This window comes from Tiliqua scincoides, chromosome 5, assembly GCF_035046505.1.
Source record: "Tiliqua scincoides isolate rTilSci1 chromosome 5, rTilSci1.hap2, whole genome shotgun sequence".
Lineage (NCBI taxonomy): Eukaryota > Metazoa > Chordata > Lepidosauria > Squamata > Scincidae > Tiliqua > Tiliqua scincoides.
The window spans coordinates 89,757,164-89,879,059 of record NC_089825.1 but is presented as its reverse complement, the minus strand read 5'-3'; the positions used below and the strand labels follow the sequence as shown (position 1 = coordinate 89,879,059).

The following is a 121,896-nucleotide window of genomic DNA, read 5'->3' as shown; positions in this document are numbered from 1 at the left end:
CCGTGTCAAACGCCTTCTGAAAGTCCAGATATATAATGTCCACGGGTTCTCCCGCATCCACATGCCTGTTGACCTTTTCAAAGAATTCTATAAGGTTTGTGAGGCAAGACTTACCCTTACAGAAGCCATGCTGACTCTCCCTCAGCAAGGCCTGTTCGTCTATGTGTTTTGAGATCCTATCTTTGATGAGGCATTCCACCATCTTACCCGGTATAGATGTTAGGCTGACCGGCCTATAGTTTCCCGGGTCCCCCCTCTTTCCCTTTTTAAAAATAGGCGTGACATTTGCTATCCTCCAATCTTCTGGCACCGTGGCCGTTTTGAGGGACAAGTTGCATACCTTAGTCAAGAGATCTGCAACTTATATATTATATAACAATATATTTAGCTTATAACTTATAACTTATATATTATATAACAATATATTTAGCAATGGCAACAGAAAATTCAGGATATTGTGCTGATGGGAAAACTAGCCCATCAAGTTTGCATGGCAAACACAGACAAAAAAAGATCTAGGAAAAAAATATGCATGCCTTTTCAAATCTATACTGAAAGCCTCCCACACAGCACAGACTGCAGTGATAAAACACATTATTCATCACTATTTTTTATTTTTTCTGTCTACCATATCTAATTGAAGCTCTGGAGCTAAAAATAAAAAATAATCCCTGGCATATATACATTCAATGAAATTAACCAGATGAGTAGGTGATTGGGGGCCCAATCCTATTCAATTTTCCAGTGCCAATGCAACTGCAATAAATATTCCCTTATCTTGAGGTCTCTGTCACTGCCTCCCCACTGCAGAAAGCAGTGCATGCCTAGATGCATGGCTGCATCAGTGCTGGAAAATTAGATAGGATTGGGCCCTGAATTAGCCAATGTGAAACCCAATCCTATGCATGTTTTCTCAGAAGAAAATCCTGCTGGGCTCAGTGGGTGTACTCCAAAGTGTACAGGAATGTAGCCTTAGGAAATTACATGCTTTCACAGATTTGTTATAAATAAAATAAGAAAAGATTATCATCAAAATCGTTTTGTTTATTGATATTTGGGAGGGGTAAGAAAAGTGGTGGCTTGTTTTTCTTTTTCATTGGTTAATATTTTTCTGGTAGAAACATATATTCTGAAGTTCTGCAAAAAAAAAAAAATTATTCTAACACTAACAGTGCACTCCTAATCTTTCTTGGCACCGACCTAGGGTGTCACAAATGTGCGGTGAAGTACATTTGCAACACCTGGAGAGTAGACAGCACTGGCAGGAAGGCCTGCACCGTCCTGCTGGCACTGAATCCAGGAGTAGTGCCTGACAGTGCTTCTTGGACTTGCCCCATTTTGCTGGCACAGATCTGAGTAGCCCCACTGCACAGGCTGCAGCTCCTTCAGCCTGCTCCTTCCCAGCACTGGATACAGTGTGGGCTGTGCGGCCCCACTGCACCAGCACTGTGAATGTTAACATATATGTAGCATATATGTGGCTAACATATATGTAACTCAGGGCACAATCCTAACCAGGTCTACTCAGAAGTAAGTCCTATTTTGCTCAATGGGGCTTACTCCCAGGGAAGTGTGGTTAGGATTGCAGCCTAAATGTGTGAATGTTAACATATATGCAGCATATATGTGCAACATCTAACATGTGCAACATATACATAAAAGCAATTTCCTTTATTGGTACAAAGATGATTGATGGAGGACTTTTGCAAAGGCCAACTAAAGAACTGCAAGGCATGTTCATTTTCTTTGCTCAAAGTGGCTCTGCTGCACTCCTGTCCCGCAGCCTCCCACTGCGCACGCGCAGCTCCCGCTCTCCTCTCAACGGCTCCACTCGACGGTTGGGGATTTTCCCGCCACTTTTCAGTGCGAGCCTCGCGGGGCGCATGCGCACTGCCTCCCCCACCATTGTAGAGAACGAAGCGTAGGGCTGCGTCACCGGCGAGTCCCGGATGTGTCAGGTCACGGCGCTATGAGGAGACCACAAGGGGACGGCCGCGGCTACTGCATACCGTTCTCCGGTGAGTTGTTGCGGTCGAGGGCTACCGCTCTCCAGACCGCGGGAGGAGGGAAGGAAGGTATAGCGCCGACGGGCGGCCATTTGCAAAATAACGAACCAAGTGGCCTGACGCAGGGAAAAGGGGCGGGGCAGAGGAAAGCAACCTCGGGTGGGAAATGCGCATGTGCGGAGGCTCTAACTCATTGGAGCAGTGGCGCATGCGTGCTCGTTTAGACGCGTGCGGAGACGGCGCGTGCGCCCTGTGACTGCTGTAGGGGAGAGCGCGCGCATGCGTCGTGTGGGCGCAGGTGAAACCTGGGGCACGCATGCGGTGCGAAAAAGTTTTGTGGGATGCCAATGTTTGCGCGCATGCGCAGAGGGGAGCGAAACAGGAACAGTCACATCCTGCAGCTTCCTGGCTTCTCTTCCCCCTCCTCCCACCCTTTTCTCCTGGTGCGCCTGCGCATAGTGATGCTGCAGGGGCTTGCAGAATAATGAGCCTGTGCTGCTGCGCAAGGGGAAGAGTTGAAGAGGGAGACATGCTGCTAAATAGTGAGCTGTGAGTGCTGCTGCTGCTGCTCTGCACAAGGGTTCAGGAGGAGGAGGGGATGGTGTTGAGTGGGCAGAGGCACTGCTCTGCTGCCTCTGCTGTGCTTTCCACCACTGCACCTGCCAGGCCACCAGCTCCCTCCTGCCTAGGCCCTTAGCACAGAGTGTCAGAAGTTACTTACTGAGGCCAACAGGTAAGTAGCCCTGTCCAGACCCCTTTCTGGAAGGCAGAGGAAGCGGCTGATTCCTGATTTCATCCTGCCAGCAAGGGAAGTGGGGATCAGATGGTTCTGAACCTTGAAAGCTAATTCAGACCTCGTGGGGAAAGAGTTGGGTTTTGGGTTTGTTAGGTGCCGTGTAAAATACCTGATGCGAAGTCCAGATAGCAGTCTGATGCTGTTGCCTGATGTGATATATCTCTATCTATACACCTATGTACCTGATGATCAGCCATTTTCAACCATCTAGATCAGCCATTTTCAACCACTGTGCCGTGGCACACTGGTGTGCCGTGAGTGGTCCACAGGTGTGCCACAGGAATTTGAGGAAAGGTCATTTATTAGTAGGGCCAATAGGGATGTGAAGCCCCACTGGCAGCATTGTCAATGTCAATTGTGCCTTGTCAAAAACCTGATCGTGTGCCTTGAAAACTTTATTGCCTTGTCAGTGTGCCGTGAGATGAAAAAGGTTGAAAATTGCTGGTCTAGGCAGCAGTCTGATGCTGTTGCCTGATGTGATATATCCATGCACACACACACACACGTTTATACCTGATGTGTAGTCTAGAAAAGAAATTGGGTAGCCTTTGAATGAGAAACAAAACATCTGTTTTTTTCTCATCTGTAAAAATGTCGGTAATAGCTTGCAGTTTTTTGTCCAGTTGAGGTAGTTTTAAGGCGAGGGACTGGTGTTTGTGTGGCATGATAAGGGTTTGGAGGCCCTTTGGGTCATGTCTGACTAATTCTAAAACTCCCTGCATTACACAATTTATGCCAAATTGTGGAATGTATGATCCCTTTGAATTAGTCGTACATGTTAGAATCTTTGAGATGGAAGCGGTATGAATTTAAATTAATACAGTAATGAGGCCCACTTTCTTTGTCTCCCTAGTTGGTGATTTGGTAAAGGCTTTGATAAAAGTTTTACAGAATTCCTTAATTGTAAGGACGGATGTAATTGGTGGGTGGAATGCTATATATCTGGTTCAGAGAGAGATGGAAGTATTCATAGTCATTCTGTCATTGACCTACACAGCAATAGCCAGAAAAGAAAAATAATGATGTGGTTCAATTTGGTATACAATGGGTCTCCTTTGTGTAATGGTTCCATAAGGAAGGTAATTTTTAGCAGATGCAGCTTCACCTATCATTTACTGCAATGACGGGAAAATATACTTCTGCCAAAGGCAATTCTCTTATGCAGCTACTGAAGCACTAAACCCTTTGCTCTTGTGTAAAGAAGATCTATATCGGAATGATACTGTATGGTCAAATCTTAAAGTGCTGGAGCTGATTGATCCCTCCAATCTTTGGCGCATCACATCTTTGTTGACATGTAGAAATTTTTTCTAGGTTATGCTTTGGTAACACTTGTGCAACTTACCTTAACAAATCATTACCAGGCTACTGGGGCCAGATCAGAAGGAATAAGCTTGATTAAGGATTTGTTGAAGAGAGTTGATGATTGAAGAGAGATCTGATGAGAAGTAGATTTTATTTAAATTTTATTCATTCTAATCTGGAAGATTCAGAGTGGATAACATTGATAAGGTATCATTTCAAAAATAATATTTGGAGGAGCAGAGAAAAAAATTGTATTTCAATCACATTCTTTTCTTGCAACTATGGCTACTACTTATCTAAATAAAGATCTTACATCCCTTCTGAAGTACACCAAGGCTTGAGCTCTGGCATACTTTTAGGAAGAATTCCACAGTTAGGAAGTGTGTGCCAAACCCCCTGTGTGTCATTACCATGTGTGTTTTAGCACATTAAGAGGAAAGAGCAGCATAATTTTTGGAAGAAAGATTAGGGTTTGAGAGAGCTCAGTTCTGTCAGGTATGTGTGCAGGGTGAGGGAGAGAAGGTTAAGAGCAAAGTATTGTGAGGATTGGGGCAAGAGTAACAAGCCTTCCCAGTAAGCTGTATAGCTGTGCAGCTGGAATTGAAGCCTTATGCAGCATGTGTCTCAGTGCTCTGGAACTTGGCAATGTCAATGATGTCATTGCTGAGCACTCCGGAGCCACCCCTATGCAGCCGCTGTAGGGCTCTGTGCCCTCCCTGAAAACATTACAGGAAACATTTGGTGTCACATCACTTGGTCAACAGTTTTCCCTGAATTGTTAGGAGACCAGGGGCATAGTTGAGGGGGATTGAAGGTGGAGCACAGTCCTGGGAGCACTTAGCTGCTATCTTTGAAACTTTTTTCAAAGGACCTAACCAGAAAAGACACATCTGGCACCTCAGGATGCAAACTGAATGAGAAATTTATCTGGGGCATCAGCACAGGTCTGTCCTGTCCAGGTGCAGTTGGATGATGGATAGGAAGGGGATGGAAGGATGGGATAAGCCTGGATTATGCCCTCCTCCCTGAGAAGGTCTCTTGAAGCACAGTTTGAGAAACACTGCCCTAGGACATCCCTCCCTCCCAAAAAAAGAACCACATTCAGCTATTTTTTTTAATCCATATATTTTTTTTAGTTTGCTATTCTGCCCCCAAAGGGGCTCTCAAGGCAACTTTCACAATATTAAAAATACAATAGTCAATAGCATAATCAAAAACATTAAATAAACAATAATTTGAAAATACTGAGACAAAGCCAGCTGAGAGTACAAGCAAAAACTGTAAACAGAATGGAGAGCATCAATTTGAGTGAAATGTCTGCCTGACTAGAGAGGTTTAACCATTTGGCACAAAGTTGACATTAAGGGAGGGGGGTCAAATGAACCTCAGGGGGGAGAGAGAGCGGGGCCTCTGAGAGGAATTTTATCAGGGGGTACAAAGTTTCTTTGGGGCCTCTTCCCAAAGGGGGAGGGGGGCAATGGGGTCAAGCAGAACGGAGGGCAAATCAGGGCAGGTATAAGGTGCTGACAGCCAGAATTGTCTTTGGAGCCGAGGTCTACCCCACCATGCAGCATTGGCAGCTCAATATAGTAATATGGTAAAAGCAAACACACTCTCTTTAAAATCTTTGAAATATAGAAAATCATTGCAGAAAATTTTCATCTCTGTGTTTGGGCTCACTAGAATGGACAGTGTGCTGTGTGCACCAAAATGAACTTGCGCAGCAGCTGTGGTGTCCCTGAGCAACTGTATACTCATTCATGGTTATTGGATCCACAAGACAAAGAGCAACTGTAGCAGGCCAGTTACTTCCAGCTATGACACTGTGTTAAGGAGGGTCATGGATGCTTTCCTGGGCATGGTGTGTATGGCTTGCAGCAGCAGTTGCCACTGCATGCCCAAAGTTGTGCCCCCAACATCATGAGCAGGCAGTGAATTCGGGTGAGATAGGAAAACGTAAGATCCCATGTACTTTCTGGGTCCCCTCCTTTGGCTCTTGGGCCCCCTTTCTGACCCTGGACCTGGGTACAAATTACCCCCTTTACCCCCCTCTCCTAGGCCCTGAGAGAGAGTTCCATAACTTGGAGTCTGTGACTGAAAATATCCTGTTGTGTGCTTACAGTGTTTAGAATTCCCCACCTTTGGCCTTTCAGGAATAAAGTTGTTGAGTTAAATGTCAGGGGTGGTTGAAGCTGGAATCTTTTCTACCAAAGCCAGTCTTCATACCCCAAGATTGCAGTTGTTGGAGTGTTCCTAAATGTAATGGAGCAAATGAATGACACCTGCTTTGTTGTGAATCTTTAATTCTTGTCCAAACTGTAAGCAACAGATGGAAACAGAGCAGTTTTGAGCTGTCTTGGCTAGAAATTTGGTGAAAGGAAAAAAAAAACAGTTGCAAAAACTGTTTCCTCCTTCACACCTGGTATTGAGAGCTAAAACAGAAGTTCTCTGTGATACATGTTAGGTTGTACCATTCCAGCCAGTAGATGGGAGATCAAGTGTTTGAATCCTCTCCCTCTTAATCTAGTGCTCATTCAGTGCTACCCTGCTGGAGAAAAGGCAAGTCTAGGGCCTCCTGTGTGGCATTCTGGTTTTGAATATGCAGGGGATATTTTAAGTGGAAGAGCAAACATTTAATTTCCACCTGCAGTGATAACAGCCAAATAAAAGATGCATCATGTGGGACTTCTGTCCCCCTCTGTGTAGCTTTGATTAACATCATGAGAGTTGAACATCATAGCCTTCTTTATGGAGAGTGGGTTGGGGTGTGTGTAAGTCTGCCTCCTAACCTGATTAAAATTATGTGGGAGGGATAAGGGAAGGGATTTTATCTCCTAAGGAAGGAGTGTCAGGTACTCTGAGAATTGCTCTTCTAGGTTTCCTGGTTTAGGGACTGGATAATCCCTATTTGTCTTTTTGACTGTAACCGCTAGAGCCTGGCATGCGAAGATAGACTCTGATTTTTTTGACATTTCCTCAACGTAGAATATTTTGAGCATCACAGTAGTTCAGCCAATGCCTAGAGGCAGCATGGATATAAGTAAGTCACCGGCAGGTGATCAGGCAGGGATGCTCTTGTGTATTGGCAGAGATTTTGTTCTTCTGTACTTTCAGACAATTAATGTGTCAGAAATGATTAACCTGGGTGCATATGGGTGGGCAGGCTATTAATCCTGTGCACTTATAGGCATATTGCTGAATTACAAATGTTCCTCCTTCTTTTAACTGTGGTGCTCCTATCTAAAATGTAAAGAAATCGGCTGTGGGATCTAACAGCCATGGGATTCAATATTTCAAACTGTTTATCATTTGTATAACACTTAATATATAAAATGGTTTATAGCCTCTGAGAGTCCTCAGAGCGGTCTGGGGAATACTGTAAGTTTTGTTTTCTAGTCAGGAAATTGAAGTTGAAAGATAGTGACTTGCCTAAAGCCACACAGTGATTCTCTGGCAGTGGAGGGGCTTGAAACTCTGTCTGAGTCTAGTGCTTGCTTCTAGGGATTATACAGTACTTTTTTCCAGCCCTGAATACACCAAATTGATCAATTCTGTTCATGGTGAACTTGCAAAGTCTTGTTCTGGGGATTTAGAGAGCAAAGCAGTATATGCTTGCTGTAAATTATTACTCTTCTGAGAAGTACAAGTAGCTCGTCACAGTAAATAGATATGATACCATTGAATTGGTTTGCATTGTAATTAGTAGTTTGTTTTGAAACATAGCATTGATGAGTTAATCTTATGTAATCAATTGTATAAGAGCACCAAAACTGCATCCTCTCTCCCAGGTTATTGATTTAGTGCCACTGATCTAGAGGAGCCTGTGATACAAAAAGTTCTGCTTCTTTTTGTCAGATCAAGGACAATAAAATATTAGATTTGTCATGGCCTGCAAATGAGGCTGCACCAGGGGCTCTTAAAGTTTAGTAATGTTTCAAAGACTTTCTTTTCCATTGCCAATCACAATTGTCATTGGCCATAGTGCTGACTGCTAGGTTAAGCATCTGACACTGTGTGTTATAATGTGTAGTGCTGTGGCGTAATTAAACATGCACAAGTAGCATGAATGGTGATTTCTGTTCAAAAAGAGTGGTGGCTATCAGTGCATGGTATAGCGATGCCTGTAAGCCACATACACATTCTGTGATGGCCCCTGTCAGAGAAGTGTATTGTAGATGTGGATGCAGTCCTGAAGTCATCTACTAATTGAGACACTCTTTTTGCTAGACCAGAGGTCTCCAAACTCTTTGACCAGAGGGCCACATGAAATATCTAGCATGGTGTCGAGGGCTGGTAAAAATTTTTTTAAAATGAATACATTAGAGATGGAGCTTAAATGAATGAATGGGGCTCAAATTTCCAGGATTCTTCAAGCACCAACACATACCACAGAAATAAGCACACTCTTAAATGGATTCCCATTTCCTCACCTCACAAGCAGCTTACTTAAGTGTACAGGAGTAAATACTTCAGAACCAGCGCATCACAGGAAACACCAGGAGCATGTTCTGAAGCCAGGGGAGACCTCTCTGACCTTCAGAAAGCTTTGTAAGGTCTTCAGAGGGCACAAAAAGTTACTTCTGGTTTTTTTGGAAAACCAGGAAGTGATGTTTTTAGGCTGTGTGTAGTCTCCCCGATCCTCAGAACATCCACCAGTTGTGACTGGAGCCCAGTTCTGGTCATGTTCGGTCAAGCAGCACAGAAGCTCTCGGGGTACCAGAAGCTGGCCATGGGCCGGATAGAGGCCTGCTGCAGGCCGCATATGGCTCCCGGGCTGGGGTTTGGAGACCCCTGTACTAGATCAAACACTCATGGTTCCCTCCGACTCACAATTACATATAGGAGGCTGTACTATAAAGAAGACAGTTAGTGTTTACCTGTCAGATTGGGCTTCAATTGAGCAGACACTATGCCAAGCTGGTGAATATGCTTAGTTCTTCCTGACATTTCCAGCATTCCCTGTGCTACTTCCTGACAGCTTTTGGCTTCATCACTGGCACACCTTTTCTGTTCTAACGCAACTTTTCACCCCGCTGCTTAGCTGATACTCCTGAAAATGTCAGGCTATTTGATTTGGCTTTTTTCTTTGGAGGCCACTTTCACTTATGAATAACCTAGATAAGAAGCAGTGTTACACATACTTTTACAGCTTGGGTGAAATGTAAATGGACTTGAAATGGATGGCTTTGAACTTCTCCTGTTGGGACATGTGTGTGGCTGTTCTGTAGCAAGAGAAACTTTTTGTTGGTTTAGCATTCTCACACTCTGAGAATTACCTTAAGATCCCTCTGTAATGTTTCAGATTTGGATTTTCATTTCCAGGTTTTTCTACATGAGAGGAAAGTCAAACACACAAAATATGTGGTAAAAATATTTTTTTCTTGTTGGCTGCTAGACTTTTTAAAAATAATTCATTGCTGTCCATTTGTGCTATGATTTGTGTGCTTAGGAATTTTAATGTGATAATGGGCAATGTGTAGTCCAGTGGTATTTTTGTGCACCTTTGTTTGATGAGTTTTAAGTTTTTAGGAGTTTTATGGAGACAGGTTCTGAAAGATAAGGAAGTAGGCAGAACTGAAAGAAATCTAAATTACCTTGTTTTCATGTGGTTTTTCTGTTCAGTATCTTTCTCATATACCTCAGGACTATCTTGTGCTCATGCTTGTGTGTACAGTAGCATTTTAGTGGAGGAATATTTCAAGTGCTTTGTAATTTTTGTTGTAAATGTTCTAGCTCTTCTGTGTGTTATCTTCTCAATCTGGAAGCTACACTGGGTATATCTTCCTTGGTTGCGCACCCTCTACTACTACTTTTCCTCCAACTCAGTACCTCTGTCCCTCTGTGGAGTTGTACTTTCTGCCCCACTTGCATACACCACTTCTCCTTCCTGGTTCTTCCCCTCCCCCTCTGGTGTCTTAACTCAATCTAGAAATTAAGGTGGTGAACTGAGCTTGCAGCAGTCAGGTTTGAACTTCTCTTGTGGCCAGCCTATTGGGGGTCACAGCCTGTGTTCTGAGAAGCCTTACACTTTGAATATGCATAGATCTTATTTTTGAAGAGACATGAAGAACTGTTGCCTTCTGTCAGGCCAGACTGTTGGTCCATGTAGCTCAATATTGCCTTCTACAGTGCCTGGCAGCATGTCTCCAAGGTTTCAAGCAACAGGTCTTTTCAGCCTTATCTGGAAATGTTGGAAATTGAACCTGGGATCCTTGTTGGCACTGTGAACTAGGAGAGCTGGAAAGTCTTCCCCACTAGAGATGTACTAATATTTGTGGGTTCCTAAATAACCCAGGTTTCACATTCTAAACTAGAGCCAAGTCACCCCAGTGCTGGGCAGAAGCAGTTCTTGAAATAACTCCCTCATGTATTTCAGTCCTCCTCAGTCCCATCCTTCTTCTGCTACATAAAAAAGTCCACTTAGTTATCCCTTAATTGTGATAAGGTTTCTCTTTCTCCATCCCCACCTCCTCAAGTGCTCCTATAGTGGGAAGCCAAAGTGGATAGTCCCTTCATAGGGACCAGTTAGTTCCATCAGCCAGAACAAATGTTATTTCATTCAGATTAATTTGCCCAATTGTGGAGGATCAGTGCAGGTATCAGCACTTAAAATAAAGCCACCTCATATAGCCTTCTTGATGTCTTCCCTTTTCTCCTCAGTCAATTTTGAATGTCTCTGCAAAACACATCTTTCTCCAATTGTTGTGATCATGTTATCTTTTCCCCCCCCCCCCCCACTGTCTCCCTCTACTTTGGCTTCTCCTCATGCTATGCTTCAATATTTTTAAAGGCCTCCACCTCACTATATCTATTCTACTCCACCCTGGATGAGCCCCCCCTTTCTCCCCTCTGTGCTTGTAAAGCTCCTCCCCCCGTCTCTCTTTCAGGTAACTTTCTGCCTCCCCACTCCTTGACTTTTTTAGAAAATATTTTTCTACATCATGCTCTCTTTTTAATTTGTCCATCCTTGACTTTTCTAATGTACTGAGATTGTAATCTCTCTTGTCAAGCTCTGTATGCTGTAGCACGAAAACTCTGAATAAATGTGCAATGGAAGTAGTAGATCATAGAGAAGTAGTGGCTTTTCTGCACCTACCATGGATAGAAGGGAGAAAAGTTCAAATTTGTGGCATGAAAAGACCGTAAACAGGGCTTTTTTTCTAATGGAACGTGGGGGGGGGAGACGGAGTTCCGGCACCTTTTTGCAGGGGCCCCTCCCCTTCGGAGGCATTCCAGGAGGGGGGGAGCAAAACAGAGGCAGAGTAGACAGGCACAGAATTGGACTCTAAGGCTGCCATCCTATCCACAGTAAGCCCCATTCACTAAAGTGGACTTCTGAGTAGACATGCATAGGATTGGGCTCTTTAGGCTGCAATTCTAGACACTTTCCTGGGAGTAAGCTCCATTTACTAGAATGAGACTTACTTCAGAGTAGACATACCTAGGATTGGGCTCTTAATCCTGGCAGAGGTATATATCTGCACCTGTTTTCATATGCTAAGGGCAGGTGAAACGGGATTCTACGTGTGTACAACATGCTGTCCAGCCTTGCCAGAGATCTTCCTCATCCTTCCCCCACAAGCATGCCCTCCGCCAGCCAGCGTTTGCAGCTCCTCTCCAGCAATGCAAAGCAGCTGCTCAGGGCAGCAGAGAACATACAATTGCATGCCAAGTGCCTTCCCAAAGACACAGAGTATTCTGATACCTGAATTAAACCATATTTAATTAATTGTTTGCAAAAGTAGCTGTTTCTATGTGCACCTAAGGACCCCTCTCATGTAAGAATTCCTTTTTTGTTCTTACTCCCACAGTTGCTTAGAGTAATTTTACTACATGAAACTCATGTAAGCCATTTTTCGGAATCCATTCACTGCTTCCTCTCCTGGAAGTAATGCCACACTACATACTACACGCTACAAGTGCACCTGTACAGTATTTTCCCCCATGTGTATAAAAAGTAGCTAGGGGGAAGGGGATGTGGAGATTGACAGTCCAATCCTATGCATGTCTACTCAGAAGTAAGTTCATCTTTAGGGGGGAAGCACATAAAAAATATTTTATTTCTCCAATTAAAAAATGGTTTAAAAATAAATAAATAAATAAAAGATTAACAAGTTGTGAGTTCCTGCACCTTTTTTTCACAAAAAAAGCACTGTCCGTAAGTCTGAATAAGTTAAGTTCAGCAAAATGTTTTAGTCCTTCAGTGGAAAGTATATGTGAGCTTAAGGCTCTTTGTGAAATATTGAACTCTGGGGAGATGTTGAATTGAGGGCAAGAGTGGTGGGTTCTCCTGGATCAAGAAAACAGTTGAAGTACAGGAGTTTTTCAGGAGTTAGAGCTGGTGTAGACTTATTGTAAGTCCCCAGTAGAGGATTTAAATACCTATCAGGCTGCATTCTTTCTCAGCCAGGCTTAATGGTGGACCCCAGACCTGGCAAAACCTGCAAATACTGTTGTCTTTCTTTTCTCTTGGCTGGAACTACACATTATGCGCTCAAGTTGTTTCCATTCCATTTCTACCATTGTGTTTCCAAGCCATTGTTACAATTTCTTCATTGCAAAGGAATGTTTAACTTTCCCATGCCCACTGTGTCTATACATATGCTCCAGTCATTTTTCTTTCAGCTTGGGTTCTAAACCCATATATGTGATGGAAAATAGTTCTGGAACCCCAACTGAGGAGAAAGTCACCTATGCTATGTTTGGGATGTTGTTAAATACCCTAATACCACTCCTTTCCTGAAAATTAACCCACCCTTCTAATACTATTTGGCAGTGGAAAAGTGTTGCCTATGGTTTGGAAACTGCCTTCTTAATTCAGCCCTTCTTTTGACATATCTGCATCCAAGGCTACTTGTGTGCATGCACATTTCATTGGTTATGAAAGATGCACACTTAAAATGGTTACTTTTCCTATGAAAGTATAGTACAATTGTTTCCCACTCAGGCACTCTCAAAAGGGAAAGTAGTGATTTATGCATATGTGTGTGTGTATCTTTATGTGATACAATAGAGAATGTATATTTGTGTTTTGTACTTCGATATTAGCAGTTAAGTGCAAAACATTATCTAAGAAGCCATCCTTGTTCTGTATTGAAACTATATCAACTCTCATAAAATGCCCATGATTTTTGTTACACTGGTTTCTACCTTTGCCCATGCTGAAAATGAAAATCTTTGACAGGATTCATTGTACTTACTCAGTTGAGCTGCAGTCCATTCTGCATGCCCAAGAGATGGGGAATTGCCTGGATTACACAGTTCATTTAAGCTTAAACAGAAGGTGAAACTTAGTTTCTGATTCTGGAAGTTCTCCTTTGATAATCTAACATGCAATGCTAAACCAACAGCTCACTCAAGCTAGTATTCTGTTTGCTGTATCCAAGAAAATGGCACCTAATCAGCAACTAGTTTTTCTGGACAGATAAGGGAGAAGAGGATGGAGGGCCAAAGCTCCCATTCTCACAAAATGATCCACTAACAAACATCATTGTAAGGTTGGTCGTTTAATTAGTGGGGTTAAAAAAAATGACCGACTGATCAGCAACAAAAAAGTTACTTTGGTAATTCACAAGTTTGATACATAAGCTAATTACACAAATTAGTTAACTGTTGCTAACTACTGAAATTATCTTAAAAATGGTAACTTTTAACTGAGGCTTGTTTGAAGATTTGGGAATGAGCCCCTTATGCATCTGCCCACCAGTGCAGTACTCTCTGGCTTCATCAGACCATAGTATGCTGTTGACTTCAAACCTGCAAACTGTTGTTTGACTGAAGCAGGATCAAATTGTGCAACATCATATGTATGGCATGATGAAACCAAGAAGTGATGGATTAAGTCAGTGGCTCTCAAACTTTTCCGGCCTGAGGCTACATCACCTCACCTCAGTTACCCCCAAAATGGGGATGAAGGTGTTATAATTATACACTAGAAACAAAAAAACAGCTGCCAGCACTCTGAGGCTGCAATCCTAACCACATTTACCTGAGAGTAAGCCCCATTGAACAAAATAGGACTTAGTTATGAGTAGACCTGGTTAGGCTTGTGCCCTGAGCTTGTTAGCAGCACACCTTGAGGGTTTTGGAAAGTGGGGGGGAGGGGGAAGAAGTGATGAACTTGCTGGGGGAGGGGAAGACTTTGTTTTCTGTGTATCTGCTAATTGCAAACTGATGTGACAGACCCAGAGACAGTTTGGCTGCAATCCTAACCTCACTTTCCTGGGAGTAAGTTCCATTGAACACAATAAGTCTGACTTCTGAGTAGACCTAGCTAGGATTGTGCCTTTTGTCTTATAATAGCAGCCAATGTGGAAAATACCCCCCCCCCAAAAGGAGGCAGGAGGAAAAGGGGATGGCCGAAAAGGAATGGGTATTTTTATTTTTTAATCAATTTTTGGAGACAGCTTGACTGATCAAGAGTGGCATTTTTTTTCTTTTTTGAAGGGGAAAAAGAAAAAGGTGAAGATACTTGGTCAAGCTGACACAGTCCCCAAACCTATGTGGGTCTACTTAGAAGTAAGTCCCATTTAAGTCAATGGGGCTTACTGCTAGGAAAGTGTGGATAGGATTGCAGCCACACAGAGCAAGATTACAACTCACCCCCAAAGTAGATGGGGGCATGCTCACACCCATACACCCCAACATGCAGATGCCCCCCGTTCCTCCCAGGCAAGATGGAGGAATGCAGGCCGTGGCATTTAGACACCCCCCCATTAAGAGCAGGCTGGGCTCCCTCCTTCCCAAGCTGAGGAAAGAGCTCTTACTAGGTCAGACTTCCCTCCCAGTTTGAAGCCTGCCAGGAGCGCGCCCTGTGTTGATGAGATGCCTCACCTCACCGCTGCCCAGCCAGCCTTCTCTCCCACCTCCCCCCCACCATGTTTCACAAGCCCTCCCCACCTCACACTGCACCACCCACCTCCTTCATAGCCTCAGAAAATTAAGCAATTGTATTAATTGCTTAACAGGATTAAGCAATTGTATGATTGATTTCCACTTATTCGACTTGCTACTGATACCAGGTCCACCTTTAAATGCCTTGTAACAAGGAAAAAAAGCACCAAAACCCAATTTCCTACCTTTGCGCTGTTAAACTGCACTGATTGCAAGCTTCTTGGGATTAAAGATAGCTTTAATGACCCATTTCCAGGTTCCTTGCTCTTCCTTTGTTGCACCAGAATGCATCAGTGTAGTTGTGTTATAGACAATGGAAAAGCAAGAAACCTGGAAGTGGGTCTTTAAAGCTATTTTTTTCCACTGATTTTGTATCCATTCATTTTTTAAAAACCCACTGAGGGTTCTGGAACGGAACCAGGTAAAGGTATTACCTGTAACTCCAATTGTTTAAAGAAAAAAGTTTACTTTTTAATGACAGCTATGTGAAGTTGACAGCATGTTGATTCTTCAGGCTTCATGGAGTAATTAACCAGTGTCCTCCAGCCCCATCTAATTGCCTGAAATGCTGCTCGCTCACTCACCTCTTGGCAACTAAAATGACCTCATAGCAGCTCCCAGTGAGGTTCAGTTGAGACTATATTTATTTAAAATTAAAAAAAATATTGTACTACTTGAAAACTTTCCTTTGTACATTAATAGGTTTTCCAGTTATCCCAATAAATATCAGGAAAGCCTGGTGAAGGCCAGTCATTACCAGAACCTTGCCAGTACTAGTGTTTACTGAGAAATTGCCAGCTGTGGATCTGATGTTGCTGAACCTTAACTGACACACGTTTGCAGCTACTTTATATATCTTAATCCCTTATGGCAGTGGTTCCCAGACTAACCTGGTTCAGAACACTCCGCAGCCGCCTCTTCCCAACTGAGCCGGGTGTCACCATCTTGAATTTTGTGAAATCTCATGAGAACCAAGATGGCAGCACCCAAATCTCGTGAGATCCAAGATGGTGGCAGCAGGGGGAATAGGTGGGAGGGGTGACCGGGGACATCCCGTGGCACCCCTGTGAATATGCTATGACACCCTAAGGCAGTGGTTCTCAAACTGTCTGGGAGAGTTTGAGCCACAGTAAGCCTTTGTGGGGACGGGGAAGAGACAGCAACGCAATTCCAGGATCATGTCACTAAAGGGGATGCAGGGACTAGAGTAGGGATTCAGGGAGCCCTGCGCGACTGTCTGCAGGGCTCCCCAGCCTCCAGAAAGTTAAAACAGAGCGATTGCACTCCGCTTCTGCAAAACTGGAAGTGGAGAGTGATTGCTCTGCTTTCACTTTTAGAAGGCTGGGGAGCTGTGCAGAGGGTCGCACAGGACTCCCCCGCACCCCTGGGAGGCTGCTGCAGGGACTGGTAGGTGCATGCCAGTCCCTGCACACACCTTAGCTACCTTCGTCCTGCCCCCACCCCTTAAGAGGGCAAAGTCCAGGACCCTCAGGCTGGGGCTTCGCGACGCCCTAGTTCGAGAAGCCCTGCCCTGTGGTATTGCGACTCTCACTTTATGGACTCCTGCCTTATGGAATGTAATCTGTGACTTTGGTAACTTAACTGTTTGTACTGTATATGGTGCAACTGAGAAGTTAGGGATAGATTAGTGGCCTTTTCCTGTTAGTGTGATCGTACACCGCACGGGTTGCTTTATCATCTTCATTGACATACACTGTTACTGCCTGATGTGGCAGAGATCATACTTTTGAAGTGGTACCTGCAAAAAGTTGTAAGAGGAATAAGAGAGAAGTTGAAAAGCCTTGCTTTATTGGAAGAATTCCTCTTCAGAAGTACTATAACTGATGATTTAAAGAAAGAGATTTTCTCATGTACTTTCTCTTACTTTAATTCAAGGCACCTTCTAGCTTACTTAGTGATCACCATGTTAACAGGTCATGAGTTGTGAAAATGATTTATTCAATGTGTTGATTACTGCAGTTGCCTTCCCTCTGTCAAAATGGCATCATGGTGTCCTCTATGCAGCTACATTTAGCTGGACTTTTGCTTCCCATGGTAGGCTGTGCAAGGCGCTGTCCAATCAAGAGCATGGCTGCTACCTCTGTAGAGATCTGACAGAATGTACCTAGGTGTCACTTTATTTTTCCTCCTCCCTTTTTGTGTACTCATCCCTCATTCTTCGGTAGCAACAGTTCTATACCAAATTACATAGCTCTGACAATATTAATGAAAAGCATTACCAGCAATTTTCTCTTCTGTTAAGTGATCTTGTTACAAGTGGCCCAGTAATCTTTTCAGTGTTCTCCCCCTCTCTTGGCTTCTTTTACACCTTGACAGTGAAACGCCTGTCCTTTTCAACTGCATGCATCCTTTGCTTCATTATATGGGAGATCTCTTGCTTTTGCTTTACTGTTTCTATTATCTCCTTCCCATTAGTGCCTTTACACCTTCTCATTTTCTGTGGAATATGCTGTGTCTCATTTTTTGGTGTGCTTTTTCAAGTCCCTAACACCTATTCCTTTTATTAAGGGTTTCACATTCTGGTTGATAGTTCTGTCTGTGGTGTCTGCTGCCCACAGATTCATTTCTTCTAATTTTCTGTGAGTCCAGTCAATCATGTCCTGTAGGTTTGGAGCTCACTTACTTGTTTCTGTTCAATTTTAAAAGCTTGGTCTTAAACTAGATGCAAAATAGAAGTGCTAGTCAATTAAAATAATGCCGTATTGTTCCGGTGGTATTATCTTTTGTTGTGGCACTATGAGATTTTCCATACTATGGAAAACATGAGTCTTTTTTTGTTTAATGTGTGATGTATCTTCATGTCATCATATGGGTGCACATTGAGAAAAATCTTCCTTATGTGAAAATGACTACCAGTATATTACCTTGGGTTAACTTTTTCATATCAAAAATGATTTTGAGAGTCTGGTCAAACAGAGTCAAATGAGAATTTTAGTATGCCTATAAAACCGAATTGTTCAGGTAGCTGAGAATTGTACATTTATGTGCCCTTGTTGAAATTTGCGATTCAGTTGGTTTTGTTGAGAGAGTACAGTCAGACTTTGAAATGGAATACAGGCAAGAAAGCACTGTGTGTGGTATGTAGACTCTTCTTCTTAACAAGTCAGGAGCTGTAGTGGAATGCTATCATTTTGGAGCAGGAGAAGCCCAAATTTGAACCATGCTTGCCTTTGAGGAGTTTACTTGCTCCTTGAAGGTTCTGTTTATGTGCAAAGGTCTGTTTAAAGCAGATTCAGTTGTTCATTCCTATTACCAATCTGAACTAGCCTAATTTGCCCTTGAATGTTTTAAGGTTCTTTGAACTGAAAGTTCATACTGTATTTTTAAAGCATTTGTAAAGTGGTTTGGGAGTGCGTAAAATGCTTCATGTAGTAGTCCTTACAACAATTTACAGAGAAAATCAAATGACTAAATGGCTCCCTGATGTAAAGACCACACAGTCTAAAAAGATGCAGAAGAAACACCAGCAAACAGCCCCTAGAATAGAAGGGACAGTTATTCTTCTCCTGCTCAGTACAACAGGGAGTGTCCTTTAGCCCAGTTTTATCACTGATGAGAATGGTGTAACCCTGGAATTTGTTTTTGGTGTCAAATTTGAGCCTTGGAATATGTCAAATAACAAGAGAGAATGTTCTTGAACATATTCAGAATGCATTTCCCTTGCCAATAAGCAATCACAACCAGATTCACAGATTGTCTGAGACTGTGAATAAAAGTTTCCAGGTCAGCATGGTGTTTCACTTGACTTGAACTCGGGGTATGTCTCATCTTAAAAATTCATTTTTGCCCGGCCCACAGATGTGCATATTTTGTCCCTGTTTCATATATGCAACATTGAGCAGAAATGGCTTAAAGGAAGGCACTAGTGCACAGTTTCTATCATTTCGTGGTCATTTAGTCCCCCTGTTTACAATGTTTTCTTTCTATCCATGTTTTTACAGAACCCTGCCAACTGAGGTTTTCATGCATCTGATGCAGTGGGTCCTAGTTCATGAAAATAAGTCCATTTGTTAGTCTTAAGTTTCTTTATTGTGTTTGCTGCAGCAGACTAACATGACTGTTCCTGATCTAGAAGCTGTATATTCAAGTTTCCACAAACAAACATCTTTCCAATATTTTTACTGATATCAGAGAACTGTGGATCAGACTGTTCAATACTGTAACTATGTAGGGAAAAGTCTGTCCCCTCCTCCTCCCCCAGCTTCTACATACCTAGTACTATACAGTGTATCTGTCTCAGGAAGGAAATATGTGTCTGAGTGCAGACTGGGTGCTCTGGATAAGGAGTTTTACAGTTTGTCACCTTTGAGCCCATGTTATAGAGTCTGTTTTCAGCCCTGGAATATATCAAGCTGGATATTGAATGCAATTGTATTGCCTTTTAAGCAGGGCAGTCTCCCATTTCTTGAAAATCTCTTTTGGACACTGCTGCTCTGTTTGTATGGTGACATAGTGGAATGTTACAGGAGCATAGTACAATAATTTATTTTTTAATTGTGCCATGTATTTTGATTGATAACTTTCTGGGGAGCCATTATGAAAGCCAAAAGGGGGGGGGGGCTACAAATTTCTTGATCCAAGTACCTGCCTATCCTGCAGGTCTCTCTGATCTCTCCATGGGGAGAGCATAGCACAAACCAAATACTTGAGTGTTTAAGCACAATTAGGAGCTTCTAATCCCTTCTGGAGGATTAGAGGTTTTTTGTAAATGAGAAAATGCACAAGCAAATCCAAAAGGATGTCTTCATGGTTAATTGAATCAATGAGGCTTTAGAAAGGGGAAGCCCTTGTTCAAGTTATGGAACTATAGTTTCAGAGTGCCAACTGTGGCAAAGCAGTGCAAATTGGCAAGGCTAGCAGAAACGCCATTTGAGAGACATTTGCTAGAGATGTAAAAACCAATACTGTACCAATAATTCTTTGCATAACATGAAAAACAGGAAGCAAGCAAGGTAGTTTATTTTGCTATTCTTTTTTACCCTCAAATTAGTTGAAAATTAAGGGTTTCACCCCCCCCCCCCCGCATGTTAGTCTTATTTTAGGAACATTGAGTGGAGGATCATGGCAGGAAGTAAATGTTATGTTAATTTGTTACTTTACAGTCTTAAGATTTGTTGTAAATAATGTTTCCAGCTAGAGCCGTGTTGTCTGCTACACGGACTAAGATGTAATCTGTCAGTTACTTTCGTTTTTATAGCAGAGGTATAAAAGGGTCACAGAAGAAATATTTGAAATATGCAGATAATAATAATAATATAGGTATTTCTATACCGCCTTTCTTGGTCCTCAGATTTCTTCTTAGACTTTATTCAAGGTGGTTTACATAGGCAGGCAAATCCCGTAGGGATTTTTACAATTTGAAAGAAGGTTTCTATCTTTCAAGAAACCACAACATTCAGATGTTTCTTTCTTGATCTGGTCGCACATTCTGGCCTCCATCCTCCCACGCTCAGAGCAGATGGAATAACTAGGCTCAGCTTGTCAGCTGCTTCAAGGTCGCATGGTGCCGGTGGCCTCGAACTGGCGACCTTGGGATGTTATCTTCAGGCAAATGGAGGCTCAACCCTCTAGACCAGACCTCCTGCCATAATTGCTAAAGGACCTCTCTAAGATTGGAAAACAGCCAATTAAATGGAGTAGGGCTCAGTAGATCCACGAAGGTGAGACATTTTAGCTTAACTTTTGAACCAGGTGAATTGGTGCCAGCCTCTGTTAAGATTACAACTGTTTAAACATATGAGTGTGAATCTAAAGAGCTACTTTAGATACATGAATGGCTTGAGTGTGCTTTGTTAAATTTCTCACCATGAACAGCAGAGTCACTCATGCCATATTCAACCAGAAATGGGTCACGATTGTTATTTTTACATTCTCCACAACTTGGGGAGCCCTGTGGAGTCCTTTATGAGGCTCCCTGCACCTCCAGGAGGCTTCTGCTACATCCTGTAAGTAAAAGAAAGCCCCCCCCCGGTAGTGGCGCAATCCTAGGGATCATGTTGCTGCATTCCCCTCTCCCCCATAAGGACTTACTAGGCTCCCAAACTCCCAGAGAGTTTGGGAATCACAGCTAATAAGTAAGTAGTACTATGTTTATGTTGCAGTGGGAGAGCTGAAGCTGAGCAGGAGTAACTTGCCTAAGGCCACCTAGTGAATTTGTGCCAGAGGTGAGATTTGAATTGGGGAAGCCCTGACCTGCAGCTTGGTCTCTTAACCACTGTATTGCACCAGCTCTTTCAATACCTTTTATTCAAATATCGGTGTCCATTTACAACATCCTTGTCCTATTCAAGAAATTCTTTTCTAACATATGGGGGTTTTGAAGGATGCCAGCAGATGTAATTGCACAAGGATTGCCAGTCTGATCTCTTTGACATGAAGCATAATATATTTATTGCTTGTATACATTTATCAGAGGACAATGTTAATGGGTACTTCAATACACTGAAGAATGGATGTGGTGTAATTGTGAATGTTGAGCTTTTTTTCCCTTAAAAAAATTCATGCCTATTGAGATAATCCAGCAAGGCTTTACTCAGAATCCCCACTCATCTATGGAGATTAGAGCAGCTGCAGAGAGGAGCAGAGCCTTTTCTACATCTGACCTGAGGCTCTGAAATGAGCTGCCAAAAGGATAGCAGCAATGCACCTTTTTAAGGAATTGATGTTTGGGAAATAACTTAAGGTTCTTTTATTCTGGCAAGTTTTTAAGATATGAACTGCAGTACTACATAGTCTGTTTCAGCTGTCTCAGCTGTTTATGGATCACACAGCTGATGTTTGTAAGGATTCTGAGATGGTCAGTGAAGAGGATACAAATGTTTCAAAAATAAGACCTGAAAGAACTGCTGTTTGAGAATAGTGGTGTGTGTTTTGCTCCATGCAATCTTACTTGATATCCAGGATTGGAGGGAGATCACAATGCGCTGTAGTTGTAGCTAAAATTGATTATCTTGGCCTTTTTGCATAAACATCTTACTAGAGAAGAGAGGGACAGCATACTGACTGAATCCAGCTGGAATCCCTTCATCCCACTGCTGCTCCCCCTTCAGAGAATGGTGAAGAAACTCCTTTGGGATTCAAATGTGTTGTCACAGCTTTTCTCAAGGAAAAAAAAGTACTGGAGACACATAAGAGCAGTTACTATTTGAAGAGCTGCAGGAGGAGAGAGAGCTCACCTTCCTCCTTTTCTGCTGCATGTTGGCAAAAGAGAAACTTCAACCCCTGCTTACAGTTGTTTAGTTTATAGTTACTTTCCTGGTTATGCTGACATCCACTCTTTGGAAGCAACTTGAGAATTCTGGAAAAGGCTTGAAATACACAGATGTTTTAGGCAGGCATTTGCTAAATAGTTTGGGCACCATGTGTGCGTTTCCCCAAAAGAGGGGAACAGACAGGAAGGTCATCATTCACCAGGCCATAGAGGAGTTAAGAGAGTAGAAAGCCAGGTTGCCTCACTGCTCTCCTGTGTTTGTTACTTTCTTCTGCATTCTATCAGTATTCAGTTCTCTTGAATATAAAACAGCATCTTGCCTCTGGAGGAATCTGGAGTTGGTTCAAGTTAAAATGGAGTAATCCTCACTTTGTGCACAACTGCTTTCAATTGTCTAACTTGTTTCCTCCAGCAATTAAAATAAAATACCCTCTGTGAAAACCTTATGAGAAAGCTCAGTGGATGCAGTTGTCCTTCTGATTGTGTCTTAGCCTGACAACACATTCTTGAAGTTTGAACCTCATGGGTGCCTATCTAGCTCTAAAGAGTTCACAATAAGAACTACTCTAAGAGCTGTTAGAAAGAGGAAAAATAAGCTAAATATTTTTGGTTTTATATCCAAGTAGGACTGCCAAATACTACTAAATATCCAAGTAGGACTACTTGGAATGTAACTCCTCCTAACTCTATGTGTCGTTTCTGTGCTATATGGTTTTGTTCTTTGGTCTAGATTTTTCTTGCCTTTCCATGAAGTGTCCACAGAGGATTAGGGAAGGTGTTCTGCACAGGTTCAGATGTGCTTTCACCAAGCTTGTAGATAACAAAATCCCACCTGACACATAACCATGGCCAGTCTACACATTCAGAATGTGATTGTATGAGCTTGAATGTTCTGCGACCTAATGCTCTATTCTTGGAAACTTAGCACATTAGGAAGGAGACTTCTGAGCCAGGCTCTTAGACTTTATGGCCAGATGCTAACTTCTGAAACCTGCAATGTTCAGCTGTACCTGCAGCAATGCAGAAAAGAGCATGACTGTCATGCAGGAATGATAGACAGGTTTGTGAAGTGATTTGTTCCTCCCTCCCTCCTTTTTTTAAAGAAGAAGGGTCATAACTCAGAATTAAAGCATAAACTTTGGCTGGACAATGTCCAGATATCATTGCTGGCATCTCCAGTTAAAGGATCATAAGTGTGGGAAAGACATCTGTCTGAGTTCTTGGAGAGCTGCTAAGAGTAGACCAATTGTTTGACTGGATAGGGTTTCTGTTATTCAAGGACAATTATACGGTTCTCCTATCATAATATAGCCACAGGAACTTAATTGAAATTTACCTGGGCTGTCATCCATAACTAATAATGAATTGCCTTACTGAATCAAACCAAAGGTCATGCATTCTGTTCCAGCTGTGGCAGCCAGATGCTCAGCAGGGTGTGATGGAGAGAGTCTTACCTTGTTTTTCTTCAGCATCTGGTAACCAGAGGTATATTGCTTGTAAGCACTGAGGATTTAGTTTCAGTTTAGCTGCTATGTTTATTGGCCATATTGCTTATGACATTTTTTAAGCCAACTTGGCATCCTTACTTTTTTTGACAAATAATTCCGTGGGTGAGTAAAGGCTTAGATGAAATAATACTTTTGTTTACCATGAACCTACCACTACCAGTCTGTTTCATTGGATGACCTGTTTTCATCTTCTGGGACCTTTCTGTTCCATTCATGATCTTATCAACTTCCCTGTTAGTCATTTATTTTCTAAACTAAAAAACCCCAGTAGTCTTTATAAGGAAGAAGGTTCCTCTCTGGGATCATTTTAGCTGCCCTTCCCTGTACCTTTTTCATCTTCATGGTTGTGTTTTGATAATCTGATTACACAAGCCAACACACATTTTGCTTCCTTAAATGTTACACTAATTCCTGGGTATATTTGGGGTGCTGATTCCAAAAATGGTATCTGTTTTGCTCTATCACGTCTAGTTTTGGAGACACGGCATAGCCTCTTTAGTGAATGGTTCAAGGAGCTTCCTCATGAGGAAGCCTACACCATGGCCTCCTCATGAGGAAGCTGCTTGAACCATTCACTAATGAGGCTATATTATATCTCCAAAACTAGACGTGATAGGGCAAAATGGATGCAATTTTTGGAATCGGCACCCCAAATTCATATCAAATCACTATAAAGTTTGGGAAAAACTTTTCTGACGTACACAATTTCTTGGTTCAGATGAATTTGTTGGGTCATGTATGAGCTTCCCCCCCCCTTTTTTTGCACCACTTCCTAAATCCAACACTTATTGTTTTTCAAACCACAGTTTTCTATGAAATCTAAACTAAGGAATTGTCAGAATGCCATATGCAGGGGAGGGCACCAGGATGAGGTCTCTTGTTATCTGGTGTGCTCCCTTGGGCATTTGGTGGGCCGCTGTGAGATACAGGAAGCTGGACTAGATGGGCCTATGGCCTGATCCAATGGGGCTGTTCTTATGTTCTTATGAATTATGGTGTAATTGTATGATATCTAGTTTGTTGGAATCTGTTCGGTTGTTTGGGGCATTTTAAACCACAGTTTCTTGGTTTGTGCCTTGTGGGGAAACTGATTTGTGGAAAAGGATTGATCAATTCAGCTCAGTGTGAGAAGAAAAGAAGAAAGGGGAGGGAGTGCATAATGTATTGTTGGCTCATTTAGAAACCAATTAGCTGTGGCCCTTTGGATCATCTGAACTGGACCAGTGTATTCTTGGTCTTCCATGTTCTAGTGTAACTTAAGTTTTATGAAAGTTTTTATAATTTTAGCTGTTTTTTAATTTAGTTGCCTTATTGTCAGTTTATATCTGATTTACCAAAATGTTTACTAATGTGTCAAAAAGAACCCAAACAAACCAGAACAAAATATGTGAGCATGGCTTCCATTTTCTTAAAACTTTACTTTTTCTCCTTCACTCTGTTGAACCATACTGTTAACCTTCTGGACTGGTTTGTGCCATTTCTTTTCTTTGTCATTTGAGCTTTGATTAGAGTGATTGTAAATAACCACCAGGCCTTTTACAGAGATTCAGTCCTCTTAATTATACTTTTCAGCTTTCCTTTACTTTATTGCCTAGCATCTCCTCTTGTCAGCTGCATTACTTCATTCAAAAGGCACAATTGTTCTTTGTCTCTGTTGGGTTCCAAAATATTTACCCAGAGAATATAAGGGTAGTTGAAATTGCATGTTAGTGTATCTGCTTCCCTCTGGTGTTATCACCTTTGGAGTTTTGTTCAGTGGGGTAGTACTGTTTTTTAAGTTCTGCTTTTTGGTCTGATCACCCCCCACCCCCAAGGCAGCTTACAATTTCACTGACTCATGAAAATCAGAGGGCCACCAATCCACCTGTTAATCCACTAAAACTTGTGGTGGCTGCTGACCCTGCTTGTATCAGGGTTCCTTGACTTGGGGGAGCAGCAGGTACCAGTCCTTCCAGATGCACTGAGCTTTGGAGACATTCAGTGATGTTCTTTCTGTGTCCAGCTACCTCCAAAAGCCTCTGCAAGATTAGAGATGAGCCTTTGTACATCTTCATTTTGTCCTTGTCATAAATATCCTTGACAGATTAAAAGATGTTTATGGACCTGTGATTAAAAGCCTAGAATTACTCTTGACCTTTTTTTTAAAGAAAAAAAAAATAAATATGTACTGTGTATATTTGTAGTACTGTGCCTATGGGAACTTGGGCTATAACTGGAGGTGTTTGTTTCCAGTGAGTAAGATAGGATTACTGCATCAGTCTTACTGTACACAGTGGACTTAATTTTGAGTAAAAATAACACCATTTTTATACACCTCTAGCTATAACAGACTTTTAGGAATTGACACTAAAATGCCAAGCAAGTACAAAGCTGTACCAGAATTCCAGAATGCCAATTTTATATTCTAGGATAAGCAAAAGGCAAAAAAGTATCTTGGATTTTTTTCTTTCCTGTTGTATAATCATCTTTAGCTTGAAGTAGATGATCATGTATTTAAAGAAGTGTACCAAGAGGGAAAAGTTCAGGTGAGGGCCATTGGGTTGTGGTTAGGATGCGAGTGAGTGAGGGCTATTATCTATGTTCAGCACTGGGGACCATGTTGGAAATATTAGCAGGAGACCAGCAGTCAAGTTGCAAAGGAAGCAAACCAAAATGCATACTCAACACATGAAGTTGGCATAAAAATAGGAAATATTTGATTGGACACCAGAACTGACAAGCTTCAGAGCAGGGCTACAGTTTGGGAGTGTAAAAATCCCAGGTGCCTGGATCCCTAGATACCAACCACTTGCTAGGATCTGAAAATTATTACATTTTTTTCTTGTCTTGCTTACTGGAGTCTGTTAACTAAAAAGGTGCAGTGCCCAACTGGCACATGCATACACATTTTCATGGAAACCTTTAATGTGGTTTCAGAATTTTTCCTCTTCCCTTTTATTTCAGAACTCCAAGATAATACAAAAAAACAATCTTGATCTCAGAGGCAGAAAACTAAGGACGCTAAGAAGAGACATTCTCAGTATTACCTGAACTTATATAAATTACTATTCTATTTCTCTTTTTGGATAGGCTCCCTCTTATAACTTGATCCCCTTTTTTGCACCAAAACCACAACTACTACCCAGCTTCATGGCTTGGTACTCTCTTTTTTGCAGCTTCCCACCAGACCCCTACAAGTGGGACTACAGGTTATTTTTCTCCCTGTCTGAACATGGATTTTCTTACACATTTTTTCAAGTTTGTGTGCATTCTATACCAGGGGTATCAAATTCATTTCATGTAGTGGGCCGAATAGCATTCATGATGCCTGTTGAGGGCCAGAGTAAGCAGATGATGACCAGAAACAAACATTTTATTCTTGCATAGAAATTCATTAGCTGGAAATGACAAAAGAGAAAATGTGCAAATCTTTTTCATAATTTCAAGATATAATAGAGCCCTACCATTGCGCTGGGAGAGCCTGATTATAATGGGGGGTGAATGCATACATGACCCTCCTGCACACTGTCAAATCTGGGAGGAAACTGGCATGCTGCCGTAGTTCTTTGGCTTGTGGATCTGCTTACTGTGAAAGAGTGTATCAAGAACACAGCTGTGGGACTACAGCTGCTGCGAAAGTATGTTTTGGTACACCCAGGGCACTTTCCATTCTACTATGAGCCTAAATATGATGATCTAATTTTCTGCAATGATCTTTGATATCTAAAATTTTTTTTAGAGAATTCAGTGTTTGATTTTCTGTATTACTGTATCTAACTGCCAACACTGTGTGGGCAGGTAGACCTGGGCTCCACATTGAGAAGCAAGATAGACCTGGGCTCCCCCTGCCCTGTTTTGCCCCCTCTCCACCCCTGTTCTGCCCAACCCTGTTGCCACCCCCACTCTGTTTCATCCCTCCCTTTCAGAAGGGGCCCAAAAGAAACTTTGGATGCCTTGAAGAAATTCCTCTTGGAGGTATTGGTTGCATGTGATCCACGCCATTTTCAATTTTTGTCTCAGTGGTTCTCTGGCTCCTAAAGGTTATGAACCACTGTGCTACAACAACCAGCACTACCAGTACAGGGCCCTCCCATTTGGCCTGACTACAGCTCCCTGCGTTTTCACCAAGGTTCTGATCACGCTAGTGGACCACCTGAGACTCCAGGGGGTATCTCTGTTACCATGTCTCAGTGACCTTCTCCTGAGGGCCCTGTCCAGGGAAAAGGCACCCAAAGATCTTCTCCTGACCCTGCAATGTCTTCAGAGCTACGGATTTGTAGTCAACGAGAAAAAGAGCTCCTTTATTCCCCATCAGCTGGAACACCTAGGTCTCCCAGTCGACACAAAGGCATGCAGGATCTCTGTCCCTAAGCAGACAAGAGACTCTGCAGGAGCTTCTTTCACTGTCCCCCCCCCCCAGACACTCAGGTGTCGATCTCAATTCCACATGGACCCGGTTCAGGCCCTTCTGACACTGCACCAGCATCTAATCAAGAAAAGAATATGCAGCACCATTCACATCAGCAAGGATGTGAAAGGTTGCCTGATTGAGTGGCTCAAGCTGGGAAGACTGCAAAGAGAAATCAGCTTGGAATTTCCAAGACGCCTGATAGTCACCACAGATGCGAACCTCTTAGGCTGGGGGTTACGTATCAACAACTCTATGATACAGGGAACTTGGTCTACAGAGGAGACAAGACACAGCATCAACTGACTTGAGCTGCGGGCGATCTGTCTCGCTCTCGGTCACTTCCAGAGCCTGCTCCAGGGTCAGCACATCTTGATTTGGACAGACATGATGGCCAAAGCCTATGTGGGTGGCACAAGACTCAAAAGCCTCATGCAAGAAACAGCCCTTCTCCTACAATGGGCAGAGAGGAACCTGGCCTCTATAAAGGCAGAGCATTTGGCAGGCACCACAAACTTGGGGGTGGATTGGCTGAGCAGACACAAAGTCAGCGAGGCTGAGTGGCGTCTATACCTGGAAGTGTTCTCTTAGATCACCTTCAGACTGGGCCTCCCGGTTCTGGACCTGTTTGCCAATAGGGTCAACACACAAGTACCAAGATTTGGTAGGCCACTGTGAGATACAGGAAGCTGGACTAGACAGGCCTGTGGACTGATCCAGTGGGGCTGTTCTTATGTTCTTAAGATTCTTTTCCAGAGTATAGGCAAGAGATGCGGAAGGAGTAGACAGCCTACAGACTCCATGGCCAGAAGCGCTTCTGTATGCCTTTCCCTGACTTCTCTGCTTCCCTTGACCTTACGCTGAATCAGATAATTTGGGACAGAGGTTCTACTAGTAGCACCCAGGTGGCCTCAGCACCCCTGGTTTTCAGAGATGATCAGGATGGCGTAGCAGTTGGGGTAGCCACTGCCAGTCAGGCCAGACCTCCTAAGTCAGGGACTGATTCTACACCCATGACCAGCAATGTTCAGCTTGACAGTGTGGGGACTGAACACCAGGCACTAAATGATTAGGGATATTCAGATGAACTCTTGGGCACTCTCCTGGCCTCCACGAGAGCGTCCACTAACAGAGTATATGGGTCTACATGGAGGAAGTTCTCCCACTGGTACTCAGATAAATTTTCTGCTATTAAGCCAAAGATTCGACATGTTCTTCAGTTCTTGCAGGATGAACTGTTTAAAGGCCTTAGTACCATTACTTTCAGGAAGCAAGTCGCTGCCCTCAACAGTACCTTCGGAGTGGGGCTCAGTTATAGAATTTCCTCTCATCCCCATGTCAAACGGTTCTTGAGAGGGGCAGCCTTCCTTAATCTCCGCAACTGTTCATCGCTTCCCCAGTTGCGACTCGAATAGGGTATTTTCAGCTGTGATGGCCCCCCTTTGATCCTATGGCCAAGGTATCCCTCAAGGAAGTGACCCTTGAGACCCTCTTTCTGGTGGCAATTATTTCTGCTAGATGTGTCAGCTGGGTGCTCAATCCCAATTTGTGTGTATTTCGTAAGAACAAGGTGGTCCTCCACCCAGACCCTGCCATTATCCAGAAAATTAACTCTGTTCCACCATTCCTCGGAATTGGTTCTGTCTCTCTTTTGTCCCAACCCTGTGCACCCAAAAGAATGGAGTTGGCACTTGTTGGATGTTAGGAGGGTACTTTGCTACTACACGGAGCAGATTAGGGATATCAGGAAGTCAGATTTCCTGTTTGTAATGTTTGCGGGGTCCCGAATAGGGAAGAAAACTTCCACTACCTCCATCTCACTGTGGCTTAGGTCAGCCATAGAGAAGGCTTATAAGGCAAGGAACACCATTCCCCCAGGATCACAGCCCACTCTACTTGGTGCGTGGCTGCATGCCTATGATAAAGTAGCCTCCCTAGCAGATATTTGCAAAGTGGCCACCATCACCTTTATCAAACATTATAGAGTTGACCTGGCAGCTTTGGCTGAGGTGGTTTTTGGTAGGTCGGTCCTCCAGAGGGTGGTCACATGCTGAGAGACAGCAATGCTCACACCACCCAGAGTATCCTAACTGTGGCGTATCCCACACAGTGGAGAATGTCTTCCTTCCTCTTCCAGGGAAAAATGGAATTCTTACCTGTGAATATCCTATTTCTGGAAAAAGGAGGGCATTCTGCCCACCTCCTTTTGGCGGGTGTTCCCTCACATTAGCCTAGTTTTAGAGGAGTGCCAAACAGGGCCTCCTGAGGCTAGTCCTTCTACCTTGTGTTTCGTTCTGTTCCATAACAGATTATTTCCTGGAATCCCTTTACTACCTGTGTTTGTTTGTTCTAATGTTTGTTGTTAACATTGTGGCATCTTGCCAGTTGTTGTCTCAGATGGTCCACCTTGGGTCCCACATTCAGACTTTCATATGGGGAGGTGCATGATTTCTGCTCTACAGATCCTGACTGTGCTGGAATGCCCCCCACAGGAGGAAGAGCAAGTCTGGCCTTGCCTCTCTGAGTGGGAGGGATAACCCACACAATGGAGAATGCCCTCCTTCACAGGCATTCACAGGTAAGAATTCCATTTTTCTATATCAATAAAACCTGTTTGTTCATTTGTTTTATGCATAGCTTGCTTTTTCCTAAGATCTGTGTTCTTAAGGAGTGTGTTAAGAAGCCAGCACTGGAAGGAATTGAAGGGATGGTAATTGGCTATAGAGTTCCATAGTCTCACAGTAGCTGTGACAATAGGGAGACAGCAGTAAGACATGTAGGAGATAACAGCTCCTGGAAGTTCTCAGCACACCGTCTTTGTCGTCTTCATTTCCTGAGACTTTTCCAGAGACGCCATCCAGACTTCTTTGCAGCCATAAAAGCTAGAAATAATACCTTAATAAATAAGAACAGAGTTGTCTTGCAGAATTTTGCAGCAAATATCAAATATAATATTACAACTCAGTTCACTGGCTATTTTTATTCCTCCTCTAGCTTTAAAAAAAACCATTTGAATATGTATTGATTCCTTCTTGTGCTTTAGAAGATGTGCTGGTAGTTCTCCTTCAGAATATAATTCCCCTTAAATATGATTTTACCATATGGTTTTACCAAAGTAATATTTTGGTTACCTTTGTGCAAAATGTTCTGTGCTCCAGCTGATGGGAAAGGGTCGAAAATATAAATACAAATATTTTGTCAGCAATAAAATTGTAAGTATAGTAACCATACAAAGTGTTGCTATTGTGAAAGGCAAATCTACTGTTTTACCTAGAGCGAGAGAGGGAGAGCACGCTTGCCCCTGTGCCTGTTTGGTATCTAGAACATCCTTCATGCAAAACTACCTTCTCTATACTAAATAATTATTTCCTAGTCTCCCTTTCTAAGAAAACTGTGCAACAAAATTTACCAAGAGTGTCAGGAGAACAGCTGATAGAATGTGGTTCCTTCCAGGGCCTCCTGCCATCCACTTCATCATTCAGCTCATACCATGGGTTGAATAGCATTCATGGTACCTGCTTAGGGCTGGAAATGATGTCATTAAACAGGAAGTAACTTCATTAAGCAGGTGATGACTTAGGTACTCATTTGAAAATGACTGAAAATATGCAAATTTTGATCATATTTTCAAGGTATGAGAGCATCCTATTATCACGTGGGCTGTCCTTTTAGCAGTGCACTTCTGCTGAGACATCACTTCACAGTTCAGCAGCTGAGAGGTGCTCTTCAAAGTAACACCTCAGCAGAAGTAGTGCTTCTAAGAGGGTGGCCACATGATTGTGCTCTCCTAGCACATCTTTAGCTTCTCCCATTCTGACCTTTCTTGGTCTGCCTCTTCCTGCCTCTTCCTCTGTGCCATTCATTATCTTCTGAGGCCTCCTTCCATCTCTCCCTCCCTGTGCCTCAGCAGAAGTGGTGTTGCTGAAAGGGTAGCATGCATGCTAATTGGACTCTCCCAGTGCTGCCCTTTCAGCAGTGCTGTTTCTACCAATCCTTCACTTTGCAGCTTAGCAGCTGACAGCAGCTGGGACAGTGGTTCTGGGAGACCCCAACCATCAGGTGTGCCAGATAAAGAGCTTCCACAGGCTGCATCCGGCTCATGGGTCTTATGTTTCATGCCCCAGGTGTAAGGGTTCGATCCTGAAGTCCCTCTGGGTGGTGGAGAGATATGTCGGGGGGGTGGGATTGGCGGATCTCTGCTCCACTGAATCCAGAACAATGCATTGGGCCTCCTGGCCTGACACAGGGCTTCTCAACCCTGCAGTAGCTAGAAAGCCAGCGCAGACTTTATTAGCCCCATAGTGGGGCCTGCTCCCTTACCCAGGGGAAGGGGACAAATGTACCCTTCCCCCAAGGAGCTGCTGGCGGTTGCCTGTGGTGCTTAGGTTGCAGTGGTTGCCATTTTGGTACCGCTGCTCCTCTGGGCCCTAGGCAGTTCAGGATTGGGCTGTAAATCATTTAAATGGATTAAAGGGAAGGGAAGGGTAGGGGAGGAGAGGAGAGGACTCAGTTCTACCTAGTATTTGCTGACTTGATATTCAGAATGTGAGAAGCTAGAATGGGGATGCTGTGGACTGGAACCAAAATCTCTTGTATTTGTGCATTGATTGAAGTTCAGGTTGAAGAAATCTCTGGTGCCTGTAAGTTTGATTCTGATACGAGAAATATTTTCTCGTCCCTTTTCGAATTTTCTGGCACTTGGAGGCCAGTCTGAACAGGAAGGTGCTTCTGAGCATGTAGAGTTGCCTTCCAAACATCCACAAGCTTACATGGATCTGGAGGTGTCAAAGGGGTGTGTAAAAAGGCTCAGAAGTTGCTGCTTGTGGAGAGTCCTACACAGCAGGAATCAAATTAATGGCTTGTTCCAATAGTAATTTGATGTCCTGGCATGGCAGTGTGTGAAATCTTCTTTTCAAAGAGAGAAGCAGCATGGCAGGTAATCTCTCTGTGCCAGGCTAATCTCGATATCTGCCGTGTTTCTGAAAGCTTAGTTGCCTTTTGAAAAATCTATTTAATTTTCTCTTGGCGATTCAGAACTGTGTTGATAATACTCTTATCAGCTTGCTTTAAGCCAGGCATGTATGCTATGTGCAGATTTGTCTGTTTGTGGTGTTTTTCTTAGCACTTTCTATTGGTTGCGTCCAATTTTTTTTCCTTGCACATTGCTGGGAGAAGATCTTCCCCATTCCATTTTTAGGAGGGTAACTTTTTGTGGGAGTGGACTAGTAATTGATAAGATTCCATTTTATCAAAAAGATGAGGATGGTCATAGGAAATACAGCGCTAGAGAGCCTGTGGACAGAGAATTGGGTTCTGAGCTAAGATGTGGTGGCATCATCCTATTTCTACCAAGGGACTCAATATATGTGGCCTTTGGATAAGGCATTTCCCTGGAAATCAACAAAAGCTGTCATGCGCTCAGCAAACGAGAAATGCTGTATGAATAAGTTATGGTGCAATTTGCGCCATTGAGCAACTTCTGTATTTGGCAATATAGCTTTGTACAGTGGCAAATCATGAGCAAAGGCTTTTTCTACTGGTGTCCTTCTGCTTATATCATTTTGACTCTGTCCTGTGACCAGCCAGGTGGATAGTAATATTAGAAATATGAGACTGTGTGTTGACTCTTCCCAGAGGGCCATTTGTACTAGTAGCATGCACTTTGGCTCCTGACTTTTGGATCCCCCCCAGCCTCATATTCTCAGAATGTTTTCTTTTTCATCTTGCCTCTGCATCTATGAGGGCTGGATGCAACTGAAATGGATATTCTTAGGAGACTGTGGTTTTCTCCAGATTCCTGTGTGTGTGTAGAGTATGCCTGGCCAAAGGTTTACCATTACTGACAACAGCTAAAGGAACTGGCATGAGTAAGTGTTCACATGACTGTTGGGTCTAGGTAACTGTGGGCAAACTCTTAAAAGCCTATAAGAGGTAACTCCTAGCTGATGATGAATTGCTAAAGATGCAATAGCTGCTGATCCATGCTCACATTTGACTCTCTCCTCCCATTGCTACATACCTGGGTGTTAGTGTAAATGGGTTTTAAGACTTGCCCGTGTAGGATATATATTGAACTATATAAACTGCAGAATGTTCTAATGTGCTTTGTAAACATATTATGATCATTCAGGAAAGGGATTGGCCAGTTTGGGCACCACCGGAGAGCCCATGTCCTTCAGAGAACCTGCCTGACTCAACTGACTCCTAGGCCCTCATTACCAGCAACACCAGATGCACACCTAATGCTCCAACCAGGGATGGATTGAGATATGCCATGGAAGGCCTTTGACAGGGCTTTGCCTCAGGGTTGCCAGCAATTTAAACTGATATTTTCATCATTATTGCGTTAGCAAAGCAGATTTATTCTGTAGATTGAAGATTTTAGAGGTAGCATTCATCTTATAACCAGCCAAGACTTTGATAGTGAAAAGTACTGTATAAAGGGAAACAAATGTTGTCTATAGGTTGATGGTTGCACATCTGTTACTTAAGGAGGTTGAGTCTGTTTTTCTGCTTAGAATGGATAAAGAATGTATTTATACTATGGGAGCCTTGCAAGGCATCTGAAAATCATCTTTTAAAAAAGGTAATGAGAGTTTGAAACTCCAGTGTAAATTTTGATGAGATAGGCTGGATATTTTTGAGTTGGCCTTCTGAAAACGCTTGTGTGGTTTACTTTTCCTCTCTCTGCTCCCCCACCCCCAAATTTATGGGAGCACCTGTCTGCTTAGCTTATCTCTCACACCTCTGCTGTTAGTGGCAATGTTTTCAGGTGTTTTTTTTTTTTAATTTTAGATTTGCTGGCCTAGTGGATGCATACACTTTTGCAACAGCTGCTGGTAATCAAGCATGTGAGGGAGTCACAGGGAATGGGAAGCAAGTGTGCTGTGCCCTGTTCCCACAGGACCCTGGCCATTGTGTTCTTTGCATCAGCAGACAGTGCATAGTTTCTGTACATCCATCATCAGTGTTCTACCATATCTGAACAACTATCATCAACAGCCCAGAAAGCAAGAGACCTGCAGTCTTTTTGCTTGAAGTCTCTTTACAAAGTGCGTGCGTGCGTGCATGTGTGTTACATGGTACCCTGGGGAATAAATCTAAGGTCCTGCCACCTTTCTTGCATCCAACTGTGCAACTTGTCACTCACTTGCCTGAAGGAAGCACTAGTTCTTCCCAGGCCAGCACCCCTGTGAATAAGTTCTTCTGTGCTGTGTACGGCTGGAGATTCACGTGCAATGATTTCTTCATGTTCTTTTTTCCTAAATGTCCAAGACAAATGCATAGTTGAGGGGGGTGAGTGAGCAAGTAGTAGTATGATAGCATGGACAACCAACACGTTACTTGTTTACCAAGCTGTGTTGATCTCCCTTTGAATTGTTTTGTATCATTGTACTTGAAAAAGCTTTTGCCCTTTATATTATTGCCCTTTGTCTCTATCTCATCTGCTTCTGAAATTTGGACTGTAAACTTTTGGGGGACAGATATTTTTCTTCTGAAATAGTACTGAAAGGCACAGTGTATATTGATAGTGCTGTATGATTATTCAAAGTGTACAGGAAACAAAGTTGATGCTCCTGGGTTAGCTCATTAAAATTCATTTCCTGTTGAAGAGGGTTGATTCTGTTTCAGTTTACAATGCTACAGAAGAGATGGAAACCTGAAAAATCTGGGATTGAGAGCTGATCTGCATGATGTCCAAAGCAGGCTGAAATGTGGCTGAATATTTTGGGAGGTGTAATATAATCATTTTAGGATTGCATCCCAGGGTGCCAAGACCATGATTTGTGTGTTAATGCCTTGGCTTTACTGTGCTATTATTGATAGCCTTGGAAGTCTTTGTGATTGTAGATTGGCCCTGAGTTCCTTTGTGGTGGTGCTCTTAAATGTCAGCCTATATTTGACATACCAGGACTTTAGTGTGTGATAAAGTTATCATAGCAGACCTGTGTGTAGATAGTCTCCTATTATCTCATTTCTTTCTTCCATCACTTCTGTGAAATCAGAAATGTATGCACGTTTTCCACCTGGTTTATAACTCTCTTCCCTCTTGTTTGCATAAGCTGAATGCTCCTTAGAAGCTGAAATTACACTTATGTTGTCTGATTTTGAAAGCCAGTTTATTCCAGAAGCTTCACTGGCTTGGATTCAAGTCTGCCATGGCCTTTGTAAATTGCCGTCTCTCATTTTTTATTTCCCACCTGTAAAAGGGGTGCTGTAGTGATCCACAGTGGTGGTTCTGGGTCTGTGTAGTAAAGGCTGGGAAAAATCTTTCCAACAGCAAGTAAACTCGCTGTTGAAGTAAGTAGTAAGAGAATGTAAGAAGGTGGCAGGATTGGAAGCATTTTGTACATCTAGCAGTTTGATGCAGGCTCCCAGGAACTGGAAGCTCTTTTCCAATCTTGCTGACAGAGAGTTGGGCCTGCCAAGCGCTTCACTGGGAGTAACTCTCATAATGTAGCAAAGCACATGCAGAGTAACATGTGCAGTAGGCACAGAGAAGCGCAGATGATGGAGCAATGAGGAACACCACTATAACTGCAGAATCTTGCTTGTGTATGCAATCTAACAATTCCTGGATTTCTAACTCTTTTGCTTTCTTCCTCCTCCCTCCCCCTTCTTTGGCCAGTCAAGGTGAAGATTTCTCATAAAGTTTTCTTTAACCTGTGAAATTCTGTCTGACCTTCAAACTGGCGATGTCAAGGGTACCGAGTCCTCCTCCTCCGGCAGAGATGTCAAGTGGACCTGTTGCAGAGAGCTGGTGTTACACTCAAGTAAGTCTGTAGGTTGGAGTCCTTGTGAAGGGGTGAAAGAATATCCGATGATGAATAGTGGCTCTAATACCAGCTAGAATTCACAGTCCCTTGTTTGAACTGCAGCAATCCCAGGCAAGTATTTTGGGTGTCTTCTGCTTTTTAAACTACTGAGGTTCATGGCTAAAACTTTCATAGTCATATCCTTCCAGCTTTAGCAGTGCAGTGACCTGTGTGATGTGTAAAAGCTCAGTCTTCCTAGGCTTCTGGGATATGTGGTTGGAGCACTATATCAGTGGACACTGGCCTTGCCATATTCTGGCTGTACTGTTTAGGCCTTCAAATGATCCAGACTCCTAATGCAACATCCATGTCATCATTGTAGCTGTGATGCACAGCTGTGTAGTCATAGAAGCATCACAGTGCATGAAATACAGCCTCATTTTTAATTTGTGTATTGATTTTTTCTCCCCAACCTATCCCATCCTTAGGGTAGGGTAACTTGTTAGCCCATCAAAACAATAGGAAATAGGTAGTAAAGTAATATAGTCACAATTATGCCAAAACTAGGCTCTTTGGAGTGCTTTTTGGTTTGAATGGGAAACAGTTAAGCATGTGCTTAACTCTTTTTGAAATAAGGGAAACTTAGAATTGCTGGACTGTGCCTTCTATCCCTAAAGACATTACTATTTCCTCATACCTGCTTAACTCAATTCATTAAAAACCATACTAAACAAAATTTTAGAACTGCTTTCAAAGAATGTTTAGCCTCAGGCTTTGACAAGCCTTCAGGGAAAGGTTGTCCCTGGAGTTGTGTATCTTTGTGAATGTGACACTGTGATGTGTTTTGAGGATTATGTAATCAAGACGGATGTTCTTTCTTAAAGGGAGAGTCAGTTGTGGAGTTATAGGAAGCTTTCTTCAAGAGATGAGACTTCCAGTATAGCTACCAGTAGTCAAATCCTGAAAATTCAGCCTTGTTCTTAGCAACAGAACAAATTCTGATGCTCATGGATGTAAATTTAAAATCTGTTGGCAGTTTTAAGCTCTCAGTGTTTGTTCAAAGGCCACAACATTTGGTCCTTTTCCCATAGTTGCCCCATTTTCTGTTTTCTTCTGCTCATTGAATTATCCCTGCTAGCTTTGGCAGAGTGCATATGAATGTGCTCAGAATTTCACTTCCAAAAGCCATGCGACGACCTTATTTCAAAGCAAGCGTTAGAGTAGATTCTTCAATTTCTCATGAGGTGAGTTGGTACAGATCATGTATACCAGGCTAATTGCTATGACAATCTTTCCATATCCTTCCACAGGTTCAGAACCTGTGAATTAGAGGCTAAATACCCTTCTTCTGGGTGAGAGAGAGAAGCATGGAAGTATTCTGGGATATTCTCGTTGAAAAGCCCCCAGTTGGCACAAATCAGGCCCTTGTAGAGCATTTCTCAGCTTCAAGGGGTGGAGAAATGTTCAGATGACATAGCTTTCATCCATATTGGGGAATCATTGAGATTATTTCTCCCAAAAACAGATTATAGTAGTTTGCAGTGATAGTATTCTGTGAGTTTTTGCCTTTCCTTTGTCTTATTCTTTGTAATTTTTTGCCCGAGCTGTTGGCTGCTATTGTAACTTCTTTGTTTTTATGTTTTAAGATTAAAGTAGTAAAATTTTCCTACATGTGGACCATCAACAACTTCAGCTTTTGCCGGGAGGAAATGGGCGAGGTCATCAAAAGTTCAACCTTTTCATCAGGAGCCAATGATAAATTGAAATGGTAAGGGCACAAGAAAAACTTGACCACAATGGCTCCAAGGCAGCTAAGCAATAGTTTAAAAACATATCCTAGACTACAATGTAAAACAAATTTATTTTTGTTTTAAAGAATAATAAAAGAAGAAAAACACTTTGTACTAATTGACGGCAGATGGTACTTGAACTGGGTTCAGAATTCCAGCTGTGCCATTAATTCACAGGGAGGCCTTAAGCAGGTTGCTACTGCTCTGTTCAGCTCTCTAAAATCCTATGACTTAATTCACAGAATTGTTATGGGATTGGCTCAGGAACTGTTGGCGTGTAGTGAACTCCAGTGCAAAAGGGAGCTGTCGGTGTGATATATCCCAACATTCTTTGTGTCAAAACCCCAGCACTCCATCTTGATATTGTTGCATTCATCCTAATTCGTATTCAGAACCTAGCTAAAACACTTTATAGAATGAGCTGAAAAGAACTATAACATGTAGTCTTCTCTGATGACCTGCAGCAAGACATGCAATTCAGTGCTGCAAGCAGAAGGCCATAGGCACACCTGACTCCAGATGACTCAAGCAAGTGAGCCAAGCAGCACATGACAGAAGAGTGATGCAAATCAGTGACTGGAGAAAAATTATTTCTTGACCTTTGCAACATGGTGATAATAAGTACAAGTAAAACCAACCCCATTGAGAAAACAAAAAAACAATTGATTGCAGCTTCATCCTTCTTAGCAGCCTGCCTCTGGCTGTGACTGCCTCTGATGCCCTAGGTGTGTGGATGTGACCTTTGAAAAGGTCCTTTGTGACCTTTGATGTGACCTTTGAAAAGGTCAACATGCATGTGGATGCGGGAGAACCCGTGGTCATTATATATCTGGACTTTCAGAAGGCGTTTGACATGGTCCCTCACCAAAGGCTACTGAAAAAACTCCACAGTCAGGGAATTAGAGGACAGGTCCTCTCGTGGATTGAGAACTGGTTGGAGGCCAGGAAGCAGAGAGTGGGTGTCAATGGGCAATTTTCACAATGGAGAGAGGTGAAAAGCGGTGTGCCCCAAGGATCTGTCCTGGGACCGGTGCTTTTCAACCTCTTCATAAATGACCTGGAGACAGGGTTGAGCAGTGAAGTGGCTAAGTTTGCAGACGACACCAAACTTTTCCGAGTGGTAAAGACCAGAAGTGATTGTGAGGAGCTCCAGAAGGATCTGTCCAGACTGGCAGAATGGGCAACAAAATGGCAGATGCGCTTCAATGTCAGTAAGTGTAAAGTCATGCACATTGGGGCAAAAAATCAAAACTTTAGATATAGGCTGATGGGTTCTGAGCTGTCTGTGACAGATCAGGAGAGAGATCTTGGGGTGGTGGTGGACAGGTCGATGAAAGTGTCGACCCAATGTGCGGCGGCAGTGAAGAAGGCCAATTCTATGCTTGGGATCATTAGGAAGGGTATTGAGAACAAAATGGCTAGTATTATAATGCCGTTGTACAAATCGATGGTAAGGCCACACCTGGAGTATTGTGTCCAGTTCTGGTCGCCGCATCTCAAAAAAGACATAGTAGAAATGGAAAAGGTGCAAAAGAGAGCGATTAAGATGATTACGGGGCTGGGGCACCTTCCTTATGAGGAAAGGCTACGGCGTTTGGGCCTCTTCAGCCTAGAAAAGAGACGCTTGAGGGGGGACATGATTGAGACATACAAAATTATGCAGGGGATGGACAGAGTGGATAGGGAGATGCTCTTTACACTCTCACATAATACCAGAACCAGGGGACATCCACTAAAATTGAGTGTTGGGAGAGTTAGGACAGACAAAAGAAAATATTTCTTTACTCAGTGCGTGGTCGGTCTGTGGAACTCCTTGCCACAGGATGTGGTGCTGGCGTCTAGCCTAGACGCCTTTAAAAGGGGATTGGACGAGTTTCTGGAGGAAAAATCCATTATGGGGTACAAGCCATGATGTGTATGCGCAACCTCCTGATTTTAGGAATGGGTTAAGTCAGAATGCCAGATGTAGGGGAGGGCACCAGGATGAGGTCTCTTGTTATCTGGTGTGCTCCCTGGGGCATTTGGTGGGCCGCTGTGAGATACAGGAAGCTGGACTAGATGGGCCTATGGCCTGATCCAGTGGGGCTGTTCTTATGTTCTTATGTTATGTTCTTATGTGGGGCTCAAGAATCTTATGGAGGCAAGAAAAATGTTCACAGTCCTCTTTTGTTTGGGAGTATGCAGAGTGACACTCATGGTGACCCCATTGCACTGTCCTTCTCCCCCTCCCATACTTTTGTGCACTCCAGTACAACAGCTCTGTAGATGGAGTCTTGTGTCTGCAAGTTTAGGTTAGATTCACTGGATCAGGGTAAAATGATCAGTCAATATGAAAAGGGTTTCTCTATTCTGCAGGTGTTTGCGTGTGAACCCAAAGGGCTTGGATGAGGAGAGTAAAGATTACCTTTCACTCTACCTGTTGTTGGTCAGCTGTCCAAAGAGTGAAGTTCGAGCCAAATTCAAGTTCTCCATCCTGAATGCAAAGGGAGAAGAAACAAAAGCAATGGGTAAGGGTAACTGGGTATTTATCAGGTCACAAGCAGAGAGCAAGCAATGGCTCTGGCTGTGTGCTTTTCTTTTTTCTCAAAGAATCCAACTTCATATGTTTTCAGAGAGCCAGCGAGCCTATCGATTTGTGCAAGGCAAAGACTGGGGATTCAAGAAGTTTATTAGAAGAGATTTTCTCTTGGATGAGGCCAACGGACTCCTTCCAGATGACAAACTCACTCTCTTCTGTGAGGTAAGGAGGGTGGTGGTGGCTTAGCACCACAAAGACTGTGGTTAATTTGAGATAGCCCCTTCAACACATTTATAAGCTAAGTGCTTCCACCATCTTGGCTCCAGTTGCAGGTTCATTATTTCATAAAATAGCTCAGTTCTCCTAATGTGGTGGTGGTGAGCAAGCAGACCCCTCCATTTACTCATCTTCAGGATCTGAATACATGTTCAGAATTTGAAAGAGCTGGTTGGTGATTGCAGAGAGGGGGGAACACTTTGTCTCCCCCTGTAGCTTGGCTCAGTTGCTTGAGTTGTCTGGAGTTATTGCACAATAAGTGTGTGTGTGTGTGTTTGGTGCACTTTGTGTCATGTTATTCGGGTTGCCCAGGCTGGTCAGCGGAAGAATGGATGGGGAAGCTGGTGGCTGAACCCACAAGGCTTGGGTATCTAGACTAGGTGATCTTTCCGTCCTCCACAGCTTTGTGGTACGTTCTTCAGGACTCCTTCTGGAAACGCGTGGGGTCTTTATAGGTCTTTGTCAGAGAAAAGCTTAAGCTTCTAGAACAGGAGGACAGTCCTGAAGCCAGAAGTGCATAGAAATGAGAATTTGCACTGGCTTTTGCTGATGCAGAGAGGTTTTCCTGCCGTTTAGGTAGGTGTGCCATATGCTCAGTTAACTTTTTTCCTCTTGGCCACAGGTGCTTACAGCTGTGTTTTGTTTAGCAGGAGTAGGGTGTGTGTGTGTGTGTGTGGGTGTTTTACTGCAGTCTCTCTCTAAGGATTTATCGTGTTTGAACTGAGAGGCAAGGGATTCGATTTCTGTTTAAAACCTGAATACTGCTGAGGCAAAATGTTTGTCTGCCTCTCTTGAAATTTTAACTTCTGTGTCTCTCTTCGATCACCTTGCAGCACATAGACTGAGCGGTGTTAATGTGAGGGCCTGACCACGTGAGACATTTGCCTGCATTAGCCCAGTCCTTGCTTTGCTAACCAGCAGCCGTGAGCTACAGGCTGCTGACTAGATTATACTGAGAACCTTGGTGTATCACTCTCCAGATAGAAATAGCTGCTGTGTCTTGTAGGCAGGATCAGGGCTCTTTGTTTTGGACACAGATGGCAGCATCCTGAAGATCTCAATTTTTCATTTAATAAAATGCTTTTTTTTTTTTTTTTTTGCTTTTGTAACTGCAGAAAAGCGACTCTATCCATCCAGAGACTTATGCTTCAAATCCCGCTGATCTTAATGCTTGAGATTTTTAAACACATGCTTAATAACTTATTGCAGTCAATGGGACTTGAAGTTGGTGAACTTTGGATGTGTAGAAGCAAAATAAAAGGATGTCTTTTACCTTGGCACTTAAGCATTTTGGTATGATTTTGATAAGTGTTCCTTCAGGTACTTGGGTACCAAGTTGTGCTCAGAAATGGACTGGGATTCTAGATGTGAACTAGCCTTTGCATTTGCTTGCATTTCATAATAGACAGAGTAGGCCTTTGAAACGTTGTCATAAGTGACAAAGATGAGGTTTTAGTTATAAATATGTGAGAGAAGGGTATTGGTTGCTTCTAGCTAATGTAGGTAGAATAGGCATGTTCAGAGACATCTATAGCCTTGTCCAATAAGATTCAGGGAGCTTGCAACAAGAAAAGATATTGCCATCAGGTCTTACTTGCAAACTTTCCAAGAGGACTTTAATGTTGGACTAGTGTTATGATCCAGAGTGGCAATGCATTTGTGACTCCTACTTTCCTCTCTTCAGCTAGCTTACTCCTTCAAGTTGAGAAGGAATTGGTATTCTTCTGTCTGTGCTATGTCCTGGATATCTTCAGATTTATAAGTGATCTTAACAGTCGCATCCATTTCAAAATCACTTCTGAATGAATGTTGGAAAGCATGTCACTTTGACCAGTCTCACTCCATTTTTCATTGATCTAACAGTGGTTCTCAAACCATTTAGCACCCACACCCACTTAATAAATGACAGTCTGTTGGGACCCACCTAGCTTTACAAGACTTCAAAAAAGTGAGCTAGTAAAAAAAGCGATCTAGAAAGCAATAATATTTTATTTATAAGTAATATGTATGTCTATTTGCAAAAAAACCCTCAATCCATTTCTTGTAATGAGGCAGCCCTAATGAATAACCTCAAGGCTGAAGGGCTTAGTTATGTGACCCAGCCTTCACCTGTCCCCACTACTTGTAATTGATGGGGGGGGGGAACACACTAGGAAAAAAGGCTGTAAACATTTATCTCTCTATATTTACACAAGCTTGCAGACTGCAGGAGCTCAGCTGTTGAAGGGCAATTAGCAGCTATCTGATTTTTGAATAGCTTCAGAGATTGAGACAATTAGTTATGACCTTTCCATCACCTGTGTTTTTCATTGGAGGTTCTGTGGGACCCACCAGAAATTGGGTCACAGCCCACCAAGTGGGTCCTGACCTACAGCTGATCTAAACGAAACATGAACTTTCATGTATCTAAGAATTCAGAAGTATTATTGAAACAGATCTTAAGATCACAATTCAAGAAAAGAAAGTCATTAACTATACTGGGACGGTTTGAATAGCTGTTCCCTTGGTGTAGGGAGGGAGGCTTGATCTTGCTTCAGGGAACTTCTTTGTAAACTTGAGAATTCCTAAATCTTGGCACCTGGTTTTTCTCAGGTTTATTTGTCTGATCAGTAACTGTATATGGGATCAGGTAGGAATATAGCTAGTATAGCAGGGTGAATACAGGTGAGCATTCACTGTGGTAGCTTACTGAACTGTTCATTTAATCCCTGGTCCTTAATGCCAAGTGGTGAGATCAACTTTGCTGTCTGGCAAAAATTTGAGAAAATAAGGCAGCAGTACCTAAACTTACCCCAGTCTCAGCACCCTGTTGTAGCAATGACATTTCCTGGCTCTCCCAGGCACCACCATTTTGAATTGTGTGAGATCTCACAAGATTCACGATGGTGCCTGGGAAAGCCAATAAGAAGCCCCTGTGAAACGTACAGTTTGAGAATCACTGAAGTAACATTTTGCAAGATTTGAAGAAGGTTCAGTTCCCTGGTGCTTACTCACACACTGCTAATTTCTGCTTAGTAAATGGCCACCTGTATTTTCTCCACTGACAGTTTTTGCCTTCCACTGCAGTGTGTGGCTTGATGACTTCGATAATGTCTTCTGAAGTTATATGAAGCTGGGCTGTCTTCTGTTGCTCTGCCCATTCAGACAGTGGTCACAATGGGCATTGTTTGCATAGTCATTGTTCTGGATATGAGTGGTCCTTTCATTTATGCAGGATGGAGCACCTACATTAATTTCTAATTGTCCAGGTCAGTGGAAATAACATGGTACTGTCCTCGGCTGAGTGAGCCTGTTGGTCCACCTAGGAAAGTATTCCTTATAATTTGTAGCAGCTCTTAAGTATGTTTGTTCTTTCCCAGCCCTACCTGGAGATGCCAGGAATTGAACTTTGGACAAAGCTAGTGCTCTGCCACTGAGCTATGGCCCCATCCCTAATCCCATGGGCCAGCTTTGCTGGAAGAAGCCATTCTTCAAGAAAGGAGATCTGTGTGACTATATTGGTGGGATTTTTGTTGTTGTTTACCATCCTTTGTCTGTCACTGCTACTTCTCTTGTAGAGACACTGACCTTTTGCTTCCTTTCAGGTGAGTGTAGTACAGGACTCTGTCAATATCTCCGGCCAGAACTCCATGAACATGGTGAAGGTACCTGAATGCCGCTTGGCTGATGAGTTGGGAGGCCTCTGGGAAAACTCTCGCTTCACGGACTGCTGCTTGTGTGTGGCAGGCCAGGAGTTCCAGGCTCACAAAGCCATATTAGCAGGTCGGTATTGACATGGGCCTGAGGCTTAGCAAGATGGCGAATGGACAGATCAGTGTCAAGCCAAGTGCCTTGATGAGTCTTTCACAGGTTGCCTCTTTTTTATTTGCTGAAAGTGGTTCTGAATACCTCTTTAAAAGGTGGATGAAACTGCTGACCCTTGGGGAAAGTTGAGGGGGTAGAGTAGTTGTGTTTCAGGAAACATGCACAAAATGCCTAATAACTGAGGTGTAAAGATCCTCTGAAAGCTTTGGCTAAGTCATGTGTATACCATGTTTCTATAAAAGCCTAAAATGTATGAAGGTGGTGCAGTGGGTTAGTGTGTTGAACTAAGTCTGGGGAGATCTGAGTTGAATCTCCATACAGCTGTGAAGCTCAGTGGGTTACTCTGGAGTTACTCTGGTTACTGTTTCTCATCTAACCTAGTGAAACCATATAGCTTTGAACTTCTTGGTCAAAGGGCAAGATTTAAAAGCTCCTTCTAATTACTGAATTCAGCTTTTGTTTTTTGAATTGTTTAAAAATGCAATTTATTTTATTTTATATCTTATGGTTGCAAAGATACAGTTGAAAATGTGGTCACTGCCTGCTGAAATCCCAGAAACTAGATGGGGGGGATAAATAAGATTTTCCAGAGACTAGTGCCGATTTTGGTGTCCTGCAAAGGTTTTCACCCTTCCCATGACTGGCAGAACCAGAAAAAAAAACACGAAAGATGATAATGTTTGTATAATATATGCAGACTGCCTAATCCATCTTTGGCTCGGTGCAGAATTTGGATTGCTTGGGAGCAGAATTTTCATTTTTAGTACAGAGTGAGCACAGCCCTGTTTATCCTACTGCAAACTGGTCTAACTGTCATAGATTGCTGGCAAGGAATCCTAAGAACTGGGAGGAAAGATTGCTGGGGTGCAAACTGACAAGGAAACTGACTGCTCCCTTGTTAAACTGTAGCTTTCTGTTTTTCATGTTTGTGGTATGAATGGGTTGGGAAGGCTGTGACACATTTAAATGAGGACTTTGTAAACAAAGTAAACAAATTAGTTTACTTTGTTTAATTGAACCTGTGTCCTGGGGGGGGGGGGAACTTGTTACATTCCTCTTGAAAACTTCTTATTATGTTTGGTTTGCTCCTTACATGGAAAGGTGTCCTGTATTTACATGTGCAGAATTTGCATGTTTCTGTTTGTCTCTGAAGAGGAGGGTTACCTTTTCATCTTTTAATTACATTTTTGTGGTGTTCTCCCCCCCCCCTTCCCGGTTACAGCTCGTTCTCCAGTTTTCAGCGCTATGTTTGAACATGAGATGGAAGAGAGTAAAAAGGTAAGTGAGCTGTGCCAGTCCACATGTGTTGGTCTACAGGTTGGGAGATACTGAATAGGTGAAATGGAGTGATTCTTGGTTGCCCAAATAATAGCTCACAAAACATCGCAAACATTTTACCTCTGCCCATAAAGGTCTTATCTGAGCAAAGAGTCTTAGGGGATAATGAAAATACATGCTGTTGTGTGTCCAGGCTGGCAAAGCATCTTGTTCTGGGAACCGAAAAGAAGCAAGTCAACTCTGCTAACTTGAATCTTGACCAGAGGAATGGCTGGGGAGAGAAGACAGACTAGGCCTACCAGATGTCACTCCACTTGAGCATTTGACTTTCAGGCTTTGTGTTTCATGCAGACAGAGCATTGTGTGCAAATCTGTTATACAAATCTCCAAGCTCTGGAGTCTACTGGTTGGTGTCTTTAGTCCAAGTTGCAGTTTTTCAGCCATTCGTACTTCAGAGGCTTGTTGTGAGGATAAGAATAAGATAAGAGGTGTATTGTAACCTGCACTGAGCCCTTTGGGATTGGGCAGAAAATAAATTGGAATAAGTTGTTGCGAGGCAGACAAAAGTCAGTTGGGACATTTTGGGAAAACATTATTGAAGACCTACCAAGACACTGCCAGCTAGCCAGCATTTCACAGTTGTACTTTGTATAATGAAGTTTGTATATCAATGAGTATCAGTTCTGTCACCATCCTTGATGCCAGAAAGCCAGGGCTAATGAGGATATTTCAGTGTATCTTCTTCTGTAGCTGAAGGAGCAACTGAGACTGTGTCTTTTGTGTTCTCTGAGCACTTTTTACTAAATGTCTGTCTTACATCTCCAGATAGTTCCACCTTGTCACAAAATAAATCTCTGGGCAGGAGAGGGATACTTGGGGTTTGTTGTGTAAGCATTAGAAGAATAATTATGACTTCTCCCTTGGTGCAGAATCGAGTTGAAATCAACGATGTGGAACCTGAAGTTTTTAAAGAAATGATGTGCTTCATTTATACGGGGAAGGCACCTAATCTTGATAAAATGGCTGATGATTTGCTTGCTGCTGCTGACAAGGTACTTGGGACGGTGTGGCAAACCAGCCATTGACTTATTTCTATTTTTTTCTTCAAAAAAAAAAGAGAATGAAGTACGTCAGAGAGAACCAGTATGAAGACTTTTATTTTGGCATATTTGCATTTTGTGTTGGATAGCTAGGCTTTTGTTTTGAACATATTCACAAATACACAAATGTTTTAAATTGAATGGTTCAACCTGCCTGTGTGTCGAGTTGAGGACTACTTTTTGTTCAGCTTGATGTTTTGTCACCAAGCAGTTTGAAATGAGTGTTCACATTCTATGTCTCAATTCTAGTATTTTCCCAACACCACTCAGTTGTTCAGTAAATGCTTAGAGGATCTTATCATTTGCACAATAAAAGTCTATCTCATCCTCTGGAAGCAGTTTAATAGTAGGTGAATTTTAAAGCTACGAATGCTTTAAATGCTTCTCTCCAGCTCTCCATGCCCAACAGTTGGAAGGGTCTTCAGTTGGTTGGTGTTTGTGGTTTATGTAACTATTTTGTCTAAACTTCCCTGGGTGTCTTTTTAAAACTGAAAGTGAAACCATTTATGGTAGCACATAAAATCTTAATATTTGCCCAGGAGACTTGGGAACAGCTTGTTCTGTCATCCGCCAGACTCTTGGGAAAAATATGTAATTATACTATAAACAAAACATGGCACATATCCTCAACCCTGGAGACCTGTCATTGGACTCTTGGGTGAAGATGTGATTAGAGGGCTGGTCTTTTTCTTTCCAGAGTGTTACTGAGGAGGATGGAAAAGGATGCTGTTGTACCTGGAAGATCGGAATATGTTGCTTTTTGGTTCACCTGTACATATGGGCTGTTGTATGGGATTTGTAGGTTCTCTATGCCCAGATCTCCCAAGTTATGCAGATTAGCCACTTAGATTTTGCATAATTCTGCTTCTGTGATTCAGGCTTGGCCCACACTTCAAATATTTTTTGGCAAAAAAGGGGCGATAGAGGAAGAGTGAAATGTTATTTCCAGTTTTTTTTTTTCTCCACAGCCAGGAGGCCTTGGAGGTTTTGTTTGTCAGAGAGAATATGCTCTGCTTGTGTGGAACACTAATATATTCTGGGCATATGTGCCCTTTCCTCTCCACACTTTTATGCAGTGGGTCTTCAGTGTTGTGCTTCACATACTTACTGTATGGGGGAGGGGGACCTTGCTTGTTAGCTTGGTTTAATTTTTATTATTGCACCAGTGTTGTGAAAAAACTTGGAATGTGTGTCCCAACAAACAGGGTAAGCACCCCAGCAGCATAGGATTTTTTTAAAAAGTGGGGCAGGGTGGGGAAACCAACATTTCAAGTCTTTGTTCTCTCCCAAATGCTGATAAAACCCACTTGGCTTTGAGGAAGTTGACCTCTTTGCAGTTTCCCCTTTCTGTAGACTCTCAGTCCAGTGTCATTGTGTCTTTCTTTTTTGCAGTATGCTCTGGAACGCTTAAAGGTGATGTGCGAGGATGCTCTGTGTAGCAACCTGTCTGTGGAAAATGCAGCAGAGATCCTAATCTTGGCCGACCTACACAGTGCTGACCAACTGAAAACTCAGGCAGTCGACTTCATAAACTAGTAAGTGGGGGGTTCTTTAAGCTCCAGAGTGGGGGAAATCTGTGCCCCAGAGTTGTTCTCCTTCCCAGAGTCCCATTGCATTTCACTGGGTCAGTGAAATGCAGTGCCATTGCATTTTTGGTGGGTCAGCATAAGCTGCTCTCCAAACAGCTCTCCTGCCTCCCCTGTTTTTGTTTCTCAGTGTATCTACACCTTTTTTGTCAAACAGAAGCTCTGGCCTCCCATGTTAGCTTGTGCTTCCACTTTGGTAGAGGTTAAGCTTCTACTACTCTTCTGTTTTGCCATCATGCTGAAGAGACAAGTAGCAACTGTCACCTATAGCTCTGCAGGGATTATGAATGACGTTTTCTCTGGAATGAAGAGACTATTCACCTGTGTTTGCTCAGGACAGTAACCGTCACTTACATGCATTCTTTTTGAGATATAGCAGAGATAAATAAGTAGAGAGCTTAAAAAATAAAGCCAGCAAGAGCAGGATCATGTTGAACAATACTATAATATAAGTTACAAGGAATGTGTCTTCTCTGGGATGGATTGAGTACTTATTAAGACATGGCCAAGGAAGTGGGGAAGTATCAGATGCCCCTGGTGCCTCATTATTAACCTATTTTTGCCCAGCCCACAGGTGTACACATTTGATCTCTGTTGCATATATGCAACGTTGAGCAGAAATGGCTTAAATGAAGAACATCGCAGGAATAGCTTGGGTGCAAGCAGGAACATCGTATCCATGACAGTCTTGATTCTTTTAAGCTAACATGGCATCAACTTGTTTGTATCAATTATTGTTTGCACAGCGCTTACATTTTAAATTATATATTAAAAATGGTCATGGACTGTACTACTGGCATTCCATAACCCTTTGGCCTCACTGGTCACAATTGTGTATTCTATCTACCTGCGCGTGTGTACATATACACCCATTCCTGCCAACTGAGGATAACATTTCATGCATCTGATGACTTGGGCTCTAGTTCACAAAAGGTGATGACACAATAACTGTGTTAGTCTTTAAGCTGCCACACTACCCCTTCTTGTGCTTGGTGCAACAGGCTAGCAGTTTTTCAAAGTTGTTACATAAAGCCTGTAAATTTACAAGAGGGTAGCAAGATTATTTTAAAAATAAAAACACAACCAGGATCCCAAAGGCAGAAATATAAAGTGGCCTTCAAATGTCTTTCCTTAGAGCAGCGCTTCCTAAAATTACCCAACCGGCGATGCCCTTCCCCAGCACTGGGACCAGAAGTAAGTGGCAGTGACACAAAACACATTGGGCAACAATGTTACTGGCCACTTCTGGGTTGCAAGGGCGGAGCCTAAAAATAGCGGTAAGGAGGCCAGGGGCAGGTGGGAGGGCTTTTGCAAATGCACAGTTTTAGTGACCAGCACCTCTACCTGCTGTGCCAAGCCTCTTGCCACTATCTTTAGGTTCATGCTATAGTCTCATTGCCAGGTGCTGGGCCTCCCGCAACACCCCCAGGAGGTACCTTGTGATGCCCCAGGACGTTGTGACACACATATTGGGAACTCTTGCCTTAGTGCGAATGTGTCACTGTTGTTTTTTCACATTTCATGTTGTTTTTTTTCCATATTATTCCAAGTGAGTAATTTGGGATTCTTGATTATTCTTTTTCAGCCATGCTTCTGATGTCATGGAAACTTCAGGCTGGAAGTCAATGGTAGTGTCTCATCCTCATTTGGTGGCAGAGGCATATCGTTCATTAGCCTCTGCACAGTGTCCCTTTCTGGGACCCCCACGCAAGCGACTGAAGCAATCCTAAGACTGGACCCCATTGCACAACCCTGTGTGTGTGTGTTTGTGTTTTTTTTAATGGAAGTAGCGACAGAAGCCGTTACTTCTCCGACCTTGACCACCAGGTAGACAATGCAACCTGTGGAGCTTTTTACTCTGTTGTGGGGGGTGGGGGGAAAGACTGCTTTGGGACGTGCAGACTTTAAAAAAAAACAAAAAACAGCGCCAAGTATACTTGGGGACAAATGGGGGAGGGGAGGACCTTGGGTAAAAGGGGCTGTTCAACCTAATATATCCCTGTTGCTGCATTGTCTGTGTGTTTCCCTTTGACTTGGCTGAGTCAAGAACTTAAGGGGGTTGGCCAGGTGCCAGCCTGAGACAACAGATCCCAACACTGATCTGGAGTGTAAGACAAAAAAGAGAACATATGGCCCCTCTGCACCTGACAGCACAGAACACGAAGTCAGACATGCTTGGAGCGAAGAGGACGCTCCTGTCTGTTTTGGAAATGATGTACTGGGGGTGGGGGATGGGGAATGAAATGGAGAGTCTGCTTGGATGAAGTGAAGTCCGCCAACAGGAGCGTCCATGGGATACGGACTGAGAAAGGAAGAGACCTTCTCACAGTGCTGAAGTTCCTGTGTCCAGCCACAATGTGATTGGTCTTTTAATAGCACTTGTACATGAACTGCAAAAAAGAGAACCTCGCACAAAATGGCAACTTTTAGAAGCAAAGAAGCAAGGACTCTATCTGGAAGATGCAGATCGGACAGAGACAGCCATTACTGGCTTTGAGGAACTGTTGTGATACTCTTGACTTGGAATTTGCTGTCCAAGAACAATGGTTACCTGTTTGGATATCGTGGAAATTTTGTTCTTCTGGTATCTCTTTTCCCTGCTTTAGTTTGGTTCCTCCTTACTCCTGTGATTCCTTTACCCTCTGACCTTTTGTTTTTTAAAAAAGAAATTTTATTGTTCTTGAACATGGTGTCAAAGGTTTCTTGTCTGAGTTGATGAAATGGTTCTTATTGAGTGTTTGTATCCAATTCACTGGTTTGCAGAAGATCTGGTCCTGTGCCATTCTGAGTCACTTTTTCTGTCACAGAGAAGAAGTTCCAAAGTAACTGGTAAAACTTTTCTCTTTTTCTTTTCTTTCGTTCTCTCTCTCTCTGGAAATATAATTACTCTTTTGTACTGTGTGTTCTGTCTTGTCTTCATGGCTTTATGTTTTGTTTTTTTTAAAAGGACCTCTTTCATTTGATCAGATTTGGTTTTGTGTGTCTTGCTTTGTTGAGGTTAATGTGACATGTTTGCAGCCCAGGAATTGCTTAACATTTCAGTGGAACTGCTTCTGAAAGTTGGTCTCTCTGGAGTGATCAAGGGAGGTGTGGACTCCTGCTTGATTCTTTTGCCTTCTCTTTGCATAATCCTCTTGTGAATGGAGCAAGAGGCAAAGGGTCAGAACCTATTTGCTTCAAGCACGGTGAGAAGAAGAAGGCTCATGGTGGTGTGTCTGCCTTAGATAATCTCTGCTTTAGCTCTAAATTTCATAAGAAGAAGAAAGATGCAATTTGGCATAGGAGACACCAGTAGCAGAACCAAACATATGCAAGTTTTGTCTCAATTTCCATGCAGGTGGGTGGAAGATTCACAGGTTTTGATGGTGAGAAGGTGGCTGATGAAATGGTTGTGTCACATCCCCGAAGAAATCCTTATGCCTTTTTACCCTTAGAAAGATATCTTTTTCTGACCTTGCTTAGTACTACACTTGAGAGTTCCAAGCTACCTTTATTAATTGGCAGGGGAGAGGTGATATGTTTTGGGGCTTTTAAGCCTTAATTGTTTTGAGGTCCAGATAAGCAGGAATTTTGTTTGCACAAGACTATGTTTATTTAAGCCCAGATAAGTTTGTAAGAATTCTTTATGTGTATGTACATCACTAATATATGTGAAAACCTATATAAGTGCAAAGTATGATGTGTTTGGGCTGTCTTAACAGGGAAGCTGATGCAAGAGAGATGTCTGATGCTAATGGCAATTTTAAGGTCCTTCTGGATTTTCAGAAAAAGGCTGTGACAGAATGTGACAAGGTGCTTAAGTAGTCCATAGCAAAAATGCTTGTTAAATCCAGGCTACAATTGCCAACTAAAAAAAAATCAATTGTGTTCTCTTGTCCTGCTCTTGGCTATCAAACAGTCAGTTCTTTGCTTAAGTTTTAAGAAAGGATTAGACCAGTTGTTCCCAAACTGTGAGCTGTATGTCCCTAAGGAGCAGCAGAAACCAGCCAGGGAAGCCACTGAATCCTCACTAAAAACCCACTGCCCTGTACTGGATTAGACTGATAATAGTAGCAGGTGTACCTGTTAGCAGCTATTGTGGGCTAAAAGGTACCTTGGTTTACTGGGTGCTGCAGGTACCCAGGAAGTGACTATTTCTTCTCAGATTGATTGTAAGTTTCCAGAGGCACTTGCTCAGCCATCTTCCAAAGAGTGGATCTTTACAGTGACCCAGTACAGAAGTTTTTAGGATGATCTTCTGCCAAAAAGTGACATTTCTTTTTCTGAACCTGTTAAATTTTTTTTTCTCTCTCCTCATTACGCTGCTAGCCTTGTGGAAAACTCAAATAAGCCCAATCTCTAAGTTTTTAAACTGCATCTTAAGGGTATCTTTAATAACAGGAAGGTTTGCTGGTGTCAGTTGCATAGCATCTGTGTCTCTGGGTATGAGCAAGAAAGGCTGGCTTAATTATTCCAAGGAAGAAGCCGTGTTGTTTACTGAAAGGTTTGCTGTTACTTGACAAAGATTTCATCCCCATTGGGTTTGCAGCAGCAGTTATAACTGCTCAGGGAGTCTCTTGCCTCAGCTTCTGCTTGGAGGATGCAGACAGACTTGCAAGAAGTTAAACGGACCTTGACATCACCAGCCCTGCCTCATCTTCAGGGAGGTGCTTGACTGGAAAGCAGGGCTGATTTTGGCAATCTCTTTCCTTGGGGAACCAAAGACACATGGGCAGAAAGGGTAATCTGTTCTGGGATTTGTGTGAACTTCTCTTTCCTTTAAGGGCAGAAGAGACCTAGAATGGGTGTTCTCAGCAGCTTTCAGAGATTCCTCAAGCAAATAGGTAGATTATATTTAGGATTGTAGCTTACTTTACTTATGGACTTGAAGCAGGGATACAGGATCAAAAATTATTAAACCTGGAATGTCGCAGTAACTGTAAAGATATGTACCGGATTACCAGTACAGTATATTTACAGAACCGTATGCATTTGATCCATTCTCTCTAAAATAGGTACTTTTCTGTTTTATTCTAAAAATTGGGGATGCCTTGACATGCATTGAACTCTGTAGTGTTTTTCAACACATCCTAGGTTACAGCTTTTAAGAACATCTGGATTTGGGGGGGGGGGGAGATGAGTTTAATTTTTGATGCCTCCTGTCACAAATGCACAGTTGGCAGACATGGTTTTCTTCCACCCCAAGTTTCAAAGGGTTCAAGGCTGTCCACTCAAGTTTGAACCTGGTTCCCTTGGATAAGTATTGAACTGACTGAAATTCTGAATTTGGGTGCTTTTGTTGTAAATGCAGTTTCTGTGCTGTTATCATGTACAGCTTTTCAGCATACAGAATTCTATACAGTTCTTACCCTTTATTTTCCCCCTCACAACGGCAGCCCTGTGAACCTGACAGAGAGTCACTTACCTGATGTTGGCCTCATGACTGTCTCCCACATTCAGACCTTTTAATATCCAAATCACTTTGTTCTCATTAAACGTTTGGACATGCTGCAAGCTTCTCAAAGACGACTTTTCGCCTTGGATGTCTGGAGCTGACAAATGTTGTGTCTGGAAGGGAATAATCCAACTTTGGACATCATGAATGGCCAAGACCCCCAAGAGCTTTGTGTGACATGCAGTTCATATTTGCACTTGACCCTTCTGACATGGGGTGGAGATGTGCTTTTCTAATGTCGGAAAGATCAAGTGGTGTTCAAAGTGTATTCAAAGCACCCAAGACTTTGCTGGTTCATGTGGTTGATACTTGTCCTCTAGCTCCTTTGAAAGTAAAAATGGGGGGGGGAGGAGATGTATAATTCAGTGGCAGAGCTCCAGCTCTCCATGCCGAAGGTTCCAAGTTTAACTGCTGGCACCACCAGTTAGAGCTAGGAAAGACCTCTGTGTGGAACCTTTTGAGAGCCATTGCCAATCCATGTAGACCTTACTGAGCCTTCTTAGGGGCAGGGAGCAGCGCTCCAGGACTTCTACAGCAGGAGCAGTTGGAAACATCAAGCTCAGCAGGAGGCAAACTGAAATATTTGCCTAGGGGCCTATGCCAAGAGGCAGGACGTGGCTCATGTAATATTAGAGCTACAGCCTTATATTAATTTATCTGGAATGAGATTCTACTGAAAGTAGTGGGACTTCTGAGCAAACCTGCATGGTTAACTATTGAAATCCCTTGTATATTTATCTTGGATTTTTTTTTAGTTCTGTTTTTCAATGTGGTGTTCATTTGTGTTTAACTACTGCAGTCCACACCAAGGGGTTAAGATGACATGAGCTAGATCTTTAAATGAAATCTAATAATTTTTGAAGCAGAAATAAATGGTAGGAGAAGAAAACACTCTTAATAAGGAAATTAAATGGGTTGTTGTTGTAAGCCTTAGTGGGCTTTGCTATGGGGCTGTGACTTTGGGAGGTGTCATGTTGGGGTCCTGCACTTCAGTATTTACCAGTGCTCCACTGGCATAGATGAATGAATATTCTGACTTGGTTTAAGGTCACTTCAGGTGTTCATGTACTTCCTGGATATGTGAGAGAATGACTTGCGCCGAAGTCCATCTCTAACAAATTCACTGATGAGAGAAGAATGGCCAAACCTTTTATTTTAAGGCACCATGTCCATGGAGAGTACAGTATAACATTTGTCCTTGTATTGATATGTGTGTTGTTGGTCCCAAAGGGGAGCTAATATTTAGTAAGGTATAGTGTAAACACATAGATCTGTTTCAAATTAGCCATGAAATGAACCCCATGTTTATCGTCTCCAGTCACAAAAGTCTTGCTCAAGCCAAAGTGTCTTGTATTGCTTCCAGAAGGGGCTTTGTTTGTTTTCAGGCCTCTGGAGGAAGGAAGAACAAGCACAGAAAATGCTTGCATTGCTGGGTGCATTCACAACTTGGGGGACATGACCTTGGAGGCACTCTTGGCAAATTGTAATGATAGAAATGCTACTCAAGGAAAGAAGAAGACTGTAAGGTAAGGCTTGGTGGTACTAGATCAAAACAGAGCAACTTAAATTCTGCCTGTTAAGCTGTGAGAAAGCTAATGCAGACATAAGCACAGCTAGCTAACTGCTTATCTCACCTGAGCCCCATTAAAAAGGCTAGATGTGCATGGAGTGTGCATCTCTACCCAGTTGCCAGTTGTTTTGGGGGAAAAAAATCACATTCAAGAACTGGAGCAAGGCCACTGCAGCCTCTTTCTTTCCTGAAATGGTTGTTCTGAAAAACCTTGAAGCGCAGCAACCTGTTGGTGTTGCCTCTCTGCAAGCTAATGCTTCATTTATCAATTTTTGTGTGTGTGGGTTTCTCTGTTTTTTTTATAAGCAGTAATTGATACAGCTGAAGCCATCTGGCGATGGTAGGATCAGAGCTGTGGCATACTGTTCATAAACCTCCCACCAACCTCCCTTCTTCAACATCCAAACTGCAGCTCTCTGTCTGCGGCTTGCACTCTGCTGGTGCAGCGAGGTCCAAGCCAGCTGAACAGTTGGGAAAGCTGAATTCCACAAGGAGGGGAGGGTCTGTTTATCTAAACAACATTTCAAAGGCAGGCAATGTATGTGTGTTGTTTTTTTAAAAGCCATCTGAACTGGCTGTCTCTGCACTCCAAACAGGAGGCCTTGGCTCTAGGCAACCTTCTCTTTTAGCAATCGTTTTATGGGGTCCTGAATCTGCCTCGCAGAGCCTTTCCACCCACCAGCCTCATCTATGTGTGGGGTGGCAGCTCATCCATCTCCTGTGAATGTTCCTGCACTGTGCATCCCTTGAGGGAATTTCAACATGTGAATATACATTCCAGGGTTCACCATTTTCAGAGGGATGTGTTAGAATCTACTGCTGTTTGTTGCAAATTATGATCTAATTTTTGGCTGTTTGAGCTGGGAGGGGGCCATTAATGCTTGACCATGGGCACTTCAGAAGACTAATGTAAGTGGCATTTGCATTTCAGTTCCAGGAGTGGTTTTGCAACAGCTTGTTTTTTATTCAAATTGAAATCTGAAGTCTTATTTCATTTCCAAATGTGACTTCTGCATTTTTTTCCAGAGGGACAGCTGTGTTCAAGCCTTGCTTTTTTTTGCAACCAACTAATGAATATATTGCAATGTATGCTTTCTGGGCCAGAGCCCACTTCATCAGGAACAAGTGTTTCCTTGTGAACTGTGACCAGAAAAAGCATACACCACAATCTGTTTGTTAGACTTTAATGTGTTCAGGGCAATTCTGGTAGGGGTGCCTGCGTGTGTGAATTTCTATATTATTGCTCTTGTAGTAGCTACCTATGCAAGAATTGAGCATGGCTACTGTTGTGTTCTGTTTATGGAACTTCCTGCTACAGTGTGCATCCCTTACTGGATTAGACAGTATTAAGGGGATTTGACATGTTGGCAGTGAATAAGTCCATAGCTGTCAGTTATGAGTGCAGTGTGGAACCACCAAGTTCAGAGGGGGTATATCCTTGTATACCAGATGCTGGGAAGCAACCATAGGAGAAGGCTACTGGCTCTGTGGCTTGCTTGTGGGATTCCTAAAGACGTCTGACCTGCATCTTCTTTCCAGCAATACTCAAGGGGGACATTTGGTCTTATTAAACAGGGCTGCTTAAGTTCTTGTGCTCCAGAAATCCAGCACTTTGGTTTCTAGACAACATTCTGAAGTTCTTCATTTCAGATCTTTAGAAGTGTGTTTCTAGTCCTGTTGGAGGAAGACTTGAGAATGTGGTGTGGGGAATGTTTGGTATAGAAGGTGTTCATACTGGGTAAAGGGATGCTATCAAGTGTACTGTGTAGCTGTATCCTTTTATGCCCATTCCCTGGCTCCTACTGTTTCCCTATACCCAAATCTTTCTTTCTGTTCCCTCTGTTTCATCAAATATTTCAGACTCTGGGGGAGGTGATCAAGAGAGTTGATCATCTGTGTTGCCTCCCAGCTTCTATTTCTTGGCAAGTTTGTCTCCCTGTGTACTATTTCTACTTTGCTGTGGCTTCTCTATCATCATCTCCCTTTATCTCTGTCTCCCACTCTCATCTACGCCTTCTGCCACTCTGCACCTTTGGTATGGCTTCCTCCTTCTCTATTTCTGCCCAATGTTGTATATGTGCCGCAGGGACCAAACCTGTGGGCCAGGCAAAAATGGGTTAATCAAGCCACTTCTTTCCTTAGGACATTCTGTTTTGGCAGTCAACATAGCTCCTTCCACTTGTACAGTATGCACTTCCTCCCTCACCCCACACAAACACTCCTTCATTGATCCTTTGTCTCTTCTTTAATCTCAGTAAAATAAATGGCAAGCCCATCTGGTAGGTCCCCTGTCTTTCTGTGCTGTGCTACACACTCTTGGCACTAACATTAATGCTCTTGACCAGATACGCCGATCAGGTCAATTTGTACAATTACTGGAGTTGGGTGGAGAGCTTGCGTTTTCCATGTGTATGTTTGTCATACCACGCACAAGAAGCGTGTTGCAGGATCGGATCCATGGACCATCTGGTCTGCTGTTACTGCTCAGTAACTGGAGTTCTTCCTCTGAATATGGAGGTTATGCATAGCCAGTGCAGCTAATGGTCATTGCTAGTCCTCTAGTCAAGACTTTGTTTAATCCCCCTTTTAAAACCATCTAAGCTGGTGACCGGTGGCAGTGAACTCTACAAAGTACACATCGTGTGAAGCACCCCTGTCCATCAATTCCATTAAGTGGCTCTGAGATCTGATGTTATGGGAGAGGAAGGAGTAAAACAAAGATTCACTCTCACACACTTTCTGCACACTGCCCACTGCATAATTTTATCACCCCCACCTAACATACATGCATTCTTGACTTGAAGGCTTTGGCGTCTTCTCGGTGCTGGTGAAATGAGAAAACCTGGTCATGAATCCATTGTCTCCTCTAGGCAAACAATAACTGCACACAGCAAACTTCAAACCCCAGAAGCTTTGCGGAGCGTTTTCCCAATGATCAGTCGAATGGCAAAGCAAACCGTTATTGGCTAAAGAGATCTTTCACTGCTGGCTCCCTTGGGCTTTAAATTATTATTGGCAGATTCTGCTGAGGTATTTTTCTCCTTTATTGTGAGAGTTTACTTTTTTCCCTCCCAGTTCTTTCTCCCTTTATGAAAGACAACAGCTTGTCCATTTACTGACAAAACAACCAGCCATGCAGGGGGAGCTGCTGTCCTTTGAAAACACTTGAGCTTTTGTTCTGTGGTTTAAAGACAAGCTCTCCTTATAATGTCTATACGAATCTGCATATGGGAAGATCTGTTGTCTGTTTTCTGTTTCTCTTTGTGTTTGGAAGAGTGTTTGGAGCCTTTGACAAAGACTCTTTTTCTAAACTAATTACCTTAGCTTAAAAAAAGATTAGATTGGGCCCTGCATGTCTTTCCTACAGGATTATTTTCCCAGACCTGCTGAACTGACTGCTAATGGTTCTTCTTTCAAAGTTGTTGTTTCTTTAGAGTTTAAGCACCAGAAGGTCTTAACCAGTAGCATAGCAAGTGTGGGGAGGTCCACCCCTGGTGACACACCCCAGGTGACATCACCCAAGCCCTTATCCACTGGAGGCCCATGCCGTGTTTAGTGGCGGATGGGCCCTTCTGCCCCCAGGCTCTGAACAGCCACAAATGGCCACCCCGGAAGCACTTCAGCGGTGGTATGATAGCATCATTGCTGAACCACTTCTGGGTGCCCCCTGTCGCTTTGGGTGAGTGTGTTGCACGGTGTAGGGGGTGACACCTGCCTTGGGTGGCGCCCAAACTGGTCTTAACATTAACACTGGTCTTAACATTAATGACATTAACATTAATGGTCTTAATGTTACTGTGGGTAGTGAACACCAGCTTCCAGGCCTTGAAGTGTGGTAAAAACATTGCCACACTTAAGGGCCTAGAAGCCTCAGACCTTGCTTTGCTGCCTTTCCATGCGGAAGGAGAGGCCCCAGGCAGGGCCTCAGAGAAATCTGTGGCCTTCATTCGGTGAGTGGAGCTCTCTCCCTAGTCAATGATGTAAAATGGTGTCCTGGGGAGCTTCATCTGTGGAATGAAAACCAATTTGGTCAAGCTCTTCCCCCATCAGAGGAGTCTGCCTTCCTCTGATAAGTGACCTGAAGTGGGGGAGGGGAGCTGTGGTTGCAGAGGGTTCCACTCACAGCATGAAGGTCACAAAAGTGCAGCAAGCATGCCATTACATCACTCCAGGGTCTTAAGCAGTGAGATTTTCAATGTTTTGCTTCTCACAGCACACTGACCTATATGGTCTTCACCTTTTGTGATGCCACTTCCAGTTTTCAGGAGACTTCAAGGTTCTGCGACTCTGTTTCCAGTAACAATGAATTGTTACTTCCAGTGGAGGAAGAGGGACAATTTGTTACTACAGATAGTTGCCCAAGAAAGAGAACCGCAGAACTCAGAAGAGTTTTTCAGCAGTTTTCAACCGCTGTGCTCCAAACTCCCAGGGCACACCTGCAGACCTTTTGTGGCACACAGATGTGCTGCAGCACACTAGTTGAAAATCGCTGGTCTAAATGCTTTCAGGCAGCACTGCCCGCCAGAGACCTAATCCGGCTCTAAACCAGAGTTTGAACTGGTTTTCTAGTCTATTAAATCTTTGAGAAGCTAACCAAGTTTTTAAAAAATTCAAAAAATCTGGAGACCTTTTCTTTGGTTCTCAATATTGCCATATTGTGACCCTTGGATTTTTATTTCCTATGAGTTTTGCTCATCCTTAATATTGGCTAAGTTGGTTGGCCTTCTGCGTGGATTTCACTGAAGCCTCATGTGGCTGGAAGGGTTGCCATTGTTTGGTTCTACCACTGTCCAAAAGTTAATTTAGCTCCTAGGAGATGAGGAGAGTGGGGAAACCAGTGGTTAACGTTCCTTGTGGTAGATTCAGCTTGTATGTACTACTGACTGAGAAGCAAAATGTGTTGCCTGCAACTTTTGTAATTCAAAGTCGGACTTGAGATCTCCAGTGCAACCCACTTGTCCAGACACTTGCAATTGCTCAGGTGGATGGGTGGAAAAAACCGCAAGACCCTATAATGACTGTGAGCAAAGATGAGAGGTAAAAGCTGCTTCAGTTCCTTCTGGGCTACCAAACACATGGAATCTGTGCAGCTTGTCTCTGTGTGTGTATGTATGAGTCCTCCAAAGAGTTATGCTGATTTTGTTCTCTTTGGTCTTCAGGCTATATGGTGTGCCTGCTGTCGAATCCAATAAGCTTCTCTAGTGCTCTTGCCTGATTTTGAAACCTACATTGCAATTTTGTGAGAGCAGACTTCAGAGGGACCACACTTTAACCAAGCTGCGTGCGTGTAACTCTCCTGCCTTTGTTTTCAAGCATCCTTAAGAAATAGGCATGCTGATGCCCACTTGATAGAGAGAATTTGAAAATACTGATATTAAATGTTAAAATGTATGTGTGAGAGAGATATAGAAAATGATCCCTTCTCATAGGGAATGGTGGTGGAGGAAAAATTATTACCAAGGTGTTGCGGATGGTATTTTTCTTCTTCTCCCAGAGCATTTAATTTCTAAAATTAGACATGCTGGGTTCAAAAATTCATCAAAGCTTTCCTTATTACAGGTGGGGGGGGGATGATGATGGTGACAGCTGTGACTAAGTGGTAAGGAAAATGTACTTTGCACATGCTCAGAGGATCAATGTTCTTACGTTTGCACATTCAATGGGAGAGTCCAGCAAGCCCTACCAAGTTGATGTTCCATGCCACTGTTGTAGTAAGGGAGAAGAGAGAAAAGGATTAACTTACCTGCTTTGTCTGCTTGTGTCTTTCTCCTGGATTTAGTGCATCCTGGATCTTGGCAACCTACAGCCTATGCATCAGATCCAGTCTGCCACCCAAAATTGTCTGGCACTTGGCAAATTGAGCAGGAGGCTTTTCGACTTGCGACGGAGTGCAATGTAAGTGCCATGCTGGGCAGCGAGTGTTGGCAGTGGCTGGGGAGAGGCAATGGCTTTGTGGGTTTTTTGGCACAGTGGTGTTGTGCTCAGGCAGAAAAGACGGGTACTTTGGCAAGCTGGGCTGCTATGTGGTGCTCAACCTCGATGCACTAACCATCACTGTTCCTCTAAAGTGAAGCTGAGCTCCACGCAAAGCTCGGCAAGAAGTTCAACAGTGATGTCAATGCCAAATATCTAGAAGTAGTGTCTTGATGCAGTGGCCCTCCATCAACTCACAGGCATGATCTCTGGCCCCAATGGCAAGCAAAGTTGCCAACCCTGATCTAGAGTGTTGGTTTAAGTAGCCCATTGCGACAATCCCAACTCTACTCTTCTACAAATGGGACTACCTTGAAACTTTGTGTCAGAATTTCAGGATAGCTCCTCAATAAGATAACTGCTTTTGTTCATTAAAAAAAAATTTTTTCTTGCCCTGATGCAAAATTTTAAGTGCTCTCAAACTGGAATGTGTACATTTCTTCCTTGAAACTGGGCTGAACTATGAGACATCCAATCCTCTCTCTGAGGGCAAAGGACCTAACCACATTGTTGGCATCCTTCAGTCTTGGAAGACCATGGTGTCACGCTCTGAATGGTGTTTCTGGAACAGTGTCCTCTCCAGTGCGTGAAGCCTGGGTAAAGTAGGTATGGAGGATAGGCTGTTACCCATGCAGCAAATCCTCCCTCTCCACGTCGCTGAAATGGTCCAATGGAAAGGCAGAGGCCAATACGGTTGGTTCCAGCGGCATCGCAGGAGTTGCCAGAATGTGACTGTGTTCAGCCATGAACTGCCTCAGGGACTCCGGCTCCGGATTTTGCCTCGAGGTTGACTCCTGAAGCCTTTTCCATAACTGGATGTAGCCACAAGGCAGTGGAGGTTTGGGATCAGAGTTTTCCTTCTCTCAGATGAGCTGCCTTCCCAGGCTGACGAGTCCCATCTACCCGGTGGCTGTTTAGTCGCCTCTTACAACAAGTACAACCATACTGAGGGCCTATTCTTATCCCCAGCCCCCAGGGGAGAACCTGGGGGCACACACCCTGCTCAAAACACCCAGCTGAAAAATATGTGAAGGAAAGGAAAACGCACGAGGCTTCCCCCGCCATTCTACTTAGGTGGGCTGAGCCAAACTGTTGGGGGGGGGGGTAGTTACCAAGAAGAAATCTGGAACTTGCTGGTTTTGCAGTCTGACCTGCATGGGAAGGCCTTAGTGCCTTGCTTCTGCAGAAGAATGTTCTGGGTCCTAAGCCAAACCATCTGGTCTAGAAGGCATGCCCTCCAGCTTCCTTAGGAAAGGCTTGATGCCTGCCATTTTCCCCCTGTATTTTGCTACAAAGGCTAATACTTAAAATTTCTCCTAGTGTATTGCATAGCCAGTCTTTTAAGAGAGAACCTCCTATCCATATGCAGAAGGATCAGATAACAGTCTTGTTTTTAGAATTCTATTATAATATGAAACATTTTTGCAGCACTTTATTGCTTATTTAAAATATTGATATTCCACCTTTCCCTTCCAACATTGGGCTGTCCAAGGTGCTTACAGCGTTTAAGTACAATAAATATAATACTGTTATATAAAGCAGCAGCCTTAAAAACATACGAGTAATAAACCCAATAAACCCAAACTAGTAGCATAAATAACGATAAACTTTATTACTGTAACCTCAAAAGCAAGTGACCATAACAGAATGGAGACTACTAAAAAAGTAAGGAGGAAAGTCCAAACTGAAAAGCCGATATGGAGGGCATAATTTTTAACTCAAAGAGGAGGGAATTCCATAATTGTGGTGCTACCACAGAGAAGGTTCTGTTCTTTATTGTACAGGAGAGAAGGTCCTATTCATTAGTGTTTCTTATTAGGAGAGTCTCAGATGACCAGGGAGGGGGCAAGTAATTTCATATGTAATAGAGTGCAGTCCCTCAAATATGGAAGGAGATTGTTCCTCAAATTATATCTTTTATCCCCCTCGTATTTTCTCCAAGAACCTCATTTTGTCACAACCTAAATGAGCTTCTGAGTGCCGCTTCTGTAGTAGCTTCAATTTTACAGTAGTACTATGATAGCCTAAGTAGTCCAAAATATACATGCTTGGGAAGGAATTATATCCACAGACTGATTTTTCTTCTTCCAGACCATATAGCATGAGGCTCACATTCCCGAATCACCCTGGAGCTGTGCCTTGTATTCTGAGTTTAGTGACACTTTGATGTTTTCTTCATTTTACAAACTGAGGAGATGTAGTGCAAGGCTGACCAGGATATATTTTCTTACCCCTTTATTATGTGGCTGGGCTCACTTGCTTGTGTTGCCTATTCTGCAAACGCCTTCCCCCGGTGGTGTGTGTGCGTGAGACTATCATCTCCCCAAACAGCAAGTCATGTACTGGATTGAACAAAATAACCTACCAGGGATAGTTCCTGCTCCTTTTTTTTGTGGCAGATGGGTTGAATTGGAGATCTTTTTTTGCCCTTTCTAGTTAGAATTCTGTGATCTCCGGAGGAAGAGTTGTGGCCAACTTAAACTGCTCCATTGCCTGTGCATCTGAAGTGAGAGGAAACTGCCAGAAAAGCCAAAGTTCCATTGTTGAATGACTTGGAAGGCGTTCTTTTTTTTTTTTTTTTTTTTTGGAACACCAGCCATTCATTTGTATGCAGCTCAGTATTTTGTATGGTCGCAGTCCCCTGGCAGCCACGCAAAGCCCTGGCCATCTGTTGGGCTGCTGAGTGACTTCTGGAGAACAACTTGGTGGTCTTTGCTGCTGACAGATATATCTGTTTCTCCCCAGAGAGTGCTGCAGCTGCCACCGAGTGTCTCCTTTTGTCAACGTTTTTGGGGGCACATTCGCACAAACATGGGTTGAAATTATCCTTAATAGGCTTTCCCCTGTTATGTGCTCTGTGGGTTTTTTGTTTGCTAGGAAGCTGTGCTTCCAGAACTGAGGAGACAAGCAGAGCTTAATTATAGAAAGTTCAGACGTAAACCCAACAGGCTCAGCCTCCCCTTCTCCTCCACTGCTAGTCTCTCCCTCCACTTCTTGTGGGAGATGCAAAGTGCTGGAAGAACAACCTCCATTGACAGATTCCTACGCAGAAGTGGAGCTCTGCAGTTCCCCAATTCTAATGGGTAGAGAAGAAAATGGCTGATTTCAAAGTCCCTCAGTAGGATTTTGTGCAAGGCCGTAAGCCTCCAGCATGTAGGACCGGTCCCTATATGAGGTCACCTGAGACAGTTGCCCTAGGGAAAGGCGGTGACCTAAGAGCATCCATCTCACTTGCTCCTCCCCACTGCTGTACTAGCACAGTATTTTAAAAGGAGAGAACATAACAGAAATAGAGGGAACTGGCAAGAGACACTCTTGCCTGCCACTCTTTTCCCCTCCATTGACACCCTAAAGACTAAGGTGGTACAGTGGACTGTATTGTTTCAGACTGGGAATGAAGTGTATCACTTATAAATACTTCCCTACTTAAGCACTCATTCAACACAGCAGATAAATGGCTTAGGATGGAATCTTGCTCCCTGATGTGCTGGCTTTCTATCTGCAGGGAGCTTTAAAGGCAGCAACGTAGCACCATCTCTCTAAAGTCAGTAGAACCACCTCTTGTCCTGCAAACAGGAGGAGGAGGAGAGGCAGATGTCGAGGTGAAATAGGGGGGGAAAAAAACAACTGCTTCCAACTCTTTTTATTGTGCTAATGCTATGCTATTTTTTTTATGGGAACCATTCTGGAAGCCTTGTCAGCCAAATGATGGGCAAAAAATATCTCAGAAATGTGGTTTTTCACCCACCCTGTATACCTGAAATGGTGTAATCCACTCTGTATCATCTCATTCTGTGGCCTCTATAGACCCAGCCTCAATTGAACTCTGCAACTAGTTGTCTGCCTTCTTCAGAGCTGTCCATGGTATCTGACAAAATCTGCTGTTTGTTTCTGTGGCTGGTTACAGGGCCTCTGAGGAATTTTATCAGGGGGTACAAGGTTTCTTTTGGGCCCCTTCCCTTCTCCATTGGATCTTAATTTCATGCTATCACAGAATCATAATTTCTACGAATTACAATATATATACACCTATGTCGGCTTACACAATATACTAATGCTAGTCTTCAGGCAATATGTGCAAACATTTTCTGAGATCCCAGGAAATTTCCAACTCCTTTCCTTTGACTTCTGGCTCCTTCCTTTGGCTTCCTTTTTGACCCTGGGCTCAGTTGTACGCCCCCTTCATAGACCTTGGTGAGATAGGAAAATGTAAGATCCCAGGAAATTTGACTTCCCTCCTTTTGTTTCCTGGGTCCTCTTTCTGACCCTGGGCCAGGGTAGCTGCAATTTATCCCCTGCACCGCTTTCTCATGGGCCTTGGCTGATTCTCACCTTCACCACCTGCCCATCTGTATACCATCTTGGAGGGCTTTGCCTGCCACTTGTGGGGGTTAGCTTGCCACAGCACAGCACCCCTCACCCTCCAGATTGTGAGACTCTGTGGCTGACTGGCTAATCTTGGAAATGACTGGAAGATGCTTTGTATGAACTCATTCTCTTGATCTAGAGATGGAGGTGAGCTGCTCCAGCCACCACAGAGGTGGACTAAATAGAGGCTGGATCAGGTCTGCAAGAGCTTCCAATCTGGTCCACCAACATCTCCCCATCCCCAGCTAACAATTTGGCATCCATACCTGTTTCCACGTGGACACGCACCAGTACTGGTGCTGCCTGGCCAAATGTCACAGCCATGCTTCTATATGTGGTGTTTGGGGGTGGGAGTATGCACAGAAGGAGGATGCAGGCACACACTTATCAACCAATTGAGCATGGGAAAGCACATGTCCTGCTTTGGATCAGTACAGGCTTTATATGAAGGAGAGGGAAGGAGCTTCCTATTTTCCTCCCCCAGAGCATCTTCATTTCAAAATGCTTGAAGAATTGGAGTGCTGCATAAAGAAAGCGAAAATGGACAGTGAATGTTGTGGCTTCCGCAAAAAGGAATGGAATGCACAAGTATATCTTGACAGAACTGACATCAGTTGTAATTATAAGTAGTGTGTGTTATGGCCCTCGGTGTAGTTTCCAGCCCCTTGTGCCACAAAGTTTGCTGACCCTTGAACTAATGCCTAGTGGGCGGAGGCTCCAGTCTCAAAACCCAGTGGAACTAAACTGGCAAGCTCTGTCTTGGAGCTGGTTTTCTGGCAGAATGGGAGCAAAGCCAGAAGTTCTCTTGACCAGTGTATGGTTTCCATTGAGAAATGATAATATGATCAGGAGTGGGTGCAACTGCCAAGAGGGAGGGGCACTGAACCCCACCTGCACCAACCCCGCCTGCATTTGTTGGTTCCGATTCCAACCTGATTTTCCACCAACTGGGCTTATTTCTACTTTCAGTTCCTGGCTGGGGGGAGGAAACGATCAAACAGCCCAGGAGGGATTTGTATGCAGGAGGAGTGTTAAACATTTCCCAGCCCATCAGCTTTCTCTTATGAGTGCCCTCCTCCTCACCTACATTAGTGTAATGAGGGGAACGTATGGCAGGGAGTGTCATATTTCTCTTGTGGCACCCTGTTCTGCCCTTTGACTGGCAGTGTAAGTCTAGCTGAAGGAAAACTGAAGTTGTTTTATGTGCTGTCTAGGGAATGGGCTGTGCACAGGTTGACCACCATTCCAAACCCATCTACAGTGTTTCACCGAGCTGGGAGTTGATCAGGTCAATCAGAATTGCTCTGGTGAGAATGTACGCTGGAGTGTTGAGAGAACCTTCTCCACCCTTTTTTCTCTTCTGGCTTTGAGGGAGGAGCTGTGTCTCAATGGGAAAAGCACCCGCAGATCTTTGCAGGCAGAAGATCTTGGGTTCAATCCCCAGATAAGACAAATTCCTGAACGCTGGGAGACCCACTGCTAGATACTGACACAAGGGAGACAACAGAGGGAATGGAGGCAGGAATAAACAGGGGGAACCTACGCTGTTGTTTCAGTGGCATACTCCTGGCACTTTTTTTTTCTTTTTGGTAGAAAAATCAGAATCTTGTATCACTGGCGCGTGTACCAATTCACAGTCTTGAATGTAGATTTCTGGGATCTATTGATTATGATAATGTATATACTAGGGATAGCCAGCTGTGGCTCTTTGACATATAATGTGCGGCTCTCGGAAATACACTGGTTGAGCTCTTTTTTTCATCAAAATTAATATAAATGGTAAATAAGACATTTTAAAGCATTAGAATTACTTACCAGATATACACTGAGAGTCCACTGTATTAAAACATAAGTTTAATACTTGTGGTAAGTAAATATGTTTAAGAATTTAAATGCTTCTGAAATATTGTGGCTCTCAAACAGCTGAAGTTTATCATATGTGGCTCTTACATTAAACAAATTTGGCCACCCCTGGTATATACAAAGCCAAATGCTGGTAAAATATCAATACAGTTGGTTCTTGCATTTGTCCCTTGTTACCTTTGCCTCACCTACTTGTCAGCTCTCCTTGTTGAAATTAAGATTGTAAGCTCCTTGGGGCAGAACACCTCTCTCTCTCTCTCTCTCTCTCTCTCTCTCTCTCTCATATATGCTTACGTAACTCCATAATGCACCCATGAGCACTGATGATGTTCTATTAGTAGTAAGAAGTAACAAGAGCGTGTTCTGCAAGTATCCTGCCACAGTAGGCCGCCTTTGACATTAACTGCTGTTTTGCAGCTTATAGCTGGCAAAGCTAACACTGATCACCGGTTCTAAGGAAGGTGAGAAAGAGAAGGGGGGAAAAAATACTGGACACAGGTGGAGGTCTTATTATCATAGGTAATTAAAGTATACTAATTAAATTAAGACTCCATCTGTCTGAGTTGAGCAAGCCAGCCGAGTCCTTTAATTAAGATACCGTGTTTACCATAATGGAAGCTGGGAGCAGAAGGGAGTAGCGAGCAAGCGTCATTCAGCCAATGAGAGAGTGCCAAGGAATGGATCTCTGAAGCTGCTGAAGTGGTTTTGCAAACAATAAAGGGGAGGAGGGGTGAAAATAAACCTTTGCTTACACTGAACGTTAGTCCATAGGGAGAATTTTGAGTTCTGCATGCTGATGTTTGCAGCACTGTGGGGGTGGAGGCAAGCTGGCTCAGTAGGATTTTTGAGGAGTCCCATCCTGCCTCCTAAGGCAAGACTCCCCAGCATAACTGAGACTGCCCTGAAATTTTCACAGCTATGGGGCAAGTTATGGGGGCAGCATTTGATCACAGTAATTGATTTCCTTTGAAGCAGTGCCTTCTTTGTTGGGAGTTGAGAACAGAGCTTGAATGATGGGAGAAAAAGAGAAGGCGATCCTTAATGAAATTCACAAGCCTCACCCCGACTCCACTCAAATTTCAGCCAAATCATGTTCTCCCAAAGCCTTCTAAAAACAGTAGCTAAGGGGGCGGTTAAGAGACAACAGCTGTCTGCTGGTGGCTGCAATCACCCTATAACATCATTCCCCCCCCCCAACAGTATGAAAGCTGCTTGAGGAAGAGGGCGATTTTGATCTTTGGGAAAACAGTGCACAGTGAAAGGGGAAAATGTGTCTTGGCTATTCTATTTCTGCTGCGGTTCACATGACTGCATAGTGAATGCTGTTCCTTACAAAAGCATTCCTGCATGCTGTTCCTTACAAAAGCATTCCTGCAGACAGAAAACTAGCATGAAGGGTCACCTCCCTCATGAGCTAGTTTTCCATGTGCAGGGAATGTTTTTGTATGGAGGAGCGCTTTAATACAGGAGTCCAAGTCTGCAGTCTAAAAATGGTACAGCCTAGACACAGGTCTATCGCTTTGTGAGAACTTATGGCCCAGTCCTTAGTTGGCTCCTGACAGTGGGATGGGCACGTGCACTGTCACAAACATGCTGTAAAGCACCTTGCAGTCACGTAGAGGCCAGTGCCACTGATGGAGAGGCCTGTGCCGGCAGCTTCTGCCGACCCAGGCTAAGTCTAACACATGGAGGCAGGGTAAAGGTGGAATGATTTGGAGTGGGGCTGTTTCAGGGTGGGGAAGAGGGCGGCGGTTCAAGCCTGGGAGAGGGTGGGGATAGTAGAGGGAGGCCTCCACTGCATCCTAAGCCCCATCCCAGGCCTGAAAGCGCTCCATAGGGCTACTCAGTTCTGCGCTAGCAGTTGAGCTGGTGCAACTCCAAGTAGCCCCATATAGAAGCTGCTGGGGCTTGACACGGGGTAAGAGAACAAATGTTTGTGGAGATTTCTGGCTGCTTCTCTGTGCAGCTGTGGCCTCACTCGGGTTTGCATCACCTTCTGCAGGAGGCCAGTGCATTACACCCCCATGATGGACTTTCTCCTATGGAGTGGGTGAGGCAACGCCCCAGGCGGTGGGGATAGTGATGCTGTTACGGTGCGGGTATAGTTTCCGCTGCGAGCAGCTGTCCGGCTGCACTCTCCACCTATCTCTCAAGGCCAAAGCGTAGGCACTCCCGGGAACAAAGACGACACACGGCAGAAGTCCTCCACCAAACGTCTCTTTACTATGTACAATATATACAGCAACAGTCCAGATAGCACACAATTCACGGATCACACTGACGTAGCCTTTGGCACCAAATCCACTCTGCATCTCCCACACCCCAGCTGGCCCTGGCTGGAGTATATACTTGCCACAGCCAATCGGAGTGAACTAGAAAGTGCTTAGTCACTCTGATGGCACATGGGGTGACATACCTGGTGACAGTCACCTGGTATGCATCACCAGATGTTGCATCATCTCTTCCCATGATGCTGTGCGCAGTCAGGCCAAGGCTTCAGGGCCTGATACTATCCAGCCTGCAAATTACCTGCAGGTCCGGGGATGATCCCTTGACAGATGCACCATTGCGACACCCCCACTGATTTTTTTGGCTAGAACTTTTGAGATTGAATGATATATAACATGATGGTGGTATTGAAAACACTAAGATTTTAACAATTTTGGCCAATATTGGTGTCATCCACCCTGTGCATGTCCACACTGGGCATTTTGGCGCCATCCTGTTGTGTTGTGGGCAGCCGGGTTAGGATTGGGCGGTGAGTCTCTTCAGGCTGCATGGTCTGGGGAATGCGTAGTTTTGGGGAAGCTACTGGCAATTACTTGCTCCACTCTAGTTCTCCCTGCTTGGCATGTAGTTCCCATGACCTTCAAAGGGTGATTCTCTCCCCCCCCCCCCAGGATGTTTCATGGGGCATGGACACTTGTTCCAAGCTATCCTAAGTGTTTCAGGTCCAAGAGAGGATACCAGGAGAACTAGGTGCTGGAGCGCTGGTGTGACAACAGGAAATAAATTTCCATCAAGGTGTGACTGCATGCCAGTGGTATTCCTGGCCATTGCCCTGCCTGGGGCACACCCCTAGGGTTGCCACCCTTCCGTGCCACCTGGAGGTGCCTGCCTCCCCCTCCAGGTGTTCTGATAGCTGGGGAGACTGTACACAGCCTCCCCAGCCCTCAGAAGGCCTTGTAAGCCTTTCTGGGGGCCGAAAATATCACGTCTGGTTTTCAGTCGAAAACCAGAAGTGATTATTTTTGGTCCCCAGAAGCTGCTCTGAGAGCTGGGGAAGCTGTGTGTAGCCTCCCTGGTTCTCAGAAAGCCTCCGGGGGGGTGGCCCTTAGGGGCTGCCCTCAGATTGGCACCCTGAAATTGGCATACCAACTAAGTGCTGTGGGGGGCTGCTTGGGGAAGTGGATGGTGGCACGGTGCTGCCCCCCCCCAAGCTTGGTGCTTGGGGTATTTGCATGCCTTGCCCCCCTAAGTGCACCACTTCTGCATGTCTATACCCATTTGAAACATTTTGCTATTAAACTTACGAAGTTGTCTTCATTGATCCATCTGATGCACTATTGTACAGCAGCTGCTTTCCAGGATCTTGGAGAGAGGTCTTTCCTAGCCCTACCTGGAGATATCAAGCATTGAGGCTGCAGTCTCCTGTATGAACATCGTTTGTTCTACCACATAACTAACTCCCCATTGTCACTGAGTTGGGAAAACAGGGTTTGGACTGCACAGTTTGCCCTGTCTTAGCACTTCAAACTGCAGGGCAGATGGAGGTGGGGAGGAGAGGCTTCGTCAGACAGGCCTGTGTTTCTTTTCTCTCCTCCTCTTCTGGTCCCGGGAGAGGGAGAGGCTGGTAGCAGAGCAGATGGGTGATCTGCAAGGAATCTGTCATGTGGGAAAATGAGCCCCTGCCCACCCACTAGGAGGTTGGAAGCTTCATCTTCAGGACACCATGTTAGCCGGCAAGCACCCCAGTGGGAATCGCTGCTCCCATTCGCCTTTAGGGCTTTTGGCCCAGGACTGCAGAGCTTGCCAAAATGACTGGGAATGTTTAACCTCAGATGCATCTCTTTCTTCCTGTTGATTTAAGCTTGTTTTGCTCTCTCGTGCATTATTCCTCCCCTGCCACATTTGCTCCCTCTTTCATTCTGTCTGCCCATCTCTGTCCACATGTTTTTCCTTATGTTGCAGTATCAATATTGTGGCTGGTTCACAGCCTTGTTTTGTACAATGGGACGTACTGGGGCTCAAGGTTGCCAAAAAGTCACCGTCACTGTCCTGGAAGTCTCCTAGTAAATACTTGCAGGAGGGAGCTGTAGTTACTTCGTGGGGGTGGAAATGCACTCTGCACATGTTCTCAAGCACTCTTGAGTGTCACTACATTTTCAGGCACAAATTTCAGGGCACAAATTTAACAATGAATTCAGTGCTTAAATCTCTGCAGCGAAGTAATGCACCCATCATGTCCCTAACCTGTCCTTGTGTGCCTTCATTATTATGGTGTGTGTGTGTGTGTGTGTGTGTGTGTGTGAGTGTGAGAGAGAGAGAGAGAGAGAGAGAGAGAGATTGGTAAGCTTCTTTTTAAATAGTGATTTACGTTTTCAGTGAATAATCCACTTCCTTGAAATAGAGTACTGCCTTTGCTTAATTCTAGAATTCAACATGGGCCTTGGGTTGTTGCAGTGGTTTCACTAAGTGAATGGGGAAAGGCACTTTCCACATGCTCAGAGGTATCCAATTTTATGTGGTGCGTGTTGTGAGGTGCAATATAGGAGCAGTTCTGAAGGAATTGCTGGTGGCTCAGTATCCCATTATGGATTTTCTCTGTGCAGCTTTTGCTACCTCTAACTTTCTGAGAAACTATGTACCCTATTACCCCTTTCCTCAGTCTGGAAGGTGCTATCCTACCTCTAGTCCGAGCTCTGATATAAAAAAATTGACTGTGTTGGTTACACAGAGAAAAAATGAGTAAGGAAAGTAGAAAAAAATCTTCATCTACTCAGAAGTAAGTCTTGTGTTCAGCAGAGCTAGCTCCAGGTAAGCATGCATTAAATTGCACTGCATGTAAGTGTCATGGCCAAAGGAGGTTTTGAACTCAGGTCTTCCTAGTCCTAATCTTGACACACACAGAAAAATGTGTAGGGAGAAAAATGAGTAGGAAAAGTAGTTTTGTTGACACTGCTGGTTATAAATCCCATGTTTTTTTTTACCCGCCTTATGTACTTTCTATTATGGTTCAAGAGTTGTATGTTTTAAATACAAATGTTCTTATTTTAAATCATGCGTCTGACCAAAACAAATGTTTTTCCAGTAATACATCTTCATAGCTCAAGTTCCAATAATCTATAAATGGCAACCACTGGTCCTTCAAAGTAGAAAACAAATGTACCCCATTCCTTCCAGCGACCTTGTCCATTAAACTGTCCATCTTGGCAGTTTCAAGCACAGAAGACAATAAGCCTCCAACATCCCATCCAGGAGATTCTTTCTCTCTCTCTCTCTCACACGCACACACACACCCTCTCACACACACACACACAGAGTCACAGAACCAAATTACTGTTTTTCAGCACAGGAGCATCTATCAAAGCATTCAGTGAATCACAATTTCATCTAAACCCTGTCATCAACAGGATAATATCCACAGTCTGGCTTCCGTAAGCATTTGTTTTAGGGCAACTTCAGCAGATGTGGAAAGAACCTACGTGTTGATGCAGACATCTCCAAAACTCCCAGTGTTTGGTTCTAAAAAGGCTTGTAAAGCAGATGTTTGGTCTTGGCGAGGAGCTCATTCTTTATCTTAAACATTTTTGTATCTTGCCTCTCTCCCTCTAGGGGGTGCCAAGGGGCCTACAGTAAAACAGTAGATTCAGTGCAATTTTTTTTTTTAAAAAAAAAAAACACCTCACAAGCAGCAAATTCAATACACCACAGGGCCATAAAAAAACAAAATAATTGGAATAAAAATGAATAAGGTCTTCAGCTGCTGCTGAAACGCTGGCATGGAGGAGGCCAGTTGCACATTTATATAGCAGGGAATTCCATCTCGTGGAAGCTACTACTAAGAAGGTCCTGCACATCTCACTGCTAGCAGATACGTGGAGGGAGTACTATGGTCATCTTTGTTGGTGTGTTTCAGTGCCCACCTGCATTGGGGAGGAAATGACTCCTTTCAAGACACTAGGGAAAATGTGAATTTATGGGAGGGAAATTCTGTTGTGCTTTTTTTTTTTTTTTTACGAAGAGAGGCTGCGGTCCATAGGAGGAGCCCAAATCCCAAAAGTCTCTTTATGGGAGAAAGGTCCATTGGCAACAGGTCACATGATCTTTCAGGCCCCAACACTTCAGAAAAAGGCAAAAACGCCAATCTGCCATCTGAATTAGCCTAGAGAGCTGCAGCCTCTCTAGGGAAGGTCATTAGAGCTCAAAGTGACCCTGCTGTCTGCTACATGCCACATTGGCTTTGACTGCATGTGCAAAAGCCAGCTTTTTGTTGGACAAATGAGGATACTCTGCATCAGCCTGGGAAAGGGGTTATTGTTTTGCACCAGCCAGGATTGGTGCATGCAAACCAGCACCAGCAGGGAGGAGGGAGCAAGTCTGTCCTCTGCAAGCCACCCAGGCTGTTGTCAGCTTGGAGGGACACACAGGCCTACCCATCCTCATGCTGCTCTTCTTTGGCCTTTGGATAGAAAGAAACAGAGCCAGATGTGGAGGCGGATAATATATTTTGCTCACTCTCTTCCCCCCTCCTGTCATGCGAGTAGTGGCAGCAGCAGCTTTTTAAGCAAGTGGCTCAGCCAAGAATGGCTTTTCTGGAGCAGATCAAGCCTCCGCAGAATGCAGTGGTGTTTACTCACCAAACAGTGGGCAACCGGATGCCTCCGGGAAGGTTCTAAGCAGGGCGTAAGCGAGACTGCTTGTGCTTGCCCCAACGTCCTGTAAGCTGAGGTCTACTGCTTTGAATATGGAGGCTCGGCTCCATGTCGGCTCTCCCTATTGAACAAGGCCAGTTGCTGCTTTCTGCCCCACTGTATTTGTATTTTGAAAATTGTGCTTTTAAGCACCGGGAGCTTGCACACTCGTTCACTGGCATCCTTCAGATTTCAGCCTCGCATCTTTGGGAGTTGAAATCTCTCTGGTGCCAGCTGCATCCTGATTGAAGTGCACATGTGCGTCTGTGAACGAACAGATGTGAAAGCAAAATTTAAAACTGTGTGTCAAGATTAGACCTGAGTTCAAAACCTCCTTTGGCCACGACGCTTACACGCAGTGCAATTTAATGCACACTTACCTGGGCGCTAGCTCTGCTGAACACAAGACTTCCTTCTGAGTAGATGTGCTTTGGATTGTATGGAGGGCAGTGGCATTGCTGGGGGGGGGTGCAGGCACTGAGTGACGCACATGGGAGGTGACGCCACTACTGGCCAAAATTTTTAAAATCTTGGTGTTTTTGAATAATGCCATCATGTTATACATCATTCAATGCATCGTTTCACACAGAATGCAACAAAACAAATCACATTTTAAATGTCTCTATTCTATCAAAAGTTAGAGTAAAAAAAACTAGTGGGGGCGGGGCTATGGTGCATGACCACGCCCACCGCCCAGGGCATTGTCCCACCCACTGTATGGGAGAAAGTCCATCATGGGAGTGAAGTGCTAGACTCTTGCACCAGGTGACACCAACCAGAGTGACACCACTGATGGAGGGTGACCTTCACCGGCTGAACTTAACTCACCAGCTTGTTGTGAGGATAAAAGAAAGGGAGAAACCATTAATTGGCAGAAGGGCAGGGCAAAAATGTAATAAATAAAATACAGTGCAGGGCACCATTTTAAAGCATTTATAGCCTACCTTTGCTTCTATAGCCAGGATACCCAAAGGGGCTTACGGTGTAATAAAAATACAAGCCACTCATAGGAAAATAAAAACAAGCAATAAAAGACAGCAATAAATATTCATAGCAATAAAACAAGCAATAAAAGCAGGTAGCCAAACACAGACAACCACTCTCAACAGTGACAGCAACTGAAAAAGCAGGTGGGAGAAACAAGCAACAGAAAATCCTGAGAAGATTGAATGAAAAAGAACACCCTTTTGCCCCTGCTCAAGGATGGCACAGTTCTTAACTCAAAAGAGAGTGAGTTCAAAAGTTGGGGCAGCATCACAGAAAAGGCCCTGCTTCTAGAGTCCGCCAACCTGATCTCAGCCAGAGACATAGCAGAGCCCTCTCTGATGACCTTGGGAGACAGGCTGGCTGATAGGGAAGAAGGCTCTCCTGGGGATACCTCGGTCCCAAACCATAAAGGGCTTTAAAGGTCAATGCCGGTAACTTGAATTGTGCCTGGAAATGATGGAGGCGAACCGCCACATCCCAACAACTGCGCTAGAGCACCCGTTCTCTAAATCCCCTTCCCATCCTCATCGGTGATGGAGTTAGAAAGAAGAGACGTGTTGGTGTAAAAGTGCACCACCCTTCACAGTGTGTACACATACTCACTTGCAAAGTAAAGAAGCTCACAGGCAAGGAGTTGGTGGGGGAAGGAATAGAACAGGTAGCAATCCTTCTTCTGTGAGTAGATGCAGCCCAAGACTGCAAGAGTGTCCCTATTTTTCATTTGTGGCTTCCATGCTTTAATTTTTTTTTTTTTAAAAGCCCTTATAGTTAATAATCCATGATAGACTGCAGTGTGTGGCAATGAATTAATAAGCTAATTATTAGAACTGCAAGCTTGAATTGGTAAATAACTCCAGCAAAAGGTTTTGTTGATTAATGAGTGGGAGCTAATTTTAATCGCTGGGGCTGGAGAGTTAAGAGCATACTTATTAACCTTTTTGAGGTTACCCACCCTCCAGGCCTGGCCAATCCAGAGTCTTCATGCTAGCTGCCAATCACAGAGTATGATATTGTCCACCCTGCCCCCCTCCTCTCTCTCTCTTGGTGGTATGCAATAGAGAGGTGTGTGTGGGGTGGAGGGGGTAAAATAAGAGTCTTTTATTCTAACAAGTGGGATAAAATTTGATAAACAGGTGAATGACACTACATCAAGATGTTAAGTCTTGATGTACATTTTGCATTCTGGGGCAAAATGCAAGGGAACTGGTTAGCAAGAAGAGCTTCATATTGCTGCTGCTACTGGCAAAGACACTAGAATTTCTCTAGGTCTCCATCAAATGTTGCCCTCCTCTTGGAGTTGCGGACCCAGCTCTTATCCTGGGAGCCAGGATGGTGTCGTTGTTCAGGAGTTGGACCTAAGTTCAAGCCCCCACTCAGCCATGAAGCTTCCTGGGTGACCTTGGGCCAGTCACTGTCTCTCAGCCTCACCTACTTCACAGGGTTGTTGCGATGACAAAAAGGAGGGCCCTGAGTTCCTTGGAGGAAAGACGGTATCAAAATGTGAAAAATAAATATGGATCTGAATTGCCAGTCAAAATTCTGTATCTCACCCTCCTTACAGCCAGAGCCTTGGTGATCTGCTCCCAAGTCCTGCAAGCTTTGCTCACCACGCGCTTGAGTTTTCCCTGCTTTTTGGGCAAAAAGACATGCTAAAGTGGTGGTTCTTGTATGTTTAGCAAGAGGAAGTAACTGTTCCTGGTCTTCCCAGTACAGTGTCTTCTCCTGGTTGTTGGTGCCTTCATTGTGCCATCAAAAATAACAACTGTGAGCCTCTTTTCATTCGTTTTGCTGTGTTAACTGCTTTGGAGAACCTCTTTTGTTGAAAAGTGGTCTATCAAGATTTAGACAGAATGACGATTTTCACCAGGAAACGGTTGTCTCATTTTCAGTCTTTGATAAAGCCGTCAAGAGGACTAGAAACCTGCTTCTTTTATGGTGGTTATTGAATGAAAACTGAGTGCTTTAGGATACTGAATTCTGCACTAGATGCTGTGAAAACACAGAGGTACAATGCACACTATCCTGAAATGCCTCTGTTTTGGGGGATAGATGGAAAAATTAGATCTAAACAGATGTGGCCCCTGTAGTCATCTTTATTTTTCTGCGCTTCCTCCGCCCTGCCCCCCACAAAAAAAACAGGTATTGTGCACTAACAAATATCTTTCTCTTTGGTCTTTCAGTTGCTTCTGATTTCTGTGCCTTCTTTCTTGTCCTTTCTGCGGAGTTCAGCCAGGCAGATGGTTGCAGCGTGGGCAGCTGTACCAGTTCCCTTTCCCTGTTAACTGCTAAGCATGGTAGATTTGACTTGGGTGTTTGTTCTAAGTGGCTGGTTTTCTGGATGTGTTGGAGCAAAGGTTATTGGAAGCGCAAGCTTTGAGGCTCATTAAATTTAAATTAGAGTTTTTCCCCCCCCTCCTTTTCCTGGTGAGAAGAGGGAATCCTATTTATTAGCAAACTGGCAAGCATCATATACTGTAGATGGAAGTGAATTCACCCCCTGCTTATGGTGTGATCAGAGCGACAGAGAGGCAATCAAGGCCTGACATTTTCAATTTTTTGGAGCCCAAATTTTCTGCTTCTTCCATCCCCTCCCCCTTTGAGAAGCAGGTCCACTCTTTTAATGAGCTCTCGGCCCCCATCCCTCACATTTTGTCACATTTAGTGCTAACTTTTATACAACACCACAAGGTTTTCTAGTACGCATATTGTACCTTCTCGCAACAACCTTGCTGCTGTTCCCATTTAACAGATGATACAATTAAGGCCAACAGCTAGTGGTAGGATTTGGAGCGACCTTGGGAAGGCATTTTCCAGTAGATCCTTTTTTTATCCTGAGTGTGTGGACCAAGATTTTCTTCATCCTACCTTGGTGGGTACTCCATGCCAGCTGAGAATGGTGGCCCAGTTGCAGGAATAAGCCAGCCTTAGCTCCTGTTCAAAATCTCAGTCTCCTCTTTATAACTGGATGGGGATTTAACTCTCCAAGCTGCACCACGTTGGTTTTCCATGCTGCTCAGCTTCCCTAATAATTACAGAGAAACAGGGCCAGCCCAAGACCTCCTGAGAGGGTATGTCAAATGTTGCCCCTCCCACTTTCCAATGCTCTAGCTCAGTACCCTCTTCCCCTGTGCACTTCCTCTTCCTCTCTGTCCCCCTCTTGCTTTTCCAATCCAGGGAATGGAAGGGGAACGAGTAGCAGTGGAGACTAATAGGCAGAGATGAGCACCTCCCCACGCCACATACACACTCATCTGCTGCCTGAGGCAACCATTTCAATTGGCCTCATGTATGGGCCAGCCCTGCAAAGGACAGTAGCTCTTCATTTGTACCAATGGCCAAATGAATCATTGTGCCTTCCATAAGAACTGCCATTTGGCGCCTGACCAGCAAATAATCTGAATTGGTATTTTATTTTCCAACAGTGGCTTGTCGGATGCCTGGAGGCCAGTTGCAAGTGAAGGCATGATGTCCCTTGTGGCTGGCCCGCTGTCGCATCTGGCAATCTGCAGCAGCTACAAGCAGTTTGAAAGCCATTTGTGCAATGGTCGCCATCACAATATCCCGTGGCACCGAATGATGTTAGCCAAATGCTTTCTTTTGTCGGTTATTTAAACCTGCTGCCTTTCCAAGCTCATTGCATGGCCCAGTTCTATTCTGAGTCTCTAATTTCTCATTACTTGCTCTGGGCACTGTTTATGCATCTTGGACTAGTGTCTGTTGTAACAAGTGCGCAGCAGCCTGCTGTGTATGTGTGCACGCACGAAACCGCATCCAGTGAAAAGGAGATGCATATAGCATCTCAGGTGTCACTTGTATCCCCATGTAGCCTTTGCGCAGGTGGGAAGCTAGCCACTGTGTCTCCCTATGGGGGGAAGCAGCATCTGCCCAGCCTTCTGCTGCTCTCTGGAACTGGATTGGGCCAATGATCTTATAAATCATTTCTTCTTGTCCTCTCCAGCTCCCATCACTTGTTTCATCTCTTTTTTTCCCTATAATGTCTTGACTGATTACAGAAGTCAGTAGCAGAATGTCTCCTCTTAGGCCTGGCAGGTCAAACATAAGGCCTGTGGGCCAAATGCAGCTCCTGGAAGCAATTTATTTGGCCCCATTATAATTGGGCTCTCCCAGCTTAATAATTGGGCTCTCTCATATCTTGCAAATACACATGATTTGCACATTTTCCCTTCAGTCATTGGTAGCTAATGAGTTTCTATGTGAGAACCAAGTGCTTACATTTCTGGCCATCATCTGCTTAATGATGTCACTTTCTGCTTAATGATGTCACTTCCGGCCCTCAGCAGGCAGCGTGAATGCTAACTTCAGCCCTCTGTATTAAACAAGTTTGACATCCCTGTCTTAGGCATTCCTTAGAAATAATAGAATAATAATAGATATTCAAGTAATCTCAATATACCTGAATGAGATCACAGCCGTACCATAAGGAAGATCAAGATTTAGGGTTTTCCCCCCCCATGTTGTTGGCCACTTCCATTCTAACCATTCACCTCTTTCCAAATGGTTAAATTGTTTTTTAATATCCCACATTTCCATCCCATCAAAGGTCTCCCCTAAGGTAGCTTATTTTACCTGCAAAGAACATTTTTCAAGGAAATTCAGTTTCAGCTCATTTTTGCAGTCAGTCCCATCTGGATGCTCTTCCTTAATTGGGAGAGTTGCTGAACATTTATCCAGACACTGTTTGACCAGGGTTTTTTTTTTTTTTTTGGCAAAGTATGCCAGTTTGGGGAAACTTTGCAGAAGGAATGAATGCTTTTGGAGGGCTATGGACAAACCCAAACCCAAAGCAATCTATGGGGAAACTTCTAGGGAAGATTCCAAAGAAGCACTAAGATCACCTTGTATTTGGGAGGCTTTAATACTGAAGGTGGACTGGGGAAGAGGCAATGTAGATTTTCAGGCTAGTTCTTTGGTTTTACCACTGGAGCCATTCACTCCGTTGCAAAGCTTTTTTTACATCATCAAGTTCCTCCTTTATTAGTGGAGAAAAGAGGTTACTTTCAATAAAAGCCGAAGTCGGTTGTCATTGTACCCCTTTGTAATGCAGGGGGGAACTTTATTCTTCATTTCACAGTATTAAAAATAAATACATGATACAAGGAGTTGTGCCCATCCTTTAATTGGAGAAAAGTACAGAGCAAACTAGGCAGGAGAAAGAGGTCACCAGGAGAGAGGAAAATGTCAAAGAGTGACAAGAGAAGCGGAGGAACTGGGGAAAGCGGAGAAGTAAACTTGATGAAATCTTTTCTATAACGCAGAGTGCTTTGTCATCCTGCTTCATCTTCACAGTAACTACCTGAGGTAGGTCATTAATGTGTCCATTTTACAGGTAGAGAACTGAGGCTCAGAGGGGATTGCTTGAGGCAAACCAGTGTATTGGTATTGGAATCCAGTTATTTGTGGTTCACGTCTAATCCAGCAATGGCAAAATGCCTCTGGAAATAGGTTTCCATATATGGATTACTTGTCCTGGGTGTGGAGCTATGTGGTGTGGAACTATGTGGAGGCTGCAAATCACACTCTATGCCCTGGCAATGCGCATATCACTGCTGCGTACATTCATGCCATGGAAATCCCCATCTGCTCATGTGGGTGCAATAGCGGCTAGCAGACTCCAGCTGCTATGAACATGAATGAACATTCAGCATCACTATGAAATTTAACCCATTCTGACATTTCCCCAGCGTGAGATAATAGAGGATTTTGGTTATTTTTCTTTATTTTTTTTAAAATTACAATGTTCATTGTGAGAGCTGTTCTCTCTATACTAAAACATGGATTTAGGGGTCTGAAAAATATCTAATGTTTTTGCCATCAGAATCTGACTACACACTCAGAACTCCACCTGGGGGAGACAGGTTTCCACACTAGACATTCCAATTGCCTAAGGGTCCAATCCTATCCAACTTTCCAGTGCCAATGCAGCCCCGAAGTAAAGGAGCAAATGTTCTTTTACCTTGAGGAGGTCTCTGTGACTGCCACTCCACCACAGGTTGCAGCACATGCCCCATTGAAACAGCTGTATCAGCACTGGGAATTGGGATTGGGCCCTAAGACTTGTTACAGATTCCACAGGAAATCTGGGAAGGCAGGAAGAGGAAATAATGGAAACATGTGCATGCCCGCCCTTATCTATACAGTGTATATGTGCACATACAGTTGCACATACATCTGGTCTGCAACTTGATTTGGCCAAAGGACCAGCTTCTGGCATAGTGTGAGGCCACAGAAGGCTGAGGCAGGTTCTTTTGCTGTTATTCCCTTCTCACCAGGTTTGTTGCTACTGGGAAATATGCCGCTACCGTAGCTGATGCTGAAAACCGTGTATTGCTCTTATTAGGTCTACAATAAAAAGAACCTAGATGAATGGTGGACCAATTAGTGGGTCTGTGAACTTAAATTGGCTATTTCCTTGAACATTTCCCAAAGGAGTAAATTGCTACTAGCGGTGGGTGGACAGGTATGTGTGTCCCATGTTCCTCTTAGCTTCTCTTGGAAACTTTGTGCTATAGTGAATGGTATAGACAGGGACCATGGGCCCAATCCTATCCAGTTTTCCAGTGCTGGTGTAGCCGTGCCAATGGGACGTGCACTGCATCCTTTGGTGGGCAGGCAGTTACAGGAGCCTCCTCAAGGTAAGGGAACACTTGTTCCCTTACGTCCAGGCTGCATTGTGGCTGCACCAGTGCTGGAAAGTTGGATAGGATTGGGCCCTGTGCTATCAAGAGTGCCTGTGATCATCTGGGTCTGTGGCTTGGTGGCGGTACACCTGCTTCACATGATGAAGGTCCCAGGCTCAGTTCAGGATATCTCTGGGGAACAGCCCCATCTAAAAGTCTGCAGCAGCAGAGTCAAATATATGGCCCGTGGGCCACATGCACCCCCAGGAAGCTCCATCTAGCCCCCATGATAATTGGGCTGTCCCAACACTGCCGTTTTAGCAGCGCCACTTCTGCTGAGGCTCTGGGAGGGAGAAATGGAAAGAGGCCTTGGAAAGCAAGGAATGCTATGGGGGGGGACCCCGGGGGGGTGAGAGAGGGAGAGGCTGCTGAGGCACTGGGGGAGCCCAATTATCATGTGGGCTGCCCTTTCAGCAGCACTGCTTTCGTTGAGGTTTCACCTTGCAGACCACCTCTCAGCTGCTGAGCTGCAAAGAGACTCAGTGCTGGCAGAAACAGCACTGCTGAAAAGGCACCGTGTGATAACTGGCTGTCCCATATCTTGAAAATATGATCAAGATTTGCACAGTTTCTCTTCCGCCATTTGCAACTGAGTTTCTATGTGAGAACAAAGAGCTTATTTCTGGCCATCACCTGCTTAATGACATCATATCCTGCTTAGTGATGTCACTTCTGGCCCTCAGCAGGCACCATGAATGCTATTTGGCCCACTATATGAAATGAATTTGACACTCCTGGTCTGGAGAGCTACCAACCGTAACTGTAATGTAGACAATACTGAGCTATGAGATGATGGACCAATGACTTGACTTAGAATAAGGCAGCTTCCCTTGTTCATCTGGCTGGGATCCTTAGGTTTTGCTACCTCCCTCTTATGTTCCATTCCAATCTTTTAAATGCAACAGAGTGTGCTCTCTTTGTGCCTAGGCTCCACAATGCAAAGAGACACATTCTCAATGGCTGGCTCGTCACTTCCACCCGTTGGAGACTTACTGAAGGCTGAACCTAAGCACTTCCTGGAAGAACATCTTGTCTGAGATAGCTGGCATTAAACAATTTGGTGTAATAATTGTAATACATGCCGAGTGCATTCATACTTTACTAGGCATCTAATCAGTTCATGGGTTTGATTAAGGACCTGTTGATCAAACAACCCTCAATAAATCAAGCTGGAGGATTAAAAAAATATATATATAAAAGCAGGCACCAGGCACCATCTGAGAGATTTTCATCTGGGGCAGTGGGCGGGGGGGGGGGGCAGAGATGCCTTTCCTAAGATGGCACCTGCTGGGACAAGTACATTACTGCAGAAGCAACACTTGCTGGTATCATCTCAGAAGAAGCATTTCCTCCTTTTGCAAGAGAAGGGGGAATTTCACGCTAGAGCTCTTTAGTACTGCCAAGACGTTGCTTATGGACAATTAGTTGGAAGTGAAATTAAAAGGGAGTTAATTTAATAGAGCACTATATTACTCAACAATGCCCAAGATCCTTCTAAAATATCTACTCAAAAGTTAGATCTACGCAGCAAAAGTTCTTTCTAATGTTAATTGAAAACTTCCTGGTTTTCAAGTTCACCCTATTTTATCGCTTCCCTGACCAGCACAGTGCTGAATTGCCCCCTACTCAGTAAACACTGCAAAGGAGGCAGGATTAAATGACTAGTTTATTTCCACTTTCCCCTCTCCAATGCATTAGAGCAAAATGGTGCTGTCTAGTTATGGTGAAAAGAGGAAAAATGGTGGGGGGGGGGGAAGAAATGATTTAATCCCACCCACTCCCCTTTTGTAGGAGAAGACAACTGACTAAATAAGGGGCAATTCAGCACTAATCCCCCAGTTGACCAGGGAAGCAATCAAACAGGGTGAACCTGTCAACAGGAAGCTTTCAACATAAAAGAATTTAAGGGTTCCCTTAAAAGCCCTAGTAGTCCTTTGCTACACCACTCTGTATTAGGCTACTCCAGCCTACTGCATTTTATAGTTGTTTCTCCCCCACCCCTCCCAATCACAAACCAGACCTGTAAAAACATAAGAGAAGACAGAAAACGCATCAGTGTAGAAATATGACTATGATGTAATGGGAATTCTCCTTAATGGGTGATCAAATAAAGCAGCAATCTCCAAAGTGGAGACTGCTGTGTGCCTGCAAAGGCTTTTCTGGCATGGACGGCACTTACCTTTCCTTATGCCCCCAATCTTTGTGCTGACTAGCCACGTCTGACTGGAAATCCTGGCACAAAGCCTGCTGGGGTGTTGGAAGCGACTGGATGGTGCGAAGACTGGGGGCGCACAGAGGGCTTTGTGGAGGATTCCCCGTGGAATGCTTAGTGCTGTTCACACGGGAGGGCTTAGGCAGGGCATCAGATCCAGCCTATGGGACAGAGTCTGGACAGCCCAGAAATAAAGAATGACAATTTCAGAGAAAAAGGCAAAGTCTGCCAACCATTGACATGCCGTGATGATACAAAACCAAGTGCCGATCACCCCTTTGCTTTGGCATTATCACTAACCAGTTCCAGGACTTTCCAGGCCCCATGCAGATGTACCTGGACTCTCTGCCAGTGTTCTTCCCAGCAAAGGTATCTGCCGTTACCCCATCATGAGCTCCCTGCTCCACTCAGCTTATGCATATGCCATTAGCTAATCTGCTAAAATTTATACAATTAATTGACTAAGATTTCCTTAACACAGTGACAGCACTATTATTTTATTTGATTGTATTGGATTGCATTCATTTTCTGTGGCGCTGCCTGCCCTGAATATATAAATATACGCAGAGAAGCACAGGTGCAATTTATCTGTGTCCCATTTAGGAAAAACTTATCCATTAGGATGTCGCTAGAATCTGGCCCTAATTGGGTTGGATCGCATTAATTTTGGGGAAGGACATAGGGTGAAAGAAAGAACTATTGTAGCCAGCGGGCCAGACTCTCCATCTATGTGTCAGGAAGCTGAGAGTGCAGGATTTATGACCCAGGAATGGCCCTTTGGAACCCTAGATAGTCGCCTTTGGTTACCCAGGCCTGCAAAACAGAGGGTCAGAAAACTCCCCCTCCCCCCCCCAAAAAAGTTTGGAGGTTTTATATGAATTTGGCGTGCCAGTTCCAAAAAGGACACCAGTTTTACCCTATCGTGTCTAGTTTCGGAGACATGGCATAGGCTTGTTAGTGAATGGTTCAAGCAGTCTCCTTGTGAAGAAGCCATGGCAGAGGCTTTCTCATGAGGAAGCTGGTTGAGCCATTCAGTAATGAAGGTATGGCATGTCTCTGAAACTAGACATGATAGGGCAAAACCGATGCCCTTTTTGGAATCGGCACCCCAAATATACCCAGAACGTAAGAACAGCCCCACTGGATCAGGCCATAGGCCCATCTAGTCCAGCTTCCTGTATCTCACAGAGGCCCACCAAATGCCCCAGAGAGCACACCAGACAACAGACACAACCTGCCTCCCCTGCATCTGGAATAGACCCAGGAATAGGTCTAACTTTCAAGGCAGCAAAATATGTGTTGGCCTGTGTTATTTTCAAGCTTTTCCCAAGAGAGCAAAAGTGGAGAAGGGAACAGTACTGGAAGCTTGGGTGGCACCAAAGACTAGGTGCTTGCTGAAGGTTCATAGGCCCTCTGAATTCTTCTTGACCAGGTTCTAGCCTAAACTTTCAGTACCATAGCAATAGTAGCACTAGTTCAAGGGATGGGGGGGGGGGTTGTCACAAGGGACCCAGTGCACAGCTTTAACCCAGGACCCTCAGCAATCTGGCACTAGTACTGATCATAAGCCAAGATGAGGCAGCAGATGGTCAGTTTCAGGTGTCATTAAGGGCTACAGGATGGGAGATTGACATGTCTCACCTAAAGAAAACAATCCACCATGAGGGTCTCCTATGCAAGCCTTAGAGCAGTGTTCTTCAACCTGTGGGTTATACACCAATGGAGTCATGAAGTTTCATTTTGGGGAGGGGTCATGGCAACCTTTCAAAGCCTGCACAAGGAGGGGTTGTCATGAGCAATCGATCCTCAGACTCATTTATTTATTTATTGGGGGTCATGACACAAAAGATCACTGGCTTAGAGGCTTGCACAGGGAACTTGTTTGCAGATTGTGTGTGTGTGTGTCAATTAGCAGAGATGGAGCTGGGAAGCGTTTCAGTTTGGATTTTCTATCTTGGGTGCTGAAATGCCTTGGCTGGCCCTGAGCGCTGACAAGTGCAAGAAGAGGAAAAGTTGCGGACCGATGTGTTGCAAGGATGGTGACTCTTGTTCTCTCTTGCTTGTGCTCAAACTCTCTCAAACCTCTTGTCTTTCAGTGAGGCCAGGCTTTTGTGGGTTTGTCTGGCATCAGAGAGACATCGCTCGCTCTGCCTGCAGCCCCATCTTGTATAGTTTCTTGCCGATACCCCAAATCAAGTTGTTCTTGGGACTTGGGTGGCTTCTGAGATTAAAGAGGTACTTTGTCACCCAGATGGGTAATAAGGAACATTGCTGTGGTAGTTGTAGTCGGGACATACTTTCTGGACGAGCCTGTAGTCGAGGCTGTAGAAGGTGATATAGATACAGATGACCTTGAATGGTTTGGAGCAGACCCAGGAGACCTGGCTCTGTGTGTGGTTGAGGAAACAGGTTTTGGAAGGGTCATAGGTGCAGAGGGTAGTTTTCTTGGCTTTGTCCACTTTCTCATACTCCACCCGGCAATTGAAGATCTTCGATTCTTTTGCCTCAATGAAGATTTGCTGCTCGAGGTCAAACTCCACTGCCTTGTTGGGTGGCACCAGGCTAACAGAGATGTTCCCATGCCCTGTGGAATTGTGCCGAAAGAAGACATTGACGGTGCCGTTCCCGTGGTCCACTACTTTCCCGGTGATCAATAGATTCAGCTTGACGGTTTTGATGTTGGAATAGAAATCCCCCCAGCCAAATATCTTCTTAAATCGACCAGGGTTGGCGACAGAGTCTCTGCGGTTGCGGGGCTGCACACCTTGTTCCTGCTTGGATAAGCTCTCCAAGACATCCCAAAATTCTTGCGAATTGGTGGAGACCAACTCCAGCAGAGACGTGTTCTGGAAGTGAGATGGGGCGACCAAGGACTTCAGGGCATTTTGGCCTTTTTTCTTTTGTACCTGGGATCTCTGTTGTTGCTCTTTGGATGGCTTGCTACTTTCTTCCTCCTCTTCCTCTGTTGGCTCATCTTGTCCACAGATCACCTGTGTGGATCAATAAGAAATCATGACCACAGAGTTGAAGCACAGTCTTGTCGCGTGCTTCGAAATTGGGAGGGGACTCTCCAGATTGTCTGTCTCACCATGATTGATTGCTGAAGGTGGGCTTTTGCTTGTTGGCAGAATGTGAGAATACTATAATGGCAGCATATGTTGAAACTCAGCAGGTCTGGTTGTGGTCACTGCTTGGGTGGGAGACCACTTAACAGCTCTCTTTTGGATGAGGATAGGAACCAAAGAAAAGAGGGAAGAGGGAAAATATCAAACCCATAGCTCAGTGTTGGAACACTTACTTTGTAAGAAAGGGGAGAGGGAAAAGATCAGCTGCAGCTCAGAGCACAATCCAAACACTTCTGCTGTTGAGGGTGGCGTTCCGCTGGCCTTGAGTGACACAAATTGAGGTATGTTTTGTGCTGAGTGGGGCAGGGGCTGGGAGAAGGTGGCAGGAGGGAGTTTTGGAAGTGGGGAGGGGGCATTTCTGGGCAGGGGGGACAAAATGGTGGATCATGCCCAGGTAGGGGGCCTCCTTTGCCATATCCTATCCTCCTTCCTTAACCAGGAAGCCTTACACAGGGCTGCTTGGACTTCTGACAGCTATATAGCTGGCAGAGATCCAAGGCAGCCCCATAGAGCTGGCTGGGGCATTACTTGGAGTAAGGGGGGAAATATCCCCTTATCCTGAGGAAACCTCCGGATGGCTCCCAACTAGTGCTGGATACAGCTCAGGCCATGCTGCCTGTCTGGGCCAGCACTAGTTAGGGTTGGACTAACTGTCAGAGTGCTTACTTGGCATGTAGAGGTCAATCCCTGGCATCCCCAGGTCAGGCTGTGAAAGACCCAGGTTAAAACTCTTGAGAAATGCTGGCAGTCTGCAGAGAGGAGACTGAGCTAAATGAACATACTTTGGAGAAAGGTAATATCGCCTATCTGTTCCAGCCGTAAAGGGCAACAAGGAAGAAAGAGAAGAGCCATTTAAGAAAGTGAAGATCTCTAACCACCTAAGGATGACAGAGATTCAGGAGTGGGGGGTGTTGGGCAGGCAGTGTGAAAAGGTAGGAGACTGTGCTTCCTTTCAAAGGCAGCAGCTATTGTGCTGCTACCTTTCAGGTTGAAACCACAGTGCTCTTCCTTCAAGCACTAAGACTGAGGAACAACCTGAAGATGCTTAGCTTTAAATCAATATGAACCCATTTTTTAACTTGGATCTCCCATCGTACTGGTACCTCTTCAATTTGCTTATCTTTTGAGGCTGTTTTAACTCTGATGTGCGATTGAAACAGAACACCCTTTCCTCCACATTCCATGGGGAAAAAAATTCCTTTCCAACAGCGAGCGGTGGCTTTTATTTGTTAAACTGTCACGCTTAAGAGCAACGGCCACTTTCATTTAGGCATTTCAGAGAGGCACGCCATGGAGCTCTTGCCACAGGCCTGCTAACATTTGTTCAATTAATCAGTAAAAGGCCAGGCAGTTAATTGACTGAAAGACCTTTAATTGGTTGACAGCCCTAGTGAATGGTGGAAAACCACGAAGCAGAGAAAATAATGGCTTTCTGTGTGTAATCAAGTACTGCCTGAGTTAAGAGAATAGCAGCATCAGCATTTCCGGGTTCAGGGGCATCTTTTCTGAAAACAAAACCAGGGTCATTATACCTACAGTTGTTGGAGGCTCTCTGGAACAAGGATTAACGTGAGCACAACATGTTCAGTGTCAGCCAGAAGAACACGTAAAGAGATCTGAGTGACACTGACCGAGCAGCTACAATCAAACCCATTGGGTCTCAGATTCGGGGCCAGGGCTTTTGGGCAGGTTTGAACTCTCTTGCTTCAGGAATGTTGGTTGATATTCCTTGTTCCATTTTAAATTTTATATCATTTACAATCCAGTTGGAAGTGGGTTGGCCACTGGTGGGATGTGCATTGTGCTGATGGAGACTGCTTTACAAGCAGTTGTAAAGCAGCCATAGACGGGGAGGCCAAAGCGGCCTCCTGTGCATCTACAGATGGCCAAAGACCCACCAACTATGTTGGCTTTCAGTAGGCCGCAGCCAGGGCAGGAGGGGATGGGTAGAATGGGGTGGTGACAGGGGTGGGGACAGGGTGGTGACGGGGCGGATTACGCTTGGGAAAGGGGCATGCTCAGTGGCAGCAGTCGCTACTGAATCCTAACCCCCTTCCCAGGCCCGATCTGCTTCCATTAGTCAATGCAGACTCGCACCAGCTGTAGAGCTAGTGCAAGTCTTAGTTGACCCATGGTGGCCACTGGGGAAATAAATGTTCCCTTACCCCGAGGAGGCCTCAACAGGCAAAACTCTCCCATGGGATACAGTTGAAGCTGGTGCTACTGTATCGCTACATAAGGAGCTGTATACGATTGGCCTGCCCATTTTGCAAGAGAACAGTGCTACTGATTATATTATTATTGCATTGTATTGTTAATATCAATATTGTGATATTGGGTCTACTAGCTGGCAGTCCCCACTGGTCTTCGTTCCCATGAAAATATGATCAGAACACGCAAAGCTGACCTGCTGTCCCCATACCTTGTGACTGGGCCCTTGGGATGGAAGGAGTTGTATCACGCCTGCTCTACCATAAAGACAGAGAGCAGGATGCACAGAGACCTGATGTCAGCCCAGGCTCAAGTCTACCTCCAAGGTGATGTGTGCAGAAGCCTGCGGCATTTGTTGTCAGAGTGACTAAAATGAGGGAATGTTGCATTACTCACCCTCTCCATCTGAGCATCATTTTTTATTCATTTATTTACTGGTATCCTGCCGTTCCTCTAGGAAGCTTAGAGTGCTGTTTTAACAGCTTTATCACTGAGCAAGGATGTGAACTTAGGTTTCTCACTCCTCTCCTGAAATCCAGCATTCGAGTGACTGTGCCAGAGTGAAGGGTTCCATTTTGTGGTGGTGGCATTTTTGCCTATATCTTGCTGATGCCTCAATTTTCTGTCTGTAAAATGGGCATACTGCCCAAGTGGGTATTGCTTCTCAAGTGGCTTGTGCAGCCAGAAGAGCCATAGACTGCAAAGCACTATAATGAACGCATCACTAGGGCTTATGTCACCCAGTGCAAGAGCTCATTGCGTCACCCCTATGATGGACCTCCTCCCGTACCAGACCATACAGAATTACAGTATCATATGCACAACCTAAATGCAGTGGTGTCACTAGGGTTAATAAATTTTATTTATTTACTGAATATATAATGGTACAGTTCACCCAACAAATTAATAACCAACAAAAAAACCAGTGACCAACCTGATGACACTCACAGAACTGAATAAGAGTTTTAGTATCACCTCTGATACATGGAAATGGGAGCTGACTCATACTAACAGCTTATGGCAGTGTTTCTCAAACTGTGGGTCGGGACCCACTAGATGGGTCACAAGCCAATTTCAGGTGGGTCCCCAATCATTTCAATATTTTATTTTTAATATATTAGACTTGATGCTACCTTGGTATGTGACTATATTGGGGAAATGTTACAGACCTGTACTTTAACAAGCTACTATATATATTCTTTTAACAATGATAGTCAATGGAACTTACTCCTGGGTAGGACTGCAGCCTAGGTTTGTTGAAAATTTTCCTGTACCTCTGGTCATGACATCACTTCCGGTGGATCCTGACAGATTCTCATTCTAAAAAGTGGGTCCCAGTGCTAAATGTGTGAGAACTACTGCCTCATTGGTTCCCTGCTGTGTCATAACAACAACTTATTGGCTTTCAGTACAATCTGTCTTATTGGTCGGTTTTGAGTTAAGAAAATCCACTTTTTGTTACATAAGGCAGTTGTGTTTTCCTTTTCTGGTTATTTGGCTATAACATTTCATAGAATAAAGATATTTCAATGTGGTTTGTTTCACTGTATTTTGCTTTAAATTACCCATCAAATTATATGTAATGGGTTCCCAAAGTCCCACGCGGACTTTGGGACCGCAGGTGAATGTTTGCGGGGGTGGGGCCTGAGACAGGGAGTGTGTCCCAATGGCAGTGCAGCAGTCGCAGCACTGTGGGAAACCAGGGGCTTTCCCCCTTACCTGGGGGATCCTGCTGGCCTTGGAGAGGGTCCTGGAGGCCCAAAGTCCCCTCCGCAGGCCTCCCCGATGCTGAAAATCACTCTGTCTGGGGATCCAGTTTTTGGTTGAAAACCGGACACTTAAGGAGGAATGGCCCAGTTTTGGGTCATGACCCACCATTTTTGGGAACCACTGATATATAACATGATGGTATTTGTTAAAAAATAGCAAGATTTTCACAATTTTGGCCAGTAGGAGGGTGTCACCACCACCTTCGAAGTTGTAACCTGGTGTGGTCCGCATTCCCTAGTGATACCACTGATGAATGCTGCACTCTGAGAAGAGGAGAGGAGGGATTATTTAAAATATCCCACTCTTATTTCACAATGGGCAATAGTTAGTGGGCAAAAGCGGGACTGCAGCCCTATGTGTGCTTGGGAGTAAGACCCACTGAACTCCCTTGAATTAGTCATCATCTCTCAGCCTGATCTTAGCTCACAAGGTTATTATAAGAATAAAACATTGTAGGAATAAAATAAGAGCCTTCCCTGAATGGTGTATGAATATTGGTTCAGGAGTTGGACTTAAGACCTAGTAGATCTAGGTTCAAATCCCCGCTGGCCACGAAGCTTCCAGGGTGATCTTGGGCTAGTCACTATCTCTCAACCTCACCTTACCTCATGGGGTTGTTGTGAGAACACAAGGAGGGAAGGAACCATGTACACCACCCTGAACTCCTTGGTGGAAGGGCAGTGTGAAAATGTGAATGAATGAATGAATAGTAATGCTGAGAGGCAGCTCAATAACATCTCCTGTGGGACTGTTTGATCACACAAGGTGTGAGCCTCTCTCTGAATGCCAGATGCAAGGGAATGGCAACAGGTCTCTTGTTCTCTTGTGTGCTCCCAGAGGCATATGGTGGGCCACTGTGGGGACGCAGGAAGCTGGACTAGGTGCTCCCTTGGCCTGATCCACCAGGGCTGTTCTCATAAAGTCTGACTGACTGCCCTATATGGACTTACCGATTGGCCTACCTGGCCCCAGTTTTGATTGGCTGCTTCAGTGGAGTGTCTGTAGGGTTGTCTTGTGCAACTTGGTTCACTTGCTTGGTTCACTTGACAAGCTAAATGAAGTCTATCATGAAATCACTATACCTCTGAGTGCTGAAGCTAAACAGGGCATGGTTATTACATCATTCCCAGCTTGTAAGCTTTCCCTGACATTTGCCAGGCGAGGTGGGCTTGATAATCTATTATTATCTTCAGGCCATTGCCTGCTTGTGGGGAGGGGGGGCAACTAGTGTTGGTGTGTGTGATAAGAATGCCACTGTGTTATGCAGGATTGTTGGAAGTCACAAGAAATCAGGCCTCAAGTCCCATCTCAGCCATGGAGTCACCAGGTGACTGTGGTCATCTCATCTCCTCAGTTTCCTCATCTGCAAAATGGGAGCAGTAGTTTCCTATCTTGGAGGGCATTTGTGCGTGTTATGTATTGTTTCTCTTTTTTAGTTTGCATCAGTGCATTTGAGGTGAGCTGTATCTTTCTTTACAAGGTTGTCCCTTTTATTTTCTAGTAATAGTGGTGGACGTAATTTCTCATAAGAAGAGGAAAGAATCATAAGGGGGAAAAGAATCTTCTCCTCTTCTCTAAAGAATCAAAGCAGCTTTTAACATTTAAAAATACTATACAACAATCAACCTTCCTATTCAATAATGACAATACACTTGAACAAAAAACATTCACGATAAGACCAAGATTAAATTAAAATCACGGAAAGCCTTCTAGAATAGAACTATCTTGCAAAATCTTCTAAGGAGGCAAGGTTGAAGGGAATTCCGGAGCCAAGGGATTCCTGGTGTAAAAATTGTGTGTTGTGATGGTACCTGTTTGATGGAGGGAGCCTGCCCCCACCCCGAGAGCTGAAGCAGGGGCCTCTGAGAGGAATTTTATCAGGGGGTACAAAGTTTCTTATGAGCCCCTTTTGGGGCATGATTTTTTTTTTGGGGGGGGGGGCCCTTCCCTTCTCCCCTGGATCATTATTTCATACACTCATCGGATCATAATTTCTACAAATTACTGTATATAAAAGTATGTAGGCCTACACAATATGTGAAACGCTAGTCTCTGCACAATATATATAAACAGTTTTTGAGATTCCAGGAAACGTCTAGCTCCTGTCATTTGGCTCCCATGCCCCCTTTTTGACCCGGGGCCCAGGGATGATGTAACCCCTGCACCCTCTTCTCATGGACCCATGTGAAATCGGAAAATGCAAGATCCCAGGAAATTTTCAGGGCTCCTGGACCCGAGTACGGTTAATCCCATGCACCCCCCCCATGGTCCCTGATCTGAAGGGACGAGGGGGTGCTATACGTATTGAGAGGAGAACCTTGAATTTGCATGTAATTCTCAATTAGGGAAGGCAGTCAAAGCTCAGGGATAACACCTGCTTTGCACCGAAAAGGTCCCAGGTTCAGTTCTCAGCATCTCCAATTAATCTTAGGTGGCGGGCTGGGAGAGATCTCCTTCGGAGACCCAGAAGGGCTGTCACCGGTTTGCACACAATGCTTGGCTAGCAGCTGGAGCAGTGCAAGGCAGCTTCATGCGTTTATTGCAAGAGGCAGCCCTCTGGCTCCTTCAGACTCTGATGCTGTAATTGTATCAAACAAAAGCAGTCACTTCAGGGAAAGGTGAGAAGACCACAACCCGCCTCCTTGAACTTGGCATTTTGAATGCATGCCATGCGTGCAGGTGTTAAAACAGTCCGTTGACTATTAGGGAGAGTAAGTGAAAGAAAAAAAGGTGGGGGAAGAGACTCAGCTGGAGGTAACCAGAGAATCCAACCAGACATACCCACCCTGTTCTGCCCAGTTCCAGACCAGCCAGCTGCCGTTCCCCCCCCACCTTTCCCCATGCTGATGGCATTTGGAGGAAGTTGTATCCATGCCAGATCTGAAGGGATTAAAGGTGCTCTGCTGCCAAAGAAAACTCCGAGCTTGTTTCCCTGTGGACCTGAAATGTTTTGTGTTCAAAGAACAACTGAATGATGGGAGAAAGAGGGTAGGACTTCTCTGATCTGTGGGAAGACCTGCAGCAGGGAGCAATCAAAGGACCAGCAATATTGCCTTAGTAGCATTTGCAGGAGGCCAGGCTGCTACCTGTAGCCCCCTTCCCCCCGCCCCAGTTACATACCTTAGAGGTCTAAGAGATTAAATACAGGAGGTGGGGCAGAGTGGTTTTCTTAATGTCTGCCTCATAGGGGAAATATATTTTCCCTATAGATGCCCATGCTACTCCCTCAAAATAATCTCTCCTTCCTTCTGCCCTCCATTTTTGAGGGAGCAAGGAAGAAAACCTTCCCTGTTTGCATCTGCCTATGTTGTCAATATCTGAACTGTAAGCCACTTGGGGCAGGGACCTCTCCATTTATCCTTTGAAAAGTGCCATGTACATGGCTGTTGCTAAAGAAAGCCAATAAAAGTTCCTGCTTTGGTTGAGCAGAGCAAGCTAAAAAAAAAAAAAAAAAGAGCGTGACTGTTTCCAAAGTGTATACTGTGCATCTCCAACTCAAAGTTCCTGAGCCTCAGGTGGAGTCTCTTTTAAATTCATCTCGTAGCCATGCATTGTGATATCGACTAATGCAAATACCTTTCCGTACAGTCAGACAACACTTCCAAGGTCAGCAGAGCCATCGACCTGTTCTGTTCCTAAGGCCTGCCTTGCTACTGAATGTTTGGTAAATGGCTTAAAATCTACTGCTGCTTTAAAAAAACAAAACAAAACAAAAAAACCCAGCTGCTTAACAACAGGAACTGGGGAGCAGCAGGTGCATTTTGCAGAAAGCGATTGTTGCTAGAAAATTAATTGATCGGGTTCAAAGTAGCATCTTTGCATCCTTGTTCAGATTTTTCTATATTCCAGGCTTTCGCTGGGCAGCTCCAAAACTATCTATTATTAATTTTCAGCTCAGATGGTTCCCCTTGGAACTGGGAGGATTTTTCATTCCCAAATGAGCTCCACCCTTTCCCCTTCCCTCTTCCACTCCAGGGCATCAGGGACTGACACAGACAGAGGCAGTATATTTGGTGGCCTTCCCATTTCCTTCAGGGAAACTCGCAAGATGTTCACGCTTAGGATCTGACTGCTTACCGGAATTCCTCCCCCATCCTGATTGGCCAGGATGGCCAATCTTTATTCTGTCACTTGTGGTTGGCATATTTGTGGCTTGACTCACTTGCTTGAGTCAGCTGTGGCTCTGCAAGCACATTTGGGTTGCTGCACCCATACTTGTAGACTCAAGGCTCTACAGTGCTGAGTGATCTGAGGAAGGCTGGTGATAAGAACCGCCACTTTGGTTTTTGAGTCTCCCTATTTCTTTAACCCAAACCTCAAGCAGGGGAAAGCAGCTCTTCTTGCCATAAGATAAGGCGACAGGAAAAAAAATGCTTTCCCTGCTAAATGTGTCAGGTTGCTATTAAACACAAAGGAGGAAGACTACTAAAAAGTGGCTGTTTTAGTGACTGGTTGGATTGTCTTTCCTTTTTGGCAGGGGGGTGGACTAGATGCCCTTTTGATTTCCTCCAAGTCTACAGTGCTGGCTGTGACCTGCCTCACAAAAGTTGATGCAGGGACAATGTTATGAGCCGGCAAGCCCAGTGCATGCTAAGAAGTGCTCCTGGAAACAGCAACAGACCGTAGAACTGCCTGAAAATCCCTTTTTTTATTTTAAAAGCAATGGTTTGTCTACAAACCATCCTTTGATTCGCCTTCTGGCAGCGACTGCAAGGGCATGGCTCTCCCCCCCCCTTTTCTACCCCCCCTCCCTCAGTCCTTCAGTCACTCACCAGCAGATAGATGCTCCCTTGGATCAGGAATATGAAACAGCACCGTGTCAGCTGCATTTTCAACCTCTTCTTCTTCTTCCCTCTCTGATCGATCTCTGCAAATCTGTTGTGCCTCCTGGTTCTTGCTGTTGTTTTTATGAGCTGGCCTCTGGCCTCCTAGGATCCCCCCATGCTAGATTCAGTCTGGCAGTCACTTCCCAGTCAGGCATGAGCAAAAGGAAGCTTTCTTTTTCCCCCTTCACCCTCTGCAGCTGGAGACCTCCATGTGCCTGTCTCCTGGTTGCTCGGCTTTGCTGGAGACTCTGGTAAAAACTCACTCCAGTCCCTGGCTCTGCTCTCCACTAGCTCCCTCCCACTGACAGGTGCCACCACTGGAGAAGCCGGTCTTGCCTTTAACCCTTGCCTGCCTGCCTGCCTACCAACTTAGAAACTCAGCATCACACTTCAGAACTTAGCATTGCCTTCAAGGGAAGGCAGAGATCTTCTATCTCCCCGTGCGGTTAGGCCAAGATGCAGGGCAAGGAAAAAAAAAAAAAAGGGCTGAAGGTAAGGTTTGGAAAGATGCTGCATGAACTCCCCAGAGTGTCCAGACAAATGGTTCTGTCTTGCAGAGTTTTGCCCTGGGATGTAAAAGCAGCGTTTGTGGTTTTCCAAGCAAGTCCTCTTCCAGAAGGAGACTTGACAAAGCAGTGGAAAGAGGCTCTTGAACTGGGCTCAGAGCTTGAACCAAGGATAAACCCCAGCACCTATTTTCAAGCCCAAGGCTTACTCCTGGAATACCGGAAGTTATATGGGATGAGCATCTCTGTGAATGTGCAGAGTGCGTTTTCCTCACCACGGTGCAAACCTAGCCTAGTTGCCTTTTGTACTGGGGGTCTAGGCATCCAGGGGAGCAGGTATGACTTTCAGGCAGTGTTGAGCCACAGCCTGTCTCATATAAGTAGTTTAAAAATAATAATAATAATAATAATGACACTTAGTGGGAAAGCATGGAAGAAGCCCATTCAGATCTCAAATGGGTTGTGTTGTGCATGACTTGAATACCATGCTATGTAGAGCTGGGTCAAGACGTCTTGGTGCCTGAGATAAAAAAAACAAACCTCAAAACAGTATTTTCCACTTCCCACGTAGAAACATGGGGCCCAATCCACTAGGATACTCTCTTGTGCAAATCACTCTTGTGCAGTTCCCGTTCACTTCATTCACTAGGATACTCTCTTGTGCAAATCACTCTTGTGCAGTTTCTGCAGGAGAATGTCCCTGTAGGTTGCACCCATGTTACGGGTCATTCAGTTGTCCACTCTGGCATATTTGTGGTGGCACCAATATACAGGGTGGCTTATTCACTGGCCTCAAGAAGCATGTCTGGCATGACAGGAAGAAGTGAAAGCAGCCCTGTACCAAGTCAGCCTGAAGGGAAAGTGAAAGATCTTGGGGTGGGTTCAGGAATCACCTAACATTCATGGAGAAAAACCCCTAGTACAGTCCTGTAGGTAGGAATAGTGCAACATCTCCTCTTTCCTTGCCCAGCAGGAGAGGGAAACTCCCACCAGCTCTTGTTTGCTGAACTGGGTGCTTAAAGCAGAGGCAGGGATAGGCAAAGGAAAATATTTGTTTTTCACATTTTTATACTGCCTTTCCTCCAGGGAGCTCAGGGTGGTGTGCGTAGTGCATTCCCTTCTTTTGCCCTCACATCAACCCTTGTGAGGTGAGTGAAGCTGAGAGAGAGAGAGAGACTAGCTGAAGGTCACCCAGGAAGCATCATGGCTGAGTGGAGATTTGAACCTGGTTCTTTCAGATCCAAGTACAGTTCCCAAACCACTACACTGTTCTGGCATTGGACAGTAGTGGCCAGCCATTCTAGGATGGAGAGTTAGCTTATTCTATCTTTCCATCCCAAGTTTGGTGGGAAAACCCTGGTGCTATCAGGATACCCAAAATGGATACCCTGGGAAATGCAGGCTAGTGGTACCATCAAATAATCAGAGTATTGTTATGCTTTGGCACTGAGAAAGGAACTGCAGTGAATTGAAGAGGTCTCTGCTGGAGGCTTTGCAAGAAAAGAGTTGAAGTTTCACAGAATGCAGAAGGTTAAAAGCTGCTGCTTCAGCTGCTTTTTAAGTAGAAAATCTCAGGTTCAGTCCCCAACATCTCCAGATAAAAGAGTCTTGGGTAGTGGGGGGGGGGGGGCATAGGGACAACTTTGATGGAGACCTGCAGCCTGTTGAGGTCCTGGATGAGATAGTACAATGTCTGATTTTCAGAATAAGATGAATTTGTATGTAACTGATGGAGGCTTTTAACACTTGAATTCCAGAAAAAAAAAAAAAATCAACAAGTGCAGCCTTTTCCAGCATGGAGATAAAAAATAAAATAACCTTGTTTAATTTTTTCCTGGCAAGCAGGTGTTAAAGGCACAAAAGTATTTGGAGAATAGATGACGCTGCTATAGAAAGCAGCAGAACTACCTGAGGAGTGTGCAGTGCCTCTAGAAGGGACACTGCTGAACAGTACAAATGATTCCTTTGCTTAATGGCACAGCGTGCTGGTGTGTTCTTTTTAATTAGTCAGTCAGTTAAGTTTTACTGTACAGCCAAAGCCATCATAATATTACAGGGACACTCAGCAGTCAAAAAAGCATGCATCAATAAAACAGTCATCATCAGGTCTGGCTACAGTGAAGTGACACATGCCTTAATGACATCCCATCTGGACTACTGCAATGCGATCTACTTAGGGCTGCCTTTGCAAAGTGATCAGAAATAGTGTTTGGTCCACAAAACTGCTATCGATGGGAGCAGGCAATAGGGATCCCACGGCTCCCTTGTTGTGAAAATTGCATTGGTTCTCTGTTTCTGAACGCAGTTCAAGAGAATTGAGCAGCCTGGGGCTAGGATATCTGAAGGATCGGATATCTTGGCCCATATGAAATTGCCTGGTATGACCATCTGATGGAAGGGCTCTCCTCCAAGTCCTGTCAACATATGATTTACATTTGTGTGGGATGTAGGAAAGAGCCTTCTCTGTGGCTTCACCCATATCATGATTCTCTCCCCAGGGAGGTACATCTGGCTCCATTTCTCTCAACCTTTTGCCACCAGGTTAAAACTTTCTTGTTTTGCATGGCGTTAGTCCAGGGGTGTCGAACATAGAACCCATAGGCCATGGTCGGTCCACGGAAGCTCTTTATCTGGCCCCCATGATAATTGGGCTACCCCAGCACCACCATCAGCTGTTTTCAATCGCTGAGCTGCAAAGCGATCCATCAGAAGAAGTGGCTCTGCTGAAAGGGTGACCCTGGGAGAGCCCAATTATCATGCAGGGCATCTTTTAGCAGCACTGCTTCTGCCAAGGCACAGGGATGGAGAGATGGAAAGAGGCCTCAGAAGGCAAGGAACAGTTCAGGAGAAGGGGCAGACCAAGGGGGGTTGGAGAGAGAGACACTGCCTAGGCACGGGGAGAGCCCAATTATCGCATGATCTTTCAGCAGGGTCACTTTGCAGAGCATCTCTCAGCTGCTATTTGATGCTTCAGCAGAAGTGGCACTGGTGAAAGGGTGACAATTGGGCTTTCCCATACCTTGAAAATATGATCAAAATTTGCATATTTTCTTTTCTGTTACTTGCTGCTAATAAGTTCCTAAGTAAGAAAAAAGTGCTTATTTTGGGTCATCACCTGCTTAACGACATCACTTCCGGCCCTCAGGAGGCACCATGAATGCTATTCAGCGTGGGGCATAAAATGGGTTTTGGTTTTCCTAGTATTAGTCCATTATGGACTAACTGGACATTGGTCCAACTGGTGTATATGGACTGGTTTGAGACAGGGGGTCTTTCCCAACCTACCTGGAAAGGCCAGGGCTTGAATCTGGGACAGTGTCACTGAGCTATGGCCCCTCCTTACGCGTACCTGCTTTCCTTTCCCCAGTTTCAAGCTGCTTCCCTCTCCTCTTCAACACAGTTCTTCTGGAATCTTGGGCTTCAACACAGGTCTTGGAAATGACAATCAATGAACTTCCTCTTCCAGTCTTACCTTTCCTTGCCTCATCCCTGTTTAAACAAGTGAGTCTTGAATCTCACTCACTCACTCACTCACTCACTCACTCACTCACTCACTCACTCACTCACTCACTCACTCACTCAGGTATTCCACAGCACCAAGCACTCCTCATGCACAACAAAATGCTTCCAACATGGAAACCCAAAGTGTGGTGGTTGTCCTAGGTTCTTATTTTTCCATGCCTTATTTAAAGCATATAGAGAGAGCAAACACTATAGAGCATATCAACAGCTCTGTATTTGCCTGGTGTTTAAATCCATCTCATTTCCTTTTCTCTCTCAAAACCCAAAATGGAATTTGCTCTTCTGCACCTGCTTTAAAACGAGAGAAAAAAAGCTGGGAATGCACAGTTTCTGAATGAGGTGTGCAGTGTCTAGCTCACTTGGCATGAAATTAAACTTCTGCAGTGATAGTGGTTCATCCAAGGCCATCCTGTGGCTCTGTGGCTGGCCACCAGGAACTGAATGGAAGTATCAGAAGTCAACGGTGAGCATTCAATTCACACTGAACAGTCTGGTTTAGTGGAGTTTAATCCGCACTCAATCACTGGAACATGTTAAACAGCAATGAAGAAGAAAATGGCTCTGAGCACATGCAAAGTCACCATCACTGAATAAGGCAGGTCCATCCATGAGGTCAAGTGAGGTGGTTGCCTCAGGCAGAATATTAGTGAGGGGCGCTGACCTCCCTTTACCCACTCATCTTCACTGCTGTTGTGCCCCCTCCCATTTCCCAAATTGGAAAAGGAAGGCAGAACAGAACAGGAAGTGTGGAGGACTCGAGCGTTGGCGTACTCTCCTTCACGCCTCTTCTGCCCCACCCCCATTTCCTTTTCTAATCCAGAGAGTGGGAGCAGCAGAGGCTGGCACATCATCAGGTAAGGGGAAGCAGCAGGGCGACCACATCCAGTGGTGCCACATCAAAGGGGGTACCTTTCACATCAGATGGAGGAGGAATGCCTGTGTAACGTCACTTCTGGTGAGGAGGAAGGGACACCTTGCTCTGATGCACACAAATGCACCTTTTTTCTAATTTGCACAAAGGTGCCGTAAGAGCAAGCAGTGGCCCTGGAGGAGGGCATCATTTGGCATGCCAGGAGATCTTGGGCTGGCCCTTGCACTGAAGACCACAAGCTCTTCACTCACCTAAGAGAAGGATTTCTGGGCCATGATGAATTTGAGCCCCAAAACACCTTATTTAGTAGACTAGTATATATTAATGGTTCTTAAACTTTGCAGCACTAGGTTTCACTTTTTAAAATGACTATTGGGTCCCCGCTTTATGAAACTTAAAAAAAAAAAAGTGATTTAGAAAGAAATATTTTATTTACAAGTATTTATTTGAAACACACACGTGATCCATTTCTCGTAATGAGGCAATCCTAATGAATACTTGAGGGGCTTGAGGGGCTTAAAGCTTAGTTGTGTGACAAGGCTTGAGGGGCTTAGTTATGGGACCCAGCCCCCAACACCTGTCATTGATCGACTTGGGAAAAAAACACACCAGAAAAAAGATGCTCAAATGTTTTATCTCCCTATGTTTATACAAGCTTGCAAACTTCAGGAGCTTAGCTCTTTGCAGGGCAGTTGGCAGCTATCTGATTTTTGAACAGTCTCAGGGCTTGAGGCAATTAGTTGTCTGATCTTTCCATCACCCATTTTTCATTGGAGGCTCTGCAAGACCCGCCAAAAATCAGATCCTGACCCACAGTTTGAGAAATGCTGGTATATACTATTCAACTTGCCACTTTTGTTTTTTCTTTCTTTTGGGGGAGGGGAGCATGGCTCCTCCATGTTATTTCTGACATTCAGATCCTGCCTTTCTTCCATGCCTTTCTTCCATGCTGGAACTGGTGGCATATACGGCGCTCTCCAGTGGACTCCTATCAAGAAATCAAACAAACCTAGATGTGCGTCGCATCTCAAGACACTTGCATCATGTGCTGACTGAGCATGTACTGGCACCTGCTTTGAGCAGGTGCATGATGGGCAAAAACTCCACAGGTTACACTTTCTCCATCGCTATGCTATATGTTCCCTACCCAAGAACACCAGCATCGGTTGAATTTCTGCCACTTGGGCAGCTGTGAAGGGCTGGGGAACTCCGCTTGAACAGAAGAAGGAAAAGTTGCAATCTGAATACTATGAATATTTCATCTCGTCATTAAGCCCTCTGTTCATGTTTTATACATGGGGTTGCCCGGAGAGGATCTTTGCATGGTTCAGAAGGGAAACTAGTACCAGGTGTGGCTTTGGCTGTCATTAGAGGATTGTGATGGGAAAAGCCATATCTGCTGACATTTTTCTGCTGAAAGGTACAGGGGGCCATCATGGGGCTCAAACCTGGTGACTCTATTTCCAAAGAGGTATACTCCTATTGATAAATGGGTTGCTACTTCCTAATGGCCCTGATTCAGTACCTTGAAGGGCAGCCCAACCAACGGGTACCTTAGTGGATGAAGAATTTCTGGCCATACTGAGAAATGGCAGTCAAGCCTTTGCCTGTTCAGTCTTGTTAACGGCACAGGAGTCAAACCAAGAGGATGTGGGGACTTGGAAAGTCTATTTATAAAGGGTTTAAAAATAAGATTGCCACAAAGGAGGCAGCATTTTCAACCAACTGACCTTGATGAGAGTCTCTCTGTTCACTGGCAAATATCATCTGCCAGGTTTATTTATCTAAAGGTTTAATTTTACATTGGTGCAGTCACAGAAATAACACACGAATACCTGTCGCCATTTTTAGCTGAAGCAACTGGCCTATTACACCTGCTGCTCTTTCCCCTGCGCAATCCCCAGAGAGCACCTCGGAAAGGTAGCAAGCTATGCCGGCTGGTGCAATATTACATCACAAACTATTTTACCTGTTGAGTGGCCTTGGGAGAGATCCGAAAGCCCCTTCGGCTTTGAAGAACGCTGAGAGGGCAGATGGCACAGGTAACCGGTGACCAGTTTCAGTGGGTTCATAGTAAACAGAAGAAAGAGGCAGATCTTGAATATGCCACGAAGAGCAGATCTAGTGGCAAACAGGAAAAAGGAAAAAGACAATTTTTAAAATGTTTGAAGTCAACCCTAGCCGAAACCTTTAAAACCCAGATGGAGAGGGAGTTGGTTATCCAGTGGTCTGAGAAACTCCCTGTAGATACACAAAAGTACCAGTTTCTTTACTATTCTTTCATGTTGCCACTTTTTTTTTCCTGAACAAAGCATCTAACCGTTGACATAGTTAGTGACTCCCCAACAGAGTATTGCGGTATCACTGCACTCAGGAGTCATGCTGTAGCTGGGGGCAGGGCAGCTGGTCCTCTTTTAGGAAGGAAGCATCTAGACCAGTGCTTCACAAACCGTGGATCCAGGACCCACCAGTGGGTTGTGGCCCAATTTTTGGTGGTTTATGAAACTGACAGAGCAGATTAGTCTATGTGCATCAAGGGTTAAACAAACTGCTACCGGAGTGGGCAGGGAGAACTGCTGCCAAATCACCATTATAGCCACACCCCTTGGCATTAATAAACCAGGTAGCAGCCTCTAGGGCAGAGATGTTAAGCTCATTTCATGCCGAGGGCCAAAGTTAGCATTCATGCTGCCTGCTGAGGGCCGTAAGTGACATCATTAAGCAGAAAGTGACATCATTTAAGAAGATGATGGCCAGAAATAAACACTTTGTTCTCACCTAACCTCCTTAGCTGCAAATGACAGAAGAGAAAATGCGCAAATCTCTTGCATATTTTCAAGATATGAGAGAGCCCAATTATCAAGCTGAGAGAGCCAACTATGAAGGCCAGCAGGCCTTATGTACACCCCAGCTGTAGGGCCTCTAAAAAGTTTGGGAACTACTGATCAGACTGAGTTCAGATTAGGGGTGAGGTTGAGAGGGAGCAGGGAGGAGTAGAGTTCTAGGACTTCATCGACATCAGCAGCAATGATGTAACCAGTGGGAATGTTTAGGTACTGCCTTAGAAACTTTTTCCCAGCAGACCTTAGCTGAGAAGAACTGTGAAATTTGCCTAAGGGCACGTTTAGGCCAGAGGTTCCCACACTTTTTCAGCTTGCAGCTCCCTTGACCTCCTGGGCCATTGGTTGTGGCTTCCCATTAGGGCTACAATCCTACACATTGTTTAGAGTGGTCGGTTTTTCATGATGATTCAGTGGCTCTCCTAGCTGGTTTCTGCAGCTCCCCAGGAAGCCACAGCTTACTGTTTGGGAACCACTGGTTTAGGCCATTGTCTTACCCAAAGGCTGCCTGAGATGCAGCATAGAGTTCATGTCCCATTAAAACTAGAATACTGTGTAAATTTTTGTAGAAGTCCTGTTGCTGGCTTTTGAGTGACTTGCTTCTGAGTAAATATACATAGGCTACTACTCATGGAGCCCAATCCTATGCATGCCTACTTAGAAATAAGTCCCATTATAGTCAATGAGACATAATTGCCAGGTAAGTGTGGATAGGATTGAAGCCTATGGATTGTCAATGGAGCATGTTCCATTGACTATAATGGTACTGAGTAGACAAGCATAGGAATGGACTCTAATATGCTTTTTAATTAATCTAATAATAATAATAACAATAATAATAATAATGATAATAATAAATACAGGTATTTATATACCGCCTTTCTTGGTCATCAGATTTCTCCTCAGACTTTAATTCAAGGCGGTTTACATAGGCAGGCAATACTAAATCCCAATAGGGATTTTTACAATTGAAGAAGGTTCTGTCTTTCAAGAACCGCAGCATTTCAGATGGATCTTTAATGATCTGGTATCGCATTCTGGCCTCCATTTTCCTCCCACACAGGCTGACAGCGGCCAAAGAGCAGGTGGAATAACTCAGCATAACTGGGCTCAGCTTGTCAGCTGCTTCAAGGTCTCGCCGTTCACGGTGCCGGTGGCCTTGAACTGGCGATCTTCGGATGTTATCTTCAGGCAAATGGAGGCTCTACCCTCTGGACCAGACCGCCTGGTCTAGTATTTTTTTAATTCTAGTATTAAAAATCTAGTATTTTTTAATTCCACTTTTCAATTTTTATATGTTCATTTTAAACTATTGCAACCCACTCCAAGAGTTTTGGAATAAAAAATGAGCTAAATCTTCCAGTGAAGTATTATAAGTTCCAAAGTAGGAATACGTGGCAGGAGAACACAACATTTTAATGAGGAAATTTAAAGTTTTTTGTTTGTTGGTTTTGGCTGTAATATAGTCTTAGTGGGACATGCCTATGGAGGAGGATGTCATAATGAGCTCCTGCACTTCAGAAATTATCACTATGCCTCTGGTACAGCAGTCACAACACTGATGATCAGTAGGCAGTAATGGGGAGAAGGAATATCCAGGCTCAGCTTAGCCAGTAGTGTCACTAGCAGGGTGCGGGGGTGTGTGTGTGTGGATCGCACCCAGTGACACTTCCAGAGGGGGTGACAACAGAGGGGCTGCAGCAAGTAGCTGGCCCAGGAGTGAGTGCCATGGTGAGCAGCTGGTCTGGAAAGCTCACCCTGTAAAGAGGGTGAGACCAGAAGAGGCAGTACCATGGAGGTGACATCATTGGCACACTGGGTGATATCAAGCCCTGTGACGACACTGAGCTTATCAGCCCCTTTCAGCTCCCTGCAAGATCAGTGTTGCCACCTTTTCCTGCCCAGGCATGGACTTTGTGTGTAGCAGTCCCCATTGCAGGCAGAAATTCAACAGGGCACAGTTCACCACACTATAGCATCTCCCTTGGAGAAAAACTGCACCTGTTAAATTATGAGTTTGTCTGTTTGTTTGTTTTGCTTGTCATATTAAAGGAACAGAGATGGACAGTTGTAGGGAGATCATGCATGAAATTTGACTTGAAAAATCCCACTTGTTATACCCAAATTAATATCGGATTCAAATATAGAGCACCTGGAAGAGAGCACAAGACCAGCTTGTGTCCCAAATTATCTTTCTGGGCTTGCTCAGTCATTGTGTGTTCATCACCACCGGAGCACCTGCCTACTCCCCAGGAGATCTGATTGGGCTTCTGAGTGGCCTCCTCACTTGGCACAGGGACCATATCAGAACACAGTTCTGCACAACCCTACAGACGACACATTCCCCAAAGCTTGTCATTTGTTGACAGGCTTAACACAGGAAGTAGACAGACCCGACTTGGAAGTGTGGCACGTGGGAGGAAGGAGAACACTTTCCCCTGTGTTGTTTGCCTGCCAAAAATAGCAGTCCCTGAAGCAGCTCTTTGCAGTAAATAGCCGCTTCAGGGGAGAAATGTTTGCAGGGAAAAGGCGCAGGAGAAAAGCATTGGCCATTTGTCTCCACTTTCCATGGTCCCGGTCTGCATTGGGGAGGGATCCCTATTGCTGTTTCTGTCTGACTGAAAAGGGATGCTTCCAGTCCACTTCCTGGGTTAAGCCTGGGAAACTGTCTTGGGTCTTTTGGCTTTAATGAAAGCTGAACATTCAGGCAGGAGGGAGGGTGATGGTGGTGGCTAAAATAGCCCTGAGGGCCCCAGTCCCCAGTGTGGATACCTCCTTTCAACAAGGGGCTGCTGCTGCTGCTGCTTTACAGGACAGCGGTAGCTTGGTGGTAGAATGCCTGCTCTGCACGTTGAAAGTCCCAGGTTCAAACCCTGACATCTCTAAGTGAAGCTGGGAAGGATCCCTGCCTGAAACAGTGGTTGGTTTGTCTACAGGAGGTTGCGGGCAGGAGGTCTGGTCTAGAGGGTAGAACCTCCATTTGCCTGAAGATAACATCCACAAGGTCGCCAGTTCGAGGCCACCGGCACCGTGCGACCTTGAAGCAGCTGACAAGCTGAGCCGAGCTATTTCCATCTGCTCTGAGTGTGGGAGGATGGAGGCCAGAATGTGAAACCAAATCAGAACGAAACATCTGAATTGTTGTGGCTCTTGAAAGATAGAGCCTTCTTTCAATTGTAAAAATCCCTACGGGGAATTAAATTAGCCTGCCTATGTAAACTGCCTTGAATAAAGTCTTGAATAAAGACCAAGAAAGGTGGTATATAAATATCTGTATTATTATTATTATTACAGCAGCCATTTTCAACCACTGTGCCATGGCACACTGGTGTGCCATGAATGCTCTGTAGGTGTGCTGTGGGAGTTTGGGGTAAAGTTATTTATTAGTAGGGCCATTGGGGGAATGTGAGCCCCCCCACCAACAGCATGGTGTGCCTGTCACTATTGCAGATGGTGTGCCTTGTAATTTTAGTACCTTGTCAGTGTGCCGTGAGATGAAAAAGTTTGAAAATCACTGGTCCACAGTATAGACAAGTCATTATGGAAAATATTAGTCTAATGGACTAACAGACATGTTAAAAGCCAGGCAGAATAAGAAGGTCTTAAAGAGGGTGCAATATGTGCAATATGTGTCTTTCTCGGGGGGGGGGGGGATCATAACCTGAGTTGGGAAAGATCCCTGCCTTTAGAGCTACTGTTAGGCAGTGTAGACAAGTGCACATCACCTAAACCAATACAGGGGGTAGGTTTGGAGGCTGAGACATTCCCTTCCCTGAAAAAGCTAAAGAGGGTCAGTTCGGGTCTTGCATTCGCTAGAGATGAAGGATTATGGACTGGCAAAAAATGGATAATATCCTGAGAACCAGCCTGTTTTGCAGCTAGCTGCCCATGGAAGCTTGGAAAGTGCAAGAACTGTGCAGCCAAAGGATGATGACTGAAGGGAGACCAGCTGGAGAAATGGGGGCTCTTATGAGTTTCTCTCATAGAATAACACTTGTAAAAACCCCATTTGAAAAAGAAGGTTATGATCAGCTAGCCTATATAAACCACTCTGAGACTACAAGAGTCTTTGGAAGGACAGCACGTAAATACTGTAACAAATAAAAGCGTGACTCAGTAGAAGGAAGCCACAAATGCATGTTCTCCACTACATGGTTGACTCATCCATGAATTTGCTGAGCAACAGAGGCCAAAGGGGGAGAGGGAGGCAAGTTTTATGGGTGAGGAGGAGAAGGGCTCAACATAACAAGTTAGTGGTGATTCCACATGCTCAAGCAATGAAAGTTCTTTGTTTGCTTCTATTATGAAGGCTTCACCTCTGCTCCCCCATCACAAATGTACATATAGATATGAAATTGGAAACAGGGGGAGGAAAGGCCTCTTGCCAAAATTTAGCATGATGCCATACATTTATACTGAGAAACCATCGCCTCAATCTTTCTCTGTCTTCAAAAGTTTCCAAGTAAGAGAAGAACAGAAACTAGGCACACAAAAAATTACCTGAACTTTCAGGATTTCTCTTCTTATGAATCTGAGATATGAGTTTGGCCATGCTGATCATTTGCCATGTTCCTCGTTAACCCAATCTCTGTAAGAAGTTTTTCTTTTGCTTGCAGGTACAATTTGAGCTTCTAAAAATAACCTGCAAAGCCAAGCCATGTGATCGTACCGTAGAACAGTGGTTCCCAAGCTATGGGTCACAACCTGATTTTTGATGGATTACCAAAGGGTGATGGAAAGATCAGATAATTGAATTACCTCAAGCCCTGAGGCTATCCAATACTCAGACACCGCAGCTACTAACTACCCTGCAAGGAGCTGAGCTCCTGTAGTTTGCAAACAGGTGTAAATACAGGGAGATAGATAAATGTTTGAGGGTCTTTTTCTGGTTATTATTACTTATATAAAGAAATAAAATATTTCTTTCTAGATCTCCTTTTATTAAGTCTGGTAAACCTAGGTGGGTCCCGATAGAGTGTCGTTTAAAAAAGTGTGTCCCGATGCTAAAACGTTTGGGAACCACTGCCATAGACTATCTGATTCCAAGATGTGCAAAGAGACTAATTGTTGTTGTTTTGGGATCTTTAAATGTTGCAGGTTGAAGGATGTCTCCGCATTTGCAAGCACCATCCTCCAAACATCTCTCACTCTGGGGCATTTCCAGCCTTTTTGCAATCCCCTGCCTGCAGGTAGCTCTTGGCAGGCCACAACCCATGACTGCTGGTTTATATTATGTTTGACTTATTGGGTCCCAGAAGTCATTCGGGCTCGTTCTACAACATTGATCTTTAATTGTTGGTACAGGAGAACCCACAAGTGAGTCACAACCTAACCTGAAGGGGGTAACTGTCGTTATCACCACCATCTTCGTTGGTTCTTTATTGATTCTCGCTCTCATTGTCGTCATCTTCTTCTTCTTGAAAATGGAAATACACAGAGATGCAAAGGGAGGCAACAGGATCTGTATTTTTCTAGTTATGCAGAGGAGGGAATTGTGCAACTGGAGCTTGTTATGCAAGGCTGAAAAAGCTGCACCAGGCAAATTCAGTTCTCTGCATACTAGTAACGAAATGTATGGAAGCTTTACTGTTTGCTGTTTTCCCTTGCACCTCTGATCACCCGAGAGGGGGAGAGAGAGGAGAAGGTCAGGGCCACATAGGGTCAAAACATTGCATCTGAGTCCTGTGTTGCAGGTTGGGGTTAAAGGTGGGTCATGCATCTGAAAATGGTGAAGACTAAGGGATCTCTGCAGTGTTTAGGCTGAAGCTATTACCTAGCCCAGAGCTGGTCTGCCTGCCTAAGAATTTTGTGTCATTGTAGAACTTATGAATGCCTTGAGAAAATGGGTGTAATAGTAACACCTTTTTTTATTTCATACACCTTTAACAAGGGGGAATAAGGATTCCTTGCTCTGACCATACTCTTTGAGGGTGGGACAAGAAGCAATTAAATGAAACAATAGCAGCAATTTTGACAGTATTTATTCATATTTTAATACTGCCTTTCCTCCAAGGAGCTCAGGGTGGTGTTCATAGTCCCCCCCCTTTTGTCCTCACAACAACCCTCTGAGGTAGGCAAGGCTGAGAGATTGTGACTGGCCCAGGGTCAACCAGGAGGCTTCATGGCTGAGTGGGGATTTGAATTTGGATCTTCCAGGTCCAACTCCTGAACCATCACACCATCCTGGCTTTCAGTAGGCAAAACTTCCAGCAGTGGAAGGCTGTGGAATCATCATTATCATCATCATCATCAGTCCATTGGGGAAGATGCTTTAAGTATACTTTAAGCAGGGCGCTGTATTGGACAACACAGTTAGGCCTATGAATGGCTTTTCCAGTCTGATTCTACGACATTTTTAGGTGATGCAAAAAGTAAGGACAATTGGAATAAATCCTGTGTCTGGTCTCTAGAATGACTTCAGCTTTCATAGTGTGCAATCTGAGGAGGTGGCCAGCCACAAGAGGTGCACAGAGGTGAGACCCCACTGAACTGGGTAAGAACTTAGGAGAACAGGATTCCTATTTCTTAACTCCTTGTCGCCCATGACTGGAATGACCCTGTAGCTGTAGCATTTCTCAGAGAGTGTGCCTTTTTTTTTTTTCCTATTAGGAATTTCTCCACATTTTCGACTAGGCTTTCAGCAGAAACTTTTTTCCACTTTGTGAAATCAAAGCTGGAAAGATGAGTCAAGTGGTTACAAGCAAGAGCAGAGCAGCACAAGGCTGATGGTGATGATTTTGGAGTGCAGACTTTGAAGTTGATGTGCTTTTTGGACAGGGCTCCTGAGTCCTTTTCTTGGGGCTGTGCTGCCCTCTAGCGAGCACATTTAGTGGATAAATAGAAAATGTGCACAAGGCTTTTTTTGGGATTAGCCAGGAGAATTCTGACCTTGAGCTCCCCTCCAAGGACCTTACAGCCATTGCTAATGCCTTGCTCTTATTTATTTTATAATGTATTTAAGATGCTCTTTTATTGAAACCATTTCTGCCCACTTCATTTTATTCTATTTTTTTTTAAATCAAAGTCACTAACAAAATCATATTGAATGGAGTCAGAACAATAGAAATATTAATAAAATCAAAATGCATAAAAGAGATAAAGAAAATATAGGGGCAGCAAAATGGAGCTTAACCCAGGAGTGTCAAATAAAGGCCCACAGGCAGAATACAACCCCTGGAAGCAATTTATCTGGTTCCCGTTATATTTGGGCTCTCTCATGTCTTGAAAATATGAACGAGGTTTGCACATTTTCTCTTCTGTCATTTGCAGCTAAGGAGTTTCCATGGGAGAACAAAGTGCTTCTTTCTGGCCATTATCTGCTTAATGACATCACGTCCTGCTTAATGATGTCACTTCTGACCCTCAGCAGGCGCCATGAATGCTGTTCGGCTCTCTGTATGAAATGAGTTTGACATACCTGGCTTAACCTGCCAACACAGCAGCAGCAGAAAACTGAAAAATGGGAAATGAAGGTAGCAAGAAGCAGGCCCAACTCAAATCTTTCTCCCTGATGTGCTACTTATTTTCCTTGCTAGAAGATGTATTTTTCACATTTGGAACAGCAGCCTGTACCTAAAGTGATACAGTCCACACTCTCACCCCTGGATTCTACAACCTCATTCTGATGCAGTTGCATCCTGGATTTCAGACTCCTCACCTAACCTGCCAATCTTGGGTTTAGAGTCTGTTAAATTCTGCAAGAGGCTCATAAGTCCAGTGGATTCTGGTGCTGTGAGAACTCGACAGTGGATGATGATGATATGGGAGCATCACAATTGAAGGGTTGGGGACACAACACCACCTCACCCCACTTGTGGGCAACTTTGTACAGGTTTCCTAGCATTGTTTCAGCGCTACAGTTTGTGTTACTCCAAATGCAATGGTGTGAGGTCACTGCAGTTGTTATTCATGAGCAGATTTGTTTGGCTCGCTCACCACTCAGATTTGTCATGTGACATCATGACATCACTTCTGGGTTCTTCCGGGAGGCCCCCCTCTGAAGGAGAAGGAACAGGGGGGTGCAAAGCCACCAGTGCCTCCTCTAACTAGGGTGGAACCTGGGGGCACAGTAAGCAACACCCTTGGCCTAGTTACTAGTTATACCTCTGGCTGTTCAGTCACAGGCTATCTACACAGGGATGTCTATGTAAACTGTCCAGAAACTTTTCATTGGTACAGGCCACAGCCAGTACATTGCTGACTGGAAATACTGTTGTGATTCTGTCACAGACTTGTTACTTAAATAACTAATAATAATAACTCGGTATTTATATACCACCTTTCTGGTCATCGGATTACTCCTCTGACTTTACTCAAGGCGGTTTACATAGGCAGGCATTTCTAAATCCCTCAAGGGGATTTCTACAATCATAAATGGTTCTCTCTTTCAAGAACCACACATTTCAGATGGATCTTCTGGGTCTGATCTCACTTCTGACCTCCAATGCTTCCCACGCAGGCTGAAAGCAGCTCCCACATGGAGGGCAGCCAAGACGCTTCTTGGCTCAGAGCAGCTGGAATAACTCGGCTCAGCTTGTCAGCTGCTTCAAGGCCTCGCCTTTCAGGTTGCTGCCGGTGTCCTCGGACTGGTGACCTTCTGATGTTATCTCCGGGATAACGGAGGCTCTACCCTCTAGACCAGACCTCCTGCCCATCTTCTCCATTGGTTACCTATATATTTCCAAGCACAACTCAAAAGTTATGTTGATGATCTATAAAACCCCATGGGACCTAGATACTTGAAGGCCCATCCCCCCCCATGAATCTGCCCACTCTGTGAGATCTTGGGAGACCCTGTTGCAAATTCCACCTCCAAGGGAGATGACGTTGGTGTTTACCCATGAGCAAGTCTTCTCTGTTGCAGGGCCAGGTTCCTGGAATGCCCTTCCGACTGAGATAAGAATGGCTCCTTCTTGCTAGTGTTTCAGAGGAGGTTGAAAACTTTTTCTATTCAAGCTGGCTGGCCTTTGGTTGAATGTTTTCTCTGTTTTGCTGTTTCATTGTGCCGATCTGTTTTTAACTGTGTTTTGGGTTGACCTATTTGTTTTAATTTGTAAGCTGTCTTGAGCTAACTTGTAGAATTGGAAGAGTGGACAATACACCCCTTAAATAAACAAACCATACTGTTGAGAGATAAGAATCATATGTGCCATGGTGTACTTGTGGTGCACCAGGTAGGGCACCTGCTCTGGGCGCCGCTTGAAGGGGGGGCGCCACTGAGCGGTTCTGAGAAGAGACTGCTCCAAGTTGCTGCACCCTGTTCTTGTGAGCTCTTGCACGAACAAGAAGCAGTGACTTGGGAATGCTGGGAGGGGATAGATGCATCGCCCCAGATATCTCTGTGAGTGTGCGTGTGTTCCAGTGGCTTCCTGAGTCAGGAAGTGACTGCAGTGTGCATGCAGTGTGTGTCCACTCACAACAGCAGTTGTGGCAATTTTTGACTGGCTCCTCCTCTTTGTGTCCACTGAAGACAAAGAGGGGGAGGGCGTCTCCTTGGAGAACCTGGAAGCGATATCATGGGATGTCATGACGTTGCACATGGCATTGTGACATCACAATGTTGCTGTCCCAGGTGCCGCGACCGCTGGTTACGCCACAGCATATGTGCAAGGAAGGGACGATAAGAGTGTTAGTAGTAAATATGCTTTGTGTGGAGGAAGCCTGTATTTCAGTGCCTAGCATCTCCAGTTGAAAATATCTTGGGCAGCAAGGCTGGGAAGAATCCTGGCCCTAACTACTGCTAGTCAGAATAGACAACACAGGACAAGTTTAACTGGCATATTTAGATGGACGGTAGTGAAACGCCCTGATCTCCCACCTTTTTTTTTTCTTGTTTTGGCACAAGGTCACAATCACAAGTAATATAGGCCTACAAAATTGAGGGTCAGAAAAGTTTTTCCCAAACTTTATGTTGGTTTGATATGAATTTGAGGTGCCGATTCCAAAAACGGCATCCGTTTTGCCCTATCACGTCTAGTTTTGGAGATATAGTATAGCCTCATTGGTAAATGGTTCAAGCAGCTTCCTCATGAGGAGGCCTACACCATGGCTTCCTCATGAGGAAGCTGCTTGAACCATTCACTAAAGAGGCTATACTATATCTCCAAAACTAGACGTGATGGGGCAAAACGGATGCCATTTTTGGAATCAGCACCCCAAATATACCCAGGAATTGGTGTAACGTTTAAGGACGCAAAATGTGTGTTGGTCTGTGTAATCAGCAAACGTCAGACAAAAGAGATGAGTCAAAATGCTCATATTTCATTTAAGATCAGGTTACTTTTTCTTTAATAGAGACTGAGCCTGTGCATGTCTACTTAGAAGTAAGTGCCTTTAAGTCAATGGAGCTTACTGTCAGATTGCAGACTTACAGTCCCATCCAACTGACTTGTAGCACAGGCAGAAATAGTTTTCAACCAGCATTACCTGCCTTATGGTAGTCACAAAAGTGATTTTGGCAGCCCATGGGGGTTGGGGTTGGACTAGATGACCTATTAGATCCCTTCCAACTCTATGATTCTATGATTCTATGGAGTTGTGCACTGCCAGAGTGCCAGTGGGAAGGCTGGACTCTTCCTTCAAAAGTTGGAGATCTTGGATCTGCCAATGGAGGTAAGGTGATGGGGAAGGTGGGATGGGGTGGGAGGAGGTGGAATGGGGGCATGGGGCCGAACATGGTGGGCAAGGGTGGATTGGGCCCACAAAGTGGACCCCCCCATGCTGCTGAAGCTCACCCCATGTAAGGGAATGAATGTTCTCTTACCAGAGGAGACCTCCATGACTGCTCCCTCTCCACCGCAGGATGCAGTGATAGCCTTTATGGTGCCACTGCACCCGCAAGAGGGAGGATGATAAGACTGGGCACTTAGAATTGTTTTTAATTTTTATTTATAATCTGATTGATGACTTTTATCACCCTCACTGTTTTAACCCATTTCTGCCCAGCCCACAGGTATACACATTTGATCCTTGTTGCGTATATGCAATATTGGGCAGAAATGGCTTAAAGTAGGGAGAAAATGGATCCAAAAAATACTTCAGGCTTAGGGGCTATGTCAGGGACAAACTAGATGGGATGCAGAACATCCATGACTGAATTCTCTCTCATCTGTTTCAATTTGTGGAATCTGGGCGGGGTCGGGGAAGGCTGCAAACTGTATTCGAGCTGCAGCCCCCCCCCCCGTAGTTTCTCTAACCCTTCCCCCCCCATGTTATTTCCCCATTAGAAATCCCCCCTCCAAACTGCAAGCAGCTTCTCTGGGAGAAAAAGCCAGATGCAATATAGGTACTGTGTTTTCCCCCCAACTGAACGAGGAGCAGTTTCCAGGAGGAGTTTAAGGTTGCAATCCTACCCACACTTACCTGGAAGTGAGCCCCATTGACTATAATGGGACTTACTTCTGAGTAGACATGCATAGGATTGGACTCTAGAACAGGTAAACAGGCTGGAAGAGTCAAACCCCTCTAGTGCCACAGCCCCAAACACATTCAGCCCCTCCCCACCTGCCCCTACAGCTGTGATTAAGCTTTGAAAAAGGCATGTCCTGCTTAGTTTGGCCTTCAGTCTCTAATATTCACCATGGCTCTTTCACATAAAATGTGCAGCCAGGTCTGAATCTGAGAGGAGAGGAAAGAGGTCAGGCTGTGATGATGTTGACAGTAAATTCACCAACTACTTCGGTGAATACAAATCCTAGGAAAGAGGGGAGATTTGTTTTCCCCTTTGGAAGTGTATTTTTGAATTGACCTTTGCTTAAAGTGCAGTGTGTATGAAAGAAAGACAGTCCTCCCCACCCCTCCTGTGTGTGAGTGTGTTGTGAATTCAATGAACTGGGGTTACCAGTGAAGAAATTGTTTCCCTTCAGAACAGGAAAGCAAGGATAAAATAGGGTTCTATGGATAAGCACATGGAAGGTGTATTCCCAAAAGTAAGTACATTAAGCTAATACAGGTTGAAGCAGGAGGATAGTTGGATGTAGTTGGCATCTAATCCCCAGTTCCTTTCTGGGAGAGGACATAGATTTCCTAGTTGTCCAGGTCCTTTACGTGCCTAGTTGTCATGGTCTGACCTGCCTTTATGTTCCCTCCTTAGCATGGTTGCACCCACCAGTTGCCCCCTGAAGGGGTCTCAAAAGGACCTGGAAGCAAAGTGTCCACACCCTGGCCCCAAATAGATGAATGAACCAGAGTTGACCAACTGAGTGGGGGCCAAATCCTACCCAACTTTCCAGCCCCGTTGTAGTCATGCCAATGGTGTGTGCATTGCATCTTGTTTTGGGAGTGTCGTTACGGAGGCATCCACAAGGTAAGGGAACATTTGTTCTCTTGCCTGGGGGCTGCACTGCAGCTGCGCCAAGTGCTGGAAAGTTGGATAGAATTGGGCCCTGGGTCAGCATTTGGTAAGCATTTGGAGGTCTTGGGCTGACCTTGGGACAAACCTATGAAGATAAATCAACTGGCAGAACAGAGAGAGGTTAACCATTACCCCTTGCACTGTGTTATAACTGCATCCTGCTAGGACCCAGAGCTTCCTTGAATAGAGCACTGTCTAGCTCAGTGGCGTCAAACTCATTTCATACAACATGGGACTTTCCGATTCTGCAGCAGCTCCAGATCTGCCATAGAATTGAGTGATCCCATTGAGAATTGGGTAATCCCATTGCTTCCCTTACCTGAGGGAAGTCTCCTTCCCCCGAGAAGCTGCCAGCAGATGCCTGGTTGCGTGCTGGATACTGTGGAAGCCATTTTTGCACCGTGGCAGCCTTGCGCACCGGGCAGCTGAGGATTGGGCTGCCTGGCTGCAATCCTATACACAGTTACTTGGGAGTAAATCCCATTGAACACAATGGCCCTTACACATGCATAGGTTTGCAAGGAGAGTACAATTTTGTCTGTCCTTGCTTTTTAAATGAGAACAGCAGCAGAGGGCAGCAGAGAGCTGCCGTATGCGTTGGAGGGGGAGAAGGGGCAAGCGCTGACTGTTTAAGGAGCTGACTCTTGTTTTTTTAGCAAGCCTGCAGTTTTGGAGGTTCATGGAGTCATTTAGGAGACTGAAAAGCTAACTAGGTGGCATCTCTTAATCAAACCAAGCTTCAGGGCTGGATTAAAGCATAGGAATTAATTAATGTGAGAGCTGGTGTTGTACAGTGGCTGAAAGACTGAGCTATGAATCAGAAAGTCTTCAGTTTGAAACGTACCTCTGCCAAGAGCTTACTAGCCCAGCAAACTCCTGTAGCACACCTGAGGACCATTCATGGTACACCAATGTTCTCCTGTATACCGACTCAGAATGGCTCAGTAGACAGGCCTCACCTTTTGAGCCCCGGGGAGTGGGCCTATGGTGCCACCTCTCCTTTTCACCTCCAATGTTTCCCGTATCCCTTGGTGTGCAAAGCATGTCTCAACCACGGTACCACCCAGCCTTCCCTTCTTGCTTCTCTCCCCCACTTTCCCACGGCAGCAGCTGCAGACTTTGTGGCAGCCTTGGTAGTGGCCATTGCTGCTGTGGAAACAGCTGCCCTCCGCCTTCCACCTGCCACAGGGCTGCATCACAGGGTCGTTGTAAAGATTAAAAGGTGGTGGATGTGGAGCATGTAGGATACCTGATTGCACTGTACACATCCTTGTAAGTATTGCGATTAATATGATTGGAGGTCATTTGGGAAAATCGAGTCATTTGGGAGCCCCATATATCGGCCTTCCCTGCATGCCCCTCCCAATCTCACCTGCCATACTATTTATTCATCTTGAGAAGCCATAGCTGAAGCCAAACATCTGAGTCCTACATGGGCTGTAAATATCTCGGATGCCTGAATGCTGCAGAAAGTAGGTTGCATCCAAAGGTTCTTTTCCTCTGCTGAAGATAGGGAGGGAACTTTGGGGGCAATCCACTAAATTTATTTGTTGAGAGCCTGCTTTAGTTTTGCATATCCTACTGCTGGTGAGGAGATGGCTGATTCAGTGGTTTCAGCGTTGGGATCTTGGCTGTTCGACTGGCTCTCTTCTTCCCAGCCCATCATGTATTGGTTACTTAGAGATGTCAAAGCATCTGTGTGTGATTTTCATTCTTTTTCTTTCTTCCTAGGCATGGGGGCACTCCTTGAGCTGAGACTGTTCTTCCTCACAAGAGTCAGAACTGTCAGGGTCTGGAGGAGATGCAACCCTCAGCCCTCCCCAAAGGTCTTGACTCTGTCAGCTGTATGAGTTCTGCTACTTCCGGTGAGGCCTGGCGGACGCTGTCCATCTGCCTCCGTTTAAACGGCATAGACATGTGGCTGATCCACAGGGATCAGATTGTGCATCTCAGCTTTCTGGCTAAGCGGGGATGGCTAGGGGGCCTGTTTTCTGAACAAACACTCTAATGAGTTTTCGTTTTCCTTTCACTAAAGAAATGGCCTCCAGAAACTGAACTTTCACACCTCCTTGGCTGGTCTCCTCGATAAAGAGATTAAAATGGATGTTAAATCCAAGCCCGCCATCTCATCCCCAAAGCACTTGTTTGTCTTCGTGAAATCTTTGGTGAGCATAACTGTTTTTCAGCCAATCTGGGCTGAAACAAAGACCTTACAAACTAGAGCATTACAAACTAAAGCATTATAAACTAACCAACTACTATACAAACTAAGGCAGCCATTTTCAACCTTTTTTATCTCATGGCACACTGACAAGGTGCTAAAATTGTCAAGGCACACCATCAGGTTTTTGACAATGGACAAGGCACACCATGCTGCTGTTGGGGGAGGCTCACACCCCCTACTAATAAATGACCTTCCCCAAACTCCCATAGCTCACCTGCGGACCAGCCAGGGCACACCAATGTGCTGCAATACACTGGTCGAAAATCGCTAAACAAAAGTGTTTCATTTCTGAGTTTAGCTCAGAACAGTTTCTAATCTAAATTTGTGTTCAGGGCTGGCTCTACCATGAATCTATCTGAAATGGTCAGGTGGAGCAAAAAGGTGGAGGGGCAGCAAACTGGCAAGCCCCAGCCCATTGGTCTGCTGGCCTTGCCAGCTTGCCACTGCAGTGTGCGTTCTGATCCTCTTCTGCCTCACTGAGAGCAAGTTGGATCATGGCAGCAGCAGCAGCCCACTCTTCCTTCTAGCAGTGCTGGAAGGAGAAGTGGAAAGAAAAAAGGTTGCTGTGGCTCCAGATTGCTTCTCTCTGCCCACCTGATGCTTACAAAGGACCAAGTGGGCAGAGAGAGACAAATGTTCCCTTACCCAGAGGAGAGCTCGAGTACTGCCTTCCCCCGCCCTCTGTTGGCTGGCTGCATTGGCAGGGGAATGAATGGGTAGGATTGGGCTGTTGGGTTTTTTGTTTTTGTTTAAGAATAGTATTTATTCCCCCTCTTCTTGGATGCTAGTCTGCATTTTCTGTTTTTGCTGCTGCTCTTTAAAGGTTTTTATGGTGGTATTATTTTCTACTGCTGGTTTTTATTACTATGTTATTAATATTGTTTTTATGAACAGCTTTTTATTATATTTTTCTTTTATTCATTTTAATTTTGGGTTGTTTTATTTCCATGTGTGTTGTAAGTCACCTTATGCTTCCCCGATTTTGGGGGGAAAAACCCCAATCTTTCCATCCATCCATCCATCCATCCATCCATCCATCCATCCATCCATCCATCCATCCATCCATCAAACAGAAGCCCAACCTAAAACAATCATGTAAAATAATTTTGTTTAATTGTATTTGAAAGGTTAGAACTCACCTTTCTCTTCAAACAAACAGAGCACTCAAAGCAGCTGAAGAAACATGGAGAAAAACACTAAAAATCCCTGCTCGGCCATGATGTTTGTAGGCCAGGGGGAAGATATGGAGCAGTACAAGAACCTAAGAAAAGCCCAGCTGGATCAGATCAGACCAACGGCCCATCTACTCCAGCATCCTGTTTCACAGTGGCATGGCCCATCAGCTGCCTTTGGGAAGCCCACCAGCAGGCGAGAAACATAGTTATCCCTAGCCCTTGCTCCCCTGCAGGTATTCAGAGGCATTCTGCCACTGGACCTGGAGGTAATACACAGCCAGAGCCATAACTAGGCAGATCCTGAGGGGCATCTGCCCCAGGTGCTATGTCCCTCAGTAAGAACATAAACAGCCCCACTGAATCAGGCCATAGGCCCATCTAGTCCAGCTTCCTGTATCTCATAGCGGCCCACCAAATGCCCCAGGGAGCACACCAGTCTCTGCCCTAATTACAGAGGAGGCACTGATAGCTTTGCAACCTCCTTCCTATTCCTTCAAAGGGGAGACTGAAGCCAAACAAAACAACAGCAACAAGCTGTCTGTCCTCTGGGAACTGCAAGCGCCGCAAGGCAGTCACTTTTGGGTTCTCCCTGGGGGAGGCGCTGGCAGTTTTGCACCTCCCTGTTCCTTCTCCCAAAGCGAAGAGGAGAAGGTGAGGGGTGCAAAATTTCCAGTTCCCTGTGCTCTGGGGAGAACCCAGAAGTGACATTACAATGTCACATGATGTGACGTCACTGCGCCAGGGCAGTATGTTATGCCTCTGTACACAGCCATCATAGGCGGAAGCCATCGAAAGACCTGTCCTCCGTACATTTCTCCAAAACCGTTTTAAGGACATCCAAACGTGTGGCCATCATCACACCTTCTGGCAATGAATTTCACATGGTACATAAGTAATCTGTGATGAAGTTCCTCCTGTAGACAACATTCCCAGTATGGTCACACCACAGATTTGTATGGCGGCAGGGGCAGATTTGTCTTCGCAGTCTTATTCAGATCCCTTTCCTAATGATTCCCTAGCAATGAATTTGCCCGCAGCATTGCTGTTGCACATTGCTCCGCATTTTCATCGAGGTATCCACCATGACCCCAGGATCTCTTTCACTGACATCTCAGACCCTAACAGTGTATGTATGTGAAGTCTGGATTTTTTGCCCCAATGTGCATTACTTGAAACCTATTTAAAATGAACTGCATTTGCCATTTGATTGCCTCTTTGGCC

General features: G+C 44.5%; 2 protein-coding genes across 9 annotated transcripts; one reads left to right on the top strand and one right to left on the bottom strand.

The window, feature by feature from the left end:
* The first annotated feature begins 1,898 nt into the window (after positions 1-1,898).
* Positions 1,899-61,718, top strand: SPOP (speckle type BTB/POZ protein). Of its 8 annotated transcripts, none has more exons than XR_010794564.1 (11): positions 1,899-2,018; positions 36,756-36,900; positions 38,529-38,650; positions 41,028-41,179; positions 41,285-41,412; positions 45,051-45,228; positions 46,493-46,548; positions 47,478-47,600; positions 49,041-49,183; positions 50,820-51,061; positions 61,398-61,718. XR_010794564.1 is itself a non-coding variant. In XM_066629758.1 (11 exons), exons 3-11 carry the CDS (start codon positions 36,823-36,825, stop codon positions 50,962-50,964), a joined length of 1,125 nt encoding a protein of 374 aa, XP_066485855.1. In that variant the 5' UTR covers positions 1,899-2,018; positions 30,619-30,704; positions 36,756-36,822; the 3' UTR covers positions 50,965-51,919. The 8 variants fall into 8 exon arrangements, 7 of the variants coding, with proteins under 7 accessions (XP_066485855.1, XP_066485859.1, XP_066485854.1 ...); XM_066629758.1 differs by lacking the exon at positions 61,398-61,718 and adding an exon at positions 30,619-30,704 and having other exon boundaries at positions 50,820-51,919; XM_066629759.1 differs by lacking the exons at positions 1,899-2,018; positions 61,398-61,718 and adding exons at positions 2,605-2,739; positions 30,619-30,704 and having other exon boundaries at positions 50,820-51,919.
* Positions 61,719-87,496: 25,778 nt separating this feature from the next.
* NXPH3 (neurexophilin 3) lies at positions 87,497-97,188 on the bottom strand. Its single transcript, XM_066630990.1, has 2 exons — positions 97,132-97,188; positions 87,497-88,243 (listed from the first exon to the last, which is right to left on the bottom strand). The coding sequence occupies exons 1-2, from the start codon at positions 97,186-97,188 to the stop codon at positions 87,497-87,499; spliced, it is 804 nt and encodes a 267-aa protein (XP_066487087.1).
* Positions 97,189-121,896: the final 24,708 nt, after the last annotated feature.

What these genes read in the sequence shown, in the direction of transcription:
- NXPH3 (XM_066630990.1), bottom strand. Translation starts at nt 97,188, where the DNA reads ATGCAGCTGACACGGTGCTGTTTCATATTCCTGATCCAAGGGAGCATC. An exon ending in AAGGGAGCATCTATCTGCTG is followed by an intron (nt 88,244 to 97,131) that starts GTGAGTGACTGA and finishes TGATCCACACAG; the next exon opens with GTGATCTGTGGACAAGATGA.
- SPOP (XM_066629762.1), top strand. Translation starts at nt 36,823, where the DNA reads ATGTCAAGGGTACCGAGTCCTCCTCCTCCGGCAGAGATGTCAAGTGGA. An exon ending in AGAAGAAACAAAAGCAATGG is followed by an intron (nt 41,180 to 41,284) that starts GTAAGGGTAACT and finishes ATATGTTTTCAG; the next exon opens with AGAGCCAGCGAGCCTATCGA. An exon ending in GCAGTCGACTTCATAAACTA is followed by an intron (nt 49,184 to 50,819) that starts GTAAGTGGGGGG and finishes ATTCTTTTTCAG; the next exon opens with CCATGCTTCTGATGTCATGG.